Genomic DNA, 118,508 nt, shown 5'->3' on the forward strand with positions numbered 1-118,508 from the left:
GCATGCGTGATCTGGAATATGTGACTGCAGGGAGAGCCCCACAGAAAACAACGATTTACAAAAAAAACATTAATGCTTCGTTTGTTTGACTTGTGGCGACACTGAGAAGGCTAGTTACAGACCTGAGTGCCATTTGAGAAATAGATTCAGAAGCCAAACCAAATAGTATTAGTTTGACCTTGCTGCCTTCAAATGCAAGACAATTCAATGTAGGCCTACATGTTTAATATCAAATGTTTTGAAAATCGTTTGGTATGGCTTCTATTTTTTACCGTAGCAATCATGTCAACGACGCAACACTTTGAGAATCACTGCTTTGGCATATCATTTCACCACTGTAGTATTCAGTTTAATGATTTTTTAATGATCTTTTGGGGTTTTGTGTGAAAAGTTTTTTGTTTTTTTTAAAGAATCAAATGAAGCATCACGCTGTTACAGCTCATTACAATATTTTTCCTAGAAAAAATGGGCATTGATTGGTTTAGTTGCATTAGTGTCCCCTACCGTCAGATGAGTACATTCCAATTAAAGTACATTTATGGTCACATGGGGGAAAAATTGTGTTTCTTGGAATTAAGTGGTAGGATATATGTCATACTAGGTGTCCAAATAATAATCGTATGACTCACTGTACTGCCGTTGTCTAAATAGTACTTTTTTTCTGAAATAAATGCATTCTATTAATTAAAAGCCTGATTTTCCCTTCATAGGTTGCTGCCAGACAAACACATACAACACAATGAAATACACATGTAATACAATATGTGTATGTATAAGACAGAAACAGATAGGAAGTATGTAACATAGTAACATGAACTATTTCCTTGTTTAACCAAGTTCACAATGGTGTGTCGTATTACCTACCCATCTCAGAGACAAGACAATGGCCCCCACTCTAAAGCCATAGGTCATGACTCATGACCTTCCCCTTACCAGTTTGTTGTTATATAGTTATATATATACAAATATGTATACTGTAACATCATACTGTATGTAGTGCACTTAAAGAACAGCCTTTAGTGGTTGAACAGTTATAACATTTAATAATATCCCCCATTAATCCAAACATGGAGCACCACCTTGTGGACTCCATTAACATTAAAATCAGTGAAATGTAATCTTCATTCCCAGTGATTCGCAGCGAATTACTATTATTAATATCTAATACTTATAATACCTGTTTTTCTGTTTTTCCTCTGTTTTTAAAACAATAAGGTCATCGAATGATTCTTCTTTATGTGAAATGTATTGTCAGATGCGGTGAAATATTTCATGTTTAATGACTTCCGTTTTACTTTAAAAATACTGACCGGAAGTTCCGTTTTAGATCCTCGCTCTCTTGACATAGCTTATGTTAGCTTTAAGCTAGTGTTGATAAAGTGAGTGGAAGGTTGGAGTAGATTGTAACTGCTGTTTTAGGGAGTTTGACTACATTTGAACAGTCAGAACAAAGGCGAGAGAGTGGTTATTGTCGCGGAGTACCTAGATAGGCTTGTCATATCTCTGAAAAACAGTCTGTGGTGTTAAACTTGTGGCGTGGGAGAAACAGCAACCAGAGTTCAACTGAATGGCCGAGGGCTCCTCAGGTAACTCACTTTCTGTCTTAATAATTCATCCATACAGTCAAAAAACAAGTTCTTACTGCAACAATCTAACAGAATGTCTCGGTAATGCTGGGTTGGCTACTTTAATGTACTTGATAACGGTTGTGTAGTAATTTAGCTAGTGTGATGTAAAGCTAACGAGAGCTAACGTGAACTTTCAGCTAACATAAGCGAGCTGATTTTTCATTTATGATGCGCATTGGATTTTCCAACGGTTGCTAATGTTAGCCTTTCTTATTGGTGTCATCAGGATGATGTAACCGTGAACTTTGAAACGCAACATTACACCTGATCTGAAATACAGTACCAGGAGTTAATAGACATGTGACTATCCTGTCTTGCAGTTGGTGTATTTGTGATTTAGTTACTAATCGGTATTAGCACAACGGCTGACTACATAATTTGCATATGAATAGTAGTAGAATAGTACATCAGCCAAGAAAGGTTAATGAACCCATACCATTATTAAAATATCACATTTGCTTTTATAGTTTTTTGTAAATCATACCAAATATTGTTAATTGTGGTGCTCTCGTATCTTTGGCTCTGCTATAGACTTACAGTTAATGACCTGTGATCAGTTTTTATTCCTTTAATTAAAAAAAATGACTATTTTGATTGCAATTATTATACCCATAGCTGTCACTTTTCTGTTTGCAGAACCACCTGACCTCAATCCAAATGGGGCATCAAATCCAAAACCGTATCAGCAAAAATCCAGAAGAGGCCGGCCCAGATACTGCAATGACAGGAACCTGAATAGTTATGATCCTTCTCAACAATATGGACACTTTGATCAGGGTGTCAAAACCCCATTTAGCCATGATGATTCAAATTATGCGTTGCATCAGCAGCCTCCCTACCACGGAGATGATGGAGCCAGAAGTCGAGGCAGAGGTAGAGGGAGGAGAGATGGGAATAGAAGTCTAAATGAAAATTCTGGTGGCTCCAGTTGGCAAAGACCTGGAGGTGATCATGCCCAGAATAATGGTAACCACAGAGGTGCCGGCGGGCTTCAATCCGGGCCTAATCCCATGGATGGACCTGACCGATCCAGCTGGCGAAGAGAAGATGCGGGCAGGAATTTAGAGCAATCTGCTGAAGACCCAGATGCCCGGGCTAAAAAACCAAGGAAGTTCATCCAGGAGCCAAAAAGAGGACAACAGAATGAAAAGGGCACCCGCTTAAAGGAGAACAACACAGCCATGCAAGGTCAGAGGTCCTACGACCGCAAAGGAGAAAACCTTCCTTCAGACATCAGGGAAAGAAATCAGAGGAGCAGGACAGGTCCGGACTCTCAATACGATGATCATCAGAGGAAACCCACTGAGGCAAGGAGACAAGGACCAATCAAACCACCCAAACCACCATCTCAAGAGGAAACGGGCTCAGAGAGGAGGGCCATTGTCCAAGATGACCCCCGATATGGCAGATCGTCTCAGGATCCGGCTGCCTGTAAAGCTGGCCGAGGCGCAGGGCGACCCGCGCCTCTCCAGGCCAGAGGGGGGAGGAGAACAAATCCTCAGAACCACAGGCCGGGCCAGAGGAGCTGGGACAAGGTGCCAGAGAGCAAGGAGACACAGACAGGTAAATCAATGTGAACTCTGATATGGAAACCAAGGAGTCGGTGATATTGAAATAAAACTAAATCAATCAGATACTAAGGTGATTGTATCAAACTAATTTCTTTAGTGATCTTTGCATAAAGACACTTTTTCTAATAAACCACCTTTGACATAGCATTACATTTGTACCATTAGGCAGCTTCAAAGTTACACAGTCAATTATCTAACACTGTTTGCCAATTCTAAATGCTTTGTACATCATTACCCTGTATTTTATCATAATAATATTTTATATATATTCTTTTGGTTTGAACTAGGGGTTTTGAAATATATCAGTAATGATGCTAACAATGATATTTACAAAAAATATATTTATATATATAGAGAGATATCATTTAAATAATACACATATGATTATATCTTATAAATAATACATTTCTGTTTCACTGGATTTGCTAGTTTTGTATGTTCTGTACAGTTGCTGCCTGACTCTTACTCTTACATCCCCGTATGTAAAGGTAGTTCATTTGCCAGAAAAGGCATAAGAAATATTTGTTTCTATAGACATGTATATATAATGTTAATGGTTATTATTTGGTCCCTAAAACGTATGGTAAAATCTTGATATAGTGACAGTGCGAGTTTGAACAGCGCTCCTCAGCACATCACATTTCTCTGATTGAACTTCCCTCTGGTCTTTCAGGTTTAAAAAGCGAATAATCTAAAGCCCCCTTGCCTCCTCCTGACCCTGTGATCCCTCCCCCCCGCAGGCTGTCTGATTGAGCAGCTGTCTGAGGAGAAGTACGAGTGTATGGTCTGCTGTGACATCATCCGCTGCATGTCGCCGGTGTGGAGCTGCCAGAGCTGCTTCCACGTCTTCCACTTGAACTGCATCAAGAAGTGGGCTCGATCCCCGGCCTCGCAGGCAGACGGTACAACCTCACACAGCAGCTGGATGTTTACTATCAGCAGCACTGACACGCCCTCCTCTCAGTAGGGTTATCTCTGTGAGGCTACAAAACAACAGACCCCAGCATAATCCACTGTAATGTATTATACTGCTGTGGACAATAACTAGGCTCTGTGGCCCCATTCACAAAACAACACGGCTCTCGGGCTTTGACATTCCTGCTGCATCAACTGTTTTAGTTTGCGTTGCAGTTTGAGGCCTGTGTGAATATGTTTCACATACTGTATATGTATTTATACTAAAATAAAATAATCTGCTTTTCAGAATCAAATGAAGGCTGGCGTTGTCCGGCCTGCCAGAATGTTGCCCCGAAACAACCGACCTCCTACACCTGCTTCTGTGGTGAGTAGCTGTTTAATTCATGCAAATACCTATTATAAAGTGTAATATATGAGGTTTCAGGTTATATCATTTCATGTATAAGTTGGTGCTTTTACAGTATTTTTCTCACCTGTTTTTAGTTCCGTGTTGAGCGTGTCTCACTCTTTGTGTTCCACATTTCTTTGGCAGGTAAAGTGACAAACCCTGAGTGGCAGCGCAGTGAGATTCCACACAGCTGTGGTGACATGTGTGGGAAGAAAAGGAGCGGAGCGGACTGCAACCACCCCTGTAACATGTGAGCCTGAAAATGACAGGAAATCAGTGTTTTTTTAGGGTGTTTTCAGGGAGACATTGTGAAAAACCTACGTGTCTATAAATGTCATTGATCAAATATTCTCTAGAAGAGTGTGTTTACCTATATTTTCTCTGTCTCCCTTCAGCTTATGTCATCCTGGACCGTGTCCTCAATGTCCTGCCTCTATAACTAAATCCTGTACCTGTGGGAAGACTAGGTACTCATTCTAATCATGTTTGCTTCTCCCTGTATCTTCGGACATTTCATATCCCATGTGTTACCAAGGAGATTTCTTCCTGTTAGCTGTGGATTTGACCCTATAATATTGACACAATTATATATTTTCAGCCGACCGATGCGCTGTGGACAGGGTGCAGTCCTGCAATGTGACAAGGTGTGCGGAGCCTTTCTTAACTGTGCTAAACACATCTGTAGCCAGGTGTGCCACAGTGGGACGTGCCCACCCTGCCAGCTGCAGGTCCAGCAGGGTGAGTGTTCTGTCTGATCAATCCAATGATCTGAATATTATCCTGCAAATGTCTTTTCATGGTCTTTAATGTTACTTTATTCTTCTTTCTACTTTTCTTTTAGTTTGCTACTGTGGCGTTACCCCTCGTGAAGTCCTGTGTGGCACAGATAAAGATGGGTTCAATGGTTCGGGACATTATTCCTGTCAAAAACAATGTGGAAAGTAAGTCTCACGCCTCAGTGCTAATCATATCCAACCACAGTTTTTGTTCTACTGCCTGACGCTCTCTTCCCTCCATGCAGGATGCTAAACTGTGAAGCTCACCGCTGCCAGCAGGATTGTCACCGCGGTTCGTGCCAGCCGTGCCCGCTCTCCCCCAGCCTGGTGAAGTCGTGCCCCTGCGGACAGACCCCTCTGACCAAACTCCTGGAGCTGGGATACTCCGAGAGACGCAGCTGCTCTGATGCCATCCCCTCCTGTGGAAAGACCTGCAACAAACCCCTGGCCTGTGGCTCCAGCGGTAAGGATAAGGGACAAAGTGTTACTCAAATAGAGGAAGTGCAATGTGAAGACTCTCCCACTGGACTCTAAATCATTTCTCCTCAATTAGTGCGACATGTTAAGAAGGGAAGTGAAGATATCCTCACACAAGATCTGAAACTGACCCGATATAGGATATGAAAACATATGAGCTGTCAGAAAGCTTTTTAATGTCTTGTTGCAATATTTGAGTTTAGTTTTCTCTTAATAAAAACAATGTTAAAGGTAAAGTTTGAAGCAATTTACATGTAACAATCCAGACGGTCATGTAGCTAGAAAGCAAAGTTGTATATCTTTTCAACAGTTCATTTCAGGCAGAGGCGTTCTACTAGCTAACTGTAACTTAAGCTAAGGATAGCCAGCTAAAAGTGAATTAGCTACCCTACATGGATCTGGCGTTGTGAGCTGATGGCTAGCTTAACCTGAGCTGAAGTAATTTGAAAACATTGTTATATTCCAGACACCATCCACCTGTGTGATAAGTTGTGCCATGAGGGTAGCTGCGGGCCGTGCTCCCTGACGTCCACTATCAGATGCAAATGTCGCGCCAAGACCAAGGTAGGCGGAAACTCCAGAATACATTTATTTTCAGCTTTTCTGCCACCTGTCGTTCCTAATATGTGATCTGTTACGATATCAGTGTTAAAATATATTTTGTTTTTCAGGAGGTCCCTTGTGCAACGATCCAAAAGGAAGGTAAGATTTCAAACAAATGCGGGTGAAATGAAAACAAATGTGAGATTGAAACCCTCTTACATTGTCTGGTGTTTCACTTCCAGAGGAGCTCGTCTTCACCTGTGAGAAGCGCTGCAACAAGAAACGCTCCTGCGGCCGACACAAGTGCGGCGAGCTGTGTTGTGTGGTGAGTACTGTGTGTAGTGTTGTGTAGTTTCAACTTTCCAAACACTACTGTAGGCAATTTAAACATGGTGAAAGTGGCCATTTTAGAGATGAGACATTTCTGGCAGCATTATTCTTACACAGTTGGATAATATCAACATATTTATACCACTAAAAAAACAGTATTGGGCTTCAATTTTAAATAAGCACAATGTGCAACCAGAAGAATGCATACTTCACTATAACCAAAGCACTTTTACATTACATTACGCGCTATTACTTTCCCAAAATCATCATTTTTATGTAAATGTTTAATGCAACCTCCACCCAAAGAGGCTACGAGTCACACAAATGAGATTGCATCACACATGTTCTAAAAGTGTTGAAAGTTCTTATGTGTTGAATTGAAGGTCTTACTATCAAAATCTCAGTTGAATTGAAATGATTGGGACAGCACTAGATGATATGAGGTGGTGGATTCTGTGTGTCTGTCCAGAATGTGGAGCACAAGTGCCTCCTGATCTGCGGCTACAAGCTCAACTGTGGCCTCCACCGCTGCCAGGAGCCCTGTCACCGTGGAAACTGTGAGCCCTGCTGGCAGTCCAGTAAGTCCTGCAGGCGTTCTCAGGACTCAAACTGTGTTTTATGAGTCATAGCTATTCCGCCTTTCCAAAAAAAAAATTCAGGTTGATGCATCATCTTCGTGGTAATGTGTCTGGCATGATAGTGTCATGATGTTCCCAAACGGCTCGTATCCTCTGTGGCGTCCTGATTCCTTCCTCTGTAGGTTTTGATGAGCTGGCGTGTCACTGTGGAATCACTGTCTTGTACCCGCCCATCCCCTGCGGCACAAAGCCACCAGAGTGCAAAAACATGTGTACCAGAAGACACGAGTGCGACCACCCTGGTGAGATAAGACAAAACAAATACACAATAGTCATAAATAAATCACAATACTTACATTCATTTCCCTTTTAGTGTTTCACAACTGCCACAGTGAAGAGAAGTGTCCACCATGCACATACCTCACGAAGAAATGGTGCATGGGAAAGCACGAGGTAACTTCTTCTTATAAATTGCATAAATATTCCTATTTTCTTTTTGTCTCTGATTTAGGCAAGGCAAGTTTATTTATATACACAAGGCAATTCAAAGTGCTTTACAAAAATGAAAGACATCAAGAGCATTAAGAAACATGTTATAGAATGGCATTTGAAAACACTCATTTTAAAAGCAAAGATATAAAATGGCATTTAAAAACAAGATCATAAAACATGAATAACAAAGGTACATGAATAAAAGTTACAGCAGAGTGAGATACACACATCTGAAATGTTTAGGTCTGACTCAATCATTGCTAACCTTTTAGCAGAAATAGTTTTCTATGACTTCACTTTTTTTCTACTTTCTTTTTGAACTTATCATTTAGTTATTTCAAATGTTTCATGCTAAACGCACCCCCCTTTGGAAAGTTCTAATCTGCAACCCAATAGTCCGAAAACTCAACGGATCCTGGCCATATTTGTGTAGCATATGTCTTTTGACTTTCTGTTTGATTTAATGTCTCCTATTTCCTTACCCGCAGCAACGCAGCAACATCGCGTGTCACCTGCAGGACATCTCATGCGGCCTGACGTGCGACAAGATGCTCCCGTGTGAGATGCACCGCTGCCGACGGATCTGCCACCGGGCCGAGTGTCTGGCAGAAGGCAGCTGCCGGCAGCCCTGCGCTCTGCCGCGGGCTGACTGCGGCCACCCCTGCTCCGCTCCCTGTCATCAGGACAGCAGCTGCCCCCGCTCCACCTGCACCACCAAGGTACCACACACTGCCACCGACAACAGCTGGAGCACAAATATGGCTTACAAGTGATGAGCAGATGGTCAGGGATTGGATGCACAGGACTAATTTTCCCTAATTTGAATTACTTTATACCCAGGTTAAATGTATTTTAAGTCTATACATTCAGTTTATTCAGGGGTTAAATCATCTAATTATTCCGGTTTTGTTCAGTCCAGCTGTGTACTATTTCTGTTCTTCTAATGGTGGACACCTGCCATGGAAGAAATCTGCCCTAATAGTGTGTAATTGTCATGGAAACCTGGAAGAAATAATAACAGTTGCACTCCAACCTCAGAAGTTCAACAAAAGATTACTGCGGGAATTCCTCACACAGCATCAAACAACATATTAACCTGCTTACAAAAGCCTTTTTCCACCAGACTAAAGATGTTTTAACGGGGTCTAATACTTGTTCCTTCCACAGGTCGCTCTACAGTGTGATTGCGGTCGACGAAAGGAGATGGTGGCCTGCACAGAGGCAGCCAATTCATATCAGAGGTCGGTTAAACAGGCTCTTTGGTCAGCTGTTAGTATTGTGAATATGAAGTGTGTTTGAAACGTCCACAAATCCCTCTGCAGGTATGCAGCCATCGCCATGGCCAGTAAGCTGTCGGACTTGCAGCTCGGAGACTCCATGGACATCGGGCCCTTCCTCACTAAGAAGGAGCTCAAACAGACCAGGTAGAGAGACCTAGAGATGTGAGGCGTGGCATGATAAATACTTTGTAATCAATAATGAAACATTATTTAAATGTACTCCTGCATAGAAATGGATTTGCTGTTCGCTTTGACGGATTACTTTTTTCTTTATGCATTAATATTTAAATCAATCCAATGTAATGGGTTACAGCAGCCACTAAGAACTATCTTGTTTCATAAGAACTATTTTAGTACAGCGATTAGTACACTTCAAGATTTGATGTCAAATCTGCACTTGTGTTTATTTGTAAATGATCTGCCTTGTTTTCTCAGGCTTGAGTGTGATCAGGAGTGTGCCACTCTGGAGAGGAACAGACGTTTGGCCGAGGCGTTTCAGATAGACTCATCTTCTGACCCTTTCAACGCCCGCTCTACTTCTGTTTACAGCGACAGCCTCAAAGACGATGCCAGGTCTGTCCTTTGTGTTTCACCACGGCCGTTCATTAAAGGTTTGTCGGTTCAGTTTGTTCCCACGGCCAGAAATAAAGATGTTCTTTTCCTTTCTCGCTTTCAGAAAAGACCTGAGATTCGTCACGGACGTAGAAGAGGAGATCAAGAATCTTGTCGAGCTTGCTAATAAGGTAAGACGGCACAAAGAGCGCCTTTGTGCCAGTATGGTGATGACCGTTAGGGTGACTTCTTAAGCTCCCTCTGGTGGCTTTGTAGAGCCCACTGCTCTTAGGCAGCAAAAACTGAGGAGAAACTAATAACCTTAACTTCTGTCATGAACATTTGTGCTGCATCATTTTCTTCAATAAGCTACTCAGAAATGCAATCCCAATCGGCGTTCAGATGCAACAAACTGTCACAACACTCCATAGATGACATAACTGCGTTGTTAAATTCAAACCAAAGTTAATGTATTTTCTGATGCGGGTTCTCAATATTTATACCATATCAAAAGCTGCCTTTGCAAAAAACTACACTTGTTTAATTAAACCACCCCAAATAATTATAGTAAATATACTAGTATTTATTTTATGCACTACTGCCTGACCCAGTTGTATATACAGCTGTCCCATTCCCCTTTTTAAGATAGAAACAGCTGTGTAGCTTTTATATTTCTGGCCGGAAGGGGAAGCCTCTTTATTATCCATTCCTAAGCCAGACTAAATTAGTAGTCACCTCACGGGGCAGTTGGAAAAATAGTCTCCATGTTCTTTTTTTGTTCCGCTTTGAGGCTAATAGGAGGGAGGCTGTCAAGGTCACTGTTGCTTTGGTTTTCTTTGCCAAAAAAAAGATCTCTTTTTGGAACAGTGAATCATGGGGTCAAAGATGTTCTGCCTCAGTCTGCTTATGAAAAGGTTTCCTCATATTTATCACATCCTAATGTGGCTGCATATTGTGCTGCGTTTAATGACTTCATTTTCTGCTCTTGGCCTTGTTTTGAGAGCATTTGAGAGGGTTTTTCTTCATGGTATTCTCAGAAATAAACCTGTAATACAAACTCTTAATGTGTATTAAAAGGGTCAAACTTGTTACAGAACACACATGCACTACACAGCTAAAATGATGTGGACATCCGCACATTCACAACCATATGTGACCGAGAAAAGCATGTATCTATGGACTTCAAAGGAGCATGTTGAAAGAGAAAACGGTGTTCCCCAGACTGTTTGCTACAAAGTTGGAATCACATAATATTCTTAAATGTCTTGTAGCATTAACATTTCCCATAACTGGAACTAAGGGACGACTCTTGAAAAGCCAAGACCTTTGTAGAGGTTAGAATGGTAAAATGATTTTTCACAAGGAAAGAGTCATAATTAGTCTGAAAAAATGTTGTGTTGCAGAAATGTTGCTTTTTCATCCTCTGAATCTTCTCACTCTTTATTTGAGAATTGATTTTTGATCTTAATGTCTCTAGAAATGTCAGGGGAGGGCAGCAGGAAGCATATCAGTGAGGCATTTTCAGCATACATTCCTAATAGACACATTACTGCTGTTTGCAGGGAAAACAGACAAAGAGAAGCCACTGTTTCCCGCCCATGAACCGAGAACACCGGAAGATCATCCACGAGCTGGCCGAGGTCTACACTGTGGAGAGCGTGAGCTACGACAGCGAGCCCAAACGCAACGTCGTCATCACAGCCCACAAGTAGGACATTACTCAAACAGTAACTTACATGTAGGCTGGGCACTTCCCCTTCACATAAAAAGGTTGGTTGTTAATTTAAAAAATATGTATTTTTGCTCATTTCTTCAGAGGGAAGTGTGCCTGTCCAAACTCAACCCTGACATCACTGATAGAGCGAGAGACCACTGGGAGGGCCCCTCCTCCCATCGCTCACATCAAGCAGCACAGCAGCAAGTAAGTCTTCTTCTGTGGTTCAAAAGACTGTAACATAAACCAAATTCCTGTAATGTGCTAAGTGTCCTCAAACAGATTGAGATTGAACTTTATTCCCATACTATTTAGAATAAAGATGAATTATGCTGATGGTTTTTCCTCTCTGTTTTTATTAGTTTTCAGATTTTACTGTCTGCTTATGACTCATTTTCCTCTCCTTTCTCCACCCAGGGCTGTCAGTGGAGGCACATGGTCAAAGATGGTTAAAGAAGAGCCTGTGATAGATTATTTTGATGTCCAGGACTAAATGAGACCCATGAAAAGGAGAAGAAAACCTCAGGATCTACTTGTCAACATTAGACTACATCTGCCAAAAAAATCTGAATAACCTTATGTCATTTTTGTTCATCAACAAGAATCCTTGTGGGTTCAAAATCAAATAAAGTCTTGTTTGGGAACACCCTCACTTGGTTGGATTTAGATATTTAAGTTAATGGCGCCTTGAACAAATCATTTTCAAAAGGCTCTTGTGTTGCTTTGTCTCCTTCTTATGCAACCACTCCCTCAGTGAACCTAATTTAATAAAAAGTGAATTCCTTCTTCTTACACAATTGCTGATATGCAATTACTTCATTGGCTTCAATATTCAACCATGTCTCATGATAAAGGTAAGATCTTAACCATGGATGCTTTTGCACATTCAACTCAAGATTCTCTAACAGTATTCCAGAGACATTTTCAGTCGAGGAGTATCTTTTGTTCTTTCTGCTGGTGTTGCGCCAAGGCTTCAGTAGTAAACCTGATTGAGTTTGTGTGTGGGAAGGAGTGGGCTGCACTGCGGAAAGAAAGCTTTGTTGGATACACGTCTTTGACCCAGTTGTTTGTGCTGCACTTTCCAAAAACTCTTCCTTTGTAGAACCTCAAGGAGTTTATAGGTTAGGTCATAATCAGAGCTGGTGCACCTGAGAAGGAGCTGTATCTTGCTCAAGGACACGTAAACTGGGAAGGATATATATATAGTATGTCAACTGACAGTTTAGAATCTTGTCTCACTGATAGAATTCAGATTCTGACTCCGCTTCGAGTCACACATGCTGACATGACACACCTATCGATTGTGCTTCACAAACTTGCCGATTCCAGTATCCAGTATTCCTTTTTAATAAACCGTTAGCAACAGTCCGTTACACAGACGTCTTGGTCTCTGCCCTCCTCAAAATGTTTTTTTTTTGTGCTGGTTTCAAGAACCTTAAAGGTATTCGATTGGGTCCATGCTTACCATGTTTGTCATTTGTGCATTTTAGAATAGAAATTGACATATGAACTGGATCCATTTCACCTACAAGTGACATGCTTGAATTTCTGATAAAACCTCTTGCTATACAGCCTAATTGGTCTAATTTGCTTTATTTCATTGTGTTAAATTGCCTTAGAATACAGATGAAAACTTAAAAAACAACATATATCTAGCTGCACACCAAACTATATATAGTAATGTTATTTTAGTTAGTAATCGTTAAATGAACTTGGGTACAGAACCTTTGCAGCCATATTTTTAGCATTACTAAATACATTTTATAGTTTACAGTAACTTAAATAATATAAATGGTGCTTTATGAGAAAGTGCTACAATTAATTTCGTTAGGGAGCTGGATGTTGTTGAATAAACATTTCTTTTTTTAATACCATGATCAATGAGGCCTAATATCAGCTAAGAAATAGCATTTTTTTTTATCTTGCAGTGCACACATATTAATAAGTTATAGTCATCATTTCACAATCCCTTTGTTTAAGCTAACATCGGACAGTATACCCCCCAAAAAACCCTGCTCCTGAGGATAATTTGATGACACTCCCTGCCGCTGGTAATTCTTCATTATATCGACTCTCCAGCAGAGACCGCGCCTGCGCTCCTGCTCCCTTCCGAACAAGGCTTCACCAATTCTGGCTCTGGCTCCATCCCCGGCTCGGAGTCCCACAGGCCAGTGCTAATAAGTCGCCTAGCTGCCCAGTAATGGGGAAGTGATAGGGAGACGCTGCTGTCTTAAAGCCGTGAGGAAGTTGAGGAGTGACGGGAAGCTCCGCGCCACGCAGAACCGGACACCTCCACAGAGACACATCCTCCAGTTCCTGTTGTTGAGAAAGCCTAAAAAAAAGCGCATAGTGATGGAGAGAAAGGTATGGATGCTCATGCTACCATTTGTTTTATTCCACATCACACTGTCGCCACGCTGCTCTGTATCCGCATCCACCATTATAACTATTCTTTCTATATTTTATTCATACTGTAGGCGCGTTGCCAGCCGGATTAGTGCGCACCGGAGTTTTTTTTCTCGTCTGGCTGTAATTAAATCTGAATGTAAAAAATATGTTCCACCTCATGGTGTATTAGGCTTATTCCGGTGTACAGCTGCATGGTGCATAATGTATTAAAGAATATTGAGAACGGTGTGGGATGTGGTTTGGAATATTTAAGGGGACTGTGTAGGCTACTGTAGCCTGTCTGCATCATCACACGGCACACTGTATAGTTGCAGCACCTCACCCCTCCACCTCCCACCCCTCCCCGTTTTCCAGCCGACGCAGACACCAGCGCGGCTTGTTAAGTTAACCTTGTCTAGTGTGGGAAACACACACTTGAGGAGTAATAAAGAGGATGCACGGTGAAGCGACTGTGAGGACCATTCTTTTGCCTCTTTACGCAGGCTTTTATTTCATCCGCCGTCTTTCCCTCCCCTTCTCTGATTCAGAGCTCCCACACACAATGCTATGATGGTGCTTCATGTTAGTGCCCCCACAGCTAAGTCTGCATGTGTGTTTTGGATCTTGCAGGAAAAGTTTGAGTTTCACTGTTAATCTGTTGGCAGGCACAGCGGGAGGAGAGGAATTTGGGGTGTACAGTTAACGCCAGAACTACTTTTGCTGATCCCAAGGAAAATGTAGTTTTTATACTCCAGCTGCAGCCTGCAACATATTCACTCCTGTTGGAACTAAACCTGCTTTTTGGCTGTTAATTGAGCCTTAAATTACTCAAAGAGAAAGCACTAAACTCTTTATTAAAGTATATGTCGACATTTTGTATTGTATTTTTTGCAGAGTTGGGTGAGAAGATGGATACCACTCATGTCCATTAAATATGTAGCTAGTTTGCCAAAGTTAGCATAAAGACTGGAAACAGGGAATAGCTAGCTAGCCTGCTTGAATGAAATGTAACTAACACGTTATTTAAAAAAAAAAAGTGTATAGCTCATTTGTTATTTGAACAAACGATATGTGGTTATAAGATAATATGTTGGTCAATGCACACATGCTAACAACCTATTCTTTAAAAGTATGCTAACTTGCTGCTAGCTTCATATTTCTGCACAAAGACATGAAAGTTATATCAATATTTTCAGCTAAATCTTTTAAATAAATATTGCATATGTTGGCAATAAAAACAAAGTAGTTACTGTAAAAAGTCAGCCCTACCAAGTCCCTTTCACACATGAAGTATGTCGCCAAAAATGTTTGGGAAATTAGAGATTCCTATGAATATCAGGAAATATTTCTGAACATTGCATGGTTAGACTAGGTGATGTGTAAAAGGGGCTACACATATTTACCCACATTTAACCAAAACGTTTGGCTTTCATACTTAGAGTTTAGTACAGACCAAACAAACAAGATTTTGTTTTAATTTGTGATATTTACAGATGCTGGTAAACTGTGTTTACATATAGTGTAGCAATAGCTGTAACCCCCTTTTTGCCCTCCCATGCTAAGCTAATCTAACTAGTTGCCGGCTGTTGCAGTTTATTTACTATACAGAAAGGAGAGTTGTAATACTCTTCTAATCTAACTCTGGGCAAGAAAGGAAAATGCTCAATTGTACTGCTTTGCATTAAGACAACTATGTGCATTTTGCTTATACCATTATATCATGCCACCTCACAGTTTTCAGTCAGAAAAACTCAAAGCTGTGGCTAGAGGTATTCATCCTAGTATAATGTTCTGTAAATGTGGTTTCACTGAATTCCTTGCACATTTTACAGCCTTTCTCAGGTTTCTGCCTCCCTCTCTCTCTCTCTCTCTCTCTCTCTCTCTCTCTCTCCCTTGGTTTCCTGCTCTGGTTTCAGGTACCGAACTGTTGAGTTATGAAGGTCTTGGTGACTCAGCTGCTTGCTGATTTCAAAGTGCACCATCACATGCACTTTATATTGATGCTCTTAATGAAAAAAAAACAGACGTTGCTATTTGGGGTAGTTACTCAACATAGAATATGTCAAAGTGCAGAACACTCTGACTTCAAACACATTGCTGTCTGTGTGTTGCTTTGCCACATATTTAATCACTCAGAAGTCAATCCATTCAAAGGGTATAAATGAAATTGAATTGCGATGGTGGTGATTTCTCTAGCATTATAGCTTGAACCTTTTAAGCTGCTCTGCACTTGTTTTTTGACTGTTTTAAACTGTACCAAGATTCCTTTTCAACATAATGTTTGTCATAGAAGTAGCTTATCCTTGTTGTTGATATAGGCAGAAAAGCTAGGGCTAAAGTAGCTAAATATCCCTCCCTGGCCCAGCTGCTGGCACAGATATTCCCTTCACTTTAAATAAAAGGAGAACAGCGCCATTAGTATGCAAGGTGCCTTAACAGCTTCTGAGGACTGATAGAGGATCACAGGATCAGCTCCTTTTACAGTCGGCTGAATGCTTGACCTGGCTCTTGAAGAAAACCCCCCCTTCCCCTCGTACACACACACATTTATACACCCCAGTCACTCTGTCTTGTTTGAAATTTAGTTTGTGCGAATCATCAAGGTCAATCAATGTTTCCCCGAGTGATACAGCTCCAGAGTTTCTCATAAGTTTGTCGAACTTATTTTTTTCTCACAGTTTCTGCACCAGCAGTGAGATTGATAAGAAGTTATTCACATTTGGCGTTGGTTTCCGAAATACCAGGTCATCCAATTAAATGTTCCCTGGCTTTGTGTTTAGTGTTATTTACAGGAATAAATGGACAATAGAGCACTTCCTTTTTTTGGCTGGTGAGGAATGTACTAGCTCAATGGCTTTTTGTTACCCCGGAAACAAAATCAGCTTACAGGAAAACTACTCTTCTGAGGAAATATTCAATCTGAAATGCTTAGCAATTACATTAATCTTAGTCTGCATTACATCTTTCATTAAAAATGGAGTAATGCTTTGCTCTTTTTATTTAATTGATATGATATTCCTTTAAACATATTTTATTTTCAACATATTTTTTAGCTCTTGAAAACTGTGGTGGGCTTGTTCCACTATAATATACAAAATCGAGAACAGAGCTTTAATTATTTACATGTATTAAATATTAATTAGTTGCAGTGAGAGTGAGAGTATTGCTCCTTACCATTACAATATCTGAAATACTGAAGTATAGCAAGGCATCATAATGCATACTGTGCTGTTTATAGAGGTCTATAGGTTTATAGAGGCCCTGGCATATTTTACACAGGCATAGTAAATTTATAGCTGCAATACTGAAGACACATTTTATACAATTTCCACCCTATAAACACTGCTTTTACACAGCCCTCTGAACCCCCACTTTGTTATTTCCAAGGAGATGATGGCTTTTAATGGTTTTTATATTGAGCGTTTTGTAACCTAATTAACATGGCGCCTTCCCTGCCTACCAGCAGATTATAGCAGCAGTTTTTAATCACTGTTATCTTACCTAAAGCACTATCTGTAGGTTTTTCTTTCAGCTGCATATTAATCCCATTCATATTTTAGAGCTAGCTTTCCTAATGAGATTGTGCTCCGGATTCAGAGACAAACTGTCTGGGTCCTGATGGTGCTACAGTTCACTGAGCTCCTGGTTGACCCATTTAGAAGTGAGCGCTCAATACTGCACCGCACAGAGCCAGATTAAATACAACCCAATAAAAATATGCCGGTTGTTTTCACTGCCAGCACTTTTCAGCATAAAATATCATTAATTCCTTCGCAGATCAAGTGTAGTTATGGTAGCACCTAATTTTTCAGGCTACCTCTCTGCCTCCTGACTCTCATCCGTTGGATTTGGAGTCAGCTGTGCACACACCAACGCTGCCCTGGATCTGTCGGCTTTCTCTCCCATCCTGCATGGGCAGAGCTGTGCTGAAAGATCAGGGCTTAGCTTGGATGCAGCGTAGAAAAGAAGAGGGAGTTAGTAGTGGAGGAATAATTCTGCCAGTGTTATTTTTCATCCCTCTGAATTTTACATGTCAGGTTTATTCATTAAAAGTGACAGTTTTTCTCTGTATATGTTTCAAAGTTGACCCTGATGATTTCAGCGCTGACTAACACAGCGAACTGAAAGGCCTTTCTGTCTCATAAACTGGGATTTCTTTTGAGTTTTAGAGTTTAAGCTCCAGAATATTTCCCTGCTCGGTTCCCCAGCTGCTGCTCCAGTTTTGAAGCCACAACAGTCGTTGCCCTGCCACCTGATTGGCTGTTAGATTTGAACGCAAGGCAGATTAAAGCGTTGTCATGGCTACAGAAAACAGGAAATACCCCAAAGCAGGTAAAGCCCTAGGCCTTGTTCGGGGTGTGCTTGCGGGGAAACTAGGCTCATTACTATTGCTCCTTCTTTTCCATTTGCTCCCACAATGCCTCCTTTTTTTAGGGAAGGAGCTGAACCATAACCTCTGTCTGGATACAGATGCTTTGTCCCAAAAAAAACGCCAAAATTCCACCTTGATCCTGAACTCGCTTCTTAGTTTAGGTGCTTGGTAAAAAAGCCTTTTCCCCCCACCTATTCACTTTAATCACAACATATCAGCAGATGTCCTATTATTTTCATCCACCACGGGATACTTCTTTCTCTGCGTAGGTTCCTCTTCATTACACATGCCTAGCTGCAAGAAATTGGCGCTGAAATGTACTTGTCCCCTCCCTAATCCCCCTCAGTGAAAGTGCAGGTCTGCGTGCTTTTGTACAGTCCCTTTGATGGTGTCTGAGGGCCATTGAGTAGCTTTTCGAGAGCTCTGGCCTTTAAGCAGCTTGAGCTGGGTTTTGTGTGCGGCTCTTAAACTGAAGAAAGAGAAAAAGAGAGGGGCCCAGCAGTGGGAGGGGATCAGAGTTTACTCCATGCCCTCGGTACAGTCCACATTCCCCCTAGTGCACCCCATCTGTCTGTGACAATAATGTTGACGAGGGCAGGTTTCTGGTTTCTGGAATGTAAACGTTAATACTGGGAACTGTGCGTTATACATCAGGACCGTTATTCAATTTTATTCTTTGTATAATCTCCCTTTCTCCATTTCCTTCCTCTCCCGGGCTAATTGTGAAGCGATTGGAGGGAAAACAGGCCACAACTGTCAATGTATGGATTTCTCAGCCTTCCTCTTTCTCTTTCTGCTCAGCCTATTGTTGAGGCAAATGATCTTCCTCTGAACAGAGCACAGAAAGGGAATACATTCACCTTCACCAGGCTTTTCTTAACAATAATGAACTCCACTAAATGTTATGTTAGAATAGATCGAGGAAAATCTGACTACAAGGATAACTTCATTTATTCTCAAATAATTTATTTGTGTATCCTCTTAAGGATCTTTGATTGAATGCAGCAACTGTGATACGAAACACCTGCAACCTTTCACGCTCCATTAATGACTCTTAACCCCTTTTTTATTTATTTTTAAAAGTGTCTTATTGTATGAGAGATGCTGTCTTGCATATACACCAAATGTAAGGACAAAGTAACAACATTTTGGGTTATTTTAGTTGAAAGATTTCAGTTTTTGTCCTTGCTTTTGTCACATGATTAAAGTAGGTGAGGCTCAGTTGGAATAAGCTGATGTTATACCTTTAGAAACATGTGGATCTAAATCAGTTTAAACTTGTCAGACCGTTACATCTAATCAAACCACATTAATGTACCGGTAGTCCTTATTGAGCATGTTACTTGAGATTGTGAGCGTTATCCTATTAAAAGATAATACCAATAAATTGCTTATTTAGTTATATATTAAATAATTTTCAGAGCCTTTAAAATAAGGCAGGGTCTAGCTGTGAGCCCAGCATCACATTTGTTTAAGTACATTCAAGTTAATTTGTGAATATGGACAAAAGAAGTCACGAACAGACATTGGCTTTCTGGAGGACTGGCATAGGCAGTTACCGATATTTTTAGACATTGTATACAGCAAAACAGCTTAAAAAATGTAAACCACAATGGAAATAAATGCTAGTTGCAGCCAGTTCTGCTCTAGACAGTTTGCATATTGTAATATCTGAAGCATGACTCTTAGTATGAGCTGTTTGTCTCCCTCCTGCGGACAAATAAGGAACTGAGGGATTACAAAATAAAACAGAAAAATATGCTTAGAGAATAACATTTTAGCTGTAATTAGACTTCCGGTCCCTGGAGTGTTTTTAGTTTTCCATACTTTATAAAATCTCATCCATTTGTTTTAACCTTGGCCTTGAACATGGATCCTTCCCTCCATTCAAACTATCAGCTCTTCCCTGCCTGGCGCTTTGCTCCCCCTGTTGGTCATTAATAATACTGCTGCTGCTCCCTTACCCCCCCTGTTAGCCCCCTCTACCCCCCTGTCTGCTACACCCTGGGACATTACCATTTGGTGAGACTGACTGGCTTTGGTAAGGGAGACGGTGGGGGTCCGGCAGGGGGTACTCCTGCGCTCCGGGCTCCCTTTTGCATCGCCTGAGCTGCTGGAGCCCTTTGTTATCGTTGAATCCTTGAGCCGTTGACGTTGAACAGGAGATTGGCACAATCTTAAAATCTGCATAGATACGGGTTGAGTTTATGACCTTGCAGGAAATTGAGATACATTTATGTGCCTGTGTGACTTGTATATTTAAAGCTGTGTCATATGTTATGTGTCACGAGGTTTATTTATTAATGCACAGTGTGAATGAGGAGTGATATTTTTGCAGTATTTGACTAAGTATGTATGAGGCTACAAAGACACATTTTGCAGAGGAGGTTTGATTCCCTTATTTCCTCTAAAGCCTTTCAGGGTGGATTATTGTAATCAGCAGTACACTCATCTAAACACCAGGTGTCACCAACAAGCAAACTAATGCTGTCAGCAACTCATGGGAGGGCCAGCTCTTTCCATCAATAACTTCCAATAATCAGGAAGTTTGAAGGATATACATTTGTATCTTGCTTCTCTTCCTGCTTTTCCTTTGGATTACGTTTCTGTTAGCGATGGCGCCTTTACGGCTAATGGATAATATGGATAATGGATAATATGGATGCATAAAAACAGCTTGGGCCTCTAAGGGATGGTGCATCCTCAAGAAGGTCATGACCTCTGGCCTAAAAGGTCCCAGAACCACCAACCAGCTGTCCACACAATAACAGTGTTCCTCTTCGCGTTGATAAGAACGGGGTTAAAAGACAATTTCCTGGAGTATATAATAACGACCCGTTTTTTAATGAACAACCCTTGAATAAAATGGTTGTGTCACAGCTTCCCATCATCTTGAGGGTAATTTCCTTTCCACTTTGACACCTGACTTTGACACGTTTCTGCCGTTTTCACACCGGCAGAGCAAAGAGGAAGAGGAAACAATAACAGTGACTATTTGCCACATGTGTCACAAGCCCAGCACCCTTTGTATCTGCCCCACTCCACCTCCTTTGTCATTCAAATAACCCTCATGAATATTTCACTCCCCTTATCTGACGTCTGGAAGAAGGGAGGGAGAGAAAGGAAGAGGGGCTCGTGCAGAAGGAGACATGAAAGAGTAATAATCCTAAACATGGCGTGGATTCAGTCAGAGTAATGACCTGTGTGGTGACGAAGCTTGGGCTTAATAGTAATTGGAGAAAGACTCATTAGCAACAAATCCAGACAAACAGTATTTCAATACGTGTTTTATTCATCACTTCTCAACAGTAGGAGATGTTTTTTTTTATTGTTCAGCTTCCAGTTGCGTGCTTATGAAAAGAACTCTTTAAAAAATCAGCCGGCAAGGAGTCCCAGCAGAACCTAATTACACGTGTTGAGTGACCCAGTCCCCTTGCTGAGCACACCGGCCGGTTTGTTTGCTGTTACACTGCAGCCCCTGGGCCGAGTAGTGGGTGAAAGGTAAAAGCTAATGAGGTGAGCAGAGGAAACACTCCTAACCTATAAATGCGCTCTGACAAAAGCCAGCACAGAAACACAGGAAGTGAAGGTGCTCTTGACGTGGCCTTCTGCGCTTGTGAAGTGACTTTAGCACACGAGAGTAGCTCTACACTCAAAGACAAATGTAATGTCTCTACCTTGAGCTGCTTCGCTTTTAATTGAGCAAGAACCCTCCTGCTCATCATGACTCCATCATGTGTGGCAGATCATGTACTTTTACATGCGTTAATGATATGCAGCGTGGCCCCTTTAAGAGCCCACCGTCCTTTTTTTTAAAACGAGCCCAGGACTCGGAGGTCTGTGTGTGCTGTGCTGACCGTGGCCTCTGTGTTGGTCACCCTGGGGGTGTGTGTTGGGGGGGGGGAGCTACAGCAGAGAAACTGATTCTAACCTCCCCAGCCCCCGTTTAGACCAAACGGCAGCCTCTCCGCGCAGCATGCCCTTATCTACCAATGGAATGCAACAGCTGTGCGGGGGAGCGGCAGGGTGGGCTGGCTGAAACCCCCCTGCCAGACCCCCGCACAGCCCTCTCCCCCCCGACCACCCCCCCTTCCACCTCAAAGCGACGTGCCGGGCTCCTGAAAGGCAGCTCAACTAAAAAGTGAGATAGACACAGTGAGAGACTCGGCAGGGCTGCTGCTCATTCAAAATAGAGTCAGAGGGAGGGAACAGAGAGAGAGAGAGGGAGAGAGAAGGAGAGTCAGGGACAGGCAGTGCTGTAAAGGAGAGCACAAAGAGAAGGAAAGTGGAGCAGGGGAGGGGAACAGGAGGCTTGGTGGTGAAGGGAGAGGGAAAGACAAAAGAAGGAGAGGGGAGACATCGCAGGGTGAACGGAGGGGACTGAGCAAATGGCTACGGAGGACACGGCGGGGGGAGCCAGGAAAGCCACCAAGAGCAAACTGTTTGAGTTCCTGGTCCATGGAGTGGTGAGTGGCGCTGTCCATCATTCACTTGAAGAGAGCTGGCATGTGTGTCTGTGTGTATGTGTGCATGGGTCGGCGCAGCAGCAGCAGCAGCAGCGGTCTGTGTGTGAGAGATAGCTGGGTAAAGCTGGCCATGTGAAGGTTATTTCCAGCCCCCACCCCCCTGGATCCCAGCCTGTTAGGAGATAGCTTGAGAGAATAAGAAGTGGAGCAGCATGGATGGATGGAGCTGAGAAGGATGGGAAGCTGAGGAATTCTCACACACAGAGAAAAATTGAAGGAATAGAAGCTTAGCAGCAGCAGAAAGCAGCCAGCTCCCCCTTTGGCTAACACAGGAGCACACTGCTTCCCTGAGAGTCACAGACAAGGGGAGGGGGTGGGGGGGGGGGATGACGAGTCTACTCACAACAACAGTCAAGAGTAGCCTTCCAGGCAGCGTGGTGTTGGGTTGGTGGAAGGATTTGAACCTGTAAGGTCACAAGACAAACGGACGTAGTAGCGTAGACGGAGAGACGAGGCATGCGGCCAAACCTGGAAATCATGCAGAACAATCAGCCCATTCATGTGAAGCCAGCGTGAAATGTCAAGTCAAGTGTTGCTCATGCTCAGAGGTTAGGCAACTGTTACCACACTTTAATAACACATCATGGATGACAGTAGCAGTGTGTTTTGGTAATGAGCTGGATGAATGGGAGGATTGAGGGTGATGGGAAGTCAGTGACACTTGAAAGTTCTAGCAGATGTGGCTTTGACATTGACTCAAGCGGGTAAATAAACTGGGGATTTATGGCAATAACCAATCTTTTTTCCATTCATTACATTTTATTTGCTTAATCATTCACTCAATTTGTTTTAGAATTAACACCCACTGCGACTTCTTAAAGCTCAAGGTGACATTTTCAAATGTTTTGTCCAGCTTGAAATCCAAAATCAAATTATGTTTATTTTGACATCTGGGGAATAGTTTGATTAATCTAACCCTGACCTAGGAAAATATAATTTCTTCATAAATCTCCATTTCCTGAGGAACGTTATAATTTCTCCTCATTTTGGTTCAAATTAATTTCACCTTTTGTGCAGATCCTGAATCCTGGACTCATTTCCTCTCCTCTTGTACATGGAGAACGTCAGAAAGGCTTTATAGTATTTATTTGCTAATTGAACACTACATTTTCCTTCATTTTCGTTTAATACTTGTATATTTTGGGGCATTGTATGCTCTCTGTAGTAGCGAACTGAAAGTAAAGAGATAACAGGCAATAGGGGAATGGAGAGATGGGGAACAACCAGACTGGAATCAGGGATCTAAATAGATGTTGCTGAGGTGCAGACAATAATAGTGTGATGCTTGACTCACACAGTTTAGAGACCAAAAGTCCAGAAGAAGTATCAGTCGATTGCGCGGCAGTATTTATTTTATATTATATTCCACCCCAAAAAATCAACTGGTATCACCAAATCATCTTATGACCCTCCCAGAGGTCTATCGTTGTTTTTCTAGTTATTTGAGTCATTATTTCCAAAAGAAATGTAAAATACTCTGCCGTTGTGGCTTTTCAAGAGTGAATATATGGCTGTTTTGGCTGTTGTTGGATCAGGTTAACAAGCAACCTGTGTAAAGTGAATATCTCACTATTTCCTTATACTTTATAGACCTAACAATTCTTCTAGAAAGTATTCAGACACGACCTCCCTCATCATAAATGTTGTCTCATTGTTTGGATGTGGTGTTCACTTTCCGATGACCTGAATTTGCACAGTTCCTGAAACTTGGCATCACTTCTTAATCCTCAAGTACACCGAGAAGGTCAGAAAGACTTAATTTGTTAAACCCTTTTTTTATGTCTTAAAATCACAGAACAAGCATTTGCTCGGCTCAGGTCTGATTTCCTGCGTTTTAATCAGCGCTGATGTTGGGCGCACTGACACCAGGTAGATTTATACAGTTGAACAAGATGAGGTATTGTCTGTTTGACAGGATCGGTCATTACGGGGGCTTTGGGCTGCGCAGACACAGACTTAGGGAAACAATGGAGCAGGTGATTGATGATCCAGATGAGTGTGTCCTCTCCACAGACCAATTAACCTTGATGAGGTTCTGGCTGCTCCAAGCCAAATATTTCCCTCCACTGCCTCTCCCCTCCACGTTTAAAGATGGAAAAAAAGTCCTGTTATAATAGTTGTGGCAGGTTCCTTTTTTCTGTGTATACTGCAGAATGTAGAAATATTTATACTATGGGACAGGGGGATGAATCGTCGCAGTTTGTGAGCTTGTGGGCGATCTATGACGTTTTCTTTCCCCCTTTCATGAAGTTTTTATACACGTGCATCCACATGTAGCAATATATCTAAATACACACACACACACATTGTTGTGGTTACTGAAGGTCGTAGTGTTCCTGCCTCCCAGCAGCAGTGTGTGTTGTGGGGGAGTGTGTTTGGCCGAGTTCTGCTTCTAGGTCTGATGGGTGGGCTGAGGTCGGTCTCTTCCTCTTTCTCTCTCATTATCTGCCTCACCTCCCCCCCTGCTGTGTTACGTGTGTGTGTGCGTGTGTGCGTGTGTGCGTGTGTGCGTGTGTGCGTGTGTGCGNTAATAATAATAATAATAATAATAATAATAATATTCCAGTTATAAACGACATGAATCAAAGATGTGTTGCTGTATTTTAGTGGTAAAAAAATGCATTCATCATCATAATTATTCTATATATATATAATTTACACAGTGCCTGTAAACCGGAGGAGAACGCTGGCATTTCTCCTCCTACTTGAAAGACTACGGAGGGATATGTTCTGCAAAATTAGTTTGTGTGTGTGTATATACAGTATATATATATATATGCTATATACAGCGGTGCACATAAGTGGTACGCAGGTACGCATGCGCGGCAACAATCTGAAATGCGTACCGTCAGTTGTATCACAAAACGCATTTGCGTACCGACATACTTGTGAAGCTTTTCCAGAAGGCGGTTAGATCACCGGACGACAGAGTCGGTTTCCGTGTGCACAGACAGGGCTGCTGATAACGTCGGTCTGTACAGCAGCACTGCGCTAAAACAGCTGATCACAACGTTCACACGCTCTGTGGTCACGAAGCCCTGCACTCCACTACCCCATCNGTGCGTGTGTGTGTGTGTGTGTGTGTGTGTGTGTGTGTGGAGAGGTCAGCGAGGGCCTTGCCGCATTCTGCGTGGGAAACCCCGATAAGCCGAAACATAATATGACACACTGTTGCGTTGTCATCTGTAAATATTGAGTGTGTTACTGTGAGACCTTTGAACACAAAATGCCCCTTTAAACTCTGGATCAATAGAACCGGATTCGACGATTAAGGATTTTTTCCAATGTTCAAAGTTTGGAGATTTGCCCGTGAGGAAAGTTTTATTTTCCTAAAATGTTACCTTTTTTTGCCTTCAAATCAATACAAAGAAGGGGAAAGATATGTTTCTGTGGCCCTTTGAAAAGTAAAATTTAAAAATGTTCAACATCCACTCGCCTTTTTCCAAACACAATGTCCCAGTTATTCTGGTTAATCCATAGACCTTGCCATGATCATTGAAATGATTTTTACCAAAGAAATACCTTTCATAAAAACTGTCCAGAATTTGTTCTTTGGATCAAAACTAACAGGGACACGTTTCTCTATTTTAAAGAGAGGTCACTGTTGAATCTGAGTAATCTCACTTCCATTTACCTCTATTGTAATTGGGATGAGGCGGATATTCCAAAAAATATCATGTTCAAATTTCACCACACATTCCTCTGAAAGTCACAAAACACTTATATTGAAGCAGCACTCGCATGGTTATAAAAAATGTTGTCCGAATTGATAAGGATGTAAGCTAAACTGACCTTTTTATTTAAACAGAACTGGGATTTCGATCCTTAACAAGATAAACGAGTTGCATTGTTAATGATATCACTTTTGAACAACATATAATTGGATTTGTTTCAGTTTTCTGACACTTAATTGATGATAAATTCAAATAATTATTTAATCTGTAAATATGAGTCACGTCCCGCTCAAGGACCCTCCGCTTCAGTTTTTAATAGATTTTATTCCAATCAAAGCTTTTAAAAGGGACCGTGCGTGTTGCAAGCAACCCACAGACTCGCATGTTTGGGTTAAGTTTGGCCTCTTCAAATCCCTCCAGAGATGCCAACACACTTCTCAGATATCCCTCCACATGGCCGCTTCGATTGCTGGCTGGCTGGCAGAGCTCCGGGCCCAGATTTGGAGTCAGTTCAACAGGTCAGATTATAGAGTACAACCCATTGTGAGTGTCTGGGGGGGGATTCATACTACACATGATCCAGCTATGGATTTCTGTATCTCCCGTTCTCCAGACAGCAGCTGTAACAGAAGTCTGGAAGTGTAGCCTGTTATTGCCCAGCTTAGGTAGGAAGAGAAATAGTCTGTTAAAGCTCCACAAAGTGACAACATTCAGGCAGGAGGCCCTGGCCATATGTTGTCTTATCCTCTCCCCATTCTGAGACCCTTCTCAGTTGCTTTGACCCCCCCAACCTCCCCTCCCCCCAGCCAGAGTGACAGCGCCGCCTGCTCGGGCTTCTTATCGCAGGATCTCTGCCTGGTTACCATTTCAAAAGGCACATAATACGCCAGCCTCTCGAATGGTTTGATTAAATCTCTGAGAATACATGCATTCACGTTTGGTCCCAATTTGATATCTAGTTTCATGCTGTTTATTACCTTCTTCTTTGTTTGATTTAACATGTTTGCGGAGAGTCTAAAGATCAAATCTGACGTGTTTGTACTTCCAGTAATCAAAATGTACAGGTGACTAATAGTGTGAAATGTGGGGAAATGTAATCTCCTTTAGCTGTCTCTTTTTCTCTGAGCATTTACCCATTTGTTACAGAATATAACAGCAGTCGGTTTCTGTGCCAATTTGAAAGAGGACATATTTTCTTGCAAGGCGATGGTTAAACGTCAAGGTTTCTTAACTTATGGCTCTGTTAACAGCAAGATTGAAATGTTTTTCTGAATAATAAAGAGGTAGAAAAAGAATAGACTGTTACGTGGTGTAACTGGCAAGTTGTCGGTCCTTTGTGGAATATTTATAGTTTTATATTAACTAAGGAACCATCAATCACTGTCATATCTTTGGATTCATCTGTGCTCAAAATGCATTTCAGTGGTGGAGTATCATTACTTAAGCTGTGGAATTACATCCAGTTTTGAGGTACTTGTACTAAAGTTCCTCCATTTTATTAAACCAAATATTTGTACTACTCCATACTTCATAGGAAAATACCTGTTACTTCGATTATTTTATCTGAAAGTTATACTTAATTTATATTTATGATTTCATTTAAACCCTGCAATGGTCTTATAAAAGATGTTACATTGTTAAAGTTGAAACCATATAACAGGGCTGGATTATCCTACCTCAGGGCAAAATAAAAACACTGGCCCCCTAATCAGACCCCCCCACGCCCCACCCACCCTTAGTCCTTCCCCTGGGTTCCCTTCAGTTAACAACATTAGAGTAAATGTCCATATTCTGCTTATTTGAGTGGTGGTCACACTCAATAGTTGCATGACATTACCTCTGTGTGCGTTATGGCAAAATGTTACATTTCCACAAGCTTTTAAATACAAATCTCCATTTCTTTTGGCCATCCATAGTATCAACTGAACTATATTATTAAGTCATACATAAGCTTCAGTTGGAACGTCTTTAGCTTCAGTAATGTGACATATCTGAAGGATGAGGAGGAAAAATAAATTTCAAGTAGATTTTGGAATATTTTCACATATATCACAATATCTGAATATCTCTTCCACCTCTGACACATTTAAAATAATATATGTTATTTAATTAGAAGACATACAGTTCTTCACACTCAGTGTGGGGGTCTGTGCTCTCCTTCAAAGGAGTCAAAGGATTTCTTTATATCGCACGATCCCCAATTTGGTTTCAGACAATGAACTGAGGCGGGAGGCAGCTGTTGCCATGGGAGTGACAAGCACAGGTGAGAGTTCCCCAGTTGTTCCCAGGCGTCAACACCAGGCGTGTGTGAAACTGTGGGCTCTGACACTGTTGGCATTGTTCAGGAATTAGGAGACGTGTGTGCGTGACATATTTTTCTAAAAGTAGTCAACAGAAAACAACAATGATTTTCTCAGTGTTTTTGAACGTTGACATTGATTCTACTGACACGTTTAGGGTTAAAAAGTTGTCTGAAGTTTTGGTTACATATTTTTCTGTCGGCCTCTAATTTTCGCCTTTATAACACAAACAAATCCCATAATAGATTGCACGTCTTTTGAAGCTTTACTACACTTTCTTTCATGTCTGCTGCGCCAGATGGAAAAGATTCAAACTCGAGTAAAATGATTTCACCAGATTGCCTAGTTTCTGTTCATGTTTACTTGTTGGTTGTTAGATTACTGAAATGTTACCAAATGTTACACAAGGTAGAGGCAGAGCAGAATTTCATTTTTGAATAGGAAAATTGTGTGAGGTCTGGATCAGAAGCTGATGTGACCGATAGGATGATTGAAAAACTTCAAGGAAATGCACAAAACTGCCATTGATCTCATGTTTCCTTTGTTATATTTTTAGACAAACTAATTTGTTATTATAATGACTCACAATGGAAAATGTTTGTTTTACTTGATCATGACCCGTCTTTTCTCCTGCGTTCTCCCCCCCAGCGTCCTGGCATGCCGTCTGGAGCGAGGATGCCCCACCAGGGAGCTCCCATGGGCCCCCCCGGCCCCCCGTACGGAGGCAGCCCGGCGGTGCGGCCCGGCCTGCCCACCCCCGTGATGGAGCCCAGCCGTAAGAGGCCTGCTCCCTCCCAGCAGGTCCAGCAGCAGGCCGTCCAGGGTCGTGCCAGAAAGTGAGTCTGAATCCAGTCCCAACCCCCAACCCCTACCTCACACTGCATGGCCTGCATATAGAACTCCTTTTTTATCTGCTTTTGTGTGACGTGGTTGACATCATGAAAAAGCTGTGGTTACACTTTATAGTCTGGCATAGATCTGCAAACCAAACATGGAAATGGAATCATGGGCAGGCAATTAGTAAGAGCTTGGCATCGATTCATAATCTATTTTAGCAGATTGTCATATTGTTAGTGTTTTTTTGTTATTTTCTGAGCACACAATTCCAGACTAAACTCGTAATTTTGTCAATTTTAGACCAGGCAAAACGTTTAGTAAACTGTCATTCAACAGATTACACCGGTAAGTTTATTAAAGTAGAGGGAAGTAGGATAAATGTATATTCCTTGGAGTAGGTAGGCCTACTGGATAAATAATTGTCGTGAGACATAAAATACCAATCGTACACATTTATTAGGAAATCATTTAACAGTTTTGGTCATTATTAATCATAGATCATAAAAGTGATGAGTCAACAGTGCGAAAAGAGTCTACATGCTAAATGCTAGTGTTAGCATGCTAACATGCTAACAATGACAGTGCTAACGTTTTGATTATAGCAGGTAAAATGTCTCTAGATTTAAAACTGTTGAACTTACAAAACCAGTGGAAGCTATCATGAGCATTTTACTTTGTATTTCTTTTACAAATTCATTAAATTGTTTTGGATTAACAAGGAAAAAGTAATAAAGATTATCATAACAAGCAGCTTGACAAGACAGGGCTTACCATTACCAAACTATTTCTCTACAGTGATCTCATAGAAAGTGCTTCCCTAAGCTTTGTGTGTTTCTGCTAGCGTTCATTTCAACTTTTATTTTGACTCTTCCACTGCTTTTTTGTGTTGCATCTCCTGCTTGCTCACCGCTCTGTGCATCCACTTCTCACCCTCCCATCCTCTGCTGTGACTGAACGTCTCCTCTGTTCACTCTTCCTGGGTCTTTGTTGTACAGTGTGCCCCCATGCTCTTATCTGAGTGGTGTCCATGCTGTTGTCTGCAGGCGTTCAGGCTCTAGTACTTCTCTTATTGTCTGCTGTTTGACAAAGGAGCTGAACATCAGTATCCCAGGCACACACAGCGGATGGATGTCTGTTAGGAGGCCAGTGTGGCATGTTTGGTCATTAGAAAGGAGATCGATATGCGCACTCGGTGGACCTCTGTCTCTCTCCGTTTCATTCTCTCAGTATCTGCAGCACGATTGATCCACTTACAATTAAGCCGGCTTGTCGAACAGGTCAGGGGAAATGTTGTCCTGCGTCGGGGCTTCGACCCCCGGAGAGTCCCTGCTGGCTGCGGAAAGGGTCTGATCGATGGTCCAGGGTGACCCGTCCAGGTGTCTCTGTCTCTCTGTGGCTTTGTGACAAAGTTTGTGTCCTCTGGCAAACTTAGTTGATGCCCCTGCACTCCGCTCCTGCCAGCTGAAGGCGGGCCACCTGTGTTTGCAGTGTCATTGAGACCTTATGGTCCCTGCCTCACTCCCTCTGCAGACAAACGCCGTCCTACACAATGCTGCTAAAAACATAAAGAATCTTAATACCTCACCTCGTTTCCTATTAATCACATTTATACACTGCTAATTTGGCAGATTGCAACTTTGACACCAAGTGTGTCTTCCTCATTGCGTTACTAGAAAACATTTGCTGTTGCAAATTAGTCTAATTTAAATGTAGGGGACAGGTTTGGAATGTTTTTGTATCAAAGAAAACATAATGAGGTTAAAGCATAAATTAATGTCGAGTATTTTCCCTGTGTCTCGTAGCAGGAAATACTGTTCGAAATGATCTTCAAGCAAAGTTGTCTGTGTGGATTTATCTCAGGTGTGCTTTCTTTAAAGTGAGAAATAATATTAAAGCATTATTATATAACATTTCAGATTCATATCATCATACTCATACTGATGCCATGTAGAAATTATTCCTGTGCCCTTAACTTACATCTTGTGAGGGTAAAATCAAGATGCATTAAATTAGTTGAAAACGTGGGGCTTTTTCACAACAGTTTTCCACTATTTCAAAAAAATGTAAGTTGAATTGAGCGATTGCTACAAACAGCTCAAACCTGCGAGCCACTGAATCCACCAGTCTGTTGATTTCAGTGTGCTTTCACAGAATCAAAGTAAAAATGTACCCGGTCTCTTCTTGATGCAACTATTTTACAGCACATTATCTAGGACGTGCTGATGAACCTTGATTTTTGCTGCTAGTCTTTGTCCTTGAACAGACCTAAAAACATTCCTTGCTGTTCAGAACTAACGGTTACCTAAGGTTTCAGTTTCAGTTGTTTCGAGGGGCTAGAAAGTGGAAATACTTTAAAAGATTTGAGCTTTGGTTTTCGGTGATGAGCAAGAAGCTGTGAATAGCATGCATGTTGTCTTCATCTGCACATTATTTCCTCAATGCGACATCCAATAGAGCTGAACTCACACCCAGCCTGTTTTCCTGTGAGACACGAGTTCACAGTGTTGTCAGTGTGTTGTCTTGTCTGTGTGTGTGAAGCATGATTCTTTTGGTTCACAGAGAAACCTTGTTGAATGAGCGTGTCCCTCAGATGAGCGGGACCCCCCCCCAGCTCCTCCTCTGCTCCTCCTCTGCTCCTCCTCTGCGTGCATGGACGCAGTTACATGCCCCCCCCCAGTGCCTGCCCTTGTCTGAGTTTTAGAGTGTGCACCTACTAACACACCGTTGAATTTAACACACACCCAACACATACAAAACAGCCACAACCACCAGGTGTTCCCCCCCCCCTTCTGACATCATACGTGAGTGTGTGTCTCGCCACAACTCTAATCGGACAACCTTCGAATCCCCACCACATTTAGGAAGCCAGTCGGATTCCCCGGAGCCAATGAGATGCCGGCGAGGCAGATGGACATGAGAGAGCCCCAATCAGATCCCACGCTCGGATCAAAGTAGGAGTTTATTCTGCTGCATGACCGTTTTCTTACGTTTGATGACTCTGGCCTATTTAGAATTTCACCAGAGCCCAACACTCCTTGAATGAAGTGTGTTGGCCGGCTATACGTCCAGGCCTAGATATACACCCCCTAAAATGTAGTGGTGCATGCTTTGGACTGGAGCATGGCATGATGGGAACAGTTTGTTTCAGCCAGAACAGAAACATAAAGTAGAATATAATCTCAACCCCCCTTTTTAATGATGCAGGTTTTTGTTTTCCTATGCAATGCACCCCTGGATCTTTCAATCCTCCCTGCAGCAGGCTTGTTTCAGTATTTGGCATGCTGATGTAACAGACCGTTGCAGTGTTCTGTGATAGAACATTTCCCTACACTGCAAAAAAAATCCAGATCTATAAACAGAAAAAAAGTTATGTAATCTAAAGAAATGTTCCACAACCAATTAGGGTTTGGTGATATGACGATATACCTTTACCATATACACCATATAGATACATTAATAAACTGTATTTATATAGCTCTATTTTTGGCCAAACCAGAGTTTCAATTTGTTTTTGTTCTCTTTCTCGTTATTCTATTTTAAATTAGCTTTTTTGATATGATATCCCAATATAGAATGACCAATTCAGAATATTTTATACATATTACCCAACCCCAGTATCAAACCATAAATCAGGTAGGCCTAAACAGATTTATTTTTGAACTATTTTAGAAATCAGACCACTACTAAAGTCCATCTACCCTTGATATAATTATTTGACATTTTTGGGAAGACATTTATTGACTTTGTTGCAGAGAGCAGGTTGAAGAGACGGACACACTAGCTTAGCTTAATTTGGCCTAGCTTAGTTTAGCCTAGCATAAAGACTGGATATAGTGGAAAGCAGCTAGCCTGGCTCTATTTAGAAGTAACAGAATCTACCTAATTAACACTTTGTATTTTGTTTGTTAAATCTGTACAAAAAATGTGTAAAATATGACACGTTTTATTTTTATACTGAGTTATGTGTCATTTTTACACTTCAATTATTCTATAGTCTCAGCAAAGGAGATACGTGTTAATTAGTCAGCTCTAGTGTTGCTGGCAGGTGGATTTTCTTACCTTCAGATAGAGACCACGAGCTGTTTCCCCCTGTTTGAGGGTTGACTAAAGCAGTGAAACTTTTTAAATTCACAATAAAGATGATGAAAGTGTTCTTCAATGTAGCTCGATTTAAGTTTGTATGCTTAGACACGATTAAAGAGCAACTTGCTCATGCAGTCTTTATCTTCTTTAGACAAAACAACGATATGCCCCGCGCAGTAGGATTCGTTATCTTTCATTAGAAAAATATTATTAAATTGTCCAGAAATCTGTTATTTTAGACTTTGTTTTATAGCTTTTTTTGCAGTTTAGGGCTATCCTGGTGTTTTATAGGAAATACCCTCCTATAGGCACCAACAACAGAACACTTGCATGAAATGACATGAAAGGTGTCCACAGATTCAATATTTAAGAAACTTTAAATAGAGAAAGTAGCTGTAGTGCTGCTTTTGTAATCAGTGTCACCAAGAAATAAAGTTCTGACAGCGAAATCAACTTCAGCGACTTATTGTCCTCAGTTCCTCCTCGGTAAGTATATAAAAACAAGGTTTTGGTAAAAAAAAATTGTTTCTCACACAGCAGGTAAAATGAAACCATGAATGAAAACACACACACACATTTCCGTCTTTGGAAATCATACTTGTATACAAGTACAGCAATCACTGCAGCAAGTAGAGAGGAAGTGTGTGTGTGTGTGTGTGTGTGTGTGTGTGTGTGTGTGTGTGTGTGTGTGTGTGTGTGTGTGTGTGTGTGTGTGTGTGTGTGTGTGTGTGTGTGTGTGTGTAAGGCAATAGGTCTTTGATGAGACACTTTTTGGGCCGTTAGAGGCTCTTGTTCTCCAAGTGGGCTGCTGCTTTTCAGAAAACACACACACACACACACACACATGCACACACACAGCTGGGATGCTGGGGTGCTGGATATGGCCCAGCATTTTAGCAGATGGCCTGGGTGCTACGCTATCAGTCACCATAGTAACATGCTCTCTTTTTCCTCTTTCTCTCTGTCTTTCTCTCCCTCTCTCCAGTGCTAAGAGAAGGAAAATGGCAGACAAGATTCTTCCGCAAAGGGTGAGGCTGCAATGTGTTTTTTTTTACCTTTGTTGTTATGTTTACTTAATGCGTGTGTGTTATTATGTGTTGGTGTGCACAACAGAAAAATCCTGATTGTTTTTTAATGTCATGGGTTCTTGGAAGGCGCAGAGGGCCAGACGATTTGTGTTATTATGAAATGAGGGGAGAGAGTATGAGGGCGCGATCAGGGGGTTTAGGGTTATTTATAAGGGGTTTTATTAAGTTATTTTGAAAGCGGCTCATTGAGTTAAATTGGAAAAATCAGCAGGATATGGCAGACACTTAAGTAGAACCGAAAGAGAATCGCCACCTTGCCACAGGTGAGTCTATGAGGTGATTTTTACATCCCGTTGTTTCAGTTTTTCGGCCCTGTGCCACACAATAACCTCACCACGGCTTTCAAACTGAAACTACGGCGGGCTGGAGACTGTATTTGTCTTAGCTTGGGTCTTATCCTCTAACATAACCCAGACAGAGAGATAGCGGTAGGCATGGCTGGGGCGCCACTCCACAATAATGAGTCAGGGACAGGGAATGTCTGCCACACTCCTCCGTCTGCTCGCCACCTCAGCCCGGTGAAAGGCATTGAGATGGAGATAGAGAAGGAATGAGAGGGAACAATGAAGGCAGCCATTTAGAAAATAAACATGAAAGAGAGAAGCAGAGGGAGGGAGGAGAGGAAGCGAACTGTAGGACCGTGTGTGTGTGCACAGTTTGGTAAGTGAGCAGCAGCCCTTGATGCTCCGAGGACTTTCATCGGTATGGTAATGTGTGAGCCCTGGCTGCTTGGCTGCACACTCTGCATCTCATTCTGATCCCCCCCCTCTGTCCCCAGGATGCTGTGGAAACCGTATTAATGGTGGGCTGGGCAGCGGTTTGAGGGAAAAATAACTCTCGTAGTAAATGATACTCCATATATAATGTAATCATTTAAATCTGAGTAATCATATTTAGTTTTTATGTAACGACAAGGTATTAAAACTGAGATTCCTCAAACTTGTTTTGTGGCACAGGTGTATGATGAATGTCTGAATTTTGAAGAAATTGGTATAAAATTAAGCATTTATAACATTTCCATTCTCTCAAAATGTGTCTTGTTTTTTTTTTTACAGTCAGACCTGTGGAGTATTTGTGTGACACTGTATTTGTGTGAAATGTTCCCAATTTTCAAGATACTTCAAATAAAACTGAAAGGAATAGTTTTACATTTTGCGAAAATTGCAAAAGTCTTTAAGGATGGATGAGAAGATTGTTACCCTTGTCTTTAAATTACCATTCCTTTAAACAATACTATATGTAATGGGGCTTAATGTCCTTGAAACAAGACATTGGACCCCCTGCAGCACCAAAGCGGAGTATACAGCTATTCTGCTTGAGCCTTGAGTGATATTCACATAGTATATATGAATAAAATCTGCCTTAGATCTGAGATCTAAAGTTTTTAATGTCACATTGTCTCTCCTCTGAGCAGATCCGTGAGCTGGTGCCAGAATCCCAGGCTTACATGGATCTGCTGGCGTTTGAGCGCAAACTGGACCAGACCATAATGCGCAAACGAGTGGACATCCAGGAAGCACTGAAGAGACCAATGAAGGTAAGGAAAAAACATCAGGAGCCAATAAGCCCTGTCTAAAACACCACTTTTGGAAGGACAGACATCAAATGTGCTTCGACAAACCATATTGAAAGGGTATAAATTGCCAATTTGGGTTTTTCTCTCATCTTAAAACACAAATTTAGTACCATTTCTAGGCTAAAACGTGTAATATTCAATCATTAATCTTTCTTTATAATCTGTTTATATACCTAAAGTATTTTTATTAAAGATTTTGTGGAATGTCCGTTTGATTTGTGGTGTTTCTATGTGCCCTTGTGTCAGCAGCAGAAGCGTAAACTGAGGCTTTACATATCCAACACCTTCAACCCTGCAAGACCAGACGCTGATGACTCAGACGGCAGCATTGCATCATGGGAACTGAGAGTAGAGGGGAAGTTGCTGGATGACGTAAGTGTTGTGCATTTCAAATATACAGTGCACGTTGAAATTGGTGTCTTAATGCCTTAGCTTTTTATCACATATCCAACGTAAAGGTGATGTAGGGTTTGCTATTATGTCGTTGAATAGCTGCTTAAAATCATAATCTTCCTATTACAGTGTGCTGCTGTGGTTATGATGATGTGCTCAAACAAACAGAAAAGTGTCTGCTGACTCAGAATATCAAACTGAATGACTTCTGTTGTGAGTATTAAGAGAGGCTGTGTTGAGCCGTAAGCTTCTCTTCAAAAAGCTCTGATGTTCTTAGCAGTCCGGGGCAAGGCCGTCATCTCACAGCGGTAGGAAGCATTTAGGTTTCACAAACCACAAATATTTCTGGTGAAGCTCTGAGGAAGTAGACCTTGAGAATGCCTAGTATCTTACTTTACTTTTGATCTCACTCGACCTCTTGTGGGTTTATGATGAGTAATGTCTCTGTGAGCAAAGACCAATGTGTGCTTTTTGCATTTGTGTGTCTGACTTTAGATACTAATTGAACACATTTCCCTATCTGTTTCACAGCCGGGGAAGCAGAAAAAGAAGTTCTCCTCGTTTTTTAAGAGCCTGGTGATCGAGCTGGACAAAGACCTGTACGGTCCTGACAACCACCTGGTTGAGGTTAGTTCAAACACTCTGTCAACAGAGGAAGTCAACATTCTATCAATATCTCTGATCGAGTGTTACAAAAATTAAGTTTTGCACTGTCCCAAAGATTACAAATATATTCTAAAAAGATATACATATATATATACTAACAAACATACACAAATTAAAGATACAAATATAAAAAAGGCATATAAATATATAGAACTAACAGGAAGATTAACACAGATGAGTATATGACTATGAATGAATATGACAACCCTTACAAATGTACACAAGTACAGCAATCACTGTCCATAGCAACTGGTGGAGAGAAAGAGAGTGTGTGTGTGTGTGTGTGTGTGTGTGTGTGTGTGTGTGTGTGTGTGTGTGTGAGAGAGAGAGAGAGAGAGAGTGTGTGTGTGTGTGTGTGTGTGTGTGTGTGTGTGTGTGTGTGTGTGTGTGTGTGTTTGAGTGTNCTCCTCCCCTGCCCGGCTGTTTCTCGTCTCGTGATTACCCCTCCCTGTATTTAGTCTTGTCTCTTCCTGTGTTCAGTGTTGGTTTGTGACTGAGTTCACCGGGGAGTGTTCTGTTTTGTCCAAGTTATTATTTTATCCTTGAAATAAAGGCAATATCAGTGTAATCTGCATTTGGGTCCTGCTTGCTTCACCCACCGTAACAGGGTCACCCACAATTCACAGTGCTCTGCTTGTGATGTAAAGGTCCAGGAGGGAGGCACCAATGATCCTCTCAGCAGTGTTCAGCATGCGCTGCAGAGAGCAAACAGTGATGTTAGAGCCAGTACTTTGTCTTTATAAAAAGGGCCACCTAGTTGTGACGTCATGAGTCAAAACCTTTCTGAAAGACGCTGTCGAGGCACCAATTTTAACCCTTTAAGTTACCGTTAAAGTTCTACAAGCCTATACAAAGAATGAAAGAAAGACCTCCTAAGGTATTATTTGATTTGAGTTTTGTTTGATTTGTTTTGACTATTGTAAAGGCCTGTTTTCGTTCTGTGAAAAGTTTGTGATTTTCTTTTAAGTAAAAGCACCTAGCACAATATCAACACACCACCGGAGGGCAAGCAAGTCATCCCAAATAAAGTAAAGCAGACTGATTGAAGGGAAATGCGTTAGAGATGTCTGTTTAAGGCGTCTAAGTGGCTTGATGGAAAACAAAGGAAGGACGCTGCGACAGGCTGTTGTACAAATGAAACCATCCCAATCAAACATATTATTAATGAGCTTCAGGTGTGAGTGTAATCACAAGTGATGCTGATTTCCTTAACGAGGGTTCCGCTCGTTAACACACCTGTTGTCCACCCACTCAGGTGTTTTTAATTATGTTGCCTGATTTGACCTTTTCAAAGCAGCTGTTTTATTTGACGCTGTCTCTTTAAAATGTGTTTTTTCTCTGAGTGGGTCATTGCTTTTCACTTGAGATCACATCTATTAGCAAAACAGAGCTTTTGTATGCGGCACTAATCAGTGAATATGGCTGTATATTCATGCAGTCAGGGTCAGTGACGGCCTCTTCATCTTGCAGGGGAGAGATTTTTTACTGAATATGTTATTTTGTGAAGTCTTGTTGAGTAACCCTTCTAACCTTCTGCTTATTTTTTACATCTCCTTCGGATGAATACAAAATAAAACAGACTGAGAGAGCGAACTGCCCTCTTCCCTCATTAATAACTTGATGTTTTCGTACCATTTAAAAAAAGGCTTTATTTTCAAAATGCAAGGTTGTGTTAACACACAGCTGTGAGAGCCTGAGAAGACAAGTGCTTGGCTATTAAAAACATCATTAGCTGGCCTACACTTTGTATCTCCACAGAATGAGACTTTAAAAAAACACACCTTTTAAGAGCGCCAAAGTGAAAAAATTACGACTTCCCAAGGTCCTCCTTTTTAGTGGGTATTTTGGCATGGCACTCAGATGGAAACGCTTTGAATGATTTTTAATAAAAAAAAAGATTTCTCTCTACCTTGAGGTACAATCAGTATCTGATCTGCTCTAATTGAGTTGCTCGCTGAAGGACAGAATTATTCTGTCCAAGTTACTTGTCCTAAAGATGGTGCTTAAAGTGCTTTTCTTTTCAGCTGGTAAGATAAAAGTATTTCAACTGTGGTTAGATAGAGAGGAGGTTCTGATATGCATAATCACAAAGACTAAAGCACAGAATCTTTATTGTATTCTTTCCGGGCTAATGTTAAGTCTTTCTGGTGTTAGTCTGCAGGACAGTGTGATCTTGTGTGTGATATCATTGGTACACATCCCCATGGTTACCCTATTACTGTCTTGGTTTCTCAGCACTCTCTGCATGGCTAGTTTAAAAAAATGTAACCTTTGACTAAACCACATGCTTTGCACTCCAGGTCAAGATCAAGGCAGCTAAAAACAGGTGCCTTCAGATGACTTATTTCTATCTGTTAATTATGTCATATCCTCTTCCGCGAACAGTCTGCAGTTTCTCTAGAACATTAAATATGAACCGGTAATCAAAGTTAAAGCTCAGAGATTAACGTGCTAAAAGGCTTATGTTTAGAAGATGTAATGTTTACCATTTCGTTAAGAGGAAGAAGAAGATATACTTTATTTTTAGCATGCTGTTATTTGATAGTTAGCACTAACACAAAGTACAGCTAAGGAATTATAATTCGTTCTTGCAGTTAATTAGTTACAATTAATGAATAATATAATCATTAAATACAAAAAGTGAGTGGTAATACGCACAATTGGCCTGCATACATACACTATATACAGTGTGCAGTATGTTTATTTTAAAGGTCCCCTATTATACTCTTTTAAAACAATATACTATAGGTCCCAGATATACACGAAAGTTGATCTGCCCTGAATCTTTATTCCTGAAACTTTCCGAATCTCTTTACACAGTGGAGACTCACATAATATGTGACACATTCATGTATAAAAGACATGACAATATGCATAATAGGTGACCTTTAAGAATGATGGGTGATATGTAACTGTTAAAAGAGACATATTATGCTTATTTTCATGTTAATTATTCTATTATAAGAAATTGTTTCAATGATTTAATGTTCCAAAAACACATTATTTTGCTAACACCTTCTGCCAGAATATACCTGCATTCATCCATTATAACGCCTATGTCTTTAAGCCCCCCCCCCGCTCCTGGAAAAAGCCTGCTCTGACTAAGTGATTCAGGGTCTTCAGAATCTGTGCTCTCACTTTATTTAAATCACTTTTTAGAATATGGGACAGTGTATATTTTAATATTCTTGTAATTTGTAGTTTATTTGATGTTAAAGTGTTTGTTGCAGAAAAAACATGATTTAAATGATTGTTGCCTCTAAAGCAGTAATTAATTATGTTTCAATAAGTGAAACAAAACAACATTTCCATTCAGTCTGAATAAACCACCTCAGTTTGGGGTGTGTAGTCATTGTATGGTGGCTCGCTTTTACAGTGGCACCGCACGGGCACCACGCAGGAGACGGACGGCTTCCAGGTGAAGAGGCCGGGGGACGTGAGCGTGCGCTGCACCCTGCTGCTGATGCTGGACTACCAGGTGAGGGCGCCACCCCCCTCACAACTCTGACAACAATCCATGACATCTTTCAGGCCTCAAAAGTGTTTTAATGCGGTCCTATTGTCCCCGCAGCCCCCCCAGTTTAAGCTGGACCCTCGTCTGGCGCGCCTGCTGGGCATCCACACTCAGACCCGCTCCTGTATCATCCAGGCGCTCTGGCAATACGTCAAGACCAACAAGCTGCAGGACTCTCATGACAAGGAGTACATCAACTGTGACAAGTACTTCCAACAGGTATGGGACTCTATGTGGAATAAATCATACAGTTGTTTAATATTTCATTCCCTACACTCTTAATGTAAATAATATCCTGCTTTATATTGTGTCTAAAGCCCTTCAATTTGTTTTTATGCTGCAATTTGGGATCAATAAAGTACCTCTTATCTTATCTTTTAAATATGCTGCTGAAAATAACTAGGAAAACACGAGTACTATGAAATATATCTACCTTGCAATACTGACTGCTACTTGTAATTTCTAAAATATACATCATACACACTCAACCTTATGATGCTTTCTACAATTCCAGTCAAAACAATCAGTGTGCTCACTCGTTCTCAAACATTTTAAAATACATTTTAACACCTAAAGGAAACTACTTACCAACAATTATATTTGACCCTCCTCTCCAGATCTTCGACTGCCCTCGGCTGAAGTTCTCTGAGATCCCTCAACGCCTAACCAACCTCCTCTTGCCCCCAGACCCCATCGTCATCAACCATGTGATCAGGTAGAATCCTTTCTTCTAATCCTTATTCAACAAGGAAAAGTTGTATTGAGGTTCAACTGTATTATGCATGCTTCATGGAAAAGATAGGCAGTCAACACAATGAATGGGAAGTAACCAAAATGTGTCTTTAAGCATTTTTTGACATAGTTTTGATGTTTGTTTCCTGTCAGCGTGGATCCCAACGACCAGAAGAAGACGGCCTGCTACGACATAGACGTGGAGGTGGAAGACCCTCTGAAGGGGCAGATGAGCAGCTTCCTGCTCTCCACCGCCAACCAGCAGGAGATCGCCACCCTGGACAACAAGGTGAGCCTCACAGAACACACACTGAGGAGCGATTCAGCTTCGATGTGTAGATCTAACTCAGGAGCTAACTGAGCAGCCACATGGGAACAACCAGATGTATTGCATATATTTTGAACCGAAGCGTTACAGGTAGTTACTTGTGATGAATCCCACACCATTATGTGGGGCCAAGATTTATGTTTCACAGACAGATTTAAACTTTTAAACTGACATTTGTTGCTGTGTTTGAGCTTGAAGGCCAAAAGAAAAGTCAGAAATACATTCTTCTCTTGTACAATTGGCATACAAATGGTAATAAATATATGGACACATTTTCGTTTTGTACTTTCTTTTTTAACTCTTTTGCATCAGCTTTTTGAAAGATTAATGTTTGTGCCAGTTTGTTGGCATTTAATATTCATGATGGCAGAGATATACCCATTTATATGTTATCCTTTCCTTTATCACATACACTTTTGAAAAGATCACCATATTTTATAAAAATCTATAAAGGCTACATTTCCTGAGGAATGTGTATTTCCTGTTTGTAAATGTTTAAAGACTTTTTTTCTGAGAGTGGATACAAAATCTTCATTTATTTTGTGACATTTTGGATCTATTTTAAATCAGGAAAATGGCATTTTCAGCTGTGGTTGTTGCTTTTTCTGACTTACAGTTTAAGGTTAAAGTATATTTTCCTGTTGTAAAGTATGTAACTGTTCCCCTTTCAGATCCATGAGACCATCGAGTCCATCAACCAGCTGAAGATCCAGAGGGACTTCATGCTCAGTTTCTCCAGAGACCCCAAGGGCTACATCCAGGACTGGCTCAAATCCCAGAGCCGGGACCTTAAGGTTAGATATTTAAACATACACACACACACACACACACACGCACACACACACACACACACACACGCACACGCACACACGCACACACACAGGCCCTCATGTGTGTCTCCTTTCCTAAGGAGCTGTAGTTACTGGTCACTTTGAATAACAAGTTTTGGCATACAAAACATTTTCTAATGTTATGAAATCTGATAAATTGATTAAACTATGTTAGAACATTTTAAAATGACTTGTTTTTTCCAGCTAAAACATAAAATCCATCTGTAATCATATAATCTCACAGTGAGATTCTATCTAGTAAGGAATTTTACTTTGACACTTTAAATACTTTCACTTGAATAACATTTTAAATACCATAGTTCAACTGACGTGGAGTCATTTTACACTGTGGCAGAATCAGAACAGAACTACACTCTAAAATTGGTTTATTGCGAAGTAGGTTTTCACTCAAAAGACATTTGCTTTGGGTGTATTGGTACATAACAAACTGAAAGATATATACTATATTGCTCTCTTTACTTAAATGTCAAATCCAAATACTTCTTATCATCCCTCACATCACATTTAATATTAAACATGGTTATTATGTAGTCTTATCATTAATGATTCTTCTCTTGTCTGTAGTTAATGACAGACGTGGTGGGGAATCCTGAGGAGGAGAGGAGGGCGGAGTTTTACCACGAGCCCTGGTCCCAGGAGGCTGTCAGCCGCTATTTCTACTGCAAGGTGAGGAACTGTCGTCTTCTCTCACTTCACAACGACTCCAGATCCGCCTCTAGATGTTTTGTGACATATTTCCTTTTTTTCTGAATAGATCCAGCAGAGGAGACAGGAGCTGGAAACGGCCTTAGCTGTCCGTAACACCTAAAACAAGGCCCTCCTGAATCACCCCCACTGATTTCCTGTGTGTTTGGAGGCCATCGCTGTAGTTTGGTGAAACTTCATAAACGGTCATAAAAGAAAATGCAATTTCTGAGGTTTCCCAAAGTTTAAAAATGAAGTGAAATGAGGGCGAGTTTTTCTCACGGCGGACGCGATGGAAGCCCTGATGCACATATTTGTCCCGTTTTGTGCAGCACTGTGAAGGCATCATCATTTCCCGCATGTGTTCAGCTGCGCCCGCAAAGGTCAAGCCCCTCAGACCACAAGCATCCAAAACTAAAGCCCCCTACTCTCCGCTTCTTTAAATACGTCACACACACGTCGAGAAAAACTCTGACCGGCTGCAAACACACCGCCATGTTTTTGGATCTCAAAACAAACACGATGTGACTCTTCGCTCTTGATGGGTCTTCATATTTTATGTTCCCCAAGGTTTCCTGTAACTGATTTATTGTTTGATTCTAAGTGTGTGTTTTTGTTTCTGAAAGATTGATTTATGACACCAGCAAAGTGGAGATTACAAGTGTGACACATAGGGAATCAATTCTATCTAGAAACCTGAGATTTAATTCACTTTCAGGTTGGAGTGAATCAAATGGAAATGTGTCTCATTTAAAGGTAGGGTAGGTAAGAATGGAGAAACCAGCTCGAGTGCGCTAGAATTACGCAGCCGAAAAAAATCTGCCCCTTCCTTCAGACTTCCTTACAGAGCCCCTCCTCCAACACACACGAATGCGCACATGACCAATAAGGGCACGAGATAAGTTTGTGCACGAGATGGAAGGCTGACAGGCAGGTAGGCCATCCAGTTATTTTAGCCGGGCCGGCTAAAATGATTGGTCGTGCTTTTTACAGCGCCACGGCTTCCACAGATTAATTTTTTATGTATTTATTCATTGTCAAAGCATTTAATGTATTCATTGCTATCGGGATGTTAAGAGCATTCCATGGAATATAACAAAAAGTGTTTCTGAAGTGAATTACCTACCCCACCTTTAAGTTGTATTTGCCAGTCATTCTTACAACAGTATTAGATAAGAGCTGAAGTATTACCACAGCGAGAATAGTGTTTTAATGAAGGAGTATTGATCATAATAATAAGAGTTGTTTCTTCCCTAATCATAGCTAACGACAAATATGCCTATACATGTTGGGACTTGTTTTTGTCAGAGTCGCTCACTGCCTCTTCCTTGTGTATTTTGCCAGTAAATGTAAAGGTATTACCAAAGGTTGCAACGAGAAGAAGAGAACATGATCACTGAAACAGAAGTGGGCAACGATCCTCACCTGGGTTTAACAGAAATTGCAAAACATTTCCATGTAAGGTGGTCATAAAAATCTGAACAATCTGGGTAGTTCCAGAGAGGATTTATTTCCAAATGTTTAGATTTTCTAGCCAATTAGGCCTCAGGTCTTTGTAAACAAACCCTGAAACTGTTATTGTAATGAACACTTAAACCCAGGTCTGGAGGATTTTGTCCATTTCTACACTTTTTATGTTACATGAAGAAGAAAAACACTTTTCTTCTTTAGAGATGTGAATGTAAATATGTGTTTCCCCCTTAAGAGGTCCAACTGTACAGGATACCGCAGACTATTTGTGTGTTTGTTTTTGGATTTGGGGAGGATGGGGGGGAGCTGAGTGGTGCATTATGGGAGATCCATGCGATTTGAATTAGTAGGGCAGGAATGTTAGTGTTCCTCTGTGTACTATCTTGGGTTGGGGGGGATTTATTTTGGGTATATCGTGGGAGCTGAAACAAAGAAAGACCTCCCTCAATCTCAGTAGCTGTAACACGATGTAATCTGCACCGATCTCCTTTTACACTTTTTTTAACGACACTTGACTTGTATGTATATGTTGTAATGTCAGATGGAGGGTTTTGTTCCTCTCTCTCAGCAGTCAGTTTCTAGCTGGAACCTTTTCTGGGTTCCTTTGCACTGTGCTGTGTCTCTTTTACCGGGACTTTTCTCGTCATGGGTGAGACCCTCTTTATAATCCCAGCGTACACAAAAAGTGATCGAACGACGACCTATGCATGCTACATGGACTTTAATTAACACATCTGATGAGATATGTACATATATATAAAAAAAAAAAAAAAGCTGGCAGTCTGTGTGAAAAAACCCTTCAGTTGAAATGCCTTCTGGAAACTTTTTGCCAAAAATGATATGCCCTACCAGCAACTAACTGTAGGTGTGATTTTCTGAGCTATGTTTTTGTTACTAGGACTAAGTTATATTAACTGCACTCATTAGAAGAGAAACAGTAGTCATTTGTAGTATGCTAGTCCTGACCAGGGGTGATTTGTCTTTGTATGGCCAGGGCATTCACATGGTTGTCATACAGTCACTGATTCACTTGCACCCTCTTGTGGAGGAAACTAGAAGCTCCGGGGTGACCTCTGCCTCAAGCGGCTCAGTGTCAGAATATCCTGACACTGTTACTGTTACTAAACCCTGACATACTGTTGACATGTCCCACTCCCTGCATGTGTTTGAGAGAGTGGGAACCGCTCTCTCTCTGTTTACACTGTTGTCAGAGCGTCACCAACAGGGAGGGAGTAGTATACATTACACTGTATATCTATGAACTGGTGATTCTACACACACAAAAAGAAGAAGAAAAAGGGAAAAAGCAGCTGTGACATTGCAAGACAGCCTGGATGTAAATAAAGAAGCGCTTGCCAAAGTTTGTAAATGCCATGATATGTGGAGTGTCTTTTTTTCACCTTTCTGTTGAAGTGGAGGTCATTTTTTATTCAATCCAAAATGACAAACTTTACAAAGGTTCACTCTTTACAAAAAGTATGTATTAATGTGTTAAACTCAGCCTCTTAAGTAGAAGCATAAAGTAGAATTAAATGGGAATCCTACCCCAAAATCAAACTCAAGTGCAATACTTAAATGAATGTACTTCCATACATTACACCACTGCCTAAGGTTGCTTATATTATATCATTTTTTTTTAAAGAGCAATGCTACAATTTCTTATCAGCACCTTTTAAAAATATATATCTGCAGTATTACTGATATACTTACATGGTAAATGTCATTGCGATTAAGGCAAGATATGAGGCAGTTGAAGTGTTACTTGTTTCTACATCTAGGTTATAAAATAAATACCTTTTCATCATAGAGGGATGTGGATGAATAAGGATGGTGATACATCTAGCTATTTATTTTATTATATAATATGATTTCATAACACGTCGTACTGCTGCATTGAACTTAATTGACATTTGATGAGTAATACTCAAAGGAACGTGTATGACACATTTTAAATCTGCCACTAAACTAGGGATTACCTGCAGGATAAACAGAGATGTCACGGAATTAATGAAGACTTCAATTTGATTTTAATTAATCTATTTTCCAGTTTTTTTTAATCTGCTGACACTTTAGCCCTTACCTTAATAAACAACATACCCAAGCCTTGCCCACAATAACAGAAACCTGAGATACAGTACCAATGGGTATTCGGATTTAAAAAATGTTTATACTCAAACATTTAGGGGCAAAATGTTATATTAATATCTTTATTTTTTAAGATGTTTATTCTATCTTCCAAATCAATGCAATAAGTAATAATGTAATCATTTTTGCCCTTCTAAATTAACCCCCTCCAAAAGAACACTCTCATACTGATAAAGTGTTGATTTTGTGCTACATTTTCCTTCCTGAGCTGGCCGTCCCCAGAAGGTGGCAGACAGGCTTCTTATTGTTCCCTGACCTCACTGTGAGGAAGCAGGTGGAGGGCCTTTTCCACGGCGCAGTGCAGTGGTGGTGTAACGCTGACTGCTGCCCCCTCCCCACCTCAGAAAGAACCTCTTTCACTCTGCTGCTACCCTATTCTCCCGACAAATATCACATGGAGAAGTTTGGCATGTGGGGGGAGTTTCAGGGTGCCATCGTCTCACCTCTTTAGAGACGAGGAGGGAGTGTGAAGTAAGCCATTCAGCTTTTTTCGACCTCAGAGGGGTTAACCACCCACACCACGGAGGACCTTGGCATGGGAGTTACGACCCTCCCTCTGGGCGCTGGGTTCACTTCTCTCCCTAAAGACATGTGTAAAGAATACTCGCCCAAATCCAGGGAGGCCCGGGCCGGGGTGGAGATTTACTGACTTAATGTGGGGAGACGAGGCGGGGCAGGCTTCTTGGAACAAACTGTTCACTGCCTCCAGGCGCTGCAGTGTAGCTTTTACGCAATCCGGAAAGACTACATTGAATTAATTTAATATGAGCACGCCATCATCATCCCTACGGAGAAACTGTTCAAGCATGCTCCTACAAACTGCTATTGAAACACACACACTGTATGAATGAAGAAACAACACTGAGCTTAAATATCACTCTTTAATACCTCTTTAAAAAAAAGAAAAGGCAGCCAGCGGCTTCAGCTTGTTACCAGTATCATTTTAAACATCTTCAAATAAGGAAGACTTATGGCTCAAGGTTTTCCCTCAACAAAGAAGGCCTTTGTTCATTTGCTATCAAGACACAACCTCATAGAATTGGACTATAAATATGTTTTGCTCAGCTCTTATAAGAATACATCAATGGCAGGGATACAAGTGACAGTAGTCGACGTTCGGACGCCTCCATGACTCATAGTTCGTCTAGACACAAGTCACGACAGTCAGTTATTGACTCGTAAGTCAGAAGTAATGAGGAGAGAGATTTTCAGCTGTAGGAACTGACGCATCACAACACATTTGCTCTGTTAAAGTGTTGTGTTCTCCTAAGTTTTATTTAACTTTAGCCTCATTCTCTTTCTGCAAAATACAAGGGCGTGAATTACAGTATATGGATCACTAAGTTCCCATATTATTATTCACATGTTCTGCGTGAGTATCCTTTAGTCAAGGCAGTATGTTTGTGGTGCACCCAACAAGTCTCTTAGGTGCTGTTGGCTTGCTCTTGTTCAAAAATAGCCATAGCTAGATGTGAGCGGGAGCCCAGGCCCTCCAGGTTGCTGAGGACACAGCGGTGGTAGATATCCTCGCTGAATCGTGGGTTGCACGCTCGCCGCACGTATTTCTGGATCAACGCGGGCTCTACGGCTCTGAACACATGTAGGCCCGAGTAACGGACAAATATGTCGTACACGTCCATGCTTTCCAGCAGCTCCTCGTTGTCCAAGATGTCAGCTGCCATCTTGGTCCTCGCGGTCATGTAGTCAGCGTTGTAAAAACAAGCCTCGTCGAAGACTTGCCGGTCAAAGTGTCCGTCTCGCAGCGACTCAGAAGCGAAAGAGGAGGAGGCCGCAGAGGGCGGCTGGTCGCGGTACATGACAGCGGGACTGTACTCCTGGAAGTGGATGGGGAAGAAGATCTGCCAGTTGCTGATAGCGTTCATTCTGCAGCGATTCAGGAAGTCGGCGTTGACCTCTGTCCACACGCTGGCGAGGAAAAACAGCGTGTCCACTGGGTGCTTCTTGGAGATAATGTCCATCAGCTTGACCTGTGAGGGCACCTCCGTCTTCACGCTGATCCAGGGGATCTTCACGTCACCGTAACGCTTCTCCACCTCCCCAATCATGGCCTTGATGCCGGCAAACACATCTGTCTGGCTGACTCTCTGAGCGTCAAAAGGATCGTAGATGAACAGGAACGTCAGTAAAACATTGTCATGGGTGTCCAACGTGTTCATCACGTACATGTCGAGGAAGTTACCAACAAAGTCCTGATCCTGGGCGGTGACGGGGAGGATGACCTGCACACGCGTCGCCTCCGTCACATAGGGCATTGGGATGATTTCCACTGCGCTTAAAGGCCGCAATAAGTTAACCCGTTTGGCAATGACTTGACTGTGGCCTTTCTGGGTGTATGCCTCCAGTGCAAGGTCCAGAACATACTCCATTCCACGCGTGGGGTCAAACCGCCGGTAACCGTTAAGTAGGCGGCGCTTGTGGAAGCGTAGCTGGGGCTGGTAGCGTTCATTCAGACGCTCCACCGCGATCTCCAGAACTGCGTTTACATCAGCACGGTCAGCCCCTCTCATCTCGCACTTCGGGGAGCTGTCAATGCACGAGTAAATATGCTCTTCGGTAAAGTACTCCCAGTTTATAACCTCAAAACGGGTTTTCGGTTTGAAGGGAGCGTTGATTCCAATAGGCCATGTGACTCCAGCTTTACCCTCTGGCGTCAAATCACTCAGGTTGTTGATCTGCACCTGATGAGTAGACACACAAATCTGTCAAGATTCAAATCAAAGCCAAGAAGGACCACACTGTCTAGTGTGCAAACATTTGCGTTTATGACGTGTGTGATTGCTCTGTGGCGTATTTTAAGTTGAGTCAACACAGAGAAAATGAACTATCATTAGCAGCTACTTTAATCACATAGTAATGCTTCTCAGGCAGATCCTATACACAGGATGATGACACTGGAATGTAACACTTCATGCCCTAGCAAAAGACTTCAATCCAATGTCTTGGCTTTCAGACATGTTTAAATATTGCATGCGCCAGGAATGTATGCCTTGGCTCTGAAAATCTGGGTGTGGTGGAGATGAGAGCAAACATTATACTTTCATACTGAACTCATCACCAAAGCAGCCAACTGAAAGTGTATAATCAAATAAAAGTTTAAATTTAAGAGATAGCAGTGTTAAAGAATACAAACCTGCAGATGTTGAATCTGTTGGTAAGTCCTTTCCAGCTCAATCTGACTGAAGCGTTTGTGTAGGCGGTACATGAGGTTTGGTTCCGATATAGGATGGACTGTGAAGGCATTTTTAAACTGTATGCTATCTTCACGTTCTGGATCTGCATTTTTCCCGAGCTCGAAGTAACGATATGTCATCTCCTGTGAACCACACAGAAGTCGACAAAGAAAATAAATGTTAGATAATATGCAGATAAAAATCATGTGTGAATTTAATGAATAAAACTAGTCTCTTTTGAAGCACATTCTTTAAATGTATGTCCATGCATGTGTCTGTACCTGGTGAACCTCCACGCAACTGAGACCCAAGTAATCAATAATGCAGCGACCCAGCCACTCATCAGGCCTCACACTGAGGATGTCATTGCGGCAGGTGTCAAGGTGGGGTTGCAGACGTGCTAGCAGACTGCGGGACAGCAGGTAGCCATACCCGCCGTGGCAATAGCGTGCTTTCTCTTCTCCACCTATAAACTCCTCCGCCCTGCCCATATACAGGTCCTGACCTGCACTGAGGTGGCCCACCAGCTCTGTCAGACGATTTGCTTGTATGTAGGTGTCATCCTGGGATAGGAGGAACCAGTCATAGTCAGAGCCGTAGTGCCGATGGAGGTGACGCACTGTCTCGTACATCAGCCAAACTGGACGGTCGTCGCCGTGGGCAACCACAGTCATGCCATGAGGCACCTTAGGGCTGCGCAGGCCTGTGAAGAAAAAGGTGCGATGGAAGTGGTGGGCAATAGTGCGATTCACTGCCACGGCCAGTGTGTTGAGGGTAGCCCGGGAAGTCAGAACTCCCGCCAGCAGCCGCTCTCTGATGCCCAGTTCTGTGTGGATATAACGAGTCCTGGAGAGGGGAAGTAAAGAAGGTTAAAAAAAGAAATATGACATTAAATCACAAACACAATAAAGGTGATAATATCTCATTAAAGTCCGTTTCGTTACATCACAAAAAATATATAGATTTCAACAGAATTAAACTTACATAAATCGTAAAAACAACATTTTGAATAGGACATGAAATACTTTGAATCATTTATCCAAATGTACTGTACAAGTCTGTTTGTTGTCTTTATAAAGAGATTTAATCTATAATCTATCAACCACCTGTACTGTAACCCAATCAGTGCATTTAGATTATTGCAGGGGATAATTCAGTGTAAGCCTATTAAATTGAGGATGGAGTGTTTTGAAACAATATGGTAAGATATAAAGTAATTTGATGTGTTGCTTCTTTTTCAAATCTGTCTTAAAATGTGTTGAATAAAGTAACAGGCTGCAAAAGTATCTACTATGCATGTTGTTCTACACCATTGAGAAACTATTTGCACAATTCTTTATAATATATCATCTACATTTTATATTGTTGAGGATTTTTTTTTCTTTCATATGGGATCATGACAGAAGCACAACTTTAACACTAACCTTAGAACTTTCTTGTGGGGCTTGTTTGGGTCCTTGTGATATGGAATGATACGTGGCTGGAAGTCTTCCTCTCCAGCACCATCTCTCGAGTCTCTCTGGGCATCTCCTCTGCCCATAAAAAGTCTCCCGTTGCCCAGTTCATCTCCACAGGAGTCATCGGTATCACCTTGTGTCCAGGACACCATTAAAAGGCTCAAACTACATCCCAGAGATAGCCCGAGGATAAGGGGTAAAGCAGGCCTGAACAGGGCCAAAACTGAGGAAAGACGCATATCTAGTAGTTATGAGCTACACTTGATGAGGTAGTTCTGGAAAACTTAACTACCTACAGATGTGTCAACTCTCCTGCCCTAATGGAAGACATTTAGCCATTCAAGGAGCTATGTTAGGGGAAACTGAATTATTGACACATACAAAAAGGTGCCTCAAATGTCACATAGTAGCTCTTTCTTCAGTCCCATCCGCTGAGGTAGTCGTTACGAGATTTATATAAAGCATTTGATGTTAACGTTTAGTTACCTAGTAATAAACTACTTATTTTCCATGTGTAAAATAGTACGTTTTATCATGGTAGAAGATACATTATGTTTAAATGTAAAGGTGACGGTTTCGTCGTTTCGTCAAAACAAATAATTGCAAATATATTAACACTATCAACATTTATTGCGACGTAACAGTTGTGTAACAACAAAGCAAGCCGTTTATGTTAGTCACTGCCATGTAAACTGTGTAGTGTTACTCTGGGTATTCCGTGACTTTTGAGCTAACGTTGTGGTAATTAGCTTAACTAATTCTTGCTAGGGTTAACACACCAACAGCTACCTCTAAAGTCAGCTAAGTAATGTACCGTTAGCAAAACGCTAAATAACACCTGGTAAAGTTGTCCATTTGAGTTACGTTACTCTATTAAATAAAGAATAGAAAATCGAAGAAAGAGGACTTGAAAATAGTAAATATTGTTCCAGAAATCATAACCTCAACAGTAACGTTAGGTCGGAAAAACAAATCAAATCAAAGAGCAAGCTAGCAAAGAAGCTAGCATCTTGTTTTAGTCCCGATATATCTCCCTCGATCCTGTCCACGAACACTGACTTGAAGGCATTAGGTCCCATTATTCATCGTTGATACAGGTACAAATCCTCCAAGCATAGCCATCCACATATCGTCCGTTTCCTGAAGTTTCTTGACTTCCTCAACATTTGAGTGCCACACACACAGGGTGGAATAACGTCTCTCTCACGTATGGGTTTACCCTCATCATCACTGATATAGCCTATGCTGCTGCAGCATCACCTGCTATGACTGAATGAAAGGACCTATGTTTTTGCGATAAGGATTACTTACGACAGAGTACCCAACACCACACCAAGAGAGTATCGTATTTATATGGTGTATAATTACAGTTAAAATGTGTCAAGATATGTGTATTTATAAAGATGCGATAACGTGTATAAACCTTATCAGTTTGGTTACACCTCATAAAATGACCATATATCCATCACAACATCATTCGTTTTATTCCCAGGTTTACTAGCTATAACTTAGTCGATGTCTAGTTAGTCATAATGAATAACAAAAGTATTGTTTCCGATTGAGAAATAAAGTATGTGACTCATTTTGTATGAAAACGGGACATTTTACTGCAGTCCCACGAGAAGGGGAGGTAACATCTATTCTCGCCGCCCTCTTTGACCATATATGGACTGTCTGGCGGTTTGACGTACGGCTACATCCACCCGGCAAAAGTGGACACGAGACATCGGTGTGCTCCGGAGACCAGTTTTTCATTTTCTAGGTAAGATATATATTTACGATGTATGACAATTACGACTCAAATAGCCAGGATAAGCTGGTTAAAGACAAAATAAATAATATGATTGAAAAACAAAAAATCCGCCGAATTAGCCGCATTCAGCTGGTTGGGCCTTTCGTCAAGTTAGCTTTAGCTTCACAGGCCTCTCAGCTGTAGTTAGCAACCGTTGTTAGCTTAGCTAGAGAACTCACGTTTAAGCAGTAAACGGCTGGTTTATTAATACTGATATAATCTATTTCCTATGTATGACGTAATGTCTTTATCAGCTAACACATTTGTTTTAATATTTTCGTAGATTAGTTTTACTCGGATCTGAAAAAATCTACCGGTAATTCTAAGAGCATCAGCTACCGTTAGCTTCTAAAAGTATGGCCACCAGGCTTTTTAATGTGACGAGACCAACGTGCAAGCAGGTGGGATTGGAAGGAATCTAAATGCGGTCGTGGTTAGCATTGTCACTATCATAAACTATCTATATGCTTTACCGTTAATCATTTCGGATATATAATAACGTTAGCCTTTGATTTCATTCTTTTTAATTCGTTGAATTTCACGACCGGCATTTGTGTGACGCTACATCACCGGCGAATGTTCTAGGCCACTTTCCGTAAGCCATTAGCCACCCAGTTGTGTAATCTCATTATACCAGTAAGAAGTATTCACAATATTTAGCAATTATCAAACAACTCAGAATCGGGATATGGTATATATCCCATCATCTGTATTAAAAGAGAATAAGAGTGTTGATCTGTTTGTCCTTTTTCGATGTTGAATAGGCTATCGCAACCATGCCATCCGACTTAGCTAAAAAGAAGGCAGCGAAGAAGAAGGAGGCTGCCAAAGGTCGCGGGCGTACCAAGAAAACTGATGAACTAGAGGATGGTGATCAACCAGAGGCCCAGTCCAATGGAGCACAGAGCAATGGTGAGAGGACTTATCTTTGAGTAAATGTTATAAGTTGTGATGTACTACGTTTTCACCTTTACAATGTCTTAATGTCTAGCTTGAAATATTGGAAAATTATGACACAGATTAATTTTTTTTTTTTTACAGGAATTGCCAGTTTGACAAAGGAGATTGATGAATTTGAACTGGCAAAGACAGAGGCGAGGGCTGTGACAGGCGTTCTGTCATCACACCCCAACAGCACTGATGTCCATGTTACCAGCCTGTCGCTCACCTTCCATGGGCAAGAACTGCTCACAGACACCAGCCTGGAGCTCAACTCAGGAAGACGCTATGGTCTCATGGGCCTGAATGGCACAGGTAAAATGTCTCTTAAGTAGTATTACTAAGTAGCCTGTACATTTGCAGTGCCTGGTGTACATTTTAGGAACTTGGATATTCAAACTGCTAATTTACAGCATTTACCTATTTTACAAGGGGATTACTGTTGCTCAGAATATATTGTTCCAAGGGAACCTTGTCAGGGAAAATTTAATAATCATATCTTCTTTTATCTGCCAGGAAAATCCATGCTGCTGTCTGCCATTGCCTCTCGTGAGATCCCCATTCCAGAGCACATCGATATTTACCACTTGACCCGGGAGATGCCCACCAGCGATAAGACTGCTCTGTACTGCGTCATGGAGGTTGATGAACAGAGGATTATGCTGGAAAGGGAGGCAGAGAGACTTGCCTCTGAGGACTGTGAGTTACACATGATGTACCAAGCAATGACTTCAGAGGGGAAATGTATTGTCAGAGGCAACAAACAGAATGCTGAGATATATTTAACAAGACACACCCTATTTTGAGTGAACATAACTCCAAGCAAAGACAATATAAACGGTATACATCACTTATCGTGGTTCTTAAGCTACATTGATTGAAATCGAAATTGAATTCCTTTCTCCCCTTGCATAGCCGAGTGTGAGAAGCTGATGGAGCTGTATGAGCGTCTCGAGGAATTGGATGCAGCCAAGGCAGAGGTGCGAGCGTCTCGCATCCTCCATGGTTTGGGTTTCACAGCTTCAATGCAGCAGCAGAAAATGAAGGACTTCAGTGGAGGATGGAGGATGCGAGTTGCTCTGGCCAGGTAAAGTGCTCAATATTAAACCATTCAGTGACATGATTTGATGCCACCTTCCTCTATCTGCATACATTTGAATTTAACCAGGGGATTCAGAGGATTATACTGTTCAATTTGTACAATACTACATTCAGAGGCAGATATTTTTTAGGCGGTGTGCTCTTTGATTAGCAATGCTTGTCAAGGGTGTAGATCTGAGAATGTAGGTTTTTCTGAATAATAAATAAAAAGTTAACTAAAAATTACAAATCAAAATTGTGTAATACCCACTTGGTGCTAAATTCAGATACATTTAATTATGGCAGAACTGCTTCTTGCAACATGTGTGCCTGGTCCAGAAAATGGATGTTTGCTGTTAGATTCAGACATTTTCTGAGGAATACCATTGTAACCTATGATTTTTCGCACATACAAAAAAAGGCAAAAACCATTGAAGAGAAGTAGTCCATATACCTTCCTGAATTGTAATATATAAAACTGACACCATGCAATTTTAGAAACGAATGGTAATTGAATAAGCCATTGAAGAGTTTATCTATACAGGACAAAAACAAGCTTCACATTTTAATGACTTTCCTATATTTCTGCAGAGCCCTGTTCATCAAACCCTTCATGCTGTTGCTGGACGAGCCCACCAACCACTTGGATCTGGATGCCTGTGTGTGGTTGGAGGCGGAGCTCAGTTCGTAAGTTTCCACCCTACTCCATCCCTTTTTACATCTGTCCTAACAGTCCAAATGTGTTGCTCATCCTGCTTCTTCTTGTCAGGTTCAAGAGAATCCTTGTGCTCATCTCACACTCCCAAGACTTCCTGAACGGCGTGTGCACCAACATCATCAACCTGCATTTGAAAAAGCTGAAGAACTATACGGTAAGAACAGCGGTCTGAAACCACTGATGGCTCCTAAAAATAAAATAACCGCATGAGCATCCCTTGGCACAACTTTAAAAGAATCTTGAATCTGGGGCAAGGCTGTAGCTAATTATGTGTCTGTGTGCTGCCCTGTATGATGACCATGCAAATGTATTTTTGGCTTTAAGGGTAACTATGACCAGTATGTAAAGACCAGAGAGGAGCTGGAAGAACACCAGATGAAGCGCTTCAACTGGGAACAGGACCAGATCACACACATGAAGGTAAATGAGAGACACCATGTGTTGGGATATTTCCACTGCAGCAATGCATAATTTGAAGGATAATCTTCCAGCAAGCGAACACATTTTTTGTTGACTTTGGACAAGATTTAGTCAATTCTTGCAGTACATTTTTTCACAACATGCATCCTTAATGTTTCTGTGACAGGAAATACATTTGACTAATGGTCATTTGTCCAATCAATACCTGTATTCATAGTTCTTTTTCAACCTCTCTCTCCTAGAATTACATTGCCAGGTTCGGTCACGGCTCTGCAAAGCTGGCTCGACAGGCTCAGAGCAAAGAGAAGACCCTGCAGAAGATGGTGGCCTCAGGCTTGACTGAAAAAGTTTCAAATGACAAGGTACTGTCATGATGACATGTGGTTTTTAAGACTTTTGACCAAGTGACATATTTTGTAAGTGTCCAGTGGCACATGTATACTATGGCACTAACACCTGCCTCTGTCTCCCACAGACTCTCACATTTTGTTTTCCTCCGTGTGGGAAGATTCCTCCTCCCGTTATCATGGTTCAGAATGTGAGCTTCAAATACAGTGACAATGCAGTAAGTACAGTTAATATTGTTGTCTTCATTAAAAGTTGTAAATCCTGGCTATTTCATCCTGTTAAAATAAAATGACTACAATAATTTATCAGGCTTTTTTAACAAGTTTAAGGCAAGCACGAAGTAGGCTATAGTCTTATCTTATGTCCTTTTTTATGTGATGTATAGAGACCTGGAGAAATCCTACATTGCTGTTATTTTTCTTTTTCTGGCAATGCAGTCTTATTTGTGTGTACTGTTAACTATTGGTGCTTTCATTACATTTGTAAGTTGGACATAGTGACTATGTAGGGAAAGACACAATACAGTCTAGGAGGCAGTTCAGAAAATGATCAATTTATTATAATGCAGCATTAAAATGAGGTCGGCGTCCATTTTTGAAAAGTGAACCCACATTTGCGTGGGTAAATCTGTCTCGCTGACCCTCTGCCAGTCCCTGACGTATAGCTACATTCTTCAGTCACTCACCTATTACTGTTTCCTATAGCCGCACATATATACAAACCTGGAGTTTGGTATTGACTTGGATACGCGAGTGGCTCTCGTGGGGCCCAATGGAGCAGGAAAGTCTACACTGCTGAAGCTGCTGATGGGAGAGGTGGGTACAGCGTTATTTTTCATATTTACTCACAACAACCTGGAGTTTGACAAGAGTATTGACGTTGGTTCTCTTCTTTTCATAGCTTCTTCCCACCGATGGCATGATCCGTAAACATTCTCACGTGAAGATCGGCAGATATCACCAGGTATAATACTGAGCCTTTGGACGGCACCTCAATATGCGTGCATGTGTCAATAATTACCGGTCATAACCTGTTAAAGAACAGAACATGTCGGTGATCCATTTGATTCATGCTAGGCTTCTATAGAAAGTGTATTTCCCTTTGAAACTAAATGTCTCCTATGTATCTACTTCTATTCCAGCATCTGACAGAGCAGCTGGAGCTAGACCTGTCTCCTTTGGACTACATGATGAAATGTTACCCTGCTTACAAAGACAGGGAGGAGATGAGGAAGCTCATTGGTCGCTACGGGTTGACAGGAAAACAGCAGGTAGGACTGGGATATCCATCCAGATGTTACAAAACAGGACATTTCCAAATGTATTTTTATCTTTCGGTCTCTTAATTTACACATGCGTTATTTTCCAGGTCAGCCCAATCAGGAACTTGTCCGATGGTCAGAAGTGCCGGGTGTGTTTTGCCTGGCTGGCCCAGCAGACCCCTCACATGCTGTTCCTTGACGAGCCCACCAATCACTTGGATATCGAGACTATCGACGCATTGGCAGACGCCATCAACGACTTTGAAGGCGGCATGATGCTAGTTAGCCACGACTTCAGGCTAATTCAGCAGGTATATATTTATCATTTTTATTAGACGACGATAAGATTTTAGTTTAACCTGTTGTAGCGAGCACCATTTATAATGTTTTTATTTATTTTTTCAGGTGGCTAAAGAGATCTGGGTGTGTGAGAAGCAAACCATCACAAAGTGGAATAGGGACATCCTGGCCTACAAGGAGCACTTGAAAAATAAGATCCAAAAGCAGGCGGTGCATGACATCTAAAGAAAAGTCCCTCAGACGCACTCCTTTATCTCATCATGGATTTGACCTGCAGGCTCCTGAAGGAAAAGGCAGGATTTACATTGGAAGGAAATGTCATAAACTAGAACTGAACCAATCTCTTATGCATCTTATTGGACATGTCTCTTGTACATGTTGTACTGTATTTCCATCTCGGTCCAAACACCCCCTCCCTCCCCATCCCCCTGCACTCTGATTGGCTGATTCACCTGAAGCATCTCAGTGCATTTTGGAATGCATTCCATTGTGCTGTCTTCATAGAAAAGTTTTATTTTTCCGAAATGTTCTGTTTTATCCCAACATGTATGCAGCAGCTTTTTAGGTCATATTATGATATTTCAAAGTTGACTTTTTTTTCCTGTCTAAAAGAGCAGTTCTGCCTTATTTAACAATGTAATGCAATAAAGGTTTGCCTGAATAAACGGAACATAAAAACAGCATATTCGACTTCAGAAGATTTTAATATTTTTATTACACATAATGAATACAGTGATCGTATCCAAAAGCCTTTAGGGAAAATAAACTATTTTACATCTCTGTAAACATAGGACAAAACTTAAAGTGATTTAAAAGAAGTTGCTTTGGATTCTGGCTGCATAGACTACACTGTACACTGCTGACCCGTCCTTCATGTCACTGGAAATGTCTGGGCTGTCCAAAGAATAGTGGCATTCCTTGGCATAACGTCACAAACACTGATAAAGGATTAATATGCACCTTTTAAACATTGACTGAATGAAATGCATGATTTGGAGGCATTTAAAGAGTTTTAGGGGACGTCTGTAGTTTGCTGTAAACTAACATCAACACACAAGTCATGAAACTCATTATGCTTTTACAGTAAGTTGTGTTCATGTCAAATAGGAATGGCTTCATTTTGCTGCCACCTTGACAACAATATGGTCAGTTTCTCATTTTAACAAGATTTCTTTTTTTTTTTAAAGTTAGAAATACCACTCTTACACATCAGCTTGAATATTTTAACAGGAAAACTTAAGAGTTAAATGTTTCTTGTTAAATACAAGGAAAAATAAATATAAACCATTGGCTTCCTAGATAAATTGTTTGTCGTAGTGGATCTAGACTTGGTAGGTCTTAAACTATAGTTTGGTGTATACCAAAGCAATAAGAAAATCCCATAATCATTTCATTTAAATGAGAAACAGCAAATGTTTTTTAGCATGGAGGCAACAATATTTTTCCACACAGATGCTAAAAGTCACATTTGTTTCACATAAAGCCAATCAAAGACTTCTGATAGAGGAGCTGATATCCTTCAGTTGAGGTAACTATCTTTGTTTAATACTGTCAAATATTCACACTGGCAAACAACTAACAATTGGATCTAATTCTAATAAATAAGGAGGTAAACCTCAGTTGGAAATGTATTCTTATAAATCCAACATGAAATGAATACAGCTCAAGATTCAATGTTAGTTTGACTAATCTGCCTTCACATCTTTCCAAAAATGATTAACTTATTGTTATTTAGCTTTCACTCAAATATGAATATATGAGGCTGTTAGTCATGGTCTGAAAATACATGCTGCGTTACATTTAATATGTTATTTCCTGTCATCCTAAAAAGTGCCATCCAGGAATGTCACAGATAGCTCTATAGGGCTGCATATAAATCTTTATCACTTGTCACATGGAGTTTTTCCAGAGACAAAGGGCTGCAGTGTAGGCAAAGTGATGCAGAACGATGTTACGTTACATATGTAAACGCTAGTAATGGCGTTTTAGTATTTAAAAAAAACATGGCTCCAGTTTCAGGTTTCAACTTGGTAGCGTGCGTGATTTACAGATTACTGGCACTAGCTGCAGTTGAAACAGTGCAAATACGTAGGAGGAGTGTTTTCACTTATGCTGTTTTTTGGAGGGTCCCGATGGCAGCTTGTTTCGGGGGCTAAAAGGGGGTCGCAGCAGTCTGAGGCCTCCTCGGGGTACAGTATGTGGACCATATGAGGATATGGGCGCTCACTGGGCTTCCCACTCCTCATCGGACACCTCATCATGGGGAATGATGCGAGTGTTGCTGGCCCGGATGCTGCTGATGTTAGTGAAAGAGAGGAGGCTCGCAATGCCCATCGGACTCACTCCGGTGCCATCCAGGTTCACCTGAGCCAGATGCATGTGTTTCAAGAATTTCAGTCCTGAGGAAAAGGTAGAAATTGTTTAATGACTCAAGAAAAGATAGCAGTTATCTGTTGTGAGTCAGATGAAGAAACGCTAGTGATTTTGGAGTTTGACCTTACCGTGGTCTGTGATCCGTGTGCGGCTCAGATTAAGTTTCACGAGCTGATTGCACCGAATCAGACCTCTCCTCACTACCGTGTCTCCCACCTGCGTACTGGCTAACCCCAACACCTAAAAACACAGGGGGAAAAAAAAGTAAAATATATGATTAAATACTATATAACCTGTCTGCAAATGTACACCAACGGAAAGGTTAGCAATTAGCTTCAAAGCAGCTGTTCTGTTAAACATTTGTTTTATCTATTAACAAAACCGTACATTGCACGACAGATAATGATAAGGTTTTTACGCCACTTAAACAGCTGGCAATCCCCTTTCTGAGTCTGGTTTAACACATTTCCCCTATAGTGTTTTTGTAAGGACTGTTAACACTAAATGAAGGATTGCTCTGGCAGGGTTTGATCCGCAGTTCACCTGTGTGTTTATAATAATCAAATGTTAACGTTGCAGGGCAGCACAGTTTGTCCTCTATCATTTGTAAACCTTGTAATAGGCAATTGACAGAAATGAACTCACCTGGAGGTGCGGCAGAAAGGTGATGAGTTGGGCCACTCCTCGACTGGTGACCGCTGTCCGGTCCAGACAGAGCTCCTGAAGCTCCAGCAGGCCCCGCAGAGAGGGGAGCCCTGCATCTGTCACCTGGGTGTTGCTCAGTGACAGCTTCTTCAACCTGCACAAAGTACACAACGCTCCTGTCAGTATCTCCGTGTAATCACACTGAAACGATGTGTTAAACAGCGTGGGAATGACCTGATCATGGTGGAGAGCTGGCTGACTCCCTGGTCTGTGACCTGTGTGTAGTCAGTCAGGTCCAGTTCTATGAGCACAGACAGTCTAGAGAGGAATGATAACCCGCTGTCTGTCACGCAGTGCCGTCCAGGGAGAGTCAGATGGGTCAACTTTAGACCTGGAAGGAAAGTAGAAACCTCTCTTAGGAGTTGTATTGACTTGGAACATGTGGTTTCAATCCATCAATGTGCCTTATTTTCCATTACCTGAGATGATCTGCAGGGTGTGATTACCATCCGCTACGGGGATTCCTGCCAAACTGAGGACAGACAGAGCAGGGTGGGTGGAGAGGTGCTCCAGGGAGCTCTCTGTCACATCTGTCCCATCCAGGTTGAGAGTCTGCAGGCTGGACATCTCTGCCAAAGCTGACACATCCCTGACCTGGCACCCATCGAGACAAAAAGAAAATGTTAAAACCTGGCTTTTCTGTGAGTTACCAGTCATGATGTGCCCAGTAAAGCTGAGGGTACCTTGGTGTGCTTGATGCTGAGCAGCCGCAGGTGTGGCACACAGGAGGGCAGGGCTCCCAGAGTGGCTTCAGTCACAGCTGTCTGGTTCAGGCTGAGCTGAGAGAGACAGGACGGAGCGGACTTGAGATAAAGTACCATCCCGGCGTCTGTCACTTTGGTCTGGTCCAGGGACAGGAAGTACAGGCTCTTTAAACCTTGAGGAAAGAAGACAAATGGTGTCACTACGTGGCAAAATACATCAAGACAAAGCCCATTCTGCGAAAGTACTTAACGCGGAGCAGTTTATATTGGGATCTGCCTTTTTTGCACGCAATTGCCTATAAAGTGGTGTTAGCAGTTTGCAGAAAGCCTTACCTGTGATATGCTGCAGACAGGAGTCGGTCAGTTTGCAACAGGAGGCCAGGTTCAGGTTCTGGAGTTTAACCAGGCTGGACAGGATCGACAGGCCAGAGTCTGGAAGAACAAAATAAGATGGTTAAAATAAATTGGCAATAACCAAACTAATTGCGGGACAATAAAAAAAACGTCATCCCGAGATGTAATTCTGTACCAGTGATGAGAGGCGAGTTGACCAGACTCAGATGCTTCAGTGCTGTGAAGGCCCTCAACTGCCGCAGCAGCTCATTGGTGGAGTAAGGGTAGCAGTTTAGGACAAACTTTTGCAATGGGCAGCCGAAGAAGAGCTCCAGGGTGCGAGGACGTAGGAGCCTCTCACGGGACATGTGGTTCAGCAGGAGCTCTGCTAGCTCCGGGGTGAGGCATGCCAGACTGCTGCTGTACTGCATGCTGGGAGCTGTAGTAGGGAGTAGATAAAAAAGGGCCATGGATGCTGACAGTGGGTAAAATGTTCTGGGTAATAAGTGAGTCTTATAAGTGAGTGTTCTAAATGGTCTCTTACCAGTCATGAGGTGGACAGTTGCACGTGTTGCCAAGGCACATAGGGACGGCACGCTGGGGGCCCTGTAGGGTTTTTTAGGGGGTGACGGCTGTCCCTGGGAGGCACGGTGGTCTTCTTGCTGCGCAGCTCTTTGAAGACGCTCCACTGCAGCCAGACCTGCGGCTCCAGGAGCCTCCCGACCCCCCGCATCCTCTGCCTCTGGTGGATCCTCATGAGGGGCCTCCCTGAAACACACAAATGCAACTCTCTTTTATATCGACGCTATATTTTAATTAACATGAAAAAACCATCCCTGTTTATTCTAAAATGCCAGCAACATTTTATGTCTATGAAAACCCAGTACATGGGATACTACAGAATAATTCATTACAACCAGCTGCAAAACGGTTTGAATCAGTTGTAGTCCAGAACATATAAAGTTGTATCAATTTACACGTTTTTATGTAAAATTGTCATATTGCCTTTACCTGAGTCGATTGCCTTGCTCTGGCCAGAGGTGCCTGGGCTCAAATTCTCCACGAATCCTATTATCTGGAAAGAAAGGCAGCCGTGGCATCCCTGTAAAACATACAGTGAAAAGTGACAATTGTAAAATATCACCAAGCTGTAACTCAAAATACTAAAAACACTTGTATAGTCCTCTCGTCTTTAATATTAAAAAAATGGTTATGAAACTCAATAGAAGTAACTTGAAGCCAGAAGAAGTTCTAGGAGGATTAGGAAGTCACATACAAGGGAAGCAAGCAACATGTAGGTCAAGCAGCGATGAGGTGTTAGACTCAGAAAGTAGTACCATTAAGCATATCAAGTGCTTCTTCCTCTTCTCCTTGTTCTTCATCCACCTCAATGCCGGCATTCTCCTCCACATCAGCAGCCAACTTATGGCCCCGGCCTGTTGAACAGAGCAAGGAATATTACTGAACAGCTATTTAAGAAATTGCTCGATATTCTGATTTGTTTAAATAATTGAGCCTATAAAAGTTGCAATGTGAGGAGCTATTTCAGAAGTCTAAATGATTTTCTCCAAACAAATCTGATTGTAAATGTAATAATATGAGTTTTTACCCCAGGAGTGAGATGGCCCAGACAGTGGACCCCCTCCTGGTATCCCTGCGTAATTCATGGCCTCTTCCCACACCTGGTTGGGGATTGGAGGAGGTAGGCCAAGGTCCCGCCCTCCCGCTCCCTCCAGGACAGGGATATGTGGCTGAGGAGACGCATCGCAAGGAGACGGCAGGGATGATAGAGGTTCCGCGGGACTCGGTGGATCCTGAGGTGTCTCTGGAGGAGTGGTCTGAATGCACAGTGCAGCGTTGGGTGTGAGGCCGAGTGAGTGCAGTGAACAAGCCAGCTCCGCCTCCCCGAATCGCTTCCGTGGAAAACCTTGGAGGAGAGAAAAGGAGGATAGGGAAGGGTGGCGTCCAGCGATGTGCTCCACGACGCTGCGGAGAGGGGCGTCAGCTGGGAAGCGCTCACGGATGGACTCGCCGGAAGGGAGTCGAATCTGCAGCAAAAAACAAGATTTTCTGTAATTTCACTGTATCTACATCAAACTTACACATTCATTGATTATCATATGCCTTACCATGAGGAGGCAGTTGTTATCCACATTAGTTTGAACCGTTCCGCCGAGTTTCTGCGCTGGAACACTGGGAGGAGACGTCTCTGTGGCGGGACTGGTCTGCTTCTTCTCCTGCAAGCTTCTCCGATCCTCAGCTATCCGCTTCAACACCAACTCGCGCTCCTTGCACACCAAAACACACACAGGTTAAGATGTTCTGGCTTGACATTACAGTTCGGACACAACATTTTCTATGTGATAAGAATGAAATTGCTGACCTGTTTCTTTTGTCTTCTCTCAGTTCTAGCCTCCTGAGCAACACGGTGTCTTTGCTGCTCCTCAAAGTCACTCTTGTCCTGTTTGATGCGGGACTCGAGTGGAAGTGGTTCAGGGGACAGGGCGCCTGACTGGGATTGTTTCAGCACCAATGAAGGGGACGCTGTCAAAGTGATAAGTGAATTTTGCGGATTAAATTGGCATTATTTTTGGTCTTATTGAAGATCTATTTGTTAGATACAAAGAAATACAGGGTATAACAATGGTGGATTCAAGTTATACAGAACCATCTATCCTTAAAACAAATGTGGTGTTATACCTCTGCTGTCAGAAGGAGATGTAGGTGTCTCAGAAGTACTTGCTGCCTCTATTGGTGGGTTGAAAGCAGAAAATGCTGTCTCAGCAGGCTGTGCTGAATGCTTAACCAATTTGTGCCGTGGATACTGACCCTGCAAGAGCCTGTCAACATAGGATAGGAATACAGAAACATTATACTAAAAAGACTGGTCATTTAATTAGAAAGATATATATATATAATATTTGGGATTTCAGAAAAGAGCTTCCATAACTTACCAGTCAGCTGCGTCAGACACAGAAAAATGCCCCGCCTGAACAGCTGCCTGAATCTGCTCCTCAGAGAACCCCATCTCACCGAGGATGAGGAATAGCTCCCCAATAGTCTAGAAAACAAGCAAATCAAATCAAAAATACATGTTTACAAAGATTTAACTATAGTTCTTTTTTTTCAATCAGCAGTGATGCAGGAACAATTAGTATAGAGGGGTACATTTACTTTGATTCAATGACTGAAAAATAAAAACATCTTACATTTTCATTAAAGGTTAATAGAGAGGTTTTCGTCACACACAAAGATTTTAGACAGACGTTTTTACTTTGCGCACCTTACTATACTTTACTAATGTTACATTACCTATAGATAGTTACCTATTGCTTATGCAGTTTAATCAATAAAATACACTGTCTGACTAGTGTATTTTGCCTGTTTCATTATCAACAACACACTAGTGCATTGTACATTTGCTATTGCCTTTAACCTTGCCTTGAACCTTATCTTAAATGTATGCTATCTACCAATACGATTCACTTTTTTAAAGTCTGGATTAGCTACAACATATTTATTTATCTGTGTTTGTCCTTCATTTATAGTGACTATAGCTGACCTGCATTTTCGCCATTAAACACTCAAAATCTTAGTTGCTGTTTGCTTGTAAAGTTTGTAGCCTTTAGTTAACCTATGTCTGGGTAAATGCAATACTTCACAGTCAACTCAGCAAATGTATACTAACCAGCAGATGACAAGCTAACTTACAGCTAATGCTAAGTATGTTGTTATGTCTATGGTACAGTGGGGGCTGTCAACAAACAAAGTTAGCATGGCAGCTAACAGTTAGCTGAGGCACAACGATGGCGACGCAAAAGCTAAAGCAGCTAGCTAGCTAATATTTATTTACAGTGCAGTGTCATGTCAAACGCAGCTCTGTAATTTCCATCTTACCGGGGGGGCAGCAGAACTCATGCCGTTGTTTTAACGTTAACGAATGAAAATCAAAGTGTAGCTAATGCAAAGTAGTGTAGCAACTTTGTTGACTTCCTGGATGGATCTGCAGCGCTGCCTGCTAGCTTAGCAACACTGACGGAGCTCTCTGGGATTGACAGAACATCAACAAGAAACCAGCCTATCAACACTGCGGAGAGCAGGGGTTTTCTCCACAGAGGCAGCGGTGTGCAAATCCAGTCTACCCTTAGTCCCTGCCCTGACAACAATTTAAATATCTCTGTTCAACATTTCCATATAATAGGAGATATTTTATGTATGCGAAGAATATACACACTACACTGCCGGTGAAAGTCGGAGTTAACAGTGCACTATCATTTCCCAAACATGTGACTTGGGCAGATTATTGCACAATTAAACCACATAAAAAAAGAAAAACAACGAAAGACTGAGCGACAGAGCGACAGAAAGAAAGAAAGAAAGAAAGAAAGAAAGAAAGAAAGGAATTGTAGGTTAATCATTATAAGTTAGGTAAAACCCCTGACTCCAGTAGCAGCCCTCCACCAGCAGGGGTCGCTCTTACTCTGTTTTTATTTATATGACAGGTCTTCGCATCATGCAAGCTGCACATTCATGCAATCAGCTAATCACATTTAAAAAACGTATTGGTTCATAGTAGACTTCAGGCAACGAACCTCCAAAAAATAAGGTAAATATAAAAAGGAAAACCGAAGCTAGAAATAATAATTTTCTTCTGTCAAGCAAGCTTTCATTTTTGTAATTCTCTCTGACTTACAAACATGATAACAATCATTCAAAACATATTTGTCCGATGGATTAAAGGAATGTGGGACTCTAACTAAAGTACTTTATTAAGTGTATTCAAAATAGTTTCATAAAATAAATGACTACAACCTATCCAAGGAATGTATGATAAATCTAACCTTTCTAAAAAATTTAAATAAAATAGGAAATTAAGGATTGTCCATTTTAAAAGAATACTGCTACCTGTGCATGTGTGTGTTCATTAGTTATAAGTTGTGGTGGGCACAGAAGGCAGGACACACAGACAAAGCAAGCTTTTTATTTAGGTAGCAACAGGAAGTTAAGAAAGGCAAGTATCGTATGACTAAAGAGGGAGCAAGAAGGCAGATCAAAAACTCGAACAGCCTGAGATCATTAGCAGATATACCCAGAGTTAGTAGCTAGAGTAAACAAAGGCAGTACCACTATGGCTATGAATCACAATGACTGATCTGACATCTGGCAAAGAGTGTGATAATGGACTAGCGTATATAGGTGACTAATCAGAGGAAATGAGGGGCAGGTGTGCAAGTAATTGTCAGTTTGAACCTATACCTTCTTCAAGATCAGGTAAAACTGGAGCTATTGTATACTATCTAGGGCTCTTATGCCACTTAGCTTTATTGGTACATGCACTCAAACAAATGTGTTTCACGCAAACCAGTTGACAATAATCAAGCCTTAAGCGCAGTTTGAGGATCTTGGCCTTTTTGTTAAAAAAAGTGTATTATTGTGTTTGAAAACAGGATGTTTTTGATTAATTCCCTGTTAGACATGCACATCTTTTTTAGGACTTCTTGCTTAAAAGTGGAGACTAAAGGTATATTTTTCCCTTCCCTTTTCTACTTTTTTGTTTCATGACAAGTGGGCAAATTCCATCTGCTGAAGATAGTGTGAAACAATCAAAAGCTTGAAGTACTGGATGTATTTTTCTGGATATGGGTGGATGTCAATGCATCTTAGGTGTCAAATCATTATTTTATTTTTTAAAGGGCTTTTTTGTATTTAAATAAGATTTCGTAAGTTTATGATGATGATAATTAAGAAACATTGTCAGGTGGTACATTTCAATACCTTTCAATAGCTATAGTAGTCATTGAGTAAACTTACACTTTAAATTAGTCCTACATTTTTTTATTTTGGCTAGGTAACATTTCTAGTATTATGGCAAAACGACTCCAAAGATTGAGTTGATATTTATTGTTTTTTCATGTTTATGTTGCGGGTTGCTTACTGAGAATAATAACGGAAAGGCGCTCTCGGCTCTCTTCATACATAGTACATGCCCTCAGGCCCAAGCCGTCATCGGAAATATGAGTCATCATATACGCACGCGCAACAATTTTTTATCTAGAGAAAATGGCGACAAGCTAAAATAATTTAGACAATTACACCGGAATTCCATTAATAAGGATTTCAAAATAAAGGAGCGAAGTGCCGTTATAAAAAGGTTTATGACCGTTTGATGCTTGTATCGAATGTTTTGTTATCCTGCATTTATAAAAAGCTCTTTAGTTAATGTAAAATCATATATTTACCATAGTAAATGCTCACATTCATAGATGCTCGTCACGAAGGTTTTTTTTGGTATACTCTACCGGAAGTTAAAGTGATTTTATTTTGGCAATTTGACGCAATTGGACGACAGTTGAGCAAGTCATTCAGAGAGTTTGAGCTGAGTACCAGGCACCGGTGAGAAATAAACCGGAATGTGTAAGCGAACGACTAAGTCGGCTTTTGCTTTGTAAATTCGCTTTTTTTGCTTTGTTCTATCATTATTTGAAACTCATGAACCGGTCTTAACTGTTGTCTTATTTTCCTGTGAAGAGACGCGGCGTTGACATCCATGGTTGACATCCACTAACTGCCACACATGCATGCGAGTGTCCACCGCTGCTGTTGCTGCTGCTGGTGGATGACTTCCCTTTGTCCGTCGGCTTTTTAACCAGGTAAACAAGGGGCGAAAGTTCTGAAATGTGCCCGGAATTACAGTTATTTCGTGGTTTAAGCCTCTTTCCAGACTTGTGAGTGTTAACGGTACTGTTAGAGGAGTTCCTCATCCTAGCAAGCTAGCGGGTCACTCCTCCTGACAGTACGCTGGAGTGTTGAAATGTGATGCATGATGACGAGTTGGCTTGGGGAGAGCTGACATTTTGTCCACATAATGTGTCTTTTTAACAGAACAAGTCTTCACAAAGCAAAGTAAAGATACATTTACTCTTGTATTTATAATGTATTCAGTTATTGCTCACTGTGAAGAAAAGCAGCATGTCATGTCTTCAGTTTCTCAGAGCATAGGGTGACATTTATAAAGAGCTGTCATTGGCAAGTTTGAGATAAAACTGTAAATTGATAATACCTGTATATAGCCCCGAAAGTGTTTGAAAAGTGACAATAGTACTGCAACTAACTACTGTTTCATTAATTACTAATCGCTTTTCTTTATGATGTCATAACATCCTGTTGCATGATCCCATAGGTCAGGGGGACATCTCAAAATAGCTTGTTGTATTTGTTCTAAACCTAAACATATTAAATTTACATTTACAGCTGGAAAAATAGCAGCATCTCACATTTGAGTGGCAGGAATGGTGGGAATTTTAGCAAGTGACCAAATATCCGCACAATATTATATATGACAACCATTGATTCCCAACATTCTCAAACTCCTCGTTTCATCCCTTTGACCTCTATTCAAGGCTTTTGTTCTGTGTTTCTATTGTACCGTAGATTTAGAGATAAAAGTGGAGCACACTAATGAGGTAGCATAACACGGCATAATGCTACAAAAGTGTCCACATGACAAATGGCTAAAGTAACTTACAACAGCCTGGACAAGTTGCTATTCATGTTATTTGTAGAGGTGGCAAAAGTACACACTCTCTTAACTTAAGTAGAAGTACAGATAGTTGTGTAAAAAAATACTTTCGTAGAAGTACTGATTCAACTTTTGACTTAAGTAAAAAAGTACTGTCTCTGAAATGTACTCGCAGTAAAAAGTAACTTTTAAACTGGCTGTTTTTGTGAAAAGCTAACTGAACCTTACATCATATTAATATCAATAACGAAAGTAACAAGCCTGAAAATGTAATAAGTAGAAAGTACAGATATTTGTGTTAAAATGTAGGGAGTAAAAGTAAGAAGTCGTCAGAAAAATAAACACTTAAGTAAAGTACAGATACCTGTACACTTCCCACGTCTGGTTATTTTCTGTATACCAATATTCAAGGTAACTAATCTTATCTATAAAACTGTACCCATCAAATATTCATTGTTTTTCTGTCGTGTTTAAACGGCATTTATTTTCACTTGTCAAACACAGGTGAAACTAATAACATGAATTAGTGCTATAAAATGATTACTGGAACCGAGCCAAAGTTAGTTTTATTAGTAGTTTAATGTGCGCTATTCCTGGTTTGACAAGCCTCTATTCATTTATACAACATAAACTAATTCAAATAAAAAACGTGGCTACTTATGCTACTATTATTAATTATAAAATGTATGAAATATCAGTAAATATGTTTGCCATGCACTCATTTGAAACCCCTCTCTTGCTCAATGCATTGTCATTGTCCCACAATTGTTTCTGTCACATGGCTAGTAGATGTCGGGACACTCTGGCAAGATGGAGGAAGGATGTCCCTCCTCTGCTGACTCATCAATATCTATAATAATGCGTCTCAATGTGCACTGCAGGTCATTTGAAGGGATGATTTACTTTGATGTTAATCCTAGACACATGATAAAGCGATTATCTCTTCCTAGATATTATTAAAGCAAAGTAAATCAACCACTGACATTTTTATCTCGCAAAACTTGAGCGCTTCAAGGTCTCGTACAGAGCGGAATCTAAAATGTTTGTCTTGGTGAATCTGACCTTGTTCGATCTAAACTCTCAAATTCCACAGCGGCTTCCTTTTGCCCTCTAATCCTGCGCGGTGCTTGAACACATCAGATAGATCCATCTTATCTGCGTGATCACAGTCCCTGCCTTTATTTGTTTTCCTTCGCCTCGGTGCAATATGTCAAACATACTTTTCGTAAACTGATTTGCGACAACAATGGTGTGTTTTCCTGGAGGGGAAAAACATTTCAAAGCAGAAAGTGTCTCCACATTGTTGTGAATTTGCTTGGTCATGCTGAGGACAAGGGAGGGAAAGGAGTTGATAATAAGTTTTTCTGTTTTTCTTTACATGGCCTGTTGACTCTTCATGTTTATTTTACATTCTCCTATTCAGATAAACAGTCCCAACGTTTAGTAACATCAGGCCTAAAAGACAGTACATCTTGGACCGTGCATAGTGTGGGCTACCATCCTTTCACATTGAACTCTATTTAGCTGTCTGAAATGTGTAGTCTTTGCAGCATTAATCAGGCGTTCTGCCACTCTTCTCACTTCCTTCTTCGCTGTGTAATTCTCAATATTTTCTAGCAAAGCTTTTATGTTTGTGTTGTTTACCACTAACACCATATCACAGTACATCATTTCCCAGCAAATGGATACATGGCTGATTTTGCATTTGAACCGTAGTATGAGATGTTTTGGGTCTGGGAGCCCACAAGATATTTTATTCCCATCCCAGTCTGAGTCTCATGAGAGTAAATCCAGTTATTACAATTGCACTGGGTCAAAGCTGCACAATTACCATGTTTCTGTAAGAATGTGGCTTTATCTTTTGTGTAGCTGTTGCAACCTGAGCTGCCCCGGATGCAGTTTGCCAACAAAGTACCACACCCTAACACTTCTGGAGCTGGACAGGACTGTAGCTGACTGTAAAATAACAAGTCTTAACAGTATGTTCGTCCATTTCCCGATACTGTAATGTTAAGCGTATATGGTAAGCTATGGCCAACTATTTATTATTCCCTTTTTTACATTGTATCGGCCTCGGTCTCTCGGGCATGTGCAGACATTTTCTTTATTGGCTTTTACAGTAATAAAACCATTCCAACGAGTGTCAGTGCCAATCCAGTTTTTTTATTACAATTTCACTGATATGGGATTGTGTTGCATTATAAATATATGACTTGAGCACTTTGAAGACTTGCACGTTTAGCCCTTTAATAACTCTTCTGGCTCCCTTCAAATTCAAACTCTCGAATAAAGCTTGTTATTCCGAGTTCGAGCTTAAGGACATTTCTAGTCTGCGGGCGGTAAAATGTTTCCACAGGACATTGGTTTCCATTTCAGAACACTCAAGCCCTCTCTAAGGTATAAAAATACTTGAGGGATGATTGCTTCTCCTTTTCTAGAGTAGAGGACAATGGGCCGGCATTATGTAAGCTGCAAGGATTTAGTTTCCTCTTCAATCCCTCTTCACCCGAAAGACAGGTGCTGTCTTAGCTGCAACACAGCCGCTGCTTTTCTGGAGCCCTCCAATGGGACAAAGAAGGAGATAAAGATGGGTAGACTGAGTGCAGCTGTTAGCTCTGTTAGACTTCATGTTTTCCAGCGACTGTGTGCACATAACTTAGCACAGCCATGCTGAAGAGCTAGACCCTGCCAAACCCTGAGTTAGTGAGGCAGAGTAGGGAGGTAGACGTCTGAAGAGGAGGTGGATGGGTGCCTTCTAAACTCCTGAGCTATTTCAGGCTAAAACACTCAGAGGCACAGCCATCAACAAAATATACACACTGCCAAGTCCCCATAGAGACCCACAAACAGGCTAGCTATCGTTTGTATACAGCGTAAAGTCACTCTTTGTTATACCAAGCTGCACTGAGCAGTGTTCTGGTGAGTGTCAATTCAAGTTTTGGAAGTTTGAAATTAGGCTGCAAATATTTAGTTTGTAATGGTGTGGAACCCGTTCTCTTTAATAACATAAACACTTTGTCCTGGGTTGACCACTCTGGTGTGTTTTTAGGCCTAGCAGGCTAGTTTAAGACTTTACGGGAGAGAAGAATAACAGGAAGCCGGTGGGAGAGTTTCCGCGTTGTGTTAACACTTTATATAAAAGCTAGAAAAACTGAAGGTGGGATTTAATCTTTTTAAAGTGCTGTTGAATGATATCTTTATCATATTTGTTCTTTAAGCAGAACAAACATGTTTAGACATTTGCAGGAGAGCGTTTTCATGTAGCACATATTACTTAATACCACCAGATTTAACCACAGAAATGATGACAATAAATGAAATTCTGGGTCAATAGCCTAATTGAAAGTGTCACAGCAACAAAAGGACAATATTTGTATTCTGTGGTTGTGTTGTGTAATAAGCGCATCATTTGTTGGTCATGGTTAAGAAAATATGTCAATCCCCATTGCACGCATGAAGTCACAGCTCTTAAAATGGTGGACCGAAGTAGATAATTCTATTATTAGCACAATGTTGGGATTGAGGAAAGCCTCAGACTTTGAAGTGGACCTCAACTTTAGCTGCGTGTGGCTCTGACTGCGTTTCTTTTCCCTGCAAGACATGCATGTGACTTCACAGTGATCCCTCACTCTGGGGAAAAACAGTTCACACACTCACACTCACACACACTCAGGTTCCTCCTGATGTTGGTGTTTCTTTAGCCCAAAGGCTCATATAAGCTGATGTGGAATGCGACGCTTGGTTATTTGGCGAATGCGTAAGCAACTTGTTTAGATCACAGGACTGTTCTTTGTTCGCTGAAAAACACAATTAATCTGGCAGCTTGAATGACTTTAGGTGGGATTAACTGTTTAATAGTCTTGATTACTCCATAACATGAAGGGTTTTTTCCATTGCCAAATACTCTAAGAACCTTCAGCGTGCAAGGGTGGGAAGTCAAATGTACCCCAAAACTAAAATATTTTAATAGTACAAGCAGAACGTCCAGGTGAGTTCTGTGTGGATATTCCAGCATTCACAATGATATCAAAAGACATACCTAACTATCATCTGGTGCAAATGTATAAACATGCCCAAAAACATACTGTTCCAAAGCAGAGTTTTATTTATAAATGAGATAATGCCCTTCATGGTTTTGCTTTGCTTATTTCAGAATACAGATTACTTATTGTATATTACACATGCCACAAGCTTCCTGATAAAGTTGCAATGCCCTTGATGAGAAACCAAGTTGCTCAATGTTCTAAAGAAAGCCACTTCATAATGACTCACTCATTTTGCACTGTTTATTATAAGGAATGAGAGATGTCATGATGTGCTTGCATGTGGTTGTAAACCAAGCTTTTGTGGCACTCCTTTACTATCTGGTCACCTATTGTCTCTGTCATCGGGCAATTCCTGACGGATCTCTTTCAGATGGAAATATAATTACCCTAGCTGGACGTGAGCAGTTCTTTACCCTGAATTGATCCTATTGTCTCTGTGTCACGACTTTATTTATGTCATCGTTGCCGATTGAGAAAGATATTGTAATAGACCTTTCCAGAGTAGATCAAGTGTTTCCACAGGGGGAACAATGGGCCTTCCCCATTTCCCAGTTTCTACATCCTCTATTCATGTCCCCGACTTCTCTTCACGCATCTTAGTCCCTCCCACGGAGGCTATGAGCAAGGGAGGACGATGAAGAGGCATAAGAAGAGATGAGTCGAAGCAAAAGGCATTTACCAAAATAAGACATTTAGTCCTCAGACATGTTATTTTAAGTCAACGTTGGTTAACAATGACGCGGGGCACAGCTGCATTCACTTTCCATTTTTTTCCTGCAGTGTTTTATTAAAAAAAAGTCACATTTTATAGAAGTAAGTGAGAAAATGGCCCAACTTCTTTCTTAATTTACTCCATCAGTAAACTTTGACCTGACAAGATTTTTGGTCTCAAACCATAGTTGGAGGTGTTCTTCAGTAATGCATGTTCATTTTGTAAATAACTGCACCATTAGAGTACCATAGATGATAGAGAGCAGTGTAAGATTTACGGCATTGCTCGGGATTGAGAGGTCACTATAATTGTATTTGATTGTTTTTGTTGTGTCTCTGTTTTCGTCTTGGAACTTTAACTCTTTCATAGTGTGTTTTAGTCCATTAAAGTGAATTGTAACAATTCAAAGTTCACTTATGGTTCCATATAACAAAGATAGAGATGGCGCGATATTTCAAGATAGTGAAAGCAGAAAAAAGTTCTGTGATGTGCCAATCTTTTTAACCTTGCTTATTTAGTGAATACCTCGATAGTTGTTCTATTTCAGGACTTTTAATAGAATTAAACTAAAGTAAGAAAAAGCACTCCACATTGCATTTCTAACTATATAAAGTAGACATTGCTTTGTTTTAAAGAGGTCAAAACCCAAACAGATAACAGTAATATAGGTCTTAATCATGAAAATCCACTGATATAGACAGATATTGATCATATGGGTTGAATTTCCACCTTAAGCTTGAGGTCATGTGTGTGTTTGTGACAGACGATTGATGTGTGTGTCTGAGCAGCAGCCTCTGACTCAGTGTTGAATGGGTCCTGGAGTCACATGGCTACTTGTCAGCAGGCTAGAGGAGGAAACATAATCCTGAGGAGGAAGGCTGCTGCTATCAGTGCATGCATGTCGGTCTGAGAGAGCACTCCAGAAGCTGGAGCGCAATCCTCATCTCTAACTCTCCTTTCTTTTGTTTCCCTATCTCTCCTTTCTCCCGTGGATTGTCTGTTCCCTGCACTTCGGGTCTCACTTCACAGAGTTCAGATTTGCACTACCATGTCTACGGTGGCTTCTCTGCTGTGAGCACACAAAGGTATGGTACAAATATGGATGTATTTTGTATTCCTTTACCATTTGTTATGTTTTAAAACATTTTTGTTAGAATGTCTCTTCACACTGCTTTTTTCTTATTTTTCTTATTTATTGATTTGTTGTTCTCAGTTAGATAACAATAACCGTTGTTTGTTAGGTCTAATCGAAGCTAACAAGATATTTCCTGTGAGTGTCTCAGGCTTGAACAATCATAGCACACAACTCTAAACAAATCCTATTTAGTTCAACAGGTTACACAACACTGACTTTATACAAGCCACTTGGGTTTCAGTAGGAGAAAAGCGCTTGTATAAATCCTAACTTAGAGCCTTTAAAGGACATGATTATTGTAAAGCGATGCCCCTTTAAATACCTTGGGCCAATCAGAGTTCACCATTCATAGCTACGAACAACAGACCTTACTTCTCAAGTGTTTTTTCTTTTGGTTTTCTTAAAACCCTCTCCATTTATCAACTGCATGTTTTTCTTCCAACAGAACTTGCATGCGTCTTAAACATGTGATCATGCTTCTGATTATGTCAATTCATCGAAGTGTCCGGCATGTTATTGTGTTAGTTCCTGACCTTAATGTTTTATCTATCTTCATGTCACTTGTTGCTATCACACACAATCAGTATTTTTCAAGAAAATGACTTGTCTGTGAAAAGGGAACAAAGATCACAAAGTGTTCTTGTTTCTTGTTTGTGCAGTTCTTAATGAAACCTTAAACCGGTCCTTTGCCCCCTGTCTCTGTCCTGCTGCTATAAGTACAGGCCTCTGTTGGTTGATGTTTGGACACTGTTATCAAGCATCTATTTTTGGACAGGCCTTTTTTATTGCCAGTTTGTGTATTTTATAAAACTGTTCTTTAATTATGCCTCTCTTGATAGAGTTTGTAGATGAGCATGCAGTCTGTGGTCAACACTCGCGTGCCAAGCTTCCCGATTGAAGCTGGGCCCGGCCGGGTGTTCTGGCGGATCACTGGGTTAAGACGAATGTTGGCTTGTGACGTGAGTTCGAGTCTGGCTCGTAACCTCTGTCCCGCCGCCTGACTGTCTCACTCCTTTCCCTTTAGGTCAATATAAGGAGGAGAAGAATGTTTAACCCTTTGTCCCTCCTCACCTCAAAGGTCACATGACAGTACAGTTAAAGATGTTACAGAACAAAATTGGCAGATCTTCAATATGCTTTTAGATAGTCAGTGTGCTCCCTTCTGAATATATCATTGCTCCTTTCCTTTCTCAAAGAAATGTCTTGGAGAGTATAACAAAAAAAAAGCCCTCACATTTTGAAATAAATCCATTGAGTTTAGAGTACCAGAAAAGCATCTCAAAATGTCAAATGTCATATATTTCGAATATGAGTATGTCGGGGAAATTCAAAATGTTTGCGGTGGGCAGGGTATTTCTATCAATAACGGAAATGTACAACATACCAAAGTGACTTTGTTAGTATATTTGCACTCTGTGGGAGGGATGAGTCACCACCAAGTGCATATCATCGATTTTAAAATACTGACCACAAAAAAACAGTCATGCAGATCACCTTCACTTTGAAGTTAAGAGGCAGGAAATGTTAGTTCCTCAGAACCATTGCAATGTTATTTTAGAAACCATAAATAGCCGGTTACTCGTTATCAGCTGTCAAGTCATTCAAATAGGAAATGTGAGGAGGACTTTTTCGTCTAGTCTCTAAAGGGCTTTCTTTAAAATCATAACTTATCTAAATTTGCAACATTTAGGACTTACATCCATTTTTTGTTCAAATGGTAAAGAGACAGCTGTATTTCGGTTTCTACTCCCTGTAGATGACAGTTTCTTTGGTCAAAGGAAGCATCTTCACACATGTGGTCTGATTGTAAATGCTGCTCTTTGTGGGAGGGACAGATGGAGATGACAGTGACAGCTTGTAACGGTGTCAAGTTAACCTATTATGTCGCCTAGTAGACATCGGACACTTTGTTTTAACCTAGTTTATCTTTGATCCAGTCCAACCATACAAATGGGTTTTCAGTTTCTAAAGGCAGACAGTATTACCTCTAAAATGATCCAAAATTGCCCAATTTCTATTTATTTGATACGTTTACAGCTCCTCCTTACCTTCTTCCTGTTTTCGTTCTTACTTCCTCCCAGAAGGATAGTTTTCCAGAAGCCCTACATGCACATATTTACTGTGACTAAATCTAGCATGGAAAAGTGGGGGGAAAAAGCTACACTGGTCTTCTTTGAGAAAGGTCTGAGTGGTTTGGGCTTCTGGATCACTCTGGGAAGACATGATGAACTTCTTCCAGGGGAAGCAGAGTATCTTATCCTCACTTCCTCCTGCACTGTCAGCATTCATCCATGCCCAATGTATCTTTCAGTTATTACATAAGAGTTCCTTTTTGTCTGTCATGTGACTTCCTGATCGCAGACATGAACATTTAGATGGTTTTTAATCCTAGACAATTGTAGTTTCCAATATTGTTTTCTTCATCTGATCATTATTGTTATCTGTATTATTCCAGCCAGGCCCTGAGGTAGATAAGCTGGTTCCCATGCTTTTTGCCCAGGATCCCAGGGTTCTGTAACTTTATCCCTGTGTAGCCAGCCCTGCCTCTCCCAAAGTGGTGGGGTCTAGGTTTACTGAGAAAGTAATCTTCAAACACACCCGAGCTAACGCCAATAGACTCCTTTATCGCCACTACTGCACGGATTACAAGGTCTCAAACAAGTTAAAGTTGTTTTTCTGAATTGAACAGCCGATAGTATGTAATTACCATCTTGTGAAGTGATTACCATCGGCACAGCAGACGAAGAGCGCTGCCAAGGTGATGTCTTTCTTGAATCTGCTTTGTAACACACATTCACACTGCCCAGCACCTAAAACATTCTGCACTGCACGTAATCTCTTGTCGTTGATTGTGTTTTAATGAAATACACCTCTCAGAAATCCCTCTCCGTCAACAAGGTCATTGATACGATTGTCGTCAGGCAGCAGGGAGGCTTATCGTTTCTTTGATAGCTGCTGTCGGACAACCAGAAAATGATTTCCAACTGTGACACTGAAAAGTGGACCAATAGTGAGCCCTCTACTTCTTCACGTTGAAGTAAACCGGTGTTCTGATAAAAATGCTGATAGTGAGGAGATTTTAAGTTTTTTTTGAAGTCTCAATCTGAGGAGGACTGCTTGGGTTTATAGTTTATCGACTGTAAACAAATAAAGGATTTAGTTGTTTGCCACATTAGTTCAAACAGTATACATAAAAAAACATTCTTACTGTCATTTGGACTACAAATGTACACACTCCATTTGCTGTATCTTGGATCCTTACAATAAAACAGTAGGGCTGCAAGTAACAATCTTCTGGAATGATCCATTTCATTTTGGGCATAAAAAAGAGATTAAAAAAAAGAATGCTTGTTACACTAACTAAAACCCAAGGTGACTTGACATGTGTTGTCTGATCTACCAGCTGGCTGATTTTCTATTGCAGAGTACAAAGAAAACCAGCATATTTTGCTGAAACGATGAATACATTTGAAAAGAATTCTCTCTGACAGCAAACTTCTTCTGAACTAAAGTGTCCTCTTGTGTTGAATCCTTGTTAACATATTGCCAACTGAATTCTGATCATCTTTGAGGATTCCTGTGTTCGTATGTCCTATACAGGGACTCGAGAGTGATGGAGGTTAGCTGAGGCACATGCAGCCGCTTATCAAGACCTCCTCTGCTCAGGAGCACTGTGTTATCAGGCTCTTATCTGACTCTATGGTTAATAACCTTGGATGATGGCGAGAAAATTCGACGGCGCTTGAAATCAAGTATGATAGAAATTAAATGAGACAGGGTGTCGTTGTTTCTAAAGGCATATTAGTCTTCCTCACGTATAATGTAGTTCTTAAAACAACATCCAGTTTAGGCCATCTGTGTTTCTAAAGTGGCTCTGGGCACTCAAAGGTACTTTAAGGGCTTCCAGGAAATCCTGAAACTGTTGATCATTCCTTAGTGTAGATCTCCGGTGAAGCGTGTTGCTTTTTCTTCTGTATTTTTTTGGCCTTGCACTTCAGCACATCCCAAACAAATCAGCACGTTATGGGGTCAGAGTGCATCCTAACATGGTCATTGTGAGTATGTTAGCATGCTCAAATGCAATGCTGTGTCTATATGAAGCCTCACAGAGCTGCAAGGTATCTCGTCACTTGTTACATTTTTAGCGGAGAACTGGTGTCTGACTCCTAGATATCAGCACATACTTAAGTACATATACAGTATTTCCTGGTGATGCCTGCCAAGTCTGTGCTGTAGCAGTCTTCACTTAGTTGTTTAGTAAATGCTTCATGTCATGCGCTGCTCATCCTATTTAATGAATACAAAATCATCACTTCATATTCCTTGTTTTAAATCAAATGTGCTGGAGTAAAGAGCCAAAACAAAACACTGGTATTATACTTTCTGATTGCACTTCATATTCATGGATTACTGCCTGACAGTTAGAGTCTTCCAGCGCCTCTTTGCCTCGTGTTATAAATCTCCAGCTTTCTCAGACTAACCCCCGGATCTGTTTCTGTCTCCAGGTTATGCTGCCCAAAAGCTGTCTGAGTCCCAGTGAGAAAGAGAAGGGCTAAAGCCGCAGCGATCCAAGCCATCTTATCCAGAGCCTCTCCAGCAGCGACTCCTCTGTGGAGCCATGAGCAACCCAAACCACTTCACAGATGCCGTGTCGTCGGTTATTCACACTGTAAGTCCACACGACCGCACACAGTCTACCCCGTCAGGTCAGTCTCCACATGATAAAACACATGAAAAGGGTTGTAAAAAGGTTTGTAAATGTGCGGTTAATTTCCAAAGAAAGTTAATATAAATATAAGAATATTTTCTTTAGGGAACTCATTTGTTGGGATAATAGACACACAAAGAAATACTAGGTTGTCTGGATTGTTTTGGTTAAAGGTATGCCAATTTAAATGTATTGTAACCATGCTCATCTGTCACATGCACATATACTTTGCCAGCATAAAATTACAAACTTGCACCACATGGTAACCTTCCATTGACTGAATTATTCTTTATTGACCTCCTTTATTTTCTAAAGTACTTCTTTACTTGACACTCAAAGTTTGCATACAGCACACATTGTTGGCTCCCATTTTCAAAGTATCATTGCTAGCTATCTCACCACACGGCACGTTTCCCATTGTATGTATTTGACAAATAAGTCTGTTAATGATGTGATAGAAGGTTAGTCATAGATTAAGTCTCTTCGTCCGTGCGACTTTAGCCATTGAATGTAAAACTTTCCTCAACTTCATATTCTCCCTGTGCTTGATGTATGCTGCATCAGCTCCAAAAGACTTCTCTGGCATCACATTGTATATTTTGGACAGTGCTGTTCCCTCCAAAACTATGTGTGCACACATCAAGTCACATGCTAGAGCCAATTTCCTCTCAACGTGCATCAACAAAAATATAAATGTTCAAAATAGTTCAAAAACACTTCAGATCTGCAATGAATTTCCCTTTTCATTAGAGTACCAGAGAATGTGAATGGTTCCACAACTGAAACAATTTCCTTCCTCTTTTATTTAAGCGGATGGGTTGCCAGTATTCAAAAGCAAAAATAATATCGGCATATAATGAAAAACATAATTGCCCGGCTGCTGGTGGGATTGATGTGATAATCATGCTGCCCCGGGGCATTTGGTCAGCAGCCAAAGTAAGCTGCATTCCCCAACTCAAGGGTTCTCAACTAGTTCATTTTGGGATGATTAAGATGCTGCAGCAGAGAATATCGCAAGCTTATAGGAACAATCCTCTCATGAATAGCCACATATTGTTAGATATCATCAGTTTGCAATGGTTTGTGAATTCCAGGAAACATTACGTTTGATTGCATTCCAGGATTCAAAAGGATAGCCTTTCTTTACTAGCCTTTCTCATGTTCTTTTGCTTGAGGTAAGGATTTCTAAGTTTCTCAGAAATGTCTGTCAACAGACCAAAGCTGGAGTTTACTATGCTGTGGGTTGAATGTGTAGGTGAGTGGAAATAATGATGTATTTAGAGAAGTTTTAGAGAAGAAGAGATTCTCCACTCAGTTTCCACTCAAGTCATAGAGGCCAAATCTGATCAGACAGACTTCTGATTAAGTTGACTTTTTATTGTACACTTGAGAGAGATAACTTCTTACTGAAAGTAGAAATCCATTCAAACTGATTTGTTCTTTATTGCAACATCGACATAGGAAGTGTCTGATTTCCCTTAGCACTGCGTTTTTTTGTCAGTGCTTCCTTTCCAGTATTGCACAAACGTGTGCTCATGCTGACAAAGACTGCTTCTACCTGCTTGTAGCCTGGACATAAACAACAAGTTCTGTCTGCGTTTGAAATCAAACCCCAGCTGTACAGAGTACTCCGGAGGTGGAAGTGAATATATGACACTGATCCATGAAGGAGGTGCAGAGAGACAGAGGCCGCTCATATTCGATTCAAATGTATTTCTAAGATTTCTTTTCTCAATTGTTTTATTTCCCTAAATAACAAATGACCTCATACTAAAATGACCCCATACTAAAGCTACACATTTCACTGAGTTACCTTAATTCATTTTTACAATAATTCCAACACTAAATGCCACATAAAATACAAGTTACAATATACAACATGATACATTTTCCATGATTGAAAAGGAGCAGAACAGTCTTCCATTACCTGTTCATAAATGACATCAATTATTAAATAAAAGTTTGACTTTGCAGTAACTGAAATATAGTAAAAGAAGTAGAACATTGAAAGTGCTTTATAATCCAACAAACTGTTGCATCCGCAGTGTGAAGTTTTGTTAAGACGCTGTGTTCTATGATTACACCCAGAATGATTCTTAATACCCCTTAGTTAAAGTATAAAAATGTTAAGTTAGCGTTGCAAAAATCATTGACTTTCAATTTGACCACCTTGTTCTTTTATGTTCTTGCCGAAGCCTTTTGAGAATCAGCATATCTTTATTGCCGTTTATAGCCAGTAGGACAGTTGACTGCCATAAACCATTTTAAGGCAGGGGATTACAATATGACTTATCTGTAATAAGACTCGAAGCTTACGAAAGATACAAATGTTTGCTGTATGACAGTGCCTCGGCAGTTATTGGTTGTTTTCTCCGCTCCGACTCTACCAAGTTAATTATTATCTCCTTTACAATGTGTGTGTGTGTGTGTGTGGTTAAGGAGGGTTCAGATAATCCTGTTTGGATTTTTTTAAGGGCTAACATTGTGAAACTGAGTAATGTCTTCTTCCTACCCTGGAGATCTGCCCTGTTCACGTGACGAGGGCTAACTGAAATGGGAAACAGGTTGTCTTCTATAAATGTGACGGACGTCTCTGGATTTTTCACTTTTGACATTGGAAAAGCAAATATAGCTATCTTGTTGTATTAAGGCTGCAGCAGCACGTGTGTGTTTGATGTGATGGACTATCTTTTTTCATTAAAGGTGAGTTTGAATAGCTGTAGTTTGTTAATAGAGGTCTCAACGTGACACGATAGCTGGTCTTTTTCTTATCCTTCCCAGTGAGTCATTACACGTTATCCTACATTGGGCAAATGGAGATGTTCTATATGTAAACCTACTTGCTCTTACTTTGGTTTCTTTGGGTAGATTTGCATTTAAGTGCAATATGTGTAAATAGGTATGGATACAATAGGGATATGTGCAATTTGACGGACAGTATGCATAGGTGCAATAGGGAAAGTGCAATATTTGATTTATGTATGTGCAATAGGGATATATGCACTATCTATCTATCTATCTATCTATACTCTGCAGATGGTTAATGTTTAGTCTTGTTCTTGTGCTTTTGAGATTTACTTTTACATCGTCAACAGCTCATTGACTCTGGCATTAGAAATCCAAGGTAATTATTACAACCTAATGTTATTTTAATGCGTCACTAGGTCAAAGAGTCACCCCTCTAATGTCAGCAGGTGGATTATGAGCGGTTTCTTGAAAGGTGACCGCTGTTTGAATTTCATCTGGTTTAATTAACAGGAAAAAGTCATAGGAAGGAACCCGCTGTGTTGCTGGCTCAGTTGAAAACAGTTTGTTTTTCCTTCTCCTCTCACACAGAAAGGTCAGAGGTCAGGGTCAGCTGCAGAACAGAAGGTATGGTAGGGATATATCTTGCTGTAGGGCAGTGCAAACCAATGCTTCATGCATTGGATGAGAACTTTCTGGTGTACGTTGAGTTATCTTACCAGATATGTTTGTATTAGTTAAAAATGGAAAGTTGAGAAAAAGGACAGACATGGAATGAAGTGTAGAACACTTTTTTTTGTAATAAGGTGGTGAGAAACTCATTAATTGGATTATTGATGTACAGTTTGGTTTGACTGCAGATTAAATCAACAATATATACGTTTTAGTTGTTACATATATATACAAGTGGGCAGATTTGACCGAGCCAGACTTTCTGTTTATCACTGTTTTCTAAGCTTTATGCTAAGCTAGTTAGCTGCTGCTGGAAGCTTCATACTACCATGAAAGCGGTGTTTATATTCTGATGTAACTCAGCAGGAATAAGAATAGGCATATTTCCTGAAAAATAAAAAAAATCTAAAAACTGCAAGTGACCCCTCACTATTGTTTTAACTTGGGCAGTTCAAACAAAGAGATTCTCCTCTCACAAATATTCTCTTTTTAAAAATGTTGAGGCCTGATAGTATTAATCTAACCAACGTATGAACGTGCGTTTCTGTTGTTTGTCCTGATAATCTTTCCCCTATGGTAGGTCCTAACCTTCAGGTGGAGAGCTACTGTTCTAGGTCAAGACATGCACCAACACTTTCTGTCATCATCTCATAGCCTCATTCTATTTACTGCAATAATGAACTCTGACATTTTAAGGCCACCGTATCAGTGACTCTGAGTGAGTTTCTGTGTGGAGAGAGCCATTAGAAGGGTCAGTACAGTGCTATTCACACCCCCTCCTCTCTTTAGTGTTGTTACTTCATAGACTTCCTCTGACCTTACAGCCCCTGCAGAATCCCCCTCGCTCAACAGACTCAGAGTTTATCAGTTGGACTTCTTCAATTAAGATAAAGCTGAGTTGTGAGAACATTATCTCAGGCAAATGATCTTTCAGTGTTTTGCTACTGAAAACCATGTTTGCACCATATGAAATGATAAAGCTGATGACTAAAAGTAAAAGTCCCCAGACAAATATTATCAAACGGTATCATCAGACAGGAAGCCAACCAAAAGAGTAGGAGACTTATTTATTTTCTGCTCTCTGACTGTCTTGAGGATGTCTTGACTATAGAGTTTATGATGTAAACATTTGCATTTGATTCAAGCCTAGCCTTTTTAAAACTATGATGTAATAGAAAAGTAGTGCTTGCATAACACAAAATCACAAAAAGTTGGCTGAGGACAAAACTGGGTTACAACTCAACATGCTTTCCTAGAACATTCAGAAACGGAGCATTTGCGCCCCTGGGTCTCGGTCCAGACTCATGTTAACATATAAAGGAATGCAATGACTCATCAGCCAAACGGCATGACACTCCACAACATCCACAGCTAAACCCCCTTCCCCTCCAAGTGCTGACTGTGTGGGATTTGAGCCTACCTCACAGCACAGATAATCTGCTCTGCAGCCTCAACATATCGTCAAGTGTCCACCTCATTACACAACACAGCCAATGCACAAAACACACAGTACACAACACACTTCTTTCAAAAACTCTATTGATTTACAAGATAACCTCTTTAGGTAGCTTATTTTTTTTTTTTTTAACACAGCACTAAATTTAGATACATTTACAATACAAACATTTCCTTTGTTTGTTTTTTCAGTCCGTCGAGACTACTTCCACTGCCTGCTATGAGTCATTTGTGTTAAACTTTTCCACTTCAGCCCAAGCGGAAATTTCTCAACAACTATTGGATGGATTGCCAAGAAATGTAGTACGGACATGAATATGCCCCTTGGGATAAATTAGCATGTTGACACTCTTAACCAAGCTGACAAACAAGGTTAACATTATTTTTATTTTAATCAGCAAGTTAGCATTTTGAGCATGCTAACATTAGCTTTATGTCAAAGCTTTGCTCTACTGAAGTAAATCCTCACAAATCTGCTAGCATGGCTTGGTAATTGGAATATCCTCAAGTCTTACAATATTTGGCTTTTAGTTTAAGTGAAAATGGAAAATATACCATTACTTTACTGCTCTATTCTAATCTTCAGCATTATCTTCTATTCTTATAATATTTACCCTGCCTTGCATAATTCATAATAGTTTACAATGAAATGAATACACACGGGTAAATTGGATTTCTAATATTGGTTTCTTTGGATAAGTGCAATGGATAGGCTTCCTGCCCAGCTAATTCCCTAAAGTGAACATAAATTCAAATAATTGAGTTGTATTGAGATCCTATTTATTGCAAATACAAAATAAGTGGCACTTTGATTGAGAATTGGATTGAAAATGATGAAAATGCCCTTTGTTGATAGATGTCATCAACATGCCTGCATTAATGCAATAGAAATTCCCATAAAAAGACACCAGTTTTCATTTGGTTAATACATTATGCATTCAATACAAATGAATTACTAAGTTAAGTGGTTTTTATTCACTGGTCAAATCGTCATCCACAAAGGTTTTTTTCCATCATTTGTCATGTAGAATGTAGTGATTTGTGGTTTCACCTTTCTGGCACACACAACATTTTAATCTCAAATGTCATACGTCAATAATCCATGAAAAATGCATCCTTTGAAAATGGTTAGATATTCCCTATGCATTTACATCGCCCTTCAAGGCACCTTGACTAAGAGCACCAGTGTCAATATTTAGGCTTCATGTGTCAAAGTAAGAATGTGGAGATGAATGTCAACGTTGGGTTTTGTTCTTGGCTGTTCAAACACGGCTTGTCCTTTCAAGCAGCATTTGTCCTCAAAGCGAGAATGAGAGTCTTGTTTATTCTGCCTACGTACAATGGGCAGACTGGGGAAGGTGGCAGGTTGGCCGATAGGGCTCTGATTAGAGCATCACGCGGCTTTGATAAGCGTGGAGAGAGGGATGTCTCCTGCTTGCAGCTCTTAATAGAGGTGACTTGATTCAGAGCTCCAGTTTTGTCATGTTTGAGCGCACTGACACTTGTTGCCATCAAACGTTAACCAAGCTAACGTTGCCATGAGCGAGGTAAGTCCCCAAAATTCTTAAATCTCATTTTTGTTTTCACTGTGCTCCCCCTCGGCTTGTCTTCGCACATGGTTTCGGTTGTGGAAAATTCTCCCACCTCTTTGAGAATCCCTCACACATCTCTCCCACCTCTAGGGATTCACTGTGAAACCATGATATGAATGAGAGCTCTGTAAAAATAAACTCCTGGATAGTGTAGCAGCATACATCCGGATAGAATATGTGCACAGAAGGTTTTTTGGAATCGGTCATCTAATTGAATTTTGGAAGTATTGAGATAGTGACGGAGACGCAGGCTGATGCCTATTTGCAAAAATGCAACGTTTTCTTCATGTTTTAATGGAACTGTTGCTGATGCCAACATTGTTGAACAGCTGCAACTCAATCATGTTTTTCTATTCTATTTGCTTTGACTACATTTATGTTTCAAAATACCCACATTTTCAATTTAAATGTTCGTGGTATTGATGCTTTAAAGTCTTGGATTGTCTTAGGCAGTTTGTTCAGGAGGTCGCTGAGGTGAACGCATAGTTTGTTCTTTGCTCTTTTTTTGACACTGTTGCTGATCTGTCAAGGGAGAAAATGCTATATGAGGAATTGAGCCTTGGGTAAATATTGAATGTGTGCTGTCCTCCTCTTTTTAATCATAAGTCTCAGTTTGTCTTCAGGTCAGCGCAGGGCTTTCTGTTTCTGTCACCTGTATGTGGCATGGACAACCAGGTCAGAGTAAAAGTTGGCACGGTTATGCGAGTCATGGGAATCTGTTTTTCACGCTTTCTCTGGACATGCCTGAATTCATGTAGGACCACCAAGCTACAAATAAGATGAATTGCTAAAGAGTGCTTCTGTTACCATTTTTGCGTTTGATGTGATAAAAGTGTAACAAACAATGTTTCAGGGCTGAACCACATCATGCGTGTAACACCTAGCAGTTCTTGTTCTGTATGTGATGAGTTGATTTGAAGTGAAGAGTGAACTCACCTTGTTTGGCATATATTACTATGTGTTTTTGTACTTTGTTAGCAGTCTTCTGTGCATACACAGTGTGAGACAAAAGTAAGAGCTGCAGGTGTGAGGGGAGTCTTCACAGGCTTTCTGTTACTCCCTGCTGCCATGGAGATAATGTAATATATAATTGACATGCTGGATGTCCTGAGAAACATTTATTGGAGCATCAGATAACCTGCAGCCCCTGAGTTTTGCCACGGGAAGGGTTCACAGCAGGAAATGAGGCACCTGCGCAGTAGTCATGGCAACATTTACTCTTGCGTGAGGTGGCTACAGCCCGATCCTGTTAGCCATAGCAGATCCTCTCGCTGTGTCACAGCAGGCAAACCTTATCACAACATCCCACCGGCAGAGCGAGGCGCAGCAGGGCACGACCTCCCGCTGCAACCAAACAGATCCCTATCACCCACATGATCCCTGTCACACCACAGCTATGAAAAAGAGTAACAGATCAGAGCACATGGCTATTGCTTTCAATTTAGGGCAGATTTTCAGGAAGGTATGCATGACAGTACTCGCATGATGTCTGACGGTGCAGTATTTGCAGAACCAGAACTCCCTCTAGTGTTGGTTTGAGTGAAAAGCAATACATGCTGTGTTGCAAATCCTTACTACATAGCAGGTTATGAGTTGCCGATATCTGTGTAAAAAATACAAAACTATTACAGTTTTCCGTGTGCTGTCGATGGACACGATTCTCCACAGTGAAATGCACAAAGGAAGATTTAGAGCGTATCACAACTGCAACACATTAAAAATAAATGAGGACAAAACGGTTCGAGAAACACCCAAGAAGACAATAAATAATTGATCTAAAAGAAAAACATTTTGCTGGCCTTTTAAGGTTTGGTTGGCAGTATAATCTTGTATAATAACTGCAAAAACAGAACACTATAAAGACAGTGTATAGTATACTACAGTAAGAAATTGGGACAGATCAACCATAAAGAGTACTAAATCTAAATGACTTAAACTGACTTATGATAAATAAAGTGCTAAATTGAAATAACAATGACCTGCAGTGAAGTTTTATTGTTAAAAAAAGCAGGATGATATATTAAAAATACTAGAATATTTCACAAATGTATGGTTTGCTAATGTGTTTGTTAATTGTGTATTCATTCTTTGTATTAATGTGCTGTTAATAAATATATTTCTCAATCTAAAAATGCTGAACAGCTGACAGATTTTTATCCAAGATTTGTATCTAAAATATGTGTTTTGTTGCAGCCAGACGCTCCTGCTGACGCTCCTTCTGCCCCATCACTACACGGGCCTCCGCGCCCTGAAGAGGAGGATGATGGGGACCTGAACAAAGCGTTGGGGGTCCAGCGCTTCGAGCAGATCCTCAGCCCCGCTGCTGCTGTGCCTGATGAACAGCACCACAACTACCATGAGGAGGACATTGAATGTAAGCCCATAGTGATCCCTTTAGCCGGGGCATTGTGACAAATAACTGTTTTCGTATGAAAGTAGCTCATGTCTATGGATCTCTGCTTCACCTTCCCTCAGACCACCGTCACTCCTCGCACCACATCCACAGACCTCTGTCCAAACTGCCCTCCGAGGGACGCAGGAAGAAGAGCAACAAAAAAAGGAGGAAGGATAAAGATCACAAAAGCAGCCATGCTCCCAGCGGCCCCATAGAAGAGGGAGAGGATGAAGAGGAAGAGGAGGAGGACGGGACAGAGACTTCTGGTCCATCTGAGACGGAGAGAGTGAAAGATGTGGAGGTAATCATTCTAATTCATACTCAACTTTGATGGACACATATCTCCAAGGGTTGGATTCAGCATTATACCTTCACTAAATATGTATCAGGCAGTATTTGTGTATGGGCTTATGTTGTGTTTCATGTTTATACAAAAACTAGGACTTCATGTAAAAAGTATTTTGATAGCTTATGCATAAACAGCAAATCGAGATTGATCATTTGATCTCGTCTCGTTAAAATAAGAGTATCATTCAATAAAGGAGGGCAAGGTGACTTTAATGTCCGATGTGAAGTTAATGAGCTCAGGAATGTGCTGCTGTAAATGGCCGCAGTTCATGCTCCAATACCCAACCTGCTCACACACTGTATTAGCATTACCATATTTTCCAATATGAATATTTCAGTATAGTCTTAATCATTCATCAGTGGGTTTCAGGTTGGGTTGTTATTATGCTTCACAAAATGAAAACTATGCCCCCCCGCAGAGTGTGCAGAACATGATTCGGATACGTTTTTTGACTCTAATCTAGCTTGATACGTTTATCTGTTTTGACTGTATCTTTCTCTGTGTTTTCTTTTTATTTGTTACTTAAAAAAGCAACCTTGTTGTTGCTCTCTTATCCCATCACCTACATTATACAATATATTGTTTCTATGTCCATCAATTGTGTGAATAATAATAATAATAATAATTCACATATTTATTTAGCGCTTTTCCTAGTGCTCAAAGCACTTTACATTACATTATATTACATGTTATTTATAAGACATGTAATACATTCAATACTGTGGACAATACCCACAGGAGCAATTTACGTTCTGTTTTCCCTCAACAGTTCTTTCTTTCTGATGAGGACCAAGTTTCCAAACGAGGCCAAGAGAGCCCCCACTCTGCCCGTGAGCTGGAGATCGTGCCGCAATCTGGGGTGGGAGCTGATACTGAAGATGCATCTTCCTCAGAGTGAGTCTAGTTCTTGGACTTGAAAAAGGAGGCGTGAGAGACTTTATAATCATGCTTTACCCGCTGTGATGATTGCATGTTTTTGCCATGTTGCTGAAATGTATCGGGGACGTTCTGATTGGGCGAGATGGCTCAGGCTCATGTTGATTGGCCAGTGAGTACACACTGTACGTAACCATGTCTCAGGCATCCAGTGGGCCTGCTGTGCATGATCCGATAGACTCGAGTAATCCTCTCCTCAGAGACCCATATATCACCTGTTGCTTTAGACAACAGCACACCTCAGCAGCCCGAGGCTCCATCCATGACATTTACTGTTCCACCTCATGAGGGTCTGATCTGAGCAGGGAGAGAGCTGCGTATATACACCTTTCGCTTGTTTGCACTCGAGGGAGGAACAACCTAATAACAGCGGATTTGTTTTGTAAAACATCTTGAAGTAAGGGGTAAATAATTGACTCAAAAGGTCATTTTTTTCTAGTCTTGAAATGATGCAGGCAGCTGACATTTAAAGGAAGGTGAGTTCATTGTGTTTATTTCAAAAGTGCCTTGAAGGAATTTGCATTAGCCGAACATCTTTATCTGCCTTTTTGAAAGATTTAAAAAGCTAGCTAATTATATTTTTGGCTAAGAGATGCAAATTATATTTCTTTTTTATAGGACTACCATTAGTGGGGTCTAATACATCAATCAAAAGATGATTACCAAAGTCACAAGATATCAGTGGTGTGACAAGCAAATCACCAATACAATGAGAGCAGTCGAAGATACTTTGTTATGGTTCAGACTCAGGCAATAAGTTAGTAATAAAGTGTCCTGTTTTTCTGCTTTTATCTAGTAAGCCAGCGTCATCCGCCGCCTCCAGCCCCTCTCCCCAGTTGGTGCCCCCTGAAAGCATACCTCTGGCCCGGGTGTCCACCACCAGCCGCAGCTACGACCTGCAGGATCGCCGGTGCACAGGCAACATGACGGGGGCCGAGCAGGCCAAGTACCAGCGCATCCCGACCGACGAGAGCGAGGCTCAGACGCTGGCCTCCGCTGACCTGGACGGCATCAAGAGTGAGTACAGATCGATTCATACTTTATAGATTTTGTTCTGAAAAAAACCTTCTCCCCGTTGGACTTTAGTGCACCAGGTGGCCAAAACAGACACGGATTGACTATTTAAATACATTATTATGTTTTAAGTGCATACCTAGGACATTTGGTGGAATACAAAGGTCACCGCAATATGAAATACCCCTAAAGCTACATCTCAGTGTTTGCTTTTGTGGGGTTATTATTCCTGATTAAAGCTCGTTGTTGTTGTGTTGAGAAGAAAAACAGTATATATTATCAGAATCACAATCATATTTTCATATAAACAATGGGTCATATCTGTATGTGTAAGGAGTTGCTTGTAGTAATGATAACAGTGAAATTAACTTTGTTGTAAGTGATAATATGTCTTGTATTTACATGTTTTCCCACAAAGGATTGCATGTTTCAATTTTAAATATTATTACTGTTGGTCAATAACCAAAAAGATATATAGGAGGTACAGGTAAACTGTTATTTTCTGTATTCAAACAATTAAATTATACATTTATTCAGCTGGAAATATAGATAATGTATTGTCCATCTTAGGGCTCTCTTGTATGATCTACTTCAGGCAGGTCAATGTTAGATGTGTTGCTGCTCAGATTCCTGCAGAAACATCAGGGCGAGGGAATTGGGAGGGGGGGGCTCATCTAGTCCCTTCTACATTGCAGTGGCTCCCTGCTGCCCTGTGACGTAAATCTCCCGGCCCTAAAAGCAGCCTCACGCTGGGGCCGGAAAGATTTACGTCAGGGAGTCGACCCCTCAGCAGCAAGCAGCAACTTATCAGAGAGTGTGGCAGACAGGCCCACATTATTACTGTCAGCTGAGGCCCCTGGACCCAGGCCAGAGCCAACACGGTGGCTAATTGTGAAACCTGCATCTCAGTTCACACCCTTTATCGTGAGCAGAATGGAACAAAGGGACGAGTTAAGCTTAAATGAAGGCTGTTGATGGAGTTAGACGCTTAATATACCTCGGATAAGCGTGAATTACAATTGCTGGCACAAACCTGAATGACCTTTCACGACTGTACATGTCTTTAAAGAAGGCCCACTTTAATCTACCAATAACTAAATGTAAGGAGACTTTTGTCCCTGCTGCCATTGGTTGGCTTCTTCAGTATTAAATAGTGGTCTTTGTATTGTGTTTATTGTACATGTTGTAATGGGGGTCTGATGCTTACAGCTGGCCGTAGAACAATTGGCCTCTCCAGGTTAGAAAGTTATCCATGATCCTATTTGCTCATTTTGGGGCTCAGTGACACAGAGTAGAATCCCCCGACGGGTTCATCGCCAGATATTCTTTGTCTTTGTCTGCTTTTATCTTCTTCCCGCTACTTTGAATCATCCTGGGAAAGTGTCTGTGCCTCTGGCTGCTGCTCAACAATAGGAATTATTAGATCACTGTCCTTCCCCTTTTGTCCGACCTGAGCGAATGAACACCTCTGCTCGCTGATGCATTCTGATAGCTTCAGCGGGGTCAGGCGCCGGTCAAGAAATTGCAACGTTCTCCAATTTGTCAAAACTTGCAAGATGGGTGCTCCAGTTTGAAGGTGGCACGTAGTCAGACAGCAGTGCCAGCTCTAACCCTACGCCCACCACGAAATCCCCTCTTGCTTCAAAAGCAGCATGCCAGGTAGGCTGTTATCTTAACACCAGGGGCTGCCCAAGAACTTAGACATCATGGAGCGACTTGACAAGGGACCATCTCGGTAAAGCTACAATAAGCAAGTTCAAATCTGATAGTCTATATCTAATACAGCTTCTGAACTTGGAATGACTTGCTGGGTTTACATATGAATTGAAACATTGATGAGGAACCCTAAAAGCATCACTGTTTGTTTCATAGGACAAACACTCTCTGACAAAGGTAAGGCATTCTTGAAGGTTGTTGACAATGAAAGATTTTTGAGAGAGAAGTTACGGTGCTCAATGTGGTTATACAATTTTTACAATAATATTCTGCCTAGCTTTCACTAATTGTCGTGTTCTCATTGAATGAATCAATCAAGTTTTTTGATCTTTGAACTCTCTAAACCTGATTCAACCATTCCTATTCCTAGTGTTGTGTGAGTGCCATCCGGTGTCTCTCTCCACATCCTTTTCACTGCTTGCTGTGCTGGCAGCCTGAGTAACTTTACTCCCCGCTGAGGGACCACAGACAAACAAAAGCATGGAGGCCTGGCCCTATGTGACCTGTTGCAAGGTCAATGCGTGCATGCCAGAAGCACAACACATAGGGAATCATTTTTCAGCCTATGTACTGTGCTGGGGTCTAAATTCAATGGATATTATTTCAATTGAATTGCATACACTTTGTTTTTTGGTCAGGATGTTTTTCAAGGCTGGCTGAAGTCAAAAGTAATATCTGATTCTTAATCTTTCACACAACTCACCAGTCTCTTCTTCTCCACCAGGTCATCGTTTTGAAGATGTTCCCGGCGTGCGCAGACACCTGGTCAGAAAGAGCACCAAGGGTCAAGTGGTGCACACCGGCAAGGACCACAAAGAATCCACCACTCGCAGCACTAAGAAGGACCGGACCCCGCATGAGGTGAGAAATCACAGTACTCCTTTTCATCCATCCTCTGCCTTACAGCCTCACAAGAATCTATATTTATTTTGGCTTTTAAATTACGTATCTGTATCAAAAATAGATAAAGGACTGGGGTAGAACATTTACATTTTGCTGACATTAAAGACACAACCATTATCCTTTTGTTGAGCCCTAAAAAAATAGTAAGGTAAAATTGTTGAATTATTTTTTTACTCAACAGAACTGTCACCTATTTTGCAATTAATTTATTAAATGTTAGTATAATAAAATGGAAATTGGGTTTTTGAAACCAAGATAAAGGTTAAAAAAATTATGAAGTGTTAAAGATTGTTTTAGATAATAAAAATACTTTTTTCCCTTGGTATTGTAAACTATTACATTTGAAGCTTACAAATGCTCCTTTCCTGGAACAACCCACACAAAAATGGTCTTAAAGAAATAAAATACATTCATATTCTGACTGAAGCTCCTAAATATGAAATTAAAAATGCTATATGAATTCTCATACAAATGTGCATTTGGTATTACAAAATTGCTTGTTTTGTTAAAACAACATGTTGTGTTGTATAGACTAAGAATACAGGTATATGTTTTCTGATGCTGCCAATGATAACTAGCTGCAGTTCTATAGATGAAACCTTAATTGGTCTGAAAATGAGGGATTGTTTACTCGGCAGCTGCTCAAAGATGATTATACTTCAGGCTTTGTTGCCCCAAAAATTACACAAAATTGTAGTCCTGGGAAAAATGTTCCCTTCTTTTCCTCTCTCAAATGTAGCACTGCTTTGTCTCTTTGTGGATTGGACAGGGAGGAAAGAAGACAATTAAAAATGAATGAATGAGTTCTTTCCTTTCACACACGGAAAAGAAAAAAGAAGGGAGAGTGAAGCTTAGGTAACCAGAGCTCCTGAGAGAGAGAGAGAGAGCCATGTTTTATTAACACACACGCACATTCTCATACTTGCTCTCAGCCTCCAGTAGCCTCGGGTAAACAACAGGTGCCTGTCAGGTGTGTGTGACCAAGAAGAGTTACCTGTGGGTTTGTCTGTAAAAATGTGAGGGTCCCCTCCTCTGTGCCGGCTGTATAAGTGTTTGAGTCCTCTCCTGCGCCATCTCGCTCCTCCAGCCGTTACCAGTGGTTCTGTATCACTCCGCCTCGGGGCAAAAAGGCGCCCTGCTGGACATGATGGACTCCGGTAAAATGGCTCGCTACCAGAAGGTGAGGCTGGGTGACCGGCCAGCGTCAGTTTTGATCCGTGTGAGCGTGATTTCACAAGCATGCGGCAGGAGAAAATAATTTCAGGGTTTTTCAGTGGTTTGGTCTTCATCTCACAGGGAATGTTGACTGACCCGCATGGTGTTCAATTAGTTACAGATATTGAATGCAGAGTGAACTGAAGATGACGGTCTCTCCTCTGACTTTTGTCATTGGCCGTTCTCTTAGTTTTTTGAGTTGAACATCTAGGATAATAACATAGACAGGGTTTACTTACGTGTGTTGGGTGAACTTAAACAAACCGGTAAGCATGGATCTATGATTTTGTTTCCACCACTTAAACACGTTTGTATCAACTGGCTCGATAAAGAAGTGCCTTGGCTATAAAGTTGAAGTGTTAAGGCGCATGCTGTTTCTTCCATGGACAATATGGATATTGTGAATCTCATCTACTGCTGCATGTGTTCCCGTGTGATGTTGTCCCCAGGTGTTTGTGGAGCTGAATGAGCTGACTATGGATAAGAACCAGGAGATGTCTTGGAAGGAAACGGCTCGATGGATCAAGTTTGAGGAAGACGTGGAGGAGGAGACGGACCGCTGGGGGAAACCTCACGTGGCCTCGCTGTCCTTCCGCAGTTTGCTGGAGCTCCGAAAGACAATCTCACACGGTAAGGGAACAAAGAAAAGTTAACTGTGGACATTTTCAAAGCCTGAGAGTCAGTGTGAGGCAGTTCACAAAGTACTTAGCCCAGTGTGTGTGCATCCACAGGTGCAGTGCTGCTGGACCTGGACCAAAAGACCCTGCCTGGCATCGCCCATCAGGTGGTGGAGAAGATGATTATTTCTGACCAGATCAAAGCTGAGGACAGGGCCAACGTCCTGAGGGCCCTGCTGCTGAAACACAGGTGACTTAAAGCACCAGACTGCAACAAACAAGCACAGGATTTCCCTTTTCAGATGATAAAACTAACCCAGTGAGGTGATTTCCAGCCACATTGATGGATGTGCAAAGTTGTGTTTTATGGCTGGCTTTTTCTAGTAGCTTCAACTGTATATGATGGTCATTTTGCAAAAAAATGTATTTGTTTCCCCCTTTTGTGTCATTTGAAACACAGAAAGGAAATGTTTGGGAGAAACAGGGATTAAATGAAACAATGGACGTAGAGGTTTATGTGTACATGACTTACGGATGTTTTTATTTAATATAGTAGCATGTTAACACAAAACTAAATATTGCCTTCCAAAGCTAGTACTAGTTCATACTTTTAGTGATAAGGATACTTTGCCTTCTTTCTCACTGCTGCACAACTTCCTGCTGCTAGGTGGCTTCACGCGTGGTCACTTCCTTTGTTCCTCCGACTCACCCTCTCTCTTCCTCTCCCTGCCTCCCCTAGTCACCCGAGCGATGAGAAGGAGCACAGCAGCCCTTTCCCCAGGAACATCTCGGCGGCCAGCCTGGGTAGTCTCATCCCACATCACCACAGCGCCAACCACTCCCACCAGACAGATCCTTCAGTGAACGACCCGCTCATGGGCGCCGTCCCAACGGGGGACTCAGAGACACGCATTGACATGGACAAAAACGAGGTAGGTCCGAAGTGTTTTCTCAATAAAGTCACAGTTAACACTTTTCTTCATTATCCTGACTTTGCTTCTTGTGTTGCTTTTGGTTTACCACAGAAAGAGCCGTCTGTGGTGTCTGGTATGCATCGCTCCAAATCCAAACATGAGCTCAAGCTGCTGGAGAAGATTCCTGAAAATGCTGAGGCCACTGTTGTCCTTGTGGGTGAGTTATCTCCTCCTAACTCCTTCCAGTTCAAATACTCTGACTATTTCTGTGTGTATGTTGACTGTTACTTCCCGCTGTCCTTTAGGCAGTGTGGACTTCCTGGAGCAGCCCACCATGGCGTTTGTGCGGCTGCAGGAGGCCGTGGAGCTGGAGTCCGTCCTGGAGGTCCCCGTGCCGGTCAGGTTTCTGTTCGTCCTGTTGGGACCCGCAACCACCAGCATGGACTATCACCAGATCGGACGCTCCATCTCCACACTCATGTCCGACAAGGTGAGGTGTAGACATTGTTTAGATACCGACCCTAATCACATATGACGATGAAATCTCACCTACATAAAATCAGACAAACCACAAAACACCCTATTATTGAGAAGAAAATCTAATTATATGTGAGAAGATGGATGGATGGATGGATGTAATTATTTATTTAAATTCAGGTACAATAAAAAGCTCACACTATACACTTCCAGGTACAAATGCCAAACCTTCTACCCTGTAATTTAGTATATTATCTTATAAAGACTTGATCATTCCACTGAAGCATCAACTTGCATTGTCTTTCACCTCCAACACCTGCTGTTTTGAGTTATCAATAATGATGAACTTTCGAGAGCTTTGAAATGTAATTTTATCAGCAAGTTTGCCACCTTACTTGGTAGAAAAGTAAAAAAATCGAATGGATTGTTGCCAAATAAACTTAAAAACAGACCTGCAAACTGGAAATAAGCAGAAATATAGTTCCACCTTTTTGCTTATTTTATTGGTTCTATTTGTTTATATCATGAATCGTCATCCAGCAATTCCACGAGGCAGCCTACCTTGCAGACGACCGGCAGGACCTGCTGAACTCCATCAACAGCTTCCTGGACTGCAGCATCGTGCTGCCGCCTTCAGAGATGGGAGGCGATGAGCTGCTGCGCTCGGTCGCTCGCTTCCAGAGGGAGATGCTGCGCAAGAGGGAGGAGCAGGGGGTCAAACTGACCAAGGAACCTAAAAGCATGGAAGATAAAGGTAAGCATCTCCTCAAATATTGTGGCCTTTATCAAAGGAGATTTGTTTGCTTATATCGTAATTAATAACCCACTCTTTCCCATCACAGAGGCCCTCCTTACACCCTTAAAAAAGTCAGACGACCCTTTGAAGCGCACCGGGCGGCCTTTTGGCGGACTGATACGGGACGTGCGTCGCCGTTACCCAAAGTACCTCAGCGACTTCAAGGACGCTCTGAACAGTCAGTGCATGGCCGCCGTATTCTTTATCTACTTTGCTGCTCTCTCTCCAGCCATAACATTTGGAGGCCTACTGGGTGAGTGTGAAAGCATGAGTCATTCACAGTTCGTCTTCTCATGTGTCAAACATCTTTCATGCTTGTGTCTTGATAGGTCACAGGCTTAAACCTTGTTGATGTTCATTAACGTCTTCCTTTGCTGTGTGTGTCTGTTGCTAGGTGAGAAGACGGACGGTCTGATTGGTGTTTCTGAGCTGATTGTGTCCACCGCAGTGCAGGGTGTGCTCTTCTGCCTGCTCGGAGCGCAGCCGCTACTCGTTGTGGGTTTCTCGGGACCCCTGCTGGTTTTTGAAGAAGCATTTTATAGTGTAAGTTGTTGAATAGCAAATACAATTTTTAACTATTTCTCTAAAGCTAGACTCAGGCAAAACAAATAAATACTATTCCAACAGTGGTGTAACAGAAAAGATGTTTAATGCCTTACATTCAAGTGTCTATGGCTACTCTGAACATTTTCCAGTGGATGAATTGAGTTTCTTTGGTCTGTGTCCTGACAGTTCTGCAAAGCGAACGAGATGGAGTACCTGACGGGCCGCGTCTGGATCGGGTTCTGGCTCATCGTCATCGTGATCGTCACGGTGGCCTTTGAGGGAAGCTTCCTGGTCCGCTTCGTCTCCCGCTTCACCCAGGAGATTTTCTCCTTCCTCATTTCCCTCATCTTCATCTGCGAGACCTTCATCAAGCTTGGCAGGGTACGCCTGAGACCTGAAATAAAAACTCCTGATTACAAAAAGTTTTTGTTGGCCAGCTGAGCTCATGTCCCTGACACTAAACTGAACAGACTAATCTTGGAAAGTATTCAAAGCTCGAGGTTTAAACCAGTATGTTGTTCTAACAAAGGCACCTGAAAGCTTTTGTGATTGATTGTCCCTGAAAGTTAAATGGATTAAGACTTTGACTATTATCCCGGCATATGATTTTCGAAGATTTGCTGTTTTAGAGTTTATGGCACAGACATTAAAGGCATCTTGGATAATCCAATTTTCCACAAAGTGTTGTTACCTTTAAAAAGTGATAGACGATTATATTTGTGTGTGTTCTGTTGTAAAATGTTGTGCTTTAATTATAACCCTCTGTGCTTTCTAACAGATTTTCAAAGAGCACCCCCTTAAACGTTGCTCCCTCAACAACGGCACAGAATGGGACTCAATGGTAGAAAATATCACAGTCGTCCAGGGCAACAGCACGCTGCCGATGACAGTGGGAGCCCGAGGGGAACCCAACACTGCGCTGCTCTCTCTGGTCCTCATGGCCGGAACATTCTTCATCGCCTTCTACCTGAGGAAGTTCAAGAACAGTGCCTTTTTCCCTGGCAGGGTGAGGAGCTTACTTCACTTTAAAACTGTCCTGCAGCATTAACTGACATATATATTTAACCTTCCTTAAACCTCTTATCATCATATATCAAGGATCCATATATGTTTTCACAATCTGTGAAGTCAATTATTGCATTAAAACTTCTTTAGAGTCAGAATAGTCATCTTATACAATGAAATATTTTCAATTAAGAATAATTTGAGCCAATCTAAAATGCTCTGGTTGTTAAAATGTTACCAAAAGGTCCATTCAAGCTGTTCTGGAGCTTTGGGTTGTATCACATGATTATGCATGGGTTTGCAATGTAGAATCTTTCTATTATTTTAATATTATAATCTTGCGAAATACTCAGCGAGGCAAACACAAGATATCCTACCGTCTCTAAATATGCCAGCTTCAGAGGTGCTAGCAGTTTCCTTTTGTTTCCAGTCTTTATGCTATGCTAAGCTAAGCTACAGGGATGCTGAAAGAAGCGTTATATCTCTCACAGGCTCCGCCCTCTTCTGGACTCTAAGGGTACTCCCCTCGATCCTATCATGCAAGCATTCTTTCACTGAGACTTTCTAGAAGTAGCCGCCCCCTGGGCGGGCCTACCTGAATGTGTGCGCATCTCACAGCATAAGAGGAGGCCTCGCCAACCTGGCTCCGACTGCAGTCTGCAGCGCCTGCCGACTGATTCCTCGCTCCGGCCGCAATCTAAGGCTTTCGCTGTTTGAGGGGTGCTACGTCTCGCCAGTGGAGGACCCAGAGCTCGACGTAGTGGAGATGGAGGACCTCGAGCAGGGAGTACCCTTCGTCTTCGCCATCCCAGCGGCCCGGACGGGTCGGAGAGAGGGACAATGATGATGACACCTTGTCGCCCGAGATTTCCGGTGACCCTCAGGAAGGCCATCAGCAGAACAGGTCTGCACGACAGGACTTCTCAGCGGTGATGGCTATGGCGGCGGAGCGTGCAGGCTTGCCGCTCTCCTCACCGTTGTCACAGAGGCCGTCCAGCACAGCCAGCCTTCGTTTCACCCCCCCTGCCAGACATCTGGCCGTGTGTGGAGGCCACTTAGAACGAAGGCTCCGGTGGCTACTTGGGCTTGAATCTCGTGACCGCGAGATGCTTGAATATCTGGATAAGATATTCAGGCTCGGGGCGCAGATGGCGGCGGCGTCGGCGGCCAATAATCTAGGTGTGCTGGGAGTGTCGCTGATTTCCCCTCAGCAGGACACTCCCCCCGCCTGAGGACGGGAGTGATAATTTGGTCCGCTGCGTGGGCCAGATGAATAATCTGGTCCACGGTATGGCTACCGCAGCCGGTCGAGTGATGGCCCTGACCACCGTGGCGTCGCGTCACGTGTGGCTAGGTTTGACCGCACTGACCAGAAAAGACCGAGATGATCTCCTTGGGGCCCCCGTTGCCACGGAAGGGCTCTTCGGATCGATATCCTCGGTCACCCAGCGCTTCAGCCGCCTGGAGGGGGAGAGGGTGCAGCTCAGCCGCATGTTGCCGCTGGCTCGACCTCAGGGCACGCCCTCTGCCTCCGCGGTCAGTCCTGAGGTACCGGTTCAGTACCGGCCCCCACAAGGACAGACTGGTCGAACCCGGCGGGCTCCCGCTCCGGTTCTGCCGCAGCGAAGGGGTGGGGAGCTCCGTCTTCCAGGAGTTGACTGGCGGCGGGAGGAAGCGTCCCGGCAGAGAGATGGGAATTCTCCGGCCAAGACTCCCTCCACATTCCGGGTCTGGAAAACAGGGGGGCCGACCTCATGTCGAGGGGCGAGTGGGCGCTTCACCCGGAGGTAGAGAAGTGGATCTGGGCCCGGTTCGGGACAGCAGAGGTGGACCTGTTCGCCAGCCGGTGCAACACCCACTGCGCCCTGTGGTTCTCCATGGCTCTGAGCGACGACCCGCCCTTGGGGGTGGACGCGTTTGCACACAAGCCGTGGCCAAAGAAGCTGCTTTATGCCTTTCCACCGTTGCGTCTCATTCTCCAGCTCCTGGGGAGAGTGAGGCGAGAACGTCTGTCAATCATCCTGGTAGCGCCGGATCGCGTGGGGGCGCCGTGGTACTCAGAGATGACACAGATGAAGGTGGGCCAGCCCTGGGCGCTCCTCCAAATTGGGGGGCGATCTCTCAAGAGGCAGGTGCAATCGGGGCGTTACCCACTCTGGGCCAACCTCTCCAGGCTTGGCTCCTAAGAGGGACAGGCTAACCCCCAGTTTCCACCGGGTCCGTCAGCGCCGCGTTACGGCTGCGCCGCGGTTTTGGTCCGACCTCCTCTAGCGTCATAACCCACCGGGCGCGTTTCAGAAGCATTTCAGAAGCGGAGCGTCTTAACTGCCGGCTCGCAGTTTTTGTTGATTTGGGCATATTTCTTGGACAGGCTACTTTGTACAGACAAAGTTAATAATAATAATAATAATAATAATAATAATAATATTCCAGTTATAAACGACATGAATCAAAGATGTGTTGCTGTATTTTAGTGGTAAAAAAATGCATATGAATGCATTTTTTTACCACTAAAATACAGCAACACATCTTTGATTCATGTCGTTTATAACTGGAATATTATTATTATTATTATTATTATTATTATTATTAACNCCTTTAATTCCTTCACAGCTTTGATCCAGCTGTGTATGTGTAACTCTGAATGTTTTGGAGGTGTGTGTGTATGTGTGTGTGTGTGTGTGTGTGTGTGTGTGTGTGTGTGTGTGTGTGTGTGTGTGTGTGTGTGTGGGATATTGTTTAGTGTTAGTGAAGGATATTTTTTAGTGTTAGGGAAGGATATTGTTTAGTGCCACAGTATTGAGTGTATGTAAGTCGCTTTGGATAAAAGCGTCTAACCCCCCATTCTGTCTCTGACCCTTTATACAGAACAGGCTCTGAAAGGGGCCTCACTCTCAAGGAAGAGGTGCAGAGGCAGGGGATCGACACTCCCTCAGGGTCATTCATAGTTCAAGTGCATTCAACCTTTAAGTTAGCCCCCCAAACCATACTGAGTTTTCAGGTTGAGGGTCTACAGAAAGATCTTAAAGTGGCAGCAGGTGACTGTATGTTGCAATAAAGAGGTCCATGTTGATATGTCTTGCCAAAGAAAGTCGTAGTTATTCTTGAAGAATCACACACTGCCTCAGTGCGCAGAAGAGTTATTTAAATTTCCTTGCTCTTATTCTGATGCTAACAGATATTCTACCCACTGTGATGTAGATATTTTGAAGCTGCTTTGAGTCTATCTCTTGTTTATTAGTTTATTTTGTTGAAAATGCAGGTGAGTGATTGTATCCTAAAAGCTGAACAGAAGAATTCCTTGTAGTGTGACATTTTATTCCAGTCAGTTTACCTCAAAGAAACAGAGGACCGATTCACTGAAGTGTTCTTCAGCTCCATGTTTGTGGGACAGGACCGAGGTTATGGTTGGGTTCGAATTGTCAGTTTAGCTTAGGAAGGTTATAGGAAATATGAAATTTTGTTTTTTACTCAAATTATCAAATAAAGTCAACATTTCATGGTGTTTACTGAGCTGTGTGGGGCTTCTTAAACCTTTTAAGCATGTTTCAAAATACAATTGTATTTATTTTAAAATATTTTCATACAATCATACGTGTTGGGATTCATATGTGGACCGGATGGTGACAATAATAAGTTTCACTTCACTTTTTGTATTTTAGTTCCAACCTAATGAAGAGTATTTTCTCTATTGTCCTCTTTCATAAAGCATAGAATGAGGGGTTACGTATAGTATATAAACACAGGTGGAGCACTCTACTGCAGTGGTTCCCAACCTGGGGGGCGCCAAAGATCGCAAGGGGGGCGCCAGGCCTCAGATGATTTGAGGCCAAATATCATAGTTAGACTTTATTTTAATTACATTTTTTCTTTACTTATAATTGTAACGCAATACATGATTGTCACTAAAAGCCTTGTCTCTGCATTAAAATACAATATAAGAAATAATTGATTTAATTAATTTGAATACAAATTCAAGTTAGTAGCTAATAAAGGCATAAAAAGACAGAAATGTATAATTCTTTCTTTAATATAAATGTTTCTTCTGCCCGTAAAGTGTCCAAACCAGGCTTTTCTGGATAAGCGCATTTTTAAAACATAGTCATTGTCCATGCCGGTTTCAGTTGGATTATTTGTCACAGTTGCTCCGATCAGATCGGTCTCCTCCATTTTGTAGATTATTTACGACTTTTGAATCCACATAAACACATCGGCAAAATCCGGCTTACTTTGAGCATGTATTTTAAACAGTTTAATCCCTTTGTGAATTGTTTCCACTTGCGCCGTCCTTTAATTCCTTCATACAGCGGGAATCCAAATGAATTAACCCCGAGTCCAATAACCATCAAAGTCACTCCAATAGTGCTCTTTAATTACGCTTGTGACAGTAGTTGTAGCATTTTTGAGACTTTGAAACTTTAATTACCGCTGTTGCGTGTGTGTGTGGGGGGGGGCGCAACTTCCAACAGGAGTCATTTGGGGGGGGGAGCTCATGGGAAAAAAGGTTGGGAACCCCTGCTCTACTGGACTCTATGGGTACTTCACCTTCGCATCCTATCATGCAAGCATTCATCCACTGAGACTTTCTAGACTTAGCCGGCCCCGGGACGGGCCTACCTGAATGCGCGTGCATCTCACCACATAAAAGGAGGCCTCGCTTCCTTACGCAGCGTCCACACGGCGGCGTGCGTTGAAGCTTGCTGGTGAGCTTGTCTGAAACTTGACCAACAACCAATCACATGAATCTCCCGCCCCGGACACACATGCACGCGGTTTGATTGGCTAGAGCTTGTACTGGCATATGATTTGATTGGCTGACGCTTCCGCTGAAGCTTGAAGAGTTGAACATTGCTCAACAACTGCTCAAGCGAGCAATGCGAGCAAAGTGAAGCAACGCTCCCACAATGCAGTTCTGCAAAGCGTGAAGTCACCCCATTCAAAGTGAATGGGCAGAAGCGTTGAAGCTTCAACGCACACCACTGTGTGGACGGGCCGTTACTGTCATCCTTTACTTCTCTTCAGCAAGTGGCGTAGGACAGACAGGGCCCCTGAGTAGAGGGCTCCGCCTGTGTTTATATAACAAGGGTTACCATATCTAACCCCTCGTTATATCTCTCACAGGCTTCTACTGGACTCTATGGGTACAGTGGGCGGAGCCCCGATGTATACATGCGCTGTCGCCACAACAACACTGTTTTTGACCGGCTTTCTGGTTAGCAGCCGCTGCGCCTCGCTCACCTCTCCCTCAGTCGTAACCGTGGAGAAAATTGAGGCTGCGGCTGGTAGTGCACACCCTGACGCGCTTACCCCGCCCAGGGCTGGCCCACCTTCATCTGTGTCATCTCTGAGTACCACGGCGCCCCCACGCGATCCGGCGCTACCAGGATGATTGACAGATGTTCTCGCCTCACTCTCCCCAGGAGCGGGAGAATGAGACACAGCGGTGGAAAGGCATAAAGCAGCTTCTTTGGCCATGGCTTGTGTGCGAACGTGTCCACCCCCAAGGGCGGATCGTCGCTCAGAGCCATGGAGAACCACAAAGGGGTTGTAACACTATTTTTTTTTGTGTGCACAATTAGGTACAACCACATAATGTGATCCTTTTTCGTAACCAAACAAAAAAGTAGTCCTTTACGTCCTGGCCGAGTTTGTTTCTAAAAATTGTAGTAGGGAGTGTTAGTAAATTACATAGTATAAAAGTGCTTAACTGTACTTCGTGATTAATATACATCAAAGTAGGTGAACCCTCAAATGTTGATGTATTTGATTATCAAACAAAAATATAGTGTAGACGCCCTCCTTTAAGTCGCCGAGAGTGATCGGGCCTAAAACAATTAGGATTTAAATTAGTAGTAGAAGTGGTGCTAGTAAATACAAAACGGCTTAACTGTACTTTCGTGACTGTTTATACTTATAATGGACATCAGTTGAAGTAAATTGCAATAATTGCACGGATTTGAGTCATTAAGTGTTAAGATGCCGTACCTGTTGTGTGAACAGGCACAAACAGAGGAGAGGCGGCGTGTCACTTCGTAAGGGCAACTGCAGTGAAGGCCGAAGGGGGGTTTGGAGTTTTAATCAGCTTCCTTAAGGGCGCTACAAGTTTTAATAACTATAAATAGCCTTGCGATAGTGTGGAAGAAAAAACTCGACTGCAAGCTCTAATGATCATCGGTTTAATAAAAGTACACGTGTTGTAAACTACCCTCCGACAGTGTCCGAGAAATTAAGTCCCCTCTGTACATTACCAGTCCTCACTGTCGTCGTGGTGTCACCGATATAGTTGTCCGTCCCGCCTCAGGCGAGGAGGCGAAAACAACTGGTGTCGCCCTCTTTGACACCAATACCCGAAGTCTCCACCAATAGGAGACTCTCGGGAGGTGTAAGGCCCAGACCTATTGTCCCGCGCCTCCACCACTTCGCCTAGACCCGGACCAAGCCCTGTCGTCTCCACCTAGACAAGCGGTCGGCCGTGTTGTCGNAGATGAAACGTGGCTGGGTCTTTCAGCATGACAATGATCCCAAACACACCGCCCGGGCAACGAAGGAGTGGCTTCGTAAGAAGCATTTCAAGGTCCTGGAGTGGCCTAGCCAGTCTCCAGATCTCAACCCCATAGAAAATCTTTGGAGGGAGTTGAAAGTCTGTGTTGCCCAGCGACAGCCCCAAAACATCACTGCTCTAGAGGAGATCTGCATGGAGGAATGGGCCAAAATACCAGCAACAGTGTGTGAAAACCTTGTGAAGACTTACAGAAAACGTTTGACCTCTGTCATTGCCAACAAAGGGTATATAACAAAGTATTGAGATGAACTTTTGTTATTGACCAAATACTTATTTTCCACCATAATTTGCAAATAAATTCTTTAAAAATCAGACAATGTGATTTTCTGGATTTTTTTTTTTCTTTCTCATTTTGTCTCTCATAGTTGAGGTATACCTAGGTTAAAAATTACAGGCCTCTCATCTTTTTAAGTGGGAGAACTTGCACAATTGGTGGCTGACTAAATACTTTTTTCCCCCACTGTATAACAAGGGTTACCATACGTAACCCCTCGTTATATCTGAAAGAGAGACATGAGGGTGGTTTCATTTTTGATATTTTCTTCAAAACTTGTTTATGTTTTGGGAACATCATTTGACAAAACAGTCTCACCGCTTAGCTTTTCTAGATCACATCGCACAATTTCCTTCTGTTTTTTTAACTATTGCTTTCAGATTTATGTCCAAACTTCCAATCTCTAATTTGTGTATTTTTGTTGAAGTTGTCATTGAAAAATCACACACTATTACAAATGTTTTGATTATGATTGTTATATAAAAATATATGTGTGGTATGATATAAGAACCTGCCAGTTGCCAGTGCTCATATTACCGCATTTTGTGGGTTTCAGTTGCGCAGGATGATTGGAGATTTTGGCGTCCCAATTGCCATCCTCATCATGGTCCTTGTGGATTACAGTGTAAACGACACATACACACAGGTAAGAACTAATGTCTAATTTAAATGCTTGACCTTTGGCTGATAAAGATTCACAACCCAGACAATAATTTGTCCCACTCATTCCAGAAACTGAGCGTTCCCAATGGTTTCTCTGTGACCAGCCCCTCGAAGCGTGGCTGGATCATCAGCCCTCTGGGGTCCAACGGGGAATTCCCCATCTGGATGATGTTCGCCTGCTGTCTGCCCGCTCTGCTCGTCTTCATCCTCATCTTCATGGAGACTCAGATCACTACGTGAGTTACAAGTCCCATCAAGGATGATTATGAGTCAGTTATCACATCTTCGTGTCCCATAAAGACATCTTAAGAGTCTTTTTGTTTTGAACAGGATTTTATATTAAGATTTGATAGTCTCATATATAATATTGTTGCAATTACCAGATTATTAGAAAACAGTGATATAAATATACTTTATTTATAGGACCTTTCCTACATAAAAAGGGAGTATGAAGTGCAGGAATCACACGTTATAAGGTTTATTTAATATCATTTAAGGATTCTTTATTAAACTGTTGATACCTTATTACAACTGTTACATTCAGCTACCTCAGTAAACATTGCTCTAACTTTCCCAGTCTTCAAGTTTCTAACTAAATACATTTTATATTGGATATATGCCTTATACCCACAGCACCAAGTCACCCTCCTCTAATATTGAAGCATTAAATACAGTACGTGTCGAGAAAATCATCAACATTGGTATTTGCTTTTATCAGTATCACTCTGGATGAGAATCTTTAAATGTACAATGTATAAAAAGAAGGATGATTAGAAGGCATGTATCACAAAGAACTCACATGCTCTGACAATAAAATCATTTCAACCTTACTCCCCCCCCCACTCCCTGCAGTCTGATCGTGAGTAAGAAGGAGCGCATGCTGGTGAAGGGTTCTGGCTTCCATCTGGACCTGCTGCTGATCGTGGTGCTGGGCGGCAGCTCGGCTCTGTTCGGCCTGCCGTGGATGGCTGCGGCCACCGTCCGCTCGGTGACCCACGTCAACGCCCTCACTGTCATGAGCAAGGCCGTCGCCCCCGGAGACAAGCCGCGCATCCAGGAGGTGAAGGAGCAGAGGGTCACTGGGCTCCTGGTGGCCATCATGGTTGGTGAGTGTGACATCTCATTCTCTCCAATTAAAAACAGAGATCTATTTGGAAATGGAGGAAAAGGTCTAGCAAGTTATCTCCCGTTTCTTCCTCCCACAGGTATGTCTATTGTGATCGGGGACCTGCTGCGTCAGATCCCCCTGGCGGTGCTGTTTGGGATCTTCCTCTACATGGGGGTGATGTCCCTTAATGGGATCCAGCTTACAGAGCGGATGATGCTGCTGCTCATGCCACCAAAGTATCACCCGGACCACACCTACGTCCGCAAGGTAAGAACGCGCTTTAGTTCTTATTCAGGCTTATTTAGTTCTTATTCAACATACGTTTCCAACAACCGACAATAATTGTGCCAGTCTGGTGAGAGGTTTATCGATCTTCTCTGTTTCCTCCAGGTGCGTACGCTGCGCATGCATCTGTTCACCTGCATCCAGGTGGTGTGTTTGGCGGCTCTGTGGGCTGTCATGTCCACCCAGGCGTCCCTGGCCTTCCCCTTCGTCCTCATCCTCACCATCCCTGTGAAGATGTTCGTGCTGCGCCGCATCTTCACCAGCAGAGAGATCGCATGTGTAAGTTGACCACAGGAGGGAGCAATATGATTATTAATACACCATTATCCCAACCTCACCTGCAGTACCTGCAAACTCCTGAATCATTTAGTTACAGCTTTCAAAGATTCATTGAAAGCAGGAATAAGTTGAATAAGTATTATTTGTCTACATATCTTCTTTTTTTTTTTTATATCAATTTAATTTGTAATTGTTGTGAAACGTGCATGTCTTGCTGCAGGGTTGGATTTTGCAATGTTTTTTTGTAAGCTGTCTTTTTACATCATACTTGTATATGTTTAACATCTCATATTGGTTAACCACACAAGTTCCTCACAGTAAGAAAAATAATTTAATGTCGTTTTTTGCACTGCTTTTGAATGCAACTATACAAAAGTGTACCAAAAACACTGAAACATTTCATCTACTACAACTTAAAATGTAAAAAGTAAAATGCTGTTTTTACTTTGTCATCTTTTCATGTTCTGAGGCTTTCTAGGAAATGTCTTCAGTCGACTTTAGAAAGGTTCAGAAAGTTCACTAGAATTCATCACAAATGACTCCAAGACCTTATAAATTCATGCCTCCTAGCGAGTGTAATATTATTTAAGAACAGTTCTCCATTCAAATGTGTTTTTTAAATATAATGTGTCTCTTCCAGCTGGACGCCGATGACGCAGAGCCCAAGTTTGACGAGCGTGACTGTCACGATGAGTACTCGGAGATGCACATGCCTGTGTAACCCGCAGCAAGGCCTGGTATCAACACTTGAAACACTCATCACTGTGCACCCTCTTCATCATCACTAAGACTTTTGAACGTTCAGTATGTCTGACGACTTGCTTCAACTTTAACTATTTAAGTAGTTTTTTTTATCAGATTGTTGTGGATTTCCTGCTGGTTAACGGCACTAATTGAAACCCAACTGAGGAGATCAAAAAATCAACGTGTGTTCACTCATACTATACTTTTAAATATATATATATATTTCAGGGGACAAGAGATTCTAAATCGAATTATCTCGAGCTCAAATTATATGCTATTACAGTAGATAGATTTGCAAGACTTATTAATTTTAGCCCTGAAAGGTTTCTCTGATTCACATTGAATATGTGGAGGATATATGGGATACATTCTTTTATATTAACACGTTGAGTCATCGCTATTCAAGTTTGTCACTTTTTTTCATGTTTTAAGCTCACCAAGCGCCTTAAGAAGGAAATAAAAAGGTATACTGAGTTATCTTTTCCTCATTCTGTCTCATTTCAGACAGTTTATCACTTTACTTGCCTCCTGAAGCTCGTAGCACTTTTTAAAAAACCAAATCTGAACAATGACTGTATTTGATGTAATCACTTGTATCCCCACGTACTCTTGAATCCTTTAAATATCTATGTTGCTTTAGTTTTCTTCCTAAACAGCTATCTGTGATTGATTTTAAGCCTGTTCTTCTTCCACAATCTTTTGTTTTACTCAAAAGCAGCAGTTTAGATGACAGTTAGGAGTGAATGGACCTGCAGTGAGGTAAGATTACCAGCAGAGGGAGGTGATGATGAAGGAAAGAAAGAGCTTCTCTTTCCACTAATGACATGAAATCATGTGATAATAACATCAAACTAACACAGTGGCATAATAAATATACTCTAAATGTCTCTACGCACATGTTAAGGGCACTAATGAATTAATGTAGACTTTGTTTTCACTTTGGGTGTTCTTAGGAATCACTGTAATGTATTGGTTTCTTTATCCAAGTGCCAAATGTCTTGTGTAAATAGTTTTGTGATCAGAACAATAAGCTGCAGTCCAGCCATCTCACAGTTTCAGCCTAACTTAACCACATTTCATCGTGTAACATTCCTTATTTTCTCACAATTGTGCTATTTCTTTTGGCATAAACACATTTTTTCAACATTTCATTCACACTCAAATGAACTCGGTCGACCAAATTTCCACCCAAGCTGTGTAGACAATCTCAATATCCATGCATTACTGAGAGGGAAGGCTTTTAAAAATATAAATATATGTCTTTTTTTGTTTTATGTCATGTTGTATCAGTGTGACATGGATTAGTTAAAGCTTTGACTGTGTCAAATAACTTAAATTGTCAGTCCTCTGTTACTCTCGAGTGTGTATTTCAGACACTACTGTCCCATCTCATTCTGACTGTCGTGAACCTCTGCCTGTTTGGTGTAACAAAGGTGCAAAAGTGCCCGAGGGACCATAAAGTGATCAGATACAAGTGTCTGTTCCTTTTGTAAGGACGAGACGCATGTTACATTAGTTTGCACTTTGAGACGCTCATAAATCAAACATCTCTCCATTATTTATCCGTTGCACAATGACACATTATTGCTGCTTTTGAAGGTTTATTTGTCACATTTAAAAGTTTTCTTTTCTTTTTTTATTCAAACTCCCATTTGGCTGCATCATGGCCGTGGACACTGAAGGGTTAATGAGAACTAGGCAGTGTCGGTTTTATTTTTGCTTACTGTGCCTGTGGATTGAGTGAAGTTGGTCTGTGTATGCCAAAGTTTCTGTGGAAGTCGTGAAATGATGATACGATGTGTTGTTCCATTTCAAAAGCAATACCAAGTCCCAGAGGCTATTGCTGAATTTCTGTTGTACATTCATGGTTAAAATATTGATGACAAATAAAACCTATTTTCTATTTATCCTGGCTGTTTCTGTTGTGTTTTCTATGTTCAGTATGTCAGAAAAACACATGCAAATGGACAAAACAAAATAGAATACAGAAAATGGTGTTATTCATTAGGTGACTTTTAGTGTTTCTGTATTTGGTTGCATTTTCTCCGTTTTCAGTACTTCTTTCCCCACAGTGCCGCACATGTTGTGAGATGGGTGAAAGTGTTTTCTTCACTTTGTTTTGTCTATTTGCATGTGTTTTGCAGTGCATTGATCTTTCAGGGTCACCATACTAAAATAATCATGTTGAAATCTGCTGTGAATCGACACTATCAAATACAGACGGTTGAAGCTTTAAAAAATAAGTAGTAGCTTTTGAGGACCTGTTTTTCCAGATTCTCAGGGAAAAGAGGGCTGGATGTTCTTTCCTGTTCAGTGAAACTGTGTAGAGTGGGTGGGCCGCTGCACTATCCCCTCAATCCCATTGTTACAGACAAAGGAAAAAGAATGGCTGCGTTTTTGCTGCTGCTCGTCAGCTCTGGAGTCTTGTTCTTTTCCTCTAACGCACAGGGGGCTTATGAAAGACTTCCTGAAAACTACAAGAAAGGAGTGGATATAGCCCTGGAGAAGCTGGACTCTCATGCTGGAATCCAGCACCATTTTCTCTTCTTCAGAAGTATCACAAAGTCAGACATTGAGGTACAGTATTTACTGACATTGAGTGTTCATTGTTTTCTTCTGTGAGAAACCCTCATTTACAAAGAATGCACAGAATGTATTGGAGAACACGCCTTGGGGTTGTTTAAAATTGCTCGAAGCTAATCCTCCTCTTTTTCTCTTCAGCCTGGTTTTGATGTGACATATGTCTACCACCACTTTTACCTTAAAGCCACAAAGTGTCCCAAAGGAACGGTTGACTCCACAGCGTGTCAGTTCAGAAATGATAGAGTAAGTGTCGTCTGGTTTACTGAAATGTAATGAGTGAAATATGTTTATCGGTGACTGCCTGCTCTAACTTGTCTGTGCTGTTTTCTTTGTGTGCATTCATGCAGCCGCTGATAGACTGTGCCGTCTGTTACAAAACATTTAGAGATGAAATTGAACAGGAGCCCAAACCATATGTTCACTGTGTTCACAAACCGGCCCTTACAGAGGTTAGTCTGCCTACCTGACAGACACTATTGCCTTTGCTGATGTCAAAATACACTGCAAAAAGAAAATATAATTTCTTGAAGTTGAGATTTTATCTTTTTTTGTTCTGAATTGCAGGACATGAAGACGACCAGATTAAATCACTGCAACACAATGGGCTACAGGAGTGGAGCCCCAACTCTGCTAGCATCAACTGGAACCGATTAATTATTCGAATGACTCATTTAGTTCTGATCTATTGAAACAACGTTTAGATTTTCTTTTAGCTATATTTTTTCATAAAGTGCACTATTTTAGAAGTATGTTTATTTTTTGTGTCTTTGATTTATTGATTCCTTCTTTTGAAATATGTTAGAATTACATTTTCTGTGTTTTTGTGTAACAAAATTGTCAATAAAGTTTCATTTGTGAAACCTGTTTTCAGTGTGTACAGTTTTAGTGTCTTTTTTTTCTAAGGGAGAAGGCCACCTTGTTTACAAATCCGTATAGAGAAAAGTATCAACAACCAAACTGAAAATGTATCCATCCACCCTAATGACACATCCAGATAGACTGAAAACTACTGGGCCCAGGATCGAGCCTTGTTGTACGCCACAGTTGTTGTTGCATTTGTCATGGTGTTTACCTAGTCCAACAAAACAGATCTCTACTGTCCTGTGAGGTAAGATGTAAAACACTTGTGGCAGAGAGACCCACACTTTATATACTGTAGTCGGTGGACAGTGTCAGAAGAGTGTGGTTTACTAAATCAAATGCTGAATCTAATCTAAAATAAATAATTTGAATGAAAAACAACAACAAATAAGTGGGGCCCCTTGTCACATTCCAGTGTCACATTGAGTTGTTTTTCCCTTCAGTTTTCTCTTTTAGTTTATAATGTTGCACACACTGTTGAATTATATAATAGATTACAACAAATTAAGTCATATTTTCATAAAAAATTGTGAGACATGGCATATTGCTCTTCTAGATGTATTTGTTCTGTTTTTCCACCATGCTAAAATACTCGTGCTTTTCATTGTCAATGTTTATCTTTTGTTGTGGCTTATGTTTGCAGGATTTTCACTACTACTACCACTTCTACCTTAAAGCCAGAAACTGTTCAAAAGGAACACCAGAGCATGTTGGTACAGATAATGTGGATTCCAAAGGAGAGGGCCTGCTCTGACTCATCTGGGCTTTTTGCCACGGCTGTAACAAAACATTCAAAGAAAAATTGAACTGGAGCCAAAAAAGCATTTTCACGGTGTCCACAAACAAGCCTTAACAGAGATAAGTCTTCTTACTTGAAGAGCACTTTTAGATAACCTATGTAAATGTCAAACCACACTGCACAAATCCAACATAAGTACTTGAAATAGTTTCTGACCTTTTCGACTCATTTCAACTTTATGTTTTGTATGGCAGGTAAACATGATGGGTAACAGAATTGGAGCCCCAACTCAGGCATCAACTGTAAAAAGTAAGCAATTTGATGAACAGAACTGTCAATAGAGTTACATTTCTCATCATCAAAAGTTATTTTCAGTTTGTAAACTATTATGAATGGGCTACTTATTTAACTAAGGTCAGTATTGCATGGGATATAGTTGTTCTATACTTTTCTTATTGTTAACAAATTCAATACAAAGACCGAAAACAGGAAGAAAAAAATGAAGTTAAGAACAAATTATTTAATGACCCAATAGTGGTGATGATTAATCACTGCTTAGTTCATTTAAAAAGAAAGAAACCATCACAGTTATAGTAAGTGACCTACTTTCCTGTAAATGCAACAAAAGACTTGCTGAAGTAGAGCCTAAAGAGTTCACTGGTCACGGCTGACCTTTGTATTCCTCCAGGGGCCTAAGCATTTTCATGGAAATGTGGCTTTGTTTTGTGAAATGAGATAACTAATCCAAGTTGTAATACGTTTCCAGGATATGAGTGTTATCCCAATTCTGGTAAACATTTTCTTCTCAAGAAACTCCCCAGTGAGTGTGTTTTGTTGAAACAAGCATAAATCTGTCTCCCCTTGGGTGTTATGGGAATTTGGAGATAAAATGTAAACAGTCTGTGCAGCAGGCATCTTGATGGTCCGAGTACTGGGTTAATCTTGTTACTCATACTGCCATAATAGGACTTGTTTTGCCTTGGTGTATTGATCCCGCAGAGAGAGGAGGTTGTTCACCCTTTGAGCCGAGCTGCTCTCCTCACACACTCGGAGGAAAATGGCTGCTGGGTTGCTGTTGCTGTTTTGTGCCGGAGCTTTGGTGTACTCTGCCAAGGCCCAGGAAACTTATAATGGGCTGTCTGAGGACTACAAGCAGGGAGTGGATCTAGCCTTCGAGCAACTCAACACCCATGCTGGGGTGCACCACCATTTTCGCTTCTTGAGAAGTCTGGAGAAGTCAGATATCCAGGTAAACATGACTTCTTAGTTTATGATATAGATATAAAATTATTGAGAAGTGATTGGATAGGAGATTTTGGGGAAATATTCTCCCAAAAGTATCGTATTAAAGCCTCACAGATACACATGTATTTTTAGTTTTATAAAAAAGCAAGAAAATGCCTGAAATTCAGTTTTAAATTCAGTTTCCTTTACTTCTCAGATCAGATTGAATACTTTGGCACTCCTTGTGCCTTCAGGGAATTCTGGTTCATTCTTGTTTTGACTTCTGCTCAAGTAATGTGGGCTGGGAATATTCAAATGTCAGGAGTTGGGTTTCGACAAAAGATAAGGTGTAGATCTAATGGAATGTTATTCTGAGAGTTATCCAGAGGAAATGGTATTATGATTTTCTTATTGAATGGTTTCGGTTGTTACTTTGGTTACTTTTCTGTTGAAAGACTGCCTGCTGAAATATGAGATGGCTGTAAACATGTTTTAACTCCTCAGCTCACAAGATTATCAGTTAAGCAATCAGATGGTTTAAACTGATATCTAAGCCCAATCCTAGCCCATTTCAAAATGGGCTAACCCCAACACTAGCCTGGGACCTGCAGGGTTAGCTTAATGCTGGGTTAACAAGGTGTGTGTCAAAAGGGCTTAAGTTATCACAGTCACTCTTATCACTCCTATAGCCCCGGTCTATGAACACACCATAAGTTGACTGTTGGCTCTAAAAGGAGAAGGAGAAATTGAAGGTGTCTTTCACCTGCCTTTTCGACAAGCTTGTGAAGCTTTGATAATGGAATTAAGTGAAATGGTTCCAAAATAGTTTTTGCTTTACCTTTAAATTATGAAGTACTCAAATTAAACCAACAATACGTTAGCTAGTTCAAGAGGTTTTCACATCCATTGGAAAATGGATGGAAAGGGCGAGGCTTACTTCAGTAGCTACTTTAAAAAAGGGCAAATTAACTATACATTAAGTTATTTACTTTAACACAGCCTGTTAGAAGAGTGGTCCTATGACATGTACAATTGCGGCATGGATTGCTATGAAATCTGGAATGAACATTCATGGTCCTCAGAGGATGAACCCTGAGACCTTTGGTGAAGTCCTCCAATGGCCATGGTAATATAATAAATGACCCTGTGCTCTCTTGCAGTCTGGATTTGGAGTGAGATACCTCTACCACCACTTTTACCTGAAACCCACCAAGTGTGCCAAAGGGACAATTGAGTCGCTCTCCCAGATTTGCGCCTTCCGAAATGACAGAGTGAGTGTAATTCAATGGGAGAAACCTTAATTGTGTATGTTTGTACAGCATCCTGATGCTTTTTCTTTGAATGACTTCACAGCCCTTGATGGACTGTGCAGTTTGCTACAAAACAGCTGCCGACCAGATGGAGACCAGCCCAAAGCCCTATGTTCACTGCATCCAGAAACCGAGACTCACAGAGGTATGATCATGTCCCGTGTTGCATTGTGGGTAATGTAGGCCTCATGTATGAACAAGGGAGATTTATTTGACTGTACTCATTGATATCTTGCAAGTTTAATTAAATAATTGACACTGTTCACAATGAAACCAGGTGATGATAGGTGTTGCTTTCTAAAGGTCATACCTGAAGTGGCTATTCTTTTGTTTTAGGAAATGAGGACAACTAGGACAGAGCACTGCAAAAAAATGAGTTACAACAGCGGAGCCCCTACGCTGTTGGCATCTACTGGCTAAAAAAAGAAGATGTAAAAACAACAATCTTCTTAAATTCAAGAAATCTGTATTTCATCTGCTGCATGCTTATTTTACATAGTGAACTAACTTTGAAATGCCTATTGTTATTTCTCTTACAGGCTTCACGTATAATAGACACACAGACAATTCTCTGCTCTGAACAATCCTTCTTTGCTTGTAGAATCACTGTGCGCAAGTATAACATTGTGTAATAAAAAAAGAAACAATTATTTGGATGAATCTGAGATGAGTGTGGACTTGAGAAATGCTGATTCCTCCCCAGGCTGAGTTTCTCAACATTTTTATCCATGTGAAACAACAAGCTATTATTAGCTACACCGTGAGAGTTGTGCTCTTTCTCATCGCAGGAGGGTATGATGACGTTGGACGGTGGATCAGACAAACGGTAACACGGACTTTAAACGACCTAACTGCTGGTTTCTAAAAACATGAGCGTGTTGCTCCGACGATCCCTCTTCTTCTTCTTCTTCTTCTTCTTCTTCTTCTTCTTCTTCTTCTTCTTCTTCTTCTTCTTCTTCTTCTTCTTCTTCTTCTTCTTCTTTCGTGTTTATTGGCGGTTGGCAAACCAACTTGTAGGTGCATTACCAATTATTTATTATTATTTGCAAAATAATTCTGGACTATGCGCCATACTGGTAGTTCTTTCTTTTCCTTTAACTCCCTTTGTATATTGAGGTCTACACTTGGCAATGGGAATAACCAGGGTGGAATGGACGAGATTGGAGCTGTGGGGCAATACTGTATTTGATTCAAACCTATACTTGCTGCTTTAACATCGCCAATCCATCCAAAACTTGTTAAATGTGACTCATTGTGCTCCCAGCAGTCTTTCAAAAATAATTTTCGCAGGATGACTATCACTGTGCCCCTGAAGGTTTACCCAGTATGCCAACATTAACTTCACTCTTCTTATCCTTAAAGGCATTTCTCCCATTTCCACCTGTATTGCTGATACTGGAGATGTTTTAAAAGCTCCACTACAAATCCTCAGGGCCTGAGCTTGTAGGACATCCAGTTTTTTAAGGTTTGATTCTGCTGCTGCCATGAACGCTATACACCCATAACCGAATACAGGTCTCATGAGTGCCCAATATATATTCAGAAGTGATGACCTACTTGCTCCCCACTCCTGTCCCGCCAAACACCGAAGTACATTGTTGACTTTTTTACATTTATTTTCAACTTTTCCTATATGATTGCTCCATGTTAGCTTTCTGTCAAACCAAACACCAAGAAATCTTATTGTATTAACCTGTTCAAGAGGTTGCTCATACAATTTTAACGATATAGGAGCAATGTTATGCCGTTTTGTAAAACAAATGACCTGCGTCTTAGCTACTGACAGTTTGAATCCCCATTTATTTGTCCATTTCTCCACTTCCACTATTGCAGCTTGTATTTTCTTTCCAACATGTGCTACATTGCGGCCTTTTGCCCACAAAGCCCCATCATCTGCATACAAAGATTTTCCCA

General features: G+C 41.4%; 6 protein-coding genes across 16 annotated transcripts; 4 read left to right on the plus strand and 2 right to left on the minus strand.

The window, feature by feature from the left end:
- The first annotated feature begins 1,345 nt into the window (after positions 1–1,345).
- nfx1 (nuclear transcription factor, X-box binding 1) lies at positions 1,346–11,896 on the plus strand. Of its 2 annotated transcripts, XM_010781715.1 has the most exons (23): positions 1,346–1,586; positions 2,265–3,191; positions 3,940–4,101; positions 4,404–4,481; positions 4,650–4,755; positions 4,901–4,972; positions 5,104–5,243; positions 5,347–5,446; positions 5,527–5,744; positions 6,225–6,322; positions 6,430–6,460; positions 6,544–6,626; positions 7,101–7,209; positions 7,392–7,511; positions 7,583–7,662; positions 8,190–8,420; positions 8,869–8,942; positions 9,024–9,125; positions 9,417–9,554; positions 9,658–9,724; positions 11,096–11,241; positions 11,350–11,454; positions 11,665–11,896. In XM_010781715.1, the coding sequence occupies exons 1-23, from the start codon at positions 1,568–1,570 to the stop codon at positions 11,738–11,740; spliced, it is 3,282 nt and encodes a 1,093-aa protein (XP_010780017.1). In that variant the 5' UTR covers positions 1,346–1,567; the 3' UTR covers positions 11,741–11,896. The 2 variants fall into 2 exon arrangements, with proteins under 2 accessions (XP_010780017.1, XP_010780018.1); XM_010781716.1 differs by lacking the exon at positions 11,665–11,896 and having other exon boundaries at positions 11,350–11,458.
- A 1,488-nt stretch (positions 11,897–13,384) lies between these two features.
- Positions 13,385–44,059, plus strand: LOC104954583 (SWI/SNF-related matrix-associated actin-dependent regulator of chromatin subfamily D member 3). Of its 8 annotated transcripts, none has more exons than XM_010781721.1 (14): positions 13,385–13,611; positions 29,156–29,343; positions 32,206–32,295; positions 34,413–34,455; positions 35,930–36,052; positions 36,338–36,463; positions 37,016–37,111; positions 40,500–40,628; positions 40,722–40,883; positions 41,282–41,379; positions 41,550–41,685; positions 42,396–42,518; positions 43,140–43,241; positions 43,330–44,059. In XM_010781721.1, the coding sequence occupies exons 1-14, from the start codon at positions 13,600–13,602 to the stop codon at positions 43,381–43,383; spliced, it is 1,482 nt and encodes a 493-aa protein (XP_010780023.1). In that variant the 5' UTR covers positions 13,385–13,599; the 3' UTR covers positions 43,384–44,059. The 8 variants fall into 8 exon arrangements, with proteins under 8 accessions (XP_010780023.1, XP_010780019.1, XP_010780020.1 ...); XM_010781717.1 differs by lacking the exon at positions 13,385–13,611 and adding an exon at positions 22,138–22,473; XM_010781718.1 differs by lacking the exon at positions 13,385–13,611 and adding an exon at positions 22,138–22,473 and having other exon boundaries at positions 36,341–36,463.
- Positions 44,060–47,747: 3,688 nt separating this feature from the next.
- chpf2 (chondroitin polymerizing factor 2) lies at positions 47,748–52,847 on the minus strand. Its single transcript, XM_010781726.1, has 4 exons — positions 51,490–52,847; positions 50,347–50,911; positions 50,026–50,208; positions 47,748–49,573 (listed from the first exon to the last, which is right to left on the minus strand). Exons 1-4 carry the CDS (start codon positions 51,759–51,761, stop codon positions 48,299–48,301), a joined length of 2,295 nt encoding a protein of 764 aa, XP_010780028.1. The 5' UTR covers positions 51,762–52,847; the 3' UTR covers positions 47,748–48,298.
- A 335-nt stretch (positions 52,848–53,182) lies between these two features.
- Positions 53,183–59,063, plus strand: LOC104954585 (ATP-binding cassette sub-family F member 2). The gene is made up of 15 exons (XM_010781727.1): positions 53,183–53,284; positions 54,079–54,226; positions 54,356–54,568; positions 54,770–54,952; positions 55,169–55,340; positions 55,925–56,020; positions 56,103–56,205; positions 56,376–56,471; positions 56,714–56,833; positions 56,947–57,036; positions 57,524–57,634; positions 57,720–57,782; positions 57,961–58,089; positions 58,188–58,391; positions 58,486–59,063. Exons 2-15 carry the CDS (start codon positions 54,091–54,093, stop codon positions 58,603–58,605), a joined length of 1,836 nt encoding a protein of 611 aa, XP_010780029.1. The 5' UTR covers positions 53,183–53,284; positions 54,079–54,090; the 3' UTR covers positions 58,606–59,063.
- Positions 59,064–59,075: 12 nt separating this feature from the next.
- LOC104954586 (uncharacterized) lies at positions 59,076–66,761 on the minus strand. Its single transcript, XM_010781728.1, has 17 exons — positions 66,393–66,761; positions 65,450–65,556; positions 65,196–65,335; positions 64,879–65,039; positions 64,625–64,783; positions 64,105–64,543; positions 63,833–63,931; positions 63,507–63,597; positions 63,040–63,263; positions 62,692–62,934; positions 62,496–62,594; positions 62,142–62,335; positions 61,878–62,052; positions 61,633–61,789; positions 61,399–61,552; positions 60,882–60,993; positions 59,076–60,779 (listed from the first exon to the last, which is right to left on the minus strand). Exons 1-17 carry the CDS (start codon positions 66,411–66,413, stop codon positions 60,604–60,606), a joined length of 2,751 nt encoding a protein of 916 aa, XP_010780030.1. The 5' UTR covers positions 66,414–66,761; the 3' UTR covers positions 59,076–60,603.
- Positions 66,762–68,871: 2,110 nt separating this feature from the next.
- On the plus strand, positions 68,872–111,784 carry slc4a2b (solute carrier family 4 member 2b). 3 transcript variants are annotated; one of them, XM_010781729.1, is made up of 25 exons: positions 68,872–68,909; positions 69,024–69,145; positions 75,802–75,857; positions 80,413–80,576; positions 89,273–89,453; positions 89,555–89,775; positions 90,593–90,717; positions 91,556–91,776; positions 94,214–94,350; positions 96,057–96,237; positions 96,339–96,474; positions 96,964–97,156; positions 97,250–97,355; positions 97,444–97,628; positions 98,156–98,369; positions 98,458–98,664; positions 98,806–98,954; positions 99,144–99,338; positions 99,736–99,963; positions 107,355–107,444; positions 107,531–107,697; positions 108,314–108,567; positions 108,667–108,836; positions 108,960–109,133; positions 109,774–111,784. In XM_010781729.1, exons 4-25 carry the CDS (start codon positions 80,526–80,528, stop codon positions 109,852–109,854), a joined length of 3,666 nt encoding a protein of 1,221 aa, XP_010780031.1. In that variant the 5' UTR covers positions 68,872–68,909; positions 69,024–69,145; positions 75,802–75,857; positions 80,413–80,525; the 3' UTR covers positions 109,855–111,784. The 3 variants fall into 3 exon arrangements, with proteins under 3 accessions (XP_010780031.1, XP_010780032.1, XP_010780033.1); XM_010781730.1 differs by lacking the exons at positions 68,872–68,909; positions 69,024–69,145; positions 75,802–75,857; positions 80,413–80,576 and adding an exon at positions 83,175–83,318; XM_010781731.1 differs by lacking the exons at positions 68,872–68,909; positions 69,024–69,145; positions 75,802–75,857; positions 80,413–80,576 and adding an exon at positions 86,931–87,034.
- The last annotated feature ends 6,724 nt before the right edge of the window (positions 111,785–118,508 follow it).

Source organism: Notothenia coriiceps, unplaced genomic scaffold, assembly GCF_000735185.1.
Source record: "Notothenia coriiceps isolate Sejong01 unplaced genomic scaffold, NC01 NC01_scaffold00023527, whole genome shotgun sequence".
Lineage (NCBI taxonomy): Eukaryota > Metazoa > Chordata > Actinopteri > Perciformes > Nototheniidae > Notothenia > Notothenia coriiceps.

Coding starts and splice junctions, on each gene's coding strand:
- nfx1 (XM_010781715.1), top strand. Junction 4,102..4,403: donor CCCGGCCTCGCAGGCAGACG/GTACAACCTCAC, acceptor TCTGCTTTTCAG/AATCAAATGAAGGCTGGCGT. Junction 6,461..6,543: donor TGCAACGATCCAAAAGGAAG/GTAAGATTTCAA, acceptor TTTCACTTCCAG/AGGAGCTCGTCTTCACCTGT.
- LOC104954583 (XM_010781717.1), top strand. CDS start 22,396: ATGGCTACGGAGGACACGGCGGGGGGAGCCAGGAAAGCCACCAAGAGC. Junction 36,464..37,015: donor AGGGGAAGTTGCTGGATGAC/GTAAGTGTTGTG, acceptor TCTGTTTCACAG/CCGGGGAAGCAGAAAAAGAA. Junction 40,629..40,721: donor TGCTGATGCTGGACTACCAG/GTGAGGGCGCCA, acceptor TTGTCCCCGCAG/CCCCCCCAGTTTAAGCTGGA.
- chpf2 (XM_010781726.1), bottom strand. CDS start 51,761: ATGCGTCTTTCCTCAGTTTTGGCCCTGTTCAGGCCTGCTTTACCCCTT. Junction 50,209..50,346: donor GTTGCGTGGAGGTTCACCAG/GTACAGACACAT, acceptor TGTGGTTCACAG/GAGATGACATATCGTTACTT. Junction 49,574..50,025: donor AACAGATTCAACATCTGCAG/GTTTGTATTCTT, acceptor TCTACTCATCAG/GTGCAGATCAACAACCTGAG.
- LOC104954585 (XM_010781727.1), top strand. CDS start 54,091: ATGCCATCCGACTTAGCTAAAAAGAAGGCAGCGAAGAAGAAGGAGGCT. Junction 54,227..54,355: donor CAATGGAGCACAGAGCAATG/GTGAGAGGACTT, acceptor TTTTTTTTACAG/GAATTGCCAGTTTGACAAAG. Junction 54,953..55,168: donor GAGACTTGCCTCTGAGGACT/GTGAGTTACACA, acceptor CCCCTTGCATAG/CCGAGTGTGAGAAGCTGATG.
- LOC104954586 (XM_010781728.1), bottom strand. CDS start 66,413: ATGAGTTCTGCTGCCCCCCCG. Junction 63,598..63,832: donor AGCACTTGATATGCTTAATG/GTACTACTTTCT, acceptor TATGTTTTACAG/GGATGCCACGGCTGCCTTTC. Junction 63,264..63,506: donor GAGCAAGGCAATCGACTCAG/GTAAAGGCAATA, acceptor TGTGTGTTTCAG/GGAGGCCCCTCATGAGGATC.
- slc4a2b (XM_010781729.1), top strand. CDS start 80,526: ATGAGCAACCCAAACCACTTCACAGATGCCGTGTCGTCGGTTATTCAC. Junction 97,356..97,443: donor GGCCACTGTTGTCCTTGTGG/GTGAGTTATCTC, acceptor GCTGTCCTTTAG/GCAGTGTGGACTTCCTGGAG. Junction 108,837..108,959: donor ACCACACCTACGTCCGCAAG/GTAAGAACGCGC, acceptor TGTTTCCTCCAG/GTGCGTACGCTGCGCATGCA.